Raw genomic sequence first — 144,179 nt, forward strand, 5'->3', positions numbered from 1 at the left:
TGTCTTTGGGAAGTGCCTTGTCCATCCCAGAACATAGCCGCCATTAACCTCTATATTATCAGTGTACACCTCAACACATAACAACTAGTCATGTCTGTCCTCATTGTCCACAAAGTGTGCGTATACTTAGTCACTTCTATGCCAGCTTGGCATATGGATCCATAATGCTGGTGGTGCCGTACAGGACCAAGTCCCATGCAGGGAGGGAGACTCCCTCTCCTCCCACACAGCTTGCTTTCATTTCTTCAGCTATGGCCCCCATCCTCAGGGCTACATCACTGCTCTCTGTCTTCTATGGCAGCCACCACTTTAAGAATCAGGCTACTAGACCCACTCTCTTCTATGGTGCTGCGGCTTTGAGCTCTGCGCTGCTCCCCCGGTATGGGAACCCTGTTCTCTAACTCTTTGGCCGCCACCGCCTAGGACTCTGTGGCCTCTTAAATACTTCTGTGTGCTGCTGAACAACACACTGCTGCTCTCTGCTACTCCTGTCCCTCTTCTCCTGCTATGGCACGGCTGCAAAACCTTGTATATTGTCCTGCAGGCCTGCTAGTGACCTTGCCAGGCCTGGCACTGGGGCGGACTTAGTCCTTCATTATTCCCTATGGAGGGGGCTGATCTTCTGGGCAGCATTGCCCTAACTGCCTGCATCATCATAGGGGCAAAATCCCTTTCTGTAGCCTCATGTGGCGCTCCAACACAATGGCACACACTGCACTGGTCATAGCCCTCCTTTCCCCTCCCCATCTATGGCTCTGGCCAGCAGAGGGAGCCTCAGCTGCACATTGCTTAGAAAATGTTTCTCAGACCGATGCTGGCATGTGTAGGTTTCTTGCCTCTTGGCTCCCCCTTCTGGTTGGGTAACAGATTGGAGAGGTTGGGGCTTAACACGCAGTGCTCCCGGCTGCTCAGTACATGTAAGGAGGGTGCAGGGCAGGGTAACTCCCTTCCATACAGATGAAGGGTTTTAAGTTAATTCTATCAGAAGTACAAATGACTGATATGTACACATTTTGCCATATTACTAGATGCTTATGTCCCAGCAAGTTGATGATTGGACTAATGGCTTACTTGGTTTCTATACAACTGCTACAGTTGACCTGTTTTCCAATTAGTAATTACATTTTATAAAATATTTATGGTATACATGTAAGATATTGCTAAACTGATGTAAGGAATAATATGTGTCTACTAGCGTTAAATACATAAAGATGATACAAATAACTAACGAAATTATTTAGTTAAAGGGACCCTGCAGTATCAAAACAAAATTCGGTCCCAGGACCAGAGGTAGAGGGGTGTATTAGCTATGCTTGATTTTATAGCCTGTCCCTCTCTTCTTGCCCCCGTTATGTGTTTTCAGTTGGCCAAGATGGCAGCTGGCAAATTTAGGCTACCTAATCACCCATAGTGCAATGGTAATGTTAGAAATACCAAAGCATGATACCTGCTGCTCAGTTACTGGCCAGAGCTGCTTATGTGAACAGCACTGGCCAATCACAGTGCAGTGCAGAGTGAAGTTAGAATATAGTGGGGGTGATCCTGGTCACTTGAAAATGGGACCCGGAACTGGCAGAACAGAGGGAAGGCCAAGAAGTTCAAGTTCAGGTGATTTACCTCCTAGAGCCATAATTTTGTCCTGAAATTAGAGGGTTGCTTTAAGAAACATTCCCTACAAAACAACAAAATATGAATTAATGGACCTTCCCATTGGTTTGAAATAAGCAACCTAGTGTGTGATGAACATTCCCCATTCAAGTCTTCTACAACATATCAACATTCTTTTATGGCTTTGTTTTAGTCCATACAGATCTGAAGTATCCATAATACATCAAAATGCTTGGAACACAAGCGACCAAGAAAGTTGTTAAAGTAAGAAAACAACACCCTACTTGACTCAGTCCCATTTTTTTCTCGAATGCTTACAATTCCCCCATTCACTGTTATAAATATAATGCTTAGTCTCAAGTGATTGCCCTGTAAAGGTCTGTCCCAACCAACCGGTTCTTAGCAAGATATCAAGTGCCTCTTTGAGAAAGACTGGAATAACAGGAGTATTCATTTTGAAAAAAAATCTGGCAAGGACTGATGTATCCGGTCTGTTTGTTTAAGTCTTAAGAAAAGAAAAATGTCAAAACACGTTACACAGTACTGCACTTTACGGGTACGGATGAGGCAAGGTTCTAATTGTAAATAATTAGAGATGAGCGAACGTACTCGGTAAGGGCGATTTCGCAATCGAGCACTCGGGTGAAAAGTACTCGGGTGCGCTGTGGGGCGGGGGGTTGCAGAGGGGAGTGGGGGGTAGCAGCGGGGAACAGGGGGGAGCCCTCTCTCTCTCCCTCTCCCCCCCACTCCCCGCTGCAACCTCCCGCTCACCCACAGCGCACCCGAGTACTTTTTACCCAAGTAGTGAAGTACTCGAAAATCGCGGTGCTCGATTGCGAAATCGCCCTTACCGAGTACGTTCGCTCATCTTTATAATAATCTATAACGATTTATGGAGCTCAAGAATTGGCACCACAAAAAATTGCAATGTTATAGAGACTCCCGCAATGGATGCGTTCAGTTTGATGCAAATTTTCTCAAAAACTTCATCAAAAACTCTGAAAAAAAATTATAACAGATTCACTGAATTCCCCTCTCCAGCATCTCAAGGATAGTTACAATGCACTTGGCAATACGTAGATCCATATGGAGGTCCTATATACATTATGTGCCGGAGTACATCATGGGGAACTAGATTTAGCAATAGTGTCCCTGGGTGCAATCATTTATTGTCAAAAGCCACCAATTTTACCAAAATGATGTATTTGGTATAATCTATTAGGAGCAACTTGCTAGACATATTACAGTGGCACTTTTTTCTTTCTTACATCACCTCCTGGCTGACTACATTTCATAACTTTTTTAATGACAAAAATGTTGCGTATTTTCTAGACACTTTAGCACCACTGAATTAGGTTAATAAAAAACATAAATTTGGAATACGCCAATTACTGCACATTGCTTGCAGAATTTGCAACAGGGTTTTGTAACATTTTGTCAATTTCTTACAGACTGTTTTTTACATTATGTTCACATGTGATGCTGATTTTGGAGTAGATCCACCATTGATTTCCCCTTCCCTCTTAGTTGAAGGGGTGAAATCTGCACTATTTGGTACAAATTTTACAATTTTCTTTGGAAATTTTACAAATTTTTTACAAATTGTACTGCAGCGATAAGTCCACAGGAAATCTGTCATCTGTGAACATAGCCTAATGTCCTTTTTACACGGGATGACAGTTGGCTAAATGACTGTATGAGCGCTGACGTCACCGCTAAGGTCGTTAGTAGAGATGAGCGAGTGTACTCGCTAAGACAAATCACTTGAGCGAGTATTGCCTTTTGCGAGTACCTGCCCACTCGTCATCAAAAGATTCGGGTGCCAGCGGTGAGTAGCGAGAGTGAGCAGTGGGGAGCAAGGTGGGGGGAGTGAGAGATCTCCCCCCCCCCCCGTTCCTCCCAGCTCTCCCCCGCCGCTTCCCGCCCCCCGCCGGCACCCAAATCTTTTCAGACGTGCGGGCAGGTACTCGCAAAAGGCAATACTCGCTCAAGTAGTTTGCCTTAGCAAGTACGCTCGCTCATCTCTAGTCGTTAGTGCTCGTGCAGAGCGTTTGGACAGGCAGACTTTGGCGCTGGATCACTGGGTTCTCGCTGCTTTCTCACATTTACATGGAACGAGGCGCCAGCAATAGTTTTTATGCTGACTGAAAGTTAGCGATAACAACTTGCGAATGATCAGTGAGCGTTTTGGGTTTTTTTGCATTTGCACTGCATGATTATCGCTCATATAGCCTTTTAAAAGGCTGAGAAAATCGTGCAAGATTTGTGTGTTGCGAGACGCTCAAATCTCGCACAAATATGAGCCCTGACTTTTTTGAATGGGGTGATACACATGAGCGATGTTTTCCTGCATGGCACCGCGATGCTATGTGGGAAACAAATCACGACATATTCTATCCTGCTGCGTGCTCTTGCATCGCCGCGCCCAATGATAGCAATGGGAGAAACTCCACGATCATCCGGCGCAGCTGTGAAAACCGTGCCGAAGGATCCATGCATCCCCGAAGTGATGGGATGCTGTTTTCCCATGAAAATGTATCACATCAATGGGAATTTCACACGCATGGCAAGCGCAATATGGGGGTGGGATTCACGGACCAATATCACGCTCGCCGGTGTAAAGTTAACCTTAGAGAGTAAAAAAAGCAGATAAAAAGGAGAAAAGGATGGATATAAAAGAAGATACAAAACATAAAGTACAATAGCTGCAACTGAAAGGTGCAACATCAAATAGGAATGAGAGTTATAAAAATATATAAAAAATATATTAAAATATTTAGGAAAACATTATGCAAAAAAATATATGTATATAAACAATGTAAGAAAATGTAACCATTGTAATAATTATATACACACAGATAAACAAATTATCTTACAGTCCTATCTTAATTAGCACGGAAATACTAGTAACATCTTCATGCCTCCAGATCGTTACATATATAAACACTGAAATAGGTACCTGAAGAAATGAGAGCCCTAAGGCCGGATTCACATGAACGTATTTATGCAACGTTTTTGCGCATTGGGCGTTACGTATTTGCAACAGCATTTTTTTCTTGCACAAAGAAAACACGCACCAATACTCTGAGCCATAGAAATGGCCAATTAGTTTAACCCCTTAACGCTCCAGGATGTACATTTACGTCGTGCGGGTTTGGAGTATGTATGAAGAGAGATCACAGGGCAACCTCTGTTTATACGGCGCAGGCGTCAGCTGTTTATTACAGCTGACACCCGCGGGCAATAGCAGCAATTAGCCGAGTAGCTATTAACCATTAAAATGCCGTTGTCATGAGATCGCAGGGAGTCGTGCAGGTGTCATGGCAGCCGAGGTCCTTCTGTAAGGCCCCAGGACTGTCTTAGCAGACTGCCTATCAAGCCATCCCTGTGGGGTGGCTTGATAAACTGCCTGTCACATGGCAGTATGATGTAATGTAATGGCATTACATCATACTGCAGGAGCGATCAAAGCATCGCAAGTTGTTGTTCCCTAGGGGGGCTAAAAAACAAAGTAAAAACAAGATCAGTAAAGTTTTACTAATTATTAAAAAAAAAGTAATAAAAGCTTAAATCACTCCCCTTTTGCAAAATTCCTAATAAATCATAAAACAAAAATACATATTTGACATCGCCGCGGCCATAAAAAGACGGTCTATCAAAGTAACGCATGCGCAAATGTGTCCGTGTGAATCCGGCCTGAGGGGTGTTAAAAGGTATGTTAAAACTGTCTGTACACCATGAAATGCATTACCTGCTGCTTCTAAATAAAGTGTACTATTAGAATACCGTTTTCAATTATTTTATTCCACTTATGATTAATGTCTACCGCCAGGTTGCACCAAAATTTATAACTTCCATCCTCACCCTTTTCCATTTGATGTGTTTAAACTGATATGATCCATGATCAGCCATCGTACTAGGCCAGCAGCTCTTCTTCAACTATTGATTAGTCCTATACAGGGATATTCTTTGCCCACCACCCTCGAGTCCCTAAGGCACTCTACCCACTCTCTACTTCCTCTACCTTCTTTAGTTCGTCATGGTAGTGCCTGATATTGCAGCTCAATCCTATGTACTTGATCACATAGGCCAGTGATCAATGGACATGGCATAACTGACCACAAACTCAACTGATTGTTGGTGGCAGAAATCAGTTCCTCACCAGTCATATATTGATGATGCTTTTGCAGCGTCCCGTAGGCTGCCCCCGGACACATGGCATACGTTGAGGAGTGTGGAGGGTAAAATGCTGGCTTGTCACTGCAGCACTTACCATGCTCTCTCCCGGAGGGATGCATGTAGCCAGGGCAGCGCTGGGCCTCTTCCGGACACCCCTAGGAGAGGGATGCCCAATAAAGGATAGAACAGAGATAGTAGTTGTCACGGGTGACACCATCATTCCATTACGCACAAGAATGGCCTTCAGCAGTACAAGGCATAGTAGACAATCTTCCAAGTGCATGGATTTAGACAAACTTGATTAGTAGTACCTCTACACAGCGATTCCAGACTTCAGGATGCCCGTGTGTGAACAATTGAAGGCGCTTACCTCCACCCAGCGGTCCCAGACTTCAGGACACTTGGGCATGAACAATTTAAGAAGAGTACCTCCACCTGGCGGTCCCAGCCTTCAGGACGCTCAATTGTGAACAATTGATAAGAGTACCTCTGCACTGGGCCTTGGGGAAAAACTCCACTTACTTCTCTCTCACACTCTCTCTCTAATTGGGGCTCACTCCTCCCTCATGCTAGATTAGTCAATCCAGGGAACCTCTCCTCCTCTTCCATTCTTCACTGCATGAAGGTTAAAGGTACCCTCATGTAGCAGGCATCCTTTATCAGGAAACCAGAAGACATGGACCTCTTTCCTGCTCTCAAACGCTCACATTTGTAGCCTCACTCATACCACGTGACAGGACATAAATTGATACATTTACAGGCAATCTGAAGGCTTTTGCAAACACTTAACCCATCACACGCTGCAATTGTGCAATACACATAACAGAGTGACTAGACAGTCTTGCACAACACACCAACATAAGACATGACATGTATGACATTATGGAGGGGCCCAGGAAAGCATGTAGTGGCCCACTACATTTTAGTCTAGAAAAACTTTTAATGTGGAGTTTTGTGGTCCTTATTAGACTTATTTTCTTCAGTTTGCTTTTATTAACTTGGTATGGACAATTCTCACCGCAGGTTATTTTTTCTATGACTACTGTATACAGCATGGAGGAAAACATCAGGTAGAGCAATTTCTTCATTGTTGCCCTAAGATAAAATGCAATGAAAATAAACTATGCTGTCTGGTGATGTACAGGTATGACTGACGTGTACAGATATAAGCTTGAAAGATAAAGTAAAGTATTTAGTAAGAATGCCAAAGGCATGGAAAAGCTTATAGAGTCATCTGAAGGTGGAACGCCCCAGGAAGTCTGAAAGTGCCTAAAATGAGCTTATAGATTCTGCACAATATCCTGAAGACACATCAAAATTAATTTAGTGTTTTTTTTTTCTTTTAGAGCAAAATGGGTTCTCTTGGACTTTTACTATTGATGAATGAACCTTAAAGGGGTTTTCCCACAACTTAAAATTGCTTCACAGCCGCTCTGTCCTTTCCAGTTGCCGCTGACCACGACATGCAGCCAATCACTGGTCCCAGGAGTGACCTTCTATAGCTAGTGATTGGCTGCAGCAGTCACATGACCTGGTCAGCAGCAACCAGTAAGTACAGAGTGGCTGTGAAGCAATTAGTCTTGGGTAAACCCTTTTAACAGCTTTACATGCTTGAGTTTGAATAGAGAAATAGCTGTCAATCACGGATAGGAACGCCTACTGGACTCCCAAGTACAGAAAAAGCAGGAATTTCTCAGTTGATAAAATACAAGTAAGGGCCCTTTAAATTGGACCAACAAGTTGTTCGGATTCCCGTGGTCAGTGAAAATTTGAACGATCATCATTCAGTGGAAAATCATGCACAGAATGAATGATAATTCGTTTGATGTTCAGTTTATGTTAGTTTGAAAACTGAACGACGAATCGACCCGTGTGAACAGGCAGATGTTTATCTATGAAGGACTGCCTGTTTACTATGAATGGAGGCGGGCTCCATTCACTGCTCCGCCTCCATTTATGCACAGGAGCAATATCACTGGGGCAACCGATGCCCGGCAGGTCGTCCTGTAAAAAGACCCTTATAGCTCCTGCAGACGAGTGCAGGACGTGTTGTAATTGCGTTATGAAGGGAGCGCTATCACGCGCATATCAGCACATTTTACTGTACTTTTCTGAGCTGCTGCGAAATTCATATCGGCGAGGGATACACCGGAGCCAAGATTTAAAAGGCTGTGCAGCCTCATTACTCCCCAGTGTTATTGATTTACCCACAGTTGAGTACACAATTTAGTGTGGATCGGGTACACCATAGACTGCTATGGTGGCTTTAGTGCGCAAATACACACAAAAATAGAGCATATCACTTATTTTTTGCTTGCACAAATTTTGGGCACATAGTGTGAGGGAACCCATTGAAATCATTGGGTTCTATTCTTTGCATTTTGCAGAAGCCTCAAGGGCTCCCTCCTTGTGCAAGCTTACTCTGCGTGCGCTAAACACAGAGAATAGGAACCACTGATTTCAATGGGTTTATTCTCAAAAGTGCCATAGAAGTCTATGGTATTGTCAAATTAAGGCTGGATTCACACGAACGTTTTTCGGCTCGGTTTTCACGTCGAGCCGATATACGTCGTCCTCATCTGCAAGGGGGGGGGGGGATGGAAGAGCCAGGAGCAGGAACTGAGTTCCCGCCCCTTCCCCGCCCCTCTGCACTATTTGCAATGGGGAGAGGTGGGGCAAGGGCGGGGCTAATTATCACAACTTAGCGCCGCCCCCGACCCACCTCCTTTCATTGCAAATAGTGCAGAGGGGCGGAGAGGAGGCAGAGAGGGGCGGGAGCTGAGTTCTTGCTCCTGGTTCTTTCATTCCTTCCCCTGCACATGAGGACGACGTATATCGGCTCGGCGTGAAAACCGAGCCGATATACGTTCGTGTGAATCCAGCCTAAGGGGAAAGGTGCGTAAAACATAGGAATAAGCTGGACTCTATTAGGTTTAAATAGCCATTAAAGATTACGGAACAGGTGTGTCACGCACGTGTGAACTGGCCTTGCATGCGCAAAAATTACAGTAATGTGTGCAGACATGCTCATTATGGTTATCTTCATACCTCTTCGTGCTATAATAAGCTGCAGCGAGCGTATTTGCGCAAACGCTTACGTGAAGCCGCCCTTATACTGAATCTTCCCCTACAAAGCTATATATCCATCTGCTCCCCTCCTCAGGCTCTTCATCCTGCTGCTCACTAATAAAACAGCAAGTCCAACCTGACAGGTTCCCGTTAAAGACCATGGCAAACAAAAGCATGGCATAGAAGCACTTTTCTGTTTGTTATATGATGGGACTGTAATGAGTCACCTTTAAACAAAGCAGAACTGTAAAACGTTGCGAGAAAGTAGTAAAAGCGCACATTGTCCTTGTATTAATTGTCCATTGTCCCAGTGTGTTTGCCCATGCCCTGAGGATTGATGTCATAAAGGCCAGCGTGCAGAACTCTCTTCCACGTGACGCTGTCACTCGGTAGGGAGGGTTCGCACCAGGTGGATTGGAATTACGAGTAGCTGATGGATGAGAGCGTACTGACTAGGTGTAATGCATTACAGGGAGCGAAGTTTTATATTGTGTTGTTATTTATTTGTAGGTTTATTGGAATTTCAGAGAAATCAACGAGTCGCATGTACTACTGGATTCAACAATGACATTTGTTCATGAAGGGCCAATCCAAAACAGCATTAACCCCTTAATGACACGGCCCTTTTTTTTCCATTTTCGTTTTTTCCTCCCCCCTTTAAAAAAATCATAACTCCTTTATTTATCCATCGACATCGCTGTATGAGGGCTTGTTTTTTGCGGGACGAGTTGTCTTTTTCAATGGTGCTATTTAACGTACCATATAATGTACTGAAAAACTTTAAAAAAAATTCTAAGTAGAGTAAAATGAAAAAAAAAAACGACATTCTGCCATCTTTCAGTGCGTCTTGTTTCTATGGCACACAACCTGCAACAAAAATGACATAATAGCTTTATTCTATGGGTCAGTACGATTACTATGATACCAAACGTGCACAGTTTTTTTTTTTACTATACTACTCTTTAATTTTTTTCAATTATTTTCTGCCTCCACCTTCTGCGCGGAATCATTTTTGATTTTTCCGTCGACGTAGTTAAGCGAGGGCTCATTTTTTGCGGGATGTCCTGTAGTTTCCATTAGTAGCAATTCGGAATACATACGACTTTTTGATCGCTTTTTATTACGTTTTTTCTGGGAGATAGGGTGACTGAAAAAGTGCATTTCTGGCGTTTTTTTTTTTTTTTTTCAGATGACGTTCACCATGCGGGGTAAATAATGTGCTTCTTTGATAGATTGGACTTTTTCGGACGCGGCAATACCAAATATGTATTTTTGTTTTATTATTTAGCTTTTTACCTATAGATATGGCAAAAGAGGGGTGATTTAAACTTTTATTATCTTTTTTTTTTTACAGTTATTAAAGCTTCCTTGATTTTTTTTAAACTTTTTTTTTAAGCCCCCCCCTAGGGGACTACAACCAGCGATGCTTTTATCGCTCCTGCAGTATGACGTAATGCTACAGCATTACGTCATACTGCATTCTGACGGGGATGGCTTGATAGGCAGTATCCTAAGGCAGCCCTGGGGCCCTGGCAGCCATGACACCTGCACATCTCCCTCGATCTCACCACGCGCGCACGCGGGGGGCGTTCGGGGGATTTTAATGCTGCTGTTAGAATTGACAGTGACATTTAAAGGGGTAATAGCCGCGATCGGCAGCGTGGCTGATTGCAGCTATTGCCCGCGGGTGTCAGCTGTAGTAAACAGCTGACGCCCACGCTGTATGAAGAGAGATCGCTTTAAAGGGGCTGTGCTATGATTACAAGTTATTTCCTATCCACTGGATAGTAATTATTAGGAAATTATAGTACCCGTGTTTCTGGTGGTGCAATGCACCACACAACTGTGCTACATGCACATCACACACACACAGCACTGCTACATACATTGTTCATCCCCTAGAGCAGGGATCAGAAGGGGCACAGCCCTGGAGATGAAGGACTTGTGATGAGGTCACGGTCAAGTTCCGCTCCTGATCACATGACAGTGACACTCATCCCAAGTGAATGATTTACATGCTCCACCCCTGATCACATGATGGTCACGTCATCAAAGGTCTTGCATCCTTGTGCAGATTATGGGTGGACTACAAACTCCCTGTGGCCTAAGTTGCTATGGAATACTAACGAACAGCTAGCCAGACAGCAGCCGCATGCTTGCAGGACCTGGGATTATGTCACCATCATGTGATATGGGGCGGAGCACATAATTTCCTCACTGGAGATGAAGTACCTTTGATGATGTCACTGTCATGTAATCAGGGGCAGAGCATATAAGTCACTCACAAACCCACTCACTCACGCACGGATGGACAGGTTGTGGTTAGTATTTTGACTTGCTGATCGTGGGGGTTTTACCGCTGAGAACCGTGATGATCTCAAGAACGGGGGGGTCCTATGTCCCCCTGTGCCTGTCACTGTGGGTGTCACTTCTCTACCCACACTGACGTCCAAATGATTAGAGCACTGGCTAAGCAGCTCGCTGATTCCCTGAGGGTGATGCCTGGCTTCTCCTCACTCATCCCACTTACTCTTCATCATAAGTAGGGTCACAGGAGTGGGGAGTGAGTGAGCTGAGTGTATTCATTCACTCAGTAAAGCCATGTAGATGTGGCAGTCAATAGTGACCGCAGTATTTAAGGAATTTGACAGCCCATTGGCACCCAATTACATGATTGCAAGGAGCAAATGCTTTACTATGGCAGCTGGGAACTTGAATATGGCCTCCAGGTGTGCCATAGGCATCCACTTATTAGGTCATGCCAGAGGAATAGCCTAATAGGTTTCCAGTCAGTTTTACACTAACAAGCAATTTGTAAGTGAAGATAGAATTGCTGCTTCATGTACTCTAGGGGTACAAAAAAGGTGAATTAAGTTCAGTAGAATTTAATGAAATAAAAAAGCCCTCCTTGAAAAAGGCAAATTTTTTAATTAAAGATCTCTGTTTTAAATAAAGTTACATAAATATGGATATATCATGCCACTGCATTGTAAGAGCCCACAGAAAAAAATCTAACACATTAATTAAACGGAAACGCACCTGACATGAAAAAAACAGAAGTTTTTCCTCAAACTACATCCCCATAAAAAATTATCTAATATCAAACAATAAATTATATTTACCCAAAAATGGTGACAATAAAAATACAATTCATCCTGCAAAAGCATGAGTATGTCAATGTAAACATTAAGAAACTATAGGTGTCAAACGGTGGCGTCCCCCAAAATAGTTTTCTTCCCTTAATGATGCTTTTTGAGCAAAAGTACTAAAACAGCAAAAACCTTTATTGATTTGGCATCACTGTTATCGTTCTGACTTGGCCCACGTGGACTAGAAAATCTCATAAGATTTGTGCGTTACGAGATGCGCAAATCTTGCACGAATATGAACCCCATTCTTTTTAATGGGGTCATATACATGAGCGATTTTACTTGCATTGTGTGCGAGAAAAAATGCGGCAAATCCTATCTTTGGGTGTGCCCTTTCATCGCCCATTCTTTGCAATGGGGCCGGCACACCATCGCTACTTCCCCGATGTGAGGCAAGGCAGTTTTAACACAAAATCGCCTCACATCCGTGGGAGGATCGCATGTTGGCAAGCACAATATTGGGCTGAGTTTCATGGCCCGATATCGCACTCGGCTTTGTGAAATTAGCCTTATACAATAAAGCTAAGAGTACCCCTAATATTGGTGGTAGTGGGAAGACACATTCTATGTAAAAAATAACACAAACTCACCTGCCATTGCACGATGCTCCCTTGCAGCGATATGCATATAATTTATTGATTAACCCTTTCCAACCCACTGTCCGACGTCTGAAGACATTCTGATTGAAGGCCGTACAGCTTTGATATCGGAAGACGTCCGACAGGGTATTCTTACTGTATATTACTGGCTGCTCTGCTGTCAGGGGGACTCTTTCCAGCATGTCCCATACCGCAGTACTGGCACTAGCCATCAGATGGCGCCATGGTATAATGGCAGAAAGAGAGAGCCCCCTAGGAAAACCTGAATCCAAAATTGGATTGCAAAGGGTTTATAGTGATGAGTGATTAATGGAATAATCGGTGTCCGTTGGTATCGGACCGATTTCCTGAAAATCATTGTGAATAGTGATAGTCGATTCCAACTCCCCAATGGGAATAAAAATTGGGTACATTAATTTGCCCTCCAGAATGCCTACAATGCAAGCAAAGCCCGCCAAATGGAATGGGAATACAGCCACGCATCTGGGGAACACTGTGCTCCTCCCAAAAATTGGTCAAAGTAGTTTATAGTGGTGTAGGGGTCAATCATAGCGAATGGGTGTCACTGAATGCAAAAGATCAACAATTGCACCAAGGAAGGCAGTAAGTGTGCTGCTTGTTTTACAAGCAATGTCATAAACGCGATGTAGCCTCTCTGTTATGGGCTCAACTGTAGAATGGCCACTGGTTACACTGTGCCTATGTTATATATGACTAGGTCATGTTATGCAGGACTCCAATGAAACTGCTGCCCATATACAAGTTAGAGGACAGATTTGGTGACATCAGGACAGCACCCTGGCTGCTAATTGGCTGCAAGCTGATCTCTGCAGCAGGCATTATAGGAAATTCAATTTTCCCGTGATTTCCATCACAAATCGGTTCAAACTTACCTGATTGGATTTAGCTAAAAAAGGGCCATTTTATTGCCCGACCGATTAAAGTAAGCTATTGATTAACTGATTCATTTTTGGAGTAAATGGAAAATAGAAAATATAGCAATTCTACTGTTGTTTTTTTTTAACCCTTTGCAATCCAATTTTGGATTCAGGGTTTCCTAGGGGCTTTCTTTTTCTGCCATTATACAATGGCGCCATCTGCTGGCTAGAGCCAATACTGCAGTATATGACATGCTGCAGAGGCCCCCCGACAACAGAGCAGCCAGTAATCTACAGTAAGAATACCTTGCCAGACGTCTTCCGACATCAAAGCTATACAGCCTTCAATCAGAATGTCTTTAGACGTCCGAAAGTGGATTGGAAAGGGTTAAATTAGAAGCCCACGTAACAGGTTTACAAGATGTCACCGGGCCTTCTGTCACATCCCAAGGCACTGTACTGCTGAAGCATGGGGTACCCAAAACTATATGAAATCAATACTCGGAAAATTACTTTAACATGTTATTTGTACGGCACAGTCTGTGGCATAATTTAAAAAAATGCATAAAAAACCGCCAATTGTGCAATTGTTGGACCCAGGACTCCCGGGCCTTGGTCTAACCGCATCCCTTGCAGCCCCTATAGTTACTCCAGTGCTTAAAGGGGTTGTCCCGCGGCAGCAAGTGGGGTTATACACTTCTGTATGGCCATATTAATGCACTTTGTAATATACATCGTGCATTAATTATGAGCCATACAGAAGTTATTCACTTACCTGCTCCGTTGCTAGCGTCCTCGTCTCCATGGTTCCGTCTAAATTCGCTGGCGGCTTGCTTTTTTAGACACGCTTGCGCAGTCCGCTCTTCTGCTCTGAGCATGAGCCGCTTCAGTGTGGTCGCCGCTACAGCTCTTCTGCGCATGCGCAGATGAGCTGTATCCTCACGGGAGCGCGCTGGAGCGGCCATTCTGCTACCATCCTCTCTTAGAGGAAGGTGCAGAGCCGCCCAGCTGCCCAGCAGAGCCGCCCAGCCGCCCAGGTAAGTGATGGGTGACGGACTGACGGGGGTGACGCGTGACGGACTGCTGCTGTGGCCCCGGAGCCTACCGCAGTGGCCCCGGGGCCTACCGCTGGGCCCCAGAGCCTACCGCTGTGGCCCCGGAGCCTACCGCTGGGCCCCGGGGCCTACCGCTGGGCCCCAGAGCCTACCGCTGTGGCCCCGGAGCCTACCGCTGTGGCCCCGGAGCCTACCGCTGGGCCCCGGGGCCTACCGCTGGGCCCCGGAGCCTACCGCTGTGGCCCCGGAGCCTACCGCTGGGCCCCGGGGCTAGCGCGGGGAAGCCGGGGCTAGCGTGGAGGAGCCGAGGGCTAGCGCGGGGAAGCCGGGGCCTAGTGCCGGTTACCTGCTGCCTGGCGGTGGGTGACTGGTCGGCCGCGTTCAATCCCGGGGTCCGGTCGGCGGCTGCGGGGCGTCTGGTTGTCAGGGATACACAGCTGGTAGCATCTCGGGAGCGCGCACGTCGGGCTACAGCAAGCGACGGAAAAAGAGCCGGTGGCCATCTTGGGGAAACTTTTTATAAGTTGCTGAAACGCTGGAACTGTAAGTACAAACCAGCTAGAAAAGTCATTTACAGGGGGGCTTAGCAATGTATGCTTAATAAGGGGGACTGGGCAAAAAAAAAATTTCACTGCTTCCTCGAGACAACCCCTTTAATGGTCTTAGATAGTAAAAAGTAAGTATCATCACTCCTAGTGATGGCATTAATGTCAACGGCTTTTCATTAATATTTAGTAACAGCTGCCTTAACATGTTGATTGTTAACCAGTCTGTTTGCATTACCTGAAGGAATACGAACTGAAGACTCGTTGGGGGCAGATTTACTGTTGAGAATTGACACATCACACCAGAAAACTGTCTTACATGGTTTGCATCACATTTATCATGTGTTTTTGGACACTTTTGTACACTTTTTACAGCTTGCTGGACAAAGATATGTGGCTTCATTATAAAGGTGTGCCTAAATACCAAAAATTGCACCAAATTTTTGGCACAACTTTGCAGTAATTTTTGGCACAAACTGAGCCAATTATAATAGGTGAAATAAAGTTATACTAGACCATCTAAAGATACACCAGATCTACTATCCAGAATGAGTCATTGTGATATATCTGGCACATTTTAAGACTGTCTAGACTAAGTTTGCACTGGCAAACCTTTTACTTTTATTAATGTCTGGCCTTGTTGTGTATAGTAGAACAAGGAGGCCTTATAGTATTGTGGACTGATAGCCGCCTCGTGTGCCCTATACAGTGCCAACAGGAGGCAGTCTTCTCTCTTTACATCAAAGACCACCCGCTCTACCATTGATGGCTAGTCTAAGGATAGGCTAACAATGTTAAAGGGGTTTTACCTGGAGTAAACTATTGATAACCTATCCTCAAGATAGGTCATCGATACTTGATCGGTGAGGTTCGCCACTCATGATCCCTACTGAGAGTCAGCACTGAAGCCTATTCTCAGGCATGTGATGTTACGTTCATTGAACACATGGCCTGAGAGCAACTCAGTCCCATTCAATTGAAGCCATTAAAGTACTGTGCTTCATATGAAAGCATTGAATAATAATAATAATGCATGGGATGATAAATCCCACCATTTTTATTTTGTGAATCTTCATAAAATTGTGAATAAATATTTTTGGTGTAAAATTAAAGGTATACAGTGGTGCAGGATGGGCTCATAGAATTCTTTGGGTTGCCCAATGCTAATTTATATTGGACTTGTGCCCTAACTTTAAGACACTCAAATGGTAATTATCCACCTCTGGGAACCATTTGACCACATTTTGATTCCATTATACCCAGCCCTGCTAATACAGCAAACCAGCAATCCGTCAGTGTAGAAATTATTTTATAGCTGTCAAAACGGGCTAAGTGAATGAATAGGGAATATATGGCAATTTCTGTTAATTGCCAATATATCATTTATGATCCGAAGAACAAGACAAAAAAAAAAGTGTTTTTCCAATACGCTAACGTGACAGTGATGTATGGGGCGGGATAGAGATATTGAAAATGAGACGTATTTGGAGGTAAACTCTACCACTTGCCATAACCATAAATCTCTTTGTATAGCTACCTGGTAGTTACAGATATTCTTTTTCTGTGCATAGAAATACAATTTGCAACATCCTTTTAAGTAGCAGAACATCCATTAACTTCTACTCAGGAGGGAAGTGAAATATGGAATCAGCTGGTATATTACCTTACATTCTCCTCTGTGGATTACACAGCAACATTCAATTAAACAGGGGACGGCGCCCAAGCTATGCATTATGAAATGTCGGGAGTGGATTCTAACACTTTCTTGAAGGCACAATATTATTATTTGTATTCGTTGTGCAATATAATTAAGTATGGCTCATGTCACGTGGCGTCTCTCTCCGTATAGCCAAGGGCTTTCCTACACACATAAAGAGATTATTGTAAATGCAAATGGAAATGTATATTGAAAGAACCCTTGGAATGGAAACATTTTATAACATTATTTTTTTTTCTAACCACAGCTTGTGGTGCATTGGCATACAAGCATACGCTGATATATGTGGGTGTAGGAGGCAGGGACATAACTATACTGAGTGTAACGGGTACAGTTTCACCCAGGTCAAAACCCTTAGGCTGGGCTCACACGAATTGGTTGGTTTCCGTGAGCATATTCCACAGCAGAAGACCTGCGATCCTTTGCAGAAAGCAATTGTGAATGATTGCGGATGCGATCATTTTTCTGCGCGGATGTCCACGTAGATTTCTTGATAAAATACAGTGCGAGATTCTTCCGCTCATGCTCCTCCACCCATGCGCAACTGCTCACAATCCTCCGCCCATGCGCAACCGCTCACGCACTTCCGCCCGTGCGCATCTGCTCACGCACTAACGCCCGTGCGCAATCGCTCATGCACCTCCCCCTGTGCTTCTCACTTTTTCAGCCTTACACACGTTACTATGTCTTCATTAGTAGCCTCCAAAGCTCGTATGTATTAAGACCCAGATTTCTCTCCTCGCTCCCCCCCGCCCCTCTCCATTGACTTAACATAACGGCTGTTCAATACTGAACAGCTGCTATTTATACTAAACGATCATCGTTCAGCTCAGCATCCATTGTTTATGCTGTGCAAATGATTGGCAATGAGCTGAACGATCATCGTTCAGTGTAAATAGCAGTCGTTCAGTACTGAACCGCTGCTATGTTAAGTCAATGGAGAGGGGCGGGGAAGAGCAAGGAGAGAAACCTCCTGCAGCCTCCCCGCTCCCCTGCTGGACGCTCTGTGAGTGAGCCAGCGACACTAGCACAGGAGCGAGCATATGCAGGGACGAGTGTTGGGCATCATTTGCCTTAACAACATGGTGACATGGGCCTTAACATCATAGTGATAATTTTCTGTGACAGTTTGTTTATTCTTTTAATTGTGTTACAATGAGTTTAGTTGTGTTAATATAAGAGAACAATGACCTAAGATAAGCTAACTTGTTTCAGAACATTATCATAATCAAGTTTGCACAGTTTATGTCAACTAAATGAGTTTTTTCAGGACATGTGACAGTATACAGTATACTGTTATCTTTTCACTACCCCTCCATTGAAGGTACTACCGTGTTTTCCCGAAAAAGAAGACCTACCCCAATATTACGCCCTATCCAGAGTTGGGCTGGGGGTAAGGCTTGAAATATAACCCGTACCCTGAAAATAAGCCCAAGCTACACTATGGGACAAAAAAAAGCAATACTCACCTAGCAGGCGCCATCTCAGTCCCTCCTGCTGGGCTGCAGCGCTCTTGCAGATTTCCGTGCATTCCTAAATGCCGATGGAGCATCTCTTGCTGGTGATGGGGCTTGAATACTCCACCTCCAGCAAGCAGTTGCTCTGACTGGTTCAGGAGCACCACCTCAGCCAATCAGAGACGGCACTCGATGAACCAATTACAGCCATTCACCCTCTCATGAAAATATCTTCACTTGCCCCGACATTCTGTCCACAATTTCTATTTCCTCCCTACAACTTCCTGTAAGCAGTGCATGATGGGAGGACAGGAGCGGAAGCACTGCGCTGTATTGCACATGTTCAGTTCTGAGTGTTGGAAGGTCGTGTCTGTCTGCTTCAGTAGTTTTCTCTAGCACTTTCAGTGAGAGGGAGGTTGGTGCCAGTAAGTTGTAGGACCTGTGAGCTGCGGGCGGAGCTACAGTGCTGGGCGGTAAAGAAGTGCTAAGCATGCTTGAAGTTGTGGGTAACAGTCTGTTGTTGCGTTTTCTGCAGAAGTGATGCATGTAAACACAGTAAATCTTCCTTATCTTCTCTCTCTTTTTCTGTCACTTTGTATATTCTTTTTATTCTTGCTGTGTTATTGCTTACCAGTATTTCACTGCCAGTTATTTAAACTTTGTATGATATACATTGTATTAGCTGCCAAACAGAGGGTAACGCCTCTTCAATTATTATATTAAACATTGTTGTTGGCAATTTACGTGGATGTGAGCTTTCTGAATAAATACTTCTTGAGGCTTTATTCCCATGAGCACATATCGGCCACCGTTTTCATGGCCGGCTGATATAAGCTACGTTGGAGAAGAAAAATCTGGTGAACGGGTGCACAAATCAAACGTTTGAGCACCTGTTCAGATGGCCTAGTGAGCCCGGCCCAAATGCGCCGAGCTCACCAGGCCAGCGTCCATTTCCCCTCCCTGCACAGAACGAGCGGGGAGGAACGAGAGGTGAGCCTGCAAAGATAGTTCCAGGACTATCTTTTGGGCCCAACGTAAAAACGCCCGGCGCTATATTAGCTTGGCTGGGCTTTTTTTCATCTCAGAAATACGCCCATGTGATCTGATGCATTGGAATCCAATTCAACAGATCACAGCGCATATCGGCCGGCCGATATGCGCTCGTGGGAAAGAGCCCTAAGCCATAATACTGTTGGTTTTATATGTGACTGAGGGGCCTTTGGGCTACCTCTACACTTCTTACACTTACACCCCTGTATATACCCTCACTTTCTTATTATTGGAAGCCACTTACTACAGCAAAATGTATTTAATAATAAAATTAAAATGTTTGTCTAGGACTTTTACTACTGATGGCCCAGGGTAGGGCCCATTCACACGAATGCATATACGCCGCGTATTAACGGCGACGTATATACGTTATAATCGCCCAAACGGGCGTTTTTACGCACTTGACTAGAGCTAGTTTATGCTTTCTCGCCCATGCACAGGGAGAGTGACGTATGAGTGAAAATACGGTGAAGTGTTAGGGAAAAGCTGTGGTGAAAGTGGGAGAATGCTAGCTCAATTTACTTTCTCTTGTCCATGGCGGCCGCCACCGTATTTCACCCAGAACATAAACCCAGAGTTATCTTTTTTACCTTTCATTGTATATGTGCCACCGGCTTATGTTTTTTTCCGCTCTGCCAGCATATTTATGCGCCATTTATTCGCCCATGTGAGCACTTGCATTGAAGAGCTAGGGCTCTAATCAGTGCGTAAAATCCCCCGGGCGTAAATATGAGGCGTGTATGCGCTCGTGTGAATGAGCCCTTATCCTCAGGATAGGTCATCAACAGTAAAAGTCACGGACAATCTTTTCAGAGGCAGCAGTACTAGGAAATGTAATAAGGCCCCTTTGTGCCTACACAGTAATGGTGAGAGAACCGTAAAGAAGCCACATTCACTTCATTATTAAGTAATGGATCAGAAGCATCACTATACAGAGAGCAGAAACCTGATGGTACTGTATGGTCCCCTTGGTTTAGTGATGATGGGATTTTGGCAGTTGGACTCATAGGGGTCCCATTATGATGGCACATCCTATAAATGTGTTGTCACTCGTTGCGATAGAAAAACTGCTGTAAATCAATCTTTCACATTGAATCAAAAGCGTTTATCACTGATGATATCTTTTCTACTTGTAGCATAATAATAGGTTGATTGTGAGTTTTTTCGACCCTACTGATGTGTCCTGTTGTACTACATTCCCTTATTTGTTGTCATCTGTTCTTGTTTTTAAGAAACCTCTTTGATGGATCTTTATTGTGAAACCCGCCAATCTAAGATTTCACCATAATAAAAATATAGTTCTCTTCTATGCTTCTTCTCTCTGCAGTCATTATATAAACCAATGATCTCATTGAAACACCTGATTGTCGAAAGTCTGTTTTCTGAAACCCCTGGTGATCATCTGCATCTAGCCTTACATTTACATATTATAATATAGTACTACTTGTCAACTACTGAACTTATTGGGCGACCATGTAATATACAGCAAGGCACAGAGTGAGATGCCCTCCTTCTTAGCGTCTGTCCTCTCCAGCTAATCCTCTCTGGCTTTAGGATACATCTTTTTCCTTACTTCTGATGAATATAGAAAAAACATCCTTCTACCAACGTTGGGGTTAAAATAGGGTTCAAGACAGAAATCATTTATAATTCCAGTACGGCTTTTCTGCAGTCACAGACATGAGGAATCGTGAGTCTGGAGCTCCCGTTCTGTATTCAATATTAGCAGAACAGGCAAAAATTTACAGCAATGGATAACTAAAAAATGAAAATGATGAGCCACAATAGCAAGCAAATTATTTTTCAAATTCTAGCAGCTGCTTATCCCTCGTCAACCAGAGAAACTGCTGAATTTACTGCAATGTGTAGTTGGAATCCCATTAGCCAACTACAGCTTCTGAAGTTTCAGATTGCTATGTTTTAAAAGTGTGTACTCAGTGATTTACTTGCAGCCCTTTACTATCTCGCTGCTGAGAGATAAATAGTATGGAAAAAAAAACTTGACTATGTTACTTGAACATGAAATTACAGGTTGGATGTGTGTGCAGAGAGAACTTGCCAACCAACAAAATACTGTGATTACAGCAGCACCTGCACCAATTCCAGCAAGAAGTCTCTCTGCAGTGAAAGATGACTAGTGACGAGTGTGTGCTCAGTGATTTACTGCTGCTCTTTACTTTCTTGCTGCTGAGGGATAGCACAAAATAAAAACTTGAATATCTTACCCAAACAGGAAATTACAAGCTGTATTTGTGTTTAGAGAGAACTTGATATCTGACAAAGTACTGTGATTACAGCAGCATCTGCACTAATTCAAGCAAGAAGTATCTGCAGTGTGAAATGAGTGATGGGAGTTGTGACAACTGCAATGTGTGTTCATTGGCTTGCAGTGGTAGTGACCATGTCCGGGCTACATTTTATTTGTAACATCACAGACAATGACAGCAACTTTCTGTTAGTGACTTAACAAAAACAGCACAAATAGCACCTTTAAAGGTAAAGGTTGAGAAATTCTTATTTTTCAGTGAAAGTACACACTAAGGGGAGGCCTCACATGAATAGATTCTAATTGCGGAATCCGCGTTTGCACTTATGTGTACTTTCCATGGCAAAATGCAGGCATTGAAAGGCATGAACTTTCGATTTTTCCTTCACATTCGTGGCAGGAAATGCAAGCAAAGAAAAAAAAAACGCCGCGGTCATCTGCAATACAGTTATAGGAGGTACGCGGGGTCCCCAGCTGGGCTCACAGCTGGAATCTGCTGCGGGCCTCCCACATGCATAATCCGACCCGTTCGTATGAGCCTGGCATAAAGCCCAATTACACTGATAGATGATCACTCAAAAGATAGTTTGAGTGACAGTTTGGAACGATCATCTTTGTATACTTTATAGTATGTAAAGTAGCAACTATAGAGCTATGCAGGCAGAGCGGAACATGGCCGCTATCTCTCGGCAAACAATACAGCTGTTCTGCAAAAGCAAACCGCTGTATTGTTCTCCACGCTTACTGCTAGTGTTTCTGCTGTGAATTGACAGCGGGACACAGGCAAAGAGAATCTTATCAGCACAACCTGCTGTTTCATAACAGCTGATAACAGCTGATAACAGCTGATTGCTCCCTTCTAGCAAACTAGAAGTTAGTGATCAATGACTCATGCACGAAAACTGCACGATATCCTTGCATTCAGACAGAATGCGAATCACTCAAAAGATTCTTTTGAGCGATAATCGTTGTGTCTAAATGGGCCTTAAAGAAGAATCTATCTACTGTATCTGAGTCATAACATTGCGTTAGTAAAATCATTTGAAGCTTGGGAACAAGTAGCCTCATGGCTAGAAATATATTATAAGAAGCCCGGACTATCCAAGAAAGAACTTTTAAGTTAACAGTCATCTGCCAATAGCATCTTTGTAAGAGTGCTTGGGTGTGTCAGGGACCAACAAACTATGGAGAAGTCGGAACAATAACAGCATAATGTTTCCTTAAGGAAAAGAAAACAGTAATTATTTTGTAACATGTGGGAGATAATTAGTTAGTAATTGAAGTTTGCGCCGATGTTTTGTTCTAGTACTTGGGACAGCAGTAATGCGCTGCAGCTAAGCTACTGTATCTCAGTTATGTCAGCGCTCTGCGGTGAAACGTCCGCCATTAATCCTTGCAGGGAACTTTGTAATGAACTGAATGCAATAGACTTCTAGTTTTTTATCATTTTAGCTTTCCTAACATGAAGATGCACTATTCAATTTAGACTCATCTTGGAGAATTAATATCTTAAGCAAACAACATTTGTGTAAATGCATAAGGTGCCAGATGGCCTAGATTCCGTTGCGTCATTTAATTAACTCTTCGTTCAATTGTCTCATTCATGTGTAACTGTTGGGACTTTGAAGCTTATCTGATAATCTATAACCCATTTTCTCACCATAAAATAAATACAGGGTGTATGTAGGTTATCCAAGCAGTCATATTGATTGTCTTTTTCTGTTTTCCATGTTGGTCTCTATGGGGACAGTCGTGGCCCAGATAGCTTTCCCAAAACCTATGCAAACTAGAAAAGAGAAGTTAATGAAGAGTTTCTGACTGCCAATGGCTAATTCGATTTAGCCAATAATGTGACAAATGAACCTGTCTATTTGACATGGAGTTGGATTCTTTTGTGTTTACAGACCTAGCAAACATTAACTTGACATTTAATACATTAAATCCACGGTTGCAGCAAACTTTATCCCAACAAAAGCCATTGATAAAAGTCAAGTTAGTTTGCTGCATTTTACATGCTAAGTTAAAGTTTACTGAATTTGTAATGCATTTGGAAAGTCTTCAGACCCTTTCACCCTTGTTTTTACATTTTGTTCTGTTGTGGCCTAGTGCAAATTTAAAAAAAAAAGGTTTTCCAAATCATTCTGGACTCAATACCCCATAATGATAAAGTGAAAACCAAATGTTAGAAATCTTTTTACATTTAAAAAAAGCCAAATAAAAACAACTAACATTCTGCATTGACATAAGTATTCACACCCTGTACTCAGTACTTAATTAAAGCACATTTGGCAGTGATTACAGCCTCCAGTCTTCTTGGGTATGATGTCACAAGGGGTATTAGTGTATCTTGATGCCACCGAAAGCTAGGGGTTTGACAGGGAAAATGCTCCTCTCACACCCCCAGCTCCCGATTGGCGGAATATGTAAAGGTCCTGCAAGCTGCATGAATGGGTGAGTGTCTGAAGCGGCGTTGCATGTAGCTGAGGCGACCTGCCTGTGAATATTACCCGGCGCTCGTCCTTCCAGGATCCGCGGTGCATTTGCAAGTCCCGCGGATGTTGGGTCCCTTGCGCGCAGCACTAGCACTGCTGCTGTGCTCCTGGACTCAGCAGCCACCACCACTGACTGTCTGTGGCACCGGGTGGGCTGCCTACCTGCAGCGCCGGCGATTACAAAATGACATCGGCTGCCGGTGGGGGAGTGGATGGGTTGGTGCTTCAGGAATGGGGCCACCGTGTGCTCCAGGAGTCTGTGTGCGCTGGCTGTCAGCATGTGTCTTGGCAGTCATGTGCCTTCCCTGCAGTGGCGGCGATTTCAAAAGGTGCAGGGGTGGAGCGGTGGCTGCTTATCGGCCGGGCCCTGCATGTTTTCCTGCAGTGTGCCACTGGCGGCTCCCACTATGTCTGCCGGCAGGCCTCTGGCCTCCCTGGATGTCACTGAAAGTGACATCGGCTGGGAGAGGGTGGCTCTAGTAGGGCAGCGGCGGCGGCCCAGCATCACTCACTTGGTAGTCGGGGGGGGGGGTTGCGTCTTCTGGGTCTCTACGCAGGAAGCCCCTTACACCTACTCCGAAGGGGACTGCTCTATGCGCTTTTGTGAGACTTTTAGTGGTCTTCCAGGACCTATTGCACAGCCTGCTCTCCATCCAATCAGCTACAGGGGGCGCTACCCCCTGTCAATATTGGCTCTACCAGGACTTCCCAGTGGCGTCAAGATACATTAATACCGCCACAAGGTTTGTACCACTTGGATTTGGGGATTTTCTGCCATTTTTCTTAAGCTCTGTCACGTTGGATGTGGACTGTCTGTGTACAGCCATTTTTAGGTTTCTCCAAAGATAATCGTTTGGATTGAAGTCAGGGCTCTAGCTGGACCGCTCAAGGATATTCACATGGCCTTGTTTCTCACAGTCTGAGAGTCCTTTAGGTGCTTTTTGGTAAACTCCAAGCTGGCTTTCATGTGCCTTTTACAGAGGAGAGGCTTCTTTTTGGCCTCTCTGCCATAAAGCCCAGGTGGGTGGAGGGCTTCAGTGATGGTTGACCTTCTGGAAGTTTTTCCCATCTACACACAGGATCATGCTCAGGAGCTCAGCCTGAATGACCATTGGGTTCTTGGTCACCTCTCTTACCAAGGCCCTTCTCCTCTGATTGTGTGTCGACCTGCTGTAGGAAAAGTCTTGGTTGTTCCAAACATCTTCCAATTAAAGAATTATGAAGGCTACTGAGCTCTTGGAAACTTTCAGTGCAGCAGAAATGTTCTTGTAGCCTTCTCCAGACCTGTGCCTCCACACAATCCTCTCTTTGCACTTTCCAGGCAATTCGTTCCCCCTCATAGTTTGGTTGTGGCTCTGAAATGCATTGTGAGCTGTGAGACCTTATATAGACAAAGGTGTGTCTTTTAAAATGATGTCCAATCGACGGAATTTACCACAGGTGGACTGCAATCAAGGTGTATAACCATCTCAACGATGATTAAGAGAAATGGAAGGTCCATAGAGCTAAATTTCACGTGTCATACCAAAGCGTCTGAACACTTATATCAATGCAAAGGGTCACTTCATTTTAAAAATGTACAAAATGTCTAACATTCTGTTTTACTCTTTTTTTATTATGGGGTTTTGAGTGCAGAAAGATGGGGAAAAAAATGTTTTCTTCTAGATTTTGACAAAGCCTTAGCATAACAAAATGTAAAAATGTTAAAAGGTCTGAAGACTTTCTTAATGCATTGCATACCTCAGTAACGTGGGCCGCATCACGTCTCATTACAATGCAATCACGCAATGATTTTTGTCTATAGCGCTACAAAAAAATCAATTAGTAGGTCTAGCCTTACTGCATGCAATTAAAATGCTCTTTTTCCATTATTGTACTGAGCAATAATGTGAGAAGTGGATCATTACTAGTATAGCCCAGCAATCGTCTAACATTAGATATCTGTTCTATTCCATTTAACCATTTCTCTCAACACTTGACTATACAATGTAGATCTCTAGATGGATAAAATGCAATTATTACTTGACCCATGTACTTCTACCTTCTCAGCTTAACGAGCCTTTATCATTTTGTTTAAGTAGTTATGCACTTTTCTTTGTGAGTTATATTGCAGGATTTTGCTTTCTGTGCCACATTTAAGTATCTCCTGTTATTACGTATTTAGATAGTTACTTTGTGAGATGATAACAGGACAAAACCTAAGAATATATTTTCTTCCAGGAAATAAATTCTAATTAATGAGCTAAGTTAATCGACTAGAAATACCATTGCATCTTTTTCTAAGAAACAAACAAACAAACAAAAACAAGTATATAAAGTATATACACAGAAAGGAGGATAAATAGTCATTCTGATTATCACAGCACATAATGGAGCTCCTGCAATCAGCTGTACATCTGGGGAAGTAACACGTAAACAAAATACAGTCGCAATCTAAATTATTCAACCCTTATTGCAAATTAGGTTTATTTGCCAAATTTACAAACTTTCAGCTGTTGCAAAAAAAGAAGAACAATTTAGTGTAAATAGCTCAACGCAACTAATATAGCAAGTGATTTCTCCAAATTCAACACAAATCCCTACTGCAGTCTCAGAATTATTCAACCTCCTAAATAGAAACCTTCATAAGAGCATACATTTTCAAATCAGGTGTTGTTTCAAGTGCACCAGATGTAACTAATCAAGGGCTTCATTAGTTGCATCAGGTGTGCTTGAGATAAAACACCTCAAATTCCTGAACTGGCTAGGGCTTGTTGACTGCGATGTTTGACTGCTGTTAGAAAGTCAAGAGAGTGGTCCAAAACGTTAAGAGAAGAAATCAGATGGCTAGATAATTATTATGCTTATCATAGTATATGAAGTTAGAACAAATGGACAACCTGCAATCACTTACATATCTGGTGACCTACCAAACAATGTTTTAGCCTAATGGAGCCTCCAATGCAGAAGATGTTTTATAGTAGCACAGTCTACGAAAATCTGACATTTTATTCATACCAAGTGACCAAGTGAAAATTGGTCCAGTTTCCTACTTTGATCCATCAATTTTATTTTAGCTTCTTCCTGTTTACAAAAAGTCTAAAAAGAGCAGTTTCTAGTAACACATTTGCTTAGTTCATGATCTAATGTATTAGCTGTATTCTGCCTATAACCGTGAATAATATTTAATAGCATTCTTCTCCTCTGTCCGAAATATGGGAAGGGCTGACATAATTATAAGCAGCCACTACTCATCAGGTAAAATAATTATAAGGGAATAATTACAGAGTGTATCAATAGATAAACTATTTCACAAGCAGAAAGTGTCCTTGGTCATAAATTGTATAGCCCGTCTAATCATAGGATGACATGCAAAATGATCACACTAAATGGGTGGACCAATGATTTACCATAGCCTTTAATTTTTCCTGTCAGAAAACAGATAATTTGTGTAATATAAAGCATATGGTGAAGCCAAATGTAGATCTTAGTTCTGTAGCCTAGATCCCAGGTAGTCAACCTATTGTATGGCCTTGTGTCACCTACTGTATATTATGCCTATGTTGGACCAAGCAATTAAAAACAACATTTTTTTTTCATTCTTGCATTTTCCAAGACCCATAATTTTGTCATTTTTCTATTGATCAGCATCTCACAATTACTATGATAAGGGGTAATGGAGTTGACAATGGGAACTCCATATGTCAAACACCTTAGTTGCCACAGTCACTATTGACCATGGCATATAAGGGGTATAATAGCCAGGATCTGAATTATCTCCCAGCAGTGGAAACAGGAGCAGGGCTGTGTAATGCCCCTATTCTGAATTCATGGGTACAATGAAAGCATGCATAAGATGACTATATCAAAAATGTACATCATGGAGCGAGACACTGACCCATGACATACATTTTCATTATGGCTCATTAAAGGGTTAAAGGAAAGTTTCCAGGCAAACTGATGCCCACAATAGAGCCATCAAAATTTAGCTCCTTACTTTTCCATCCTTAACTATATTCACATCACCATCTTTCAAGATATACAGTACTACATCACACAGGGGGGTTTAAAGGTTTATGGTAGTATTCCTACTAGGGGTTCTAGAGTTCCAGTATCTCTGGTGATCCAGAGTGTTGGCGGGGTTATTATTAATATCTATTATCCCTGGAGGTCTAAAGTGGTTTCGTGGTTATTACTTTATTGCTATAGTATATGATCTAGGGTGATGAATTGGTTACTTGTGGTGGCCTAGGGCAGGAAAGTAAGCATATATTGCAATTTTATCCAAGCTAACTAGATCCACTATTCTTAGAGGGACTGGGGCTCTGGTTTAATGATTTACAGCTCCAGATCTCATCTTCTTTGGACAACCATCCAGTTAAATGATAAAATTCTGTCTTTCTGCAGCTGACAGTGATGCTAATTGCATCTTACCCGCTGCCATCCACAGCTCTGCCACATTTGGAAACAGGTCTAGATGTGCCAGGCTCACATTGAAGACTTCAGGTTGACTAACTGGTTTGTTGATCATTTGATTAGAAGCTAAGATGTTTCTAGTTGGAAAATCTTATACATTTTACCAATAATTTCAAAAAATTGCTCTACAATATGTATGAAGTGAGATCTGTAACTTCAATAATTATGTAAGAGTTTATTTCTATTTCCTGCACCTCACATAAGTAAATGGCACTGTATATAAACCCTCATTTATATAGAATGTATCAAAAATTAAAGTCCCCATACACATTAGACTAGTTATCCGAATCCCCCGATAACAGCAGGTTTGGATAACACTTTAATATGAATGGGGATATCTCAATTCTCCCCTGAAAGATGATGTTGGCGAAAAGAAGGAGCGGGGATGTTGAATTTCAGTGCCCAATTCCTTTGTTCCCTGGGAGATAAGCCAGCACCAGAGCTGTCAAACTGCAACTTACCTCCCTAGAAGAATATTCCTGTGCATGGAGGAGCCAGGGAAAACAGCTCTAGGATGAACGATTCTTAGTTCAACAATTTTTGGAGATGTATGGCCAACCTTTATGTATTTTCAAAGTGCTGATGAATGCAACCTGGATTCAAACTTTACTTAGGCCCAATGCACACGGCTGGATTTGCATTACCGAATCTGGAGTGGGCGTCTGCCTCCGGATTCCGCAATAAATACCTGCCATAGCATGCAGTGTAAAAGTGGTCTTACATGCCCATGAACAGAAATCAATTGAGATTTTCTGCTCACGGGGTAAAATTGCAGCGCGCTCTATTTTGAGCCGGATTCCATGTGAACAGCTTCCATTGAAGTCGATGGAAGCTCTCCGTCCCGCGGACCTCCTGCAGTCATCATTGCGGAAAGGCCACGGTATCCGCATCATCCCCTAGCGATGGCATGGTCACATCTGTACTGCACATGTATAGATCCTTTACTAATCCATATAAGGTCGAATGCACACGACCGGGTAGGATTCCACATGCGGGATCCCATGGCGGAATCTAACCTGGTGCTTGGCTGCGGAGCCCTGTGTACCTGTGCGGATGCTTTTTCTTCTGTACTGCGGATGTGTCAGCTGGCATGTCGGCATACATGCGCAGTACAGATGTGACTGTGCCATTGCTAGGCGATGACACGCATCCCACAGCCTTTCCGCAATGATTACAGGAGGGCTGCGGGACGGACAGCTTCCATTGACTTCACTGGAAGCTGTTCACATGGAATCCGGCTCAAAATAGAACATACTGCGATTTTCCCCCCATGAGTGGAAAATCACAATTGATTTCCACTCATGGGCATGGAAACCCGCTTTTACATTGCATTCTATGGCGGGTATTTGCAGCGGAATCTGGAGGAGAAAGCCTCCTCCGGAATCCGTAATGCAAATCCGGCCGTGTTAATTCAACCTTTGGAGTGCAGCGAGCTGGATTTGAGTACAGCTTTGTTTGATATATTGGATGTTGAGTCACGATGCATGAGTTGCCAACCTTTTTTTAAATCCTAGTCCTGTTTTCTTCTGTAAGCAAATCACAGAGAATGGGATCAAGTGTACTTAAAAATTACCGTAAAAGGCCAAACGTATTGATTTAAGGGTATAATCACCAATTTGCTGAAGCACGCAGAAAATGCTAAATGCTATATCGGTGAGGTTACATAGGTGTAAAATATAGATGAACAGAAGAAGGTTTCCAAATGAGTCTCTGCAATGTTGGAAAACCATGCAGAATTAACATAGAACTATGGTAGAAATGGGTTTAACTTTTCACTCTTAGGGCTTAGTCAAACGGGCGCATTGGCACCCGTACACCGACGCCGATGCGCCCGTGTGACTGAGCCCTTACTGCAGGAAGAAGATGGCCGTACTTCAAGACAGACGACTCCCTGCAGCGCTGGAGAAAGAACACATGACTGTCAATGAAGCCGGTCACATGTTCTTTCCTCCGGCGCTACAGAGAGACGTCCGTCCTGAAGTGCGGCCCGCTTCTACCTGCAGTAACACGGGCGCCGATGCGCCCGTATGACTAGGCCCTCAGGATGATTTCGCAGATATACTGGTTTATGGAAGAAAGTTTTTGTGGCAGTTCTAATGCAATTTTTGAACCAAAGCCAGAAGTCATTTCAAAAGTCCTGTCGAAAGACATGGGATATATAAAGTAGGGACATCTACGTCTCCATCCTGCTGGATCCACATCTGGCTTTGGCACAAAAAATTACATCAAAAACAGTTGTAATTTTGTTTTGTAATACTGTGTGCAAAATAACCCCCTAGTGTGGTTTTGAGCTCAGGTTCTTGATGCAATTTTTTGAGCTAAAGTCCTTCCTTTATATTTCCCATATGTTTTGAATCCACTTCTGGCTTTAGCTAAAGCAAACTGCATCATGACTGCCACAAAAACGGTGTATGAAACCACCCTAAAGATGTTTTCTGGAATTTCATATTCGTGACTGACCTGAGAGGCATAAGTAGAAGTCCCCAATTTAAAATCTGTAGAAGGAATTTATAATACTGATGTCTTCTCGTGTGTCAGAGTTGTTTTAGGGCTCTTTTAAGTAGCAGGGCCCATGTGTGATTGATATCCGGTTTCTCTGAAAATAAGACACACACCCAAAATAAGCCCTAGCATGAATTTTCTGGATTTTTGAGGATGCTTGAGATATATGCCCTACTCCAAAAATATAACCGAGTTACAGTTAATAAAAAAGTCCATTTAAATAGTGTCCAGGCAGCTATACATATAAAAAAGTAAAAGCTTTTGGAGCAAAAATTAATATAAGACCCTGTCTTATTTTCGGGGTAACTGGGCAAATTCTGGAAAACCAACTTTATTTACCTTTGTTAATTAGGCTAGTACTGTTGTGGTTGTTAGCCGTTTAGTCGTTCACGACCCTCCGTGACCCTAAAGGCGAGCTCCCTCCATGTTTTTCAGTTTTGCACTGCTTCTTTCAGTTGTGTGATATCCATGCCAGTATCAGCTCTGACAGTACCAGCCATCATGTTCTTTAGTGGCCGGGTCTTCTTTTGCCACCTTTCTGTCCAAGCATTATAGATTTTTCTAGCGACTCACATTACATGGCTACTATACATGAGCCTGAGCTGGGCCATCTTCCTCTCCAGTGATACCATGTTTCCCCGAAAATAACACCCTGTCTTATATCCATTTTTGCCCCAAAAGAGGCACAGGGTCTTATTTTTGGGGAATGTCCTATACTCACCTAGCAGGCGCCGCCTGGGTCCCTCCCACTGGTCTCTGCAGTTTCGGGCAGGCTTGCTTGCAGTTCTCAGCACCAACAGAACATCAAATGCTGGTAGCGATTTGTAAACCCCGCCTCCAGCAAGCGATTGTTCTGGTTGGTTCTTGAGCGCCGCGCCGAAGCAAATCAGAGCCATTCAATGGATGGTAACTCTGTTACCAGCAAGCAATGTTCTGTTGGCACTGAGAACTGCAAGAAAGCCTGCCCAGAACTGCAGAGACCAGCGGGAGGGACCCGGATTGTGCCTGCTAGGTAAGTATTAGTTTTTATTCACATAGTATAGCTAGGGCCTATTTTTGGGGAAGGGCTTATATTTCAAGACCCCCCCACCCAAAAATCAAGGTAGGGCTGATTTTAGGATTAGGTCTTACTTTCAGAGAAATACGGTATATCTAGCCTCATATACTTCAGGACTTCTCTATTTGTTTCCCTTGCCATCCGGGGCATACGCAGCAGCTTTTGCCAGCACCACAGCTCCAATGGATGCCAGGCTAGTACTGGCATACTTCTAACTTAGAGGTTCTGTGTGCCCTGTGGGTGATCCGGTGCTGATCAATACGATCATTTAGCAGTGGAAATTGTTGATCCCTTTTACTTGGTCTTCCACAGTTCTGAAAATCCAAAACCTGTAGAGCGGATGTTAAATAATAGAGAGGAATATCACCTTTAAGTAGGTTTTATAAGACCTGCCTTGGGATGCATACCAAGAATTAGACAAACAGGACGTAATACTTGTGCCAGAGACATTTATACAGCTGAGGAAAGACTGGTATTGCTGATATCTGAGCCAAAGAAAAGGTAGAAAGCTGCAAATGCCAGCGATGAAAAACACTCCAGCAGACAATACATGAGCGGAATAAAAAAAAACTTCAACTTTGAACACTGTGTGACTGTGAGACGGAGACCGATAGCTAAAGTTGCTATGTGTTTATTCCACATATTAGGCCCTGTGTTATCTCTAATAGGACGATTAGAGGCTCGTGTTAAAAGAGGTGCAAAAATAAGGAAAAAAAAAAACCTAACAGGTACGGCGTTCTCCAACACTTCAGACACAAGCCGGTAACAAGATTCAGTTAATCTCTACTTAATGTTAGAATTGCTAAAGCAGAGATCAAAGCTTTTAGCATCCTATGATGCGCTGCACCAAGATTGTTGGAGGAGATAACAATGTAATACTCAGCAGAGGATTTTATTTGCTTCTAGTGCATTATACAAGTTTATTCACATAGCTACCCAAAGCATTTAAGCTACGAGTCCCCAGTGTCCTACTAAAATAATGCTGCATCTCCAAGGAGTATAGAAGGAAAATGACAATTGCTGTAAGGAGCCTGAAGAACCTGAAAAGAGGCTGTAAGGCAATGGTGCTTACTCAAGCAGATTAACCCTCTCCCAACATCCTAATAGATATAGTTTATTTTTTTACGTAAGTGGATATGTAATGGTTAAATCATTTTGGGATACATGTTAATAGATGCAATGTTCGGAATTAACTTTATTCCAAAAAGATAGTTATTTGTGGCTTAGCACATTCTGCAGGACTGGAAGGGCAATGCTAGGACATTGAAGCTGGTCAACTGGGCAGCTCTTTTTCTTATCATCTTTGTGTATAGCGACAGATATATTTATCCAAGCTATTGCATGCTAGCAGGATCATCAGCAGATGGGTAATCGGTGCCCTTGTGTAGTCATTCTTGGGTGTCATGGCGCAGCGTCCATGTCAGATCAGGACTGGGGTGATGTCATGGTGTCAGCCCCGGCCAATGTCATCCACATGCGGCAGATGCTCAACGTCATTCTGGTGTTTGATGCCAACATGAGCACTCCTTTGCTGGTGTGTGGATGGGTTAGTTGGCTGAGAGATGTGTGACGGCCAATCAGCGCTTGTCTGTACACATTTAATCCAGCTCCTCATCATTCGGGAAGCCACTTGTATTTCTAGTTTGAAGGTGTTTCTGGTCAAGTGGGTGGCTTCTTTCCTGTTCCACGGTCACATAAGTCTATTTGGTGTTATGGATATTTGGGGTGTTGAAACATCTATCTCCTGACGAATTGCTTATTCTGCATTGGTATTTCTCCTGGTTCATTGCATAGTTTAACCATATATATTGTTATTTATTGTAGCAAACATTATCCATGTTTTCCAACTAGCGACAGTCAAGGTTAGCCCAGGTTCCTGACGTGGGGTTGCCCTCATCAGGGTGAGTACTCTGCTTTTAGGTAGGGTCTCATTGCATTGTAGATTAGGATCACATTTCCAGGTTCCCCAATATTAATATTTTATGTCTTCCTAATTAATATACTGTGTGTATATCTGTCCTTTAAGGACAATAAATTGCATTCGATCTCAATGAACTTTTGTGTCCATCTTGAACGTAGCACTGGGATCTGAGAAAATTGAACACCTGGCTGTTTTCTGGGACTCTTATGTTGTTGGCTCCTTAGGATAGGTCATTAATATCAGATTGTGGGGGCTCGATTTCTGACACCTCTACTGATCACCTGTTTAAAGGGGCCACACCGTTCAGGTGAGCATTGCAGACCCTTCTTAGCTGTACATAGTGTCCATGTAGTTTTTCTGCTGACACCATTCACGTGAAAGGAACTTAGCTGCTGACATGTCATGTGACCGATGGATCCGATGACACAGGCTGAAGAAAGGCCCAGAGTGCTGTCCCGTACTGAAATATTCAAGGAAACCCTTTGTTATGTCACTATCAGTCCTGGCATTGCGATCATAGGGGCTGAGGGATATTTAGCATTAGTATTGAGTAATCTGTAACATGTGCCTGTACGCAGTATAGATGTAGGACCGTACTCAGCTATAAAAATTGTTTAAAACTAAAAGCCTCCTAATGCGACTAATTAAATGTTTATAACTAACATGATTCTTTATTTCAATGAACAATTTCTAATTCATACAAACGTCTAAGCAGTAAGGCTTGGTTCACACGGGTTGGAAATCCCACGGAAATCTCACGGCTTGGCTTCACCGAAAAACTGCTAGATTTCCGCAGCAGATCCACAGTTTCAAACCCCATGGCATTTCGGCTTGGGTTTTGGAGTGGTTCGGCCGCCGGCATTCTGCTATGGCTTTCTCTCCCCATAGAGAGGAGTGAGACCGCAGCAGAAAAAAATAAGAATTGACATGCTGCAGAATTGAATTCCGCGTCTCATGTCCAATTCCGCCCGGCTTTGCCGCAACGGATTAGCTGCCCCGTGTGGATGAGATTTTTGTAAAATCTTGTCCACATGGTTGGCCAATCCAGGGATTAAGAGCCGCGAGCGGAATTGGTGCACAGAGATTCCGCACAGAAATTCTGCGGCAATTCCATTGCGTGTGCAAAATACTGAAAAGAAAAGTGCTGTATGAGTAGAAACCAAACAGACCCCATTATAGTCAACTGGTCCATTTAGTGCTGTTCGGTTCCATCATAAGTAGGACCCATTTGGCCAGGGGATCCCCCTTTCCTGCTCCCCAAACTTAGCAGGATAACTTAATCCCCTTAATGAAGTCATAGCGGAAAGAATCACTAGAGGCAAAAGGGAGCAAAAAATCCCTGTGTTCTTAAGGCCAAAACTGATTCGCCCTTAAGGGGGTTCAGCAAATACACGTAAATAATTTAATGATCAGCATCTTTTCGGAGAAGGAGGAAATGCATAAAAAGATAGAGAAAACATGGAAACTCCATGCATATGCTGCGCAGGCCAGATTCAACTCCAAATCTCCAAGTCAACGTGGCTAACCAGTGAGACGTAGAGATACTTGGCATGTGCGGCACGATTTTTCCCCAAGTATTAACTGCTGATTTAAAAGTCACCTTTGCAAGGAAGACACTTTTGCTGCCAAACCAGCCCGTTTCCTCTATTTGCAGCTTAATCTCAGTAACCTCATGTAATAGTACACAAAACGCCTGAGGTGATTTGGGCACCTAAACATACTGTAAAGGAGATTGCATAGGAGCTGCCAGTGTGCCCAAGTGATCACTAGTGAAAAGACAATTGTAGCAAACTCACTCCCACTAGTTAACTCATTCAGTGTCCCAATCAGACACGTACCGTATATACCGGCGTATAAGGCGACGGGGCGTATAAGACGACCCCCCAACTTTCACCTTATACGCCGGTATTACAGTGGAGAAAAAAAAAATCAGTACTCACCCCCCCCCCCCCCCCGGCGTTCTGTCGCGCTCCGGCAGGATGTCGCTCGCTCCTCGTCCCCGGCGCAGCATTGCTTTCTGAATGCGGGGCTTGAAATCCCCACCTCCAGAAAGCTAATACACACGCCGTCAGCCAGTTACATCCATTCAATGACATCATTGAATGGCTGTGATTGGCTAAAACACACGTGGCTTCAGCCAATCACACTATTCAATGACATCATTGAATGGGTGTGATTGCTAACACACGTGCGCCTTCAGCCAATCACAGCCATTCAATGATGTCATTGAATAGTGTGATTGGCTGAAGCCACGTGTGTTTTAGCCAATCACAGCCATTCAATGCTGTCATTGAATAGCTGTATCGGCTGACGGTGTGTGTATTAGCTTTCTGGAAGTGGGGATTTCAAGCCCCGCATTCAGAAAGCAATGCTGCGCCGGGGACGAGGAGCGAGCGACATCCTGCCGGAGCGCGACAGAACGCCGGGGGAGGTAAGTAATGATTTTTTTTTTTACACTTTTTTTTTTTGTATTACCGGCGCATAAGACGACCCCCGACTGCAGAGCAGATTTTTCGGGGTTCAAAAGTCGTCTTATACGCCGGTATATACGGTACCTATGATCACAGGCGAAACTTGATGCTCCTGGGTCCCAATGCAAAACCTGTAACAGAGCCCCCAACTATAATGCTTTATTCATAGTACTGGGCTCCCTATATGGAGAAGAGAGGCCTTATGGGCCCTCTACGACTCTTGTGCCCAGGTTTAACCGCATCCTCTGCATCCCCTATAGTTACGCAGTACCTATGATCACAGGCTCTGCCAACATGATTGCTGGGGCTGGGGTCATTATGGAAACAGCCTGGAATCTGACAAAGGTCCTCAGGATTATCTGTTTTACATGTCTGTTGGGCTGTACTGGTGCCATCAATACAAAAAAAACAAACTTTTAAAAAAATGTATTTCAGTAATAGAGCCCATAAGGTAACCTCCATGCATTTGGCATCCTCACAACTGTAAAACAAGCTATAAATTTGGACACTTTTTTAGGTCAGCAGTGAAAAAAACTGAGAAAAACCTGGAATTGGTATTTTTCTTGCCCTCTTAAAATTAATAGAAAAGTGTAAGACTAAAACATAAGTATCTGATAGCTGGATTCTTGTTATTCCCATGGCCATCCTGTATTTTCCAGGAATTCTTGGAGAAATAGTATTACTCAGTATAAAAATTCTGGGATTCATTGCAATGATTATATAATAGCAAGGCATATAATTATCCCATTCCAGACATCTGATAAAAAGGTACACAAGCAAAACATATATACTGTATAGTATTCGCCTAATGATCACCATATCCTCTATGGAGATCCTTTTTTTCAGTGATGGTGCCAGTGGTCCATTCATCACCATACATTAGCGCTGCCAGTTTCTTCCCAGGCGCGTTCTTGAAGGTTTTTATCTTGTTAGTCATCCGTATTGCAGTCCCAGATGACAGGGAAGTCCGGCAACTAATCTGTCCATGTCAAACATTTTCTCAAATTGGCCACTGCACTTGTTTGTTTCAAGAAGCCCTGCCTTTTCCCTACCTCCCTGCATGATCTCCACATACAAATCCGCAATGTAATTGCGGATGCATTGCGGATCGCACGCTTCTATAGAGATCAATGGTACCCGCCCACGCGGAATCAGTGCTGATATGGAGAATGCTGCAATTTATTTTCCGCTTGAGGAATCAACAGATCAAATCTTGTGTGTATGGCATAGATCTGAGGGCGCCCCAAGCTTTCCTATGGGTGACTTGAACAGCGGATTTCCCGCGCTGGTGCCAATCGTGGATTCTGCAATTCAAATCCGCCCGTGTGCGTGATGTCTTTAAAATTAAGTCAAGATATTGTATATGGGGTGTAACATCAATAAGATAAGACAGAGCAATAAAAGTTAGGATTGTGTATGGATGGAAGATTAAAAGATGGTGACCTAGGATCTAGAGTCACTTACGGTGGAGTGACGTGTTCATGTAAGGCCTCATGTCCACGGGCTTAGAATCCGCAGCGTTTCTCCCGCAAGCGGATCCGCGCGCCCATAGGGATGCATTGGACACCCGCAGGTAGTTAAATACCTGCGGATGTCATTTTTCCCGACAGACGCGGATCCGTGTGCGGGAAAAAAATGGACATGCTCCATTTTCGTGCGGGTCTCCCGCAGGGACGGCTCCCGCAGGCTTCTATTGAAGCCTATGGAAGCCGTCCAGATCCGCGGGAGACCCATACCAGAATTAAACACCTGCTCAGGACGATGAGGTTCTTCCCTTCTTTGTGGCCGGACTTCTTTCTTCGGCCCGGCGGATGTGCCCGACGCATGTGTGCGGCCCACCGCTGGCGTGCAGAGCACATCCGCTGGGCCGAGGAAAGAAGATCCGGCCGCGAAGGAAGGAAGATTCGCATCGTCCGGAGCAGGTGAGTTTATTCTGATTTTTAGGCCTCATGTCCGCGGGGCAGGAGGGACCCGCTACGGATTCTACATATAGAATCTGTGGCGGGCCTGATTTTCTCCGTGGACATGAGGCCTAATGGGTCATAAAACCAGGTGTTAAATTTAGTCCTTATACAAAAAAGAAATGTGAGGCGAAATCCTAATAAGTTAAATTAAAAAAGTATAAGTAACCCCAAATCATAAATGTAAATGAAAAATATTTTTCTTCACAAGATCGAAACATCAAATTGTTACATCAATGCAAACATTCTGGAATGTGGAGCTACAAATTCTATGAATATTGTTCAAATTGTGAAAATGGCTTTCTCCTGAAGGCGTTTGCAGGGTTCTCTTGGTAGAAGAGGGGGTTGGGGGGGGGGGGGGCAGACTCTACTGCAGCAACCAATGAAGTGTCTGCTATGCTATAATTATGAGGGTCCTCAGTAGTAGTTATCAAATCAAAACATAGAAGAAATCCTATGGATTATAGATGGTCCACAAGTATATTTGACCTTATAGGGGAAGGGTTGGGTGAGGCTAACAAAGCTTAATTAGATACAGTCAGTCACTGTGATTCTGTAGATCTAATGAAATATTTTTTTAATAACGGTTTGAACTTTTAGAAAGTGGAAATTGACCTATTTTGTCTTTAAAGCTGCATAAAAGAAACAGAAGTTAGAATCAAAGTGTGCATTTTGCAAAATCAAAGGGTATATACACATGAAACAACCTTAGAGGGTTACTAATCTACACCCTTCAAAAAGATGAATTATGTTAATAACCGGCAGCTTCATAATTTATGAGCTTTTGTTATAAATGGGAAAAGTTGAGTTCATTCATCTAGTAATGGATATTGAAATAACTAGATTAATTAAGACTAAACAACAAATGTATATCACTACAAGGCTGATGAGTTCGGACCCATTCTAAGGATTGTAAGTAGCCTTGAGGGACTTTGATGAGTGATTTGAATGCTTGTTAAAGTGCGGCTCCACTCAATAATTAGAACTACATTATTTGTGTTTTATACTTTTCATACAATTGAAACAGTAACTGTCTGATAGCTACCATTGTCAACCATCTTAGTTCTCATGGTGCCACTCTCTGTCAACCAGTAACTCAGAGGATTCTACCTCCATCCCTTTTTAGGTCTCTCTGAGGATGGGGCAACTAGATCTACAAGAGCTAGGCAGCCAGAGTAATTATTGTAATGAGTTCTCAGGGAGTCCTGTTAATCATCTTAGTGGTAGTGATCCCTTCACTCGCCTTGGGTGCCAAGAAAGTCCTACCCAGTGTTGTGTTGACACTGATCCCTCCATTGATAACAACAAATAGGGTTTGGTCCAATGCTGCACTGGTACTGCACCACCCACCGGTACTGTAACACAAGCATGGTTTATGTATATGGGGGTCTTTTTATTGGACGCTGCAAGATTGCATTGATTTAGTATCATGACAAATTGTATAATTTAACAAAACTTAACCTAAGTTAAGGGTTCACACATCTGTACCAAGTGAGGAAATGTGAAGTTCCCAATTATATCAGAACTGAAAAGTGAAGACTTAAGTTGACTGCTATGGGCAATAACTCATTTTTCCTATATTAGGTTTTATATATGAGGGCTAGTGTTCCTATGAGAAAGAAAGAGTCAACCAGCTGACGAACTATATGCATGTCCAGATAATCCGGAGCCCAGAACTTGCATAGCTTGGGAAAACCAATTTAAGACTCAAACTCAAAAGAGAGGCATCGGTTAGCAGATGTGTGGATGGGCCCCCATTTTTTATATCAAAACATGCACTAAGAAGCTTGCATTTGTGTGGGGTTAGTATATGCAAGAGTTATGCATCTTTATTCAGATATTAGATGTGTAGGAGGTGGCACATGTTTCTGCTTGCATGGTATTGCAGTTCAGTCCCGTTCACTTGAAAGGGACTGAGCTACTCTTGGGCAACGTGACTAATGAATGTGACATCACAAGCCTGAGAAGAGCCTGCGGTGCAAACTCAACCACCACGGCCACTACAATCAGTAGATCAGCAGAGGTCCCAAGCTGCAAACCCTAATCTGATATTGTAAGGATAGGTAATCGATATTAGAGTCCTGGAAAACCCCTTTAAGCATTACATAGTTCTCATTGAAATCAATATAAGGCTTGGACCTGCTATGTCCTTCAAAGCCAGAGCCATTTTTCGTTTAGGCTAACATAGAGCCTCTTTATTAATTCCGAATTCTATATGGTATTGGAAACTGCATTGCATACATTCATCAATGGATAACGCTTTGTAGGTGGCAGGAAAAGCTCCACTAGCCTGACGAATTCTAGATTCAAGACTCTCGGTACACCTCACTTGTGACTACTATAGTGGTATAGTCACAGTGAGGTTATAGTGCATTTGCAAATTGTCCATATGGTTGGAGTTTTAATTTCTTGACATTTAGTAGCAGGTGATATTTTTTGAATCCTTTTAAGGGAAAACTGGACTTATAGTTATGAAACAGTCCCATATCAGGGATAAAGGACATCGTCAAGTATTTTGCAACATCACTGCAATCTATAATTGGCAGAAGACACTCTGTGATGCTTGCAACATGAAGAAATGACAAACAGTGTAGCTCTTGAAATAATGAATGTACATGACAACTTGCAGAGCCCCATTGCCATATAACACAGATGTTGTCTGTCCCCTGGTGGCAGTTTTATTTATTACTTGTATTAAGCGATTGTACTGTAACTTGGTTTATTGCTCTCTGAGATAAAGAAGAGAACATCTGCTTGTATTGTTTTCCTTCCAATTCCAAAATGCGGATTATCCCTCAGGAAGTTGCGCTATTTACAATCCGAACTTCTAGGAAAAAATAAAATAATGACCTGTCGTCTCAATTTCAGTTTTTGACATGATAATTAACAAAAGGAAGATATGCCTAGAGCAGTTTAGCAGCAATTTGCTGATAAGATGATAGCCTGCATATCACAAAATTTTAGTAATAGGAATAACTTAGTGAATGACACACTAATAAGTCTAAATCTAGAAAAAATGGTGGAGATTCTCGGGAAAGTTTTATATTGTCTTGAACTTACTTGTTGGACAAATCAAAAACTATAAATTAAGATGGCAATGTCTCATGTCCGGCTGGAGACCCCCCAAATGAGCCATGGTCTAGAAATCCACATCTTTGCTGACAGCACCATCGATGTAGCTCATTGTTCACTTCTAGAAACCTGTTCTATCTCCTGTGGGCACAGCCATATCTTGATGTACGTCTTCGTTGTTCTCCTTCGTCAGAGCCTGGTGTCAGTTCCTGAGAAGTATGGGTGCTGGCTGACTTCTGGTCCTCCTGCTTTTTTGAGTCATATGCTTCCATTCCTCTGCTTCTGCTTGTGCACTGAAAATGTATATTTTTTTAGTATTCGGAAGATTTACTTCTGATCTGCCAGGGAAATCCTCATCTTCCTTGTTGTTGTTGGCTGTTGAGTTGCTCACGACCCTCGGTGACACTAAAGGCGACCTTCCTCCATGTTTTCCGGTTTTGCACTGCTTCTTTCAGTTGGTTGATATCCATCTTCCTTAATGAGTTTCAATTTAGCTATTCTCTCTTGAAGACTTTGCACCTTTTTCTCCACTAAAGACACAAGCTTGCATTTCAGATAGGTGTGGGGGCAATATACCGGGTGGGTCTTAGGGCTTTCAAGTGAAGACCAAAATGGTTGCCAATGCAACCAAGATTTTGCAAATGGGGACAAGACTCTTCAGTCTTATTGCCATTTGTGACTGGGCGTGCAACACTACCAGGCTTGGGGAAATAAAAACTCTGGCTTTTTACAACTTGCAACTTGTGCTGTCATGACAGTAGCAGGGGTTGGCTCCTGTGACTGGTTACTGTAGTTGTATGGAAGTCAACTCTTGTAACTGAAGTAGTTTTAATAGATAACTAACATTACACCCCGTTCCCCCAGTATACAGCAGAAACAGATCACTGGTAGACAAGCATTGACACTTAACAGAGTCCACATCAGGTGAAACGAACCAGTTGCTGCTCCTCAGTGTTAGTTCGGAATCATTGGAACCTCTTCTATCAATAACCATGGCATTAGCTGAAAACTCTTCTTCATACTAGATGTACAATGATTAAGAATTGTTCACAAGCCTCATGTAAGATGCATGTGTATTAAGCCATATGTGTGAACAAGGAGACTCCATGGTGTTTGGAAATCTCCAGAAACTTGACATTGTACAGCAGATTTCTCAGCTGCTGATGGGAAGTCTTCTAGTGTTGAGTTTGGATACTCGAGAGCCTCCAAGGTATCTCATCTTCTGGCTAGGTGCTCAAGGTTGGTGTAACATGTTCTTTAGATTAGGTTTAGCCAACCCAGGCAGAGAAGTAAGGTAGACTCTGGATATAGCTGTCCAGTTTGCTTTCAAACAGTTCACTTTGAACAGGCTCATTGAGGGAACGAAAATAATTTTTCACCACATATTCTACTTAAATCGTTGTAGATGTGATGAAGGACGTCCACGCTCAGGTCTGTGTTCATCACCATCTTCAGGCCACTTGGAGTCTTGTAGTAGTAAAGTTTATTCTTGCTAGTTTGGAAGGAAAGGAAGCCATCCTTCATATCCACAGGGCTCATCTTGCTGGCAAAGTAGCGGATGGAGAAGAGCATCCCATACATCAGCTTGAATTCCTCAACTTTAGAGATCCTGGCCTGTTTCTTGTGGTTCCACTCAGGGTAGTGAAGACAACTCCCATTCCAGTCAAATATGTACAGATTGTGGATAATTATTGTGTCCAGTTCATTCCAGTCAGAAGCCTTACTTCGGAAGTCAACTCTTGACTCTGGTTAATGCAGGGACATGGGTTGGCTCTTTTCTGTGATTGCTCTGGAGGTGGGCATTGGCTCTTCTAACTAGTTACTGTGGTGGGTGGCTCTGGTAGTTGATTAATGCAGGTAAGGGTGGTCAGCTCATGTGATTGGTTACTATAGGAAGGGGGGGGGGGTCAGCTCTTGTGTCTGGAGCGGGGGGAGCTGACTTCACTAAGTGCCTGCTAGGTTGTTGGGCCCGGTGGCTGATTACTTTATGTGTTCTTGTAGGGGCTCCTGTAACTGCTGTTTATTAAGTGGTGGCTGTGGGTCCTTTCAATGTGATTTAGGCTGATTTCTGTGAATCAGCAGGGAGGTCTGAATGTGGCTACACTGCAGGGATGGGGGGACGTTCCACTCTGGCTGTGATTATTATACTGTGAGGGGGGCAGAAGAAGAAGCTCAATGTGATTATTATACTGCAAGAGATGTTCTGGAAGGGAGTATTACGGCTTATTCACATGGGCATATAATGGGGCTGTACGCTGTGAGTGTATTCCACAGACAGCACATGACCCCATTATTGCCCATGAGGCTATTCCCATACCCATTTTTTCACATGATGGACCGATGGTCCATCTGAAAATGGAATGGAACATACAATGTGCACAGTCGGAGCAGATCAGACGGCACATGGACAGGTAGTTTTAATTCCTTTGCCTCTTACTATTTTAATTTAGTTCAATAAGTTAAATTTTAATGAGGGCATTTAACCCAGGTGTTTCTTGCCCTTTGGGCAAGTTTGGTGTTAATCCCTAAATTGTTTTTGGCTCCTACATTTTTCAGTTTAGGAGCCAGTGACTACTAGCTATTTTTCTTTTAGTCTGGAGCCCTGGGTCTGTTATGGGGGCTGTATACAAGGTGGGTCTGGTATGGAGTTTGTATAAAGTGGTAGAGGGGGTCTGGCCTTGAATCTGTACAATGGGGGAATTCTGTCTGGCATCTATATCTTTATTTAGGGGGTCTGGTATGTAGTCTGTATTTATGTTGGGGTCTTCTTAAGGGAATACATACTATTTGTGATTCAAATGCCATCTACCGGGCATGTGTTCTATATGAATGGGCGCAACATGAGGGCATTTTTTTCTCCTCTGCTGAATAGAAGCCATGGCATGGTTCTAGATCTGACATACTGGCATCAATGGTGCCTAATGGAACCTATGAACTTACAAGGTCCTTAAGGTGTCCGTCATTTTGACAAGAGGAATAGCGCTACATAAGGGGCTATTCTTCCTATCAAATCAGACAGAACTGCTGATTTGCAACTCCTAGCACTTCTTTGGGAAAACTTCCAAGCTCCAAGAATTTGGGGACTGCTCAGCACATGCTGTTGAGGTTGCCCCCCAGTTAAAGCTACCACCCCTGATATACATTACATATAACACACACTTATATATTGTACAATGAAAAGTTTTAATATAAAGAAAATTAAAAATACAAATTCTTATATTGCAGAACATTTGACTTGGATTTTGGATAGAAAGGGTTGAAAAGAGTTCCATTGTGTAGCCTGCAGGTGGCGCTGTTGTTAACACTGATATGAAAAAGCAGAAAAATTAAACCAGGTGTGCATTTATTTTACCCAAAATACAGAATTATGATTGGCTCAGTAATGACACAGCGGGTGTGACCTGCTCTGTGTGATGTGTAGTAGGGTTTGCATAACAAGGCATCAAATTCACATCACCACCACTTTATCTTTCTCCACATTTGTGGGATCATGACTACAAGATCATGACTGATCACATTTTTATTTAATATTAGATATATATAGCTATTAGCTCAAGGGGTGCTAGGCTCGTTCATTTCATTGAGCCGTGCGGCTCATCGGGGCTGTTAACCCTTTAAATGCAACTGCCAATTCTGATGAGATTGCAGAGAGCCATGCGAGTGTCATGGCAGCAGGGGGCCTTCTGAAAGGCCTCATGGCTGTCATGGCAGAATGCCTATCAACGCATCCTCGGTACTTTAAGCAGTAGATAAGTTTCAATAGCACACGTGCTTCAATTGGTTACAGGTTTCCACAGTATTGGCAAATCAAATAATCAACGGGTTGTAGAATTTTGTAACACTGTTTTGAATATACTGGTAATATCTGGAATACTTGGCAACACAAACTATGGAATCTTTGTAACACTATATTGACTTGCTGGACTTTGCAGAATCAAATACAGTCTCTCAACTATTCTAACGTTTCACACTAACACAGTCCCATTACACACACACACATATATATATATTATAAATACTCTTTTTGGTCTGTGACACACTCTCAACTTAACCAACTGCATGGGATGCAAGTCTGTTGCTTTGTATTCTCAAATGCTTATATATGTAATCTCTTTATAAGCTCACTCTGTGGTTCGTCAGTCTCTTTGGTTGCCTATCTAGCCTTGCTCACTTATTGGACACATGGCTTGTCTCTGATTTGTTTACTCACAATCTTTAGATGTTAGTCTCTCTTTCATAGACTCAGGAGTTCAATACAACAGGACCCCAACCAGAGCTACTGCAGCTACTGTAAGAGGGGTGAAAAGTGCCCTGATCCCATCTTATTATTCACAGTGGCTAAGTTCCTCTGACAGGTGACCAAATGGCCATGATAAGCCTTGTTCTGTCCAGCTAGTGATGTGGCAGTGTAACTGAGAGGGGGCACAGGGCGAAGGTACAAATGCTATAAGAGCTGTGGCGGAAGCCCCGATCCCCTGCCAGTGCCACATCACCACTGTGGAAACCAGCCCTACAGTAGGGACAGTTAACAATGCTAAGCTCCACCTCTCTGAAAGGTCTCAAACTTTCTTGGTGCCTCAGGCGTTATGTACAGATGGTTTTTTTTTTAGCCTGACTTCTAAAGCAATGTGATATCACAGTGTGCCATGCTATCAGGGTGGTTTCATTTACACTCTAAATTACTTTACAATGGGTTGTGTTAAGTTAAGATAACAATAGCTGTTTATTGGGTTAAGATAAGATAACTTTCTGCCATGATATCACAAGGTAAAATTTGGCACATGTGTAAGACAATTTTGAGATATGCCAGAGCAGGGAGAGACATAGCACAATGACAAGAAGGTGTGCGGGGGGGCTGTGAGGAAGACAGAGACAGCAAAGTTGAGCAGAGTCAGACAGAAAAGGAGGCTGGGAGAGCGGTTGCCAGAGCTGCTGGAGGAGAGAGGTGGATCTTAGGCCTCACGTCCACGGGGAAAATCAGGCCCGCTGCGGATTCTTCATGCAGAATCCCGCAGCGGATCCCTCCTTACCTGTCCGGACACTGCGGATCTGCCCTCCGTCGCAGCCGGATCTTCTTTCCTTGGCCCGGCGGATGTGCTCGGCACGCTGGCAGCGTGCCGCGCGCATTCGCCGTGCACTCTTTTTTTTTTTAACTCCTGCTCTCCCGTGCTCCCGGCTGGAGAGCAGAAATTCAGCTGTGGGTGTGCCGCGGATCCAGACGGCTTCAATAGAAGTCTGTGGGAGCCGTCCCCGCGGGAGACCCGCACGAAAATGGAGCATGCTGCGGGTGTTTTCCTGCACACGCAATCCACGCCTCAAGGTAAAATGACATCTGCAGCTATTTAATTACCTGCAGGTGTCCAACGCATCCCTATGGGGCGCGGATCACACGTGCTGGTGACCCGCTGCGGATCTGTCCCCGTGGACAAGAGGCCTTACAGCCCTGAGCAGAGAGGAGGGCTCTTGACCCCCAAGGCTGTGGAAATCGGTGGGGTTGGTAGAAGCTGTGACCCCTGCACAACAAACTATAACATAAGGCCCATTTACACGGGACAAATGTTGGGTAAACGATGCTCGACAGACGTTCTTGTGTTTCCTCGCTCCCGTGCTTCTGAACGTCCTTAAGAACATCCAGCCATTGGGTTCTTCCTATCCTCTTTCTGAGTTCATTAAAGTCTGCCTTTCTGAAATGCAACCACCCTATGGGGCTGAATGGGCCAATTGATTCATCCATCAAACACACTCACCCCACCCAGCACAGTAGCAGGTGAAGAAAATCAAAAACATGGTACCATGTCTGAGTTCAGGATCAAAGCACGTAACATCCACACAGGCCATAGCAGAGACTATCACCCTTCCCTAACTGCCTGGTTCTCTGTCTGGGATGATTTAGTGATCCTGCACTGAGCAGAGGGTTGGACCCGATGACCCTGGAGGTCCCTTCCAACTCTACCATTCTATGATTCTATGGTCACAAGCTATCATCAGTCTTCACAGTAATCATTCATCACATCTCTAGTAAACGTCAACTACTACATCAGTCAGCTACGTCACACACATTTCTACAGCAATCAGTAATATTAGATACACTTACAATTTCCCATATACCTTAGCAATAAAGTACATAGCATTTCTTATGCTACACTGCCATGTCTTAGCATTAATTAGCTTTCTCTGCAGCATTACCTCAAATAAACCTGCGCCATACTTATTATCCCTATAACGTGCAATAAACAGCATTTCTATAGCATTGCCTTCATTAAGGATAATATCAGCATCACTTTCCTGTATACCCATTGTCATTTACATTACTTTCCCCACTAAACATTAGCATTTATATTACTTCCTCAGCTAATCTCTTATATTACGTCATCTCGACAGTTACTCTCTATCTACCATAATATTAACTATTTACTTTGGGTTAGCTCTTCATACCCTCCTTACAAACTGTTGGAGATTCATTCAGAACATGTAAGGCCCATCCGAATCACACACCATCCATTTTCACCATTACATGCAGTTTAGGATTACAGGTCATTTACTGGAAGCATGTAACATGTTACAGTTTGGAAACTGATTCAAATTACAAATACTTCATTCTCACGTAATGAAACTCTTAGGAGTTACAATGATCATAGATTGACTGGATATTGTATTTTGCCATTTACCATAAGAGCTGGGAGAAAAGCGCCCTCTAGTGCCTCCTGTGCATCATCACAAGAATACTTCACCCACAGACCTGCGCTGTGACCTTTGTAAGATGTTTGACAGTCACTAACTTCTCATTTACTAATAAATGGCTTATCTTATGTTTCGACTAACAATTCTCTTTGGCTACTTTCGCATAAAAGTAATAGGGTTCAGACAAAGTGTGGCCCCGGGCAAAATTGGCAATGGGGCCCCAAACATTGAGATATTGTACTAACAATGCAGTCACACTCAGGAAATTCAGGAGTCTGCAGTGCTGAAGTCTAGAACTGCCGGGGGTGTAGCTAGGGTTTTACAAAAAGTTATTGATGTGCATTTCTAGTTATCAAATACCAAGACTAAATATTACCACCATACAGTGATTAAATATTACCTTCATACAGCGATTTAAGAGACTCTGTCAGCTACATTGAACTCTATAAGCTAAGCTGATAGACTGAAAGTAGGTGACCAGCTGAGTCCGGGGATGTGAGTTTTATACTGTTCCACTGGTGTCAGCGCTCAAACCAGCAACTGCAGTGCATTGAGCGGCGTGCTAAGTAGCCCTTCCATATTAGAGAGGGAGGACCATTTAGCATGCAATTCAAGGTTTTCGACAAGAAAGAAGCATAAGGACTTCTACAGACGACCATATGCATATATCCGCTCACCTCAGCACAAGGCATTTGTGCAGTGAACAAGGTTTAATCCTTTCCAATCCAATTTGTATCCTGGTTTTCCTAGGGGTAATTACTCTTTTTCTGCTGTTATACAACAGCGCTATCTACTGGCTAAAGCCTGTACTGCATGAGGTGACATGTTGGATAGGCTCTGACAGCAGAGAGGCTGGCAATATACAGTAAGAGAACCCCGACGGATGTCTTCCAACATCGGAGCTGTACAGCCTTAAATCATAATGTCTTCAGATGTCAGAGAGTGGATTGGAAAGGGTTAATGAGAATGTACTGTACTTTTTGCGAATGCAGAGCCAGTTCCAGATCACACGACACACCCCATTTGTGATTTAAACACTATTTAGCCTAATGAGGCTTATATGTTATCTTTTTACTGTGGAATTGCGCAGCTTATTGCACATTTGCACACATATTTAGTGCATACTTGCGCACCTCCCATAAACTTCTATTGGGCCCTTTGTGGGCAAATACATAGGATAATAGAGCAGAACCTATTATTTTGCACATGCACATGCAAAACACGCTCATGAGAGCTAACCCATTGACATCAACGGTTCTATTCTGTGCATAAATACAGCGTCTGAAGAAGCCCTAAGACTTGCATCCCCGGACTCAGCGGGTCACCTACTTTCAGCCTATAAGCTTAGCTTATAGGGCTCAAAGTAGCTGACAGGGTCTCTTTAAGGCTGGGGTCACACAGGACCGAAATCCTGTGGAAACCTCGCGGAATGACCCCACAGAAATACCGCAAGATTTCCGTAGGAGAAGTGCAGTTTCAAAACCTGCGGCATTCCACTACGGATTTTGGAGCGGCTTTGCCGCCTGCATTCCTCTGCGGCCATCTCTCCTCATAGAGAGTAGAGCGGCTGCCTGGGAAGCAGGAAAAGAATTGACATGATGCATCTTTGAATTCCGTGCGACATGTCAATTTCAGAGTGGCTTGTCTGCAACGGATCGGCCGCAACGTGGATAAGATTTTTGCAAATTTCGTCCACTTTGCTGCTTTATCCCGGGATTAAAAGCCGCGAGCGGAATTTCCATGCAAAAAGTCTGCACAGACATTCCGTGGCATTTTCTCACAAGCCCTCCACAAACCCGTCTCCTCTGTAATCTATGATGTAACTACGTCATAGGTTGTGAAGGAGTTAAGGAGCTTTTCCATCATACTAAATGGTCACTTATTGATTGGTGATGGTCCAACTTCCATCATCACACCTATCCTTACAATGAAGGGGTTGCAGTGCTATCAAAGTACCTGGTCTCCTGCACAGCATTTTTCTGCAGTTGGTCCAAAAAATGTGATCCATCATGATTCATTGGCCATTAGGATTCAATAAACAAAGTGAATTTTCAATTAGAGATGAGCAAACTTTTTGACTTAGGATTTGCTTGATTTGCTGGCTATTAATAATGCATAACAAATCACTAGGTTTGAGATTTCCCTTTATTGAGTTTCTCTTTTGATGCATAGGTGGATAGATTCTTCATAGTCATAGCACAAAGTCTGCCTTCACCCAAGCATTTTAAAGCCCTCAGGACCAATTATTCTGCAGATCTAAACATATAGTCACTACTTCCAATTATTCAATCAGCAATTAAAATGTACCTCCGACTATAAACAACTTTATATAAACCAACGGTACAAGTGAAGATAAGAAACTTGGTAATGTATCTTATTAGAGAAAAATAAATCCTACCACTTATCAGTCTCCTTTCCCTGAACTCTTCACTTATAATTGCACTGGACCAATTTTAGCCATTAAACAGGTTGTCACCGTCAAGAATTATGACCGCTTAGACTCCTTGCTGGAATGTTGTTTTATTTCTAGCAACTGTACCAAAACTCAACAGTCTCTCTAATTTCCGGTTCTGCGGATTACAAATGGTTGTGGAGATGGCACATTTGGCAACTGGTTTCACTTGAGCCTCCTCTACAACCCACACTTCAGGACTCTACTCTAGTGCTGTGGGACTTTCTCTCCGAATCTTCAGGCTCCATTCTGGCTAGACTTGGACATTGCACACCGCCCTCACCGAATAACACTTCCCACAATGTCTCTGGACCGTCTTGCAGTCTGCTGAGTGTTACTCTCTGCCGTGCTCTAATTGCACCACAAAAAGAAAGAACCTTTATATATATTATTTCTGGAACTCATGGGTATCTTGACTTGGCATCTCTAATGCCCTTACATTGCTTCTGCCACTATGGTGTTTCTACAGTAACATTCTACACCTGGCTACTCATACCACCATGTTCCAATGTTGTCTTTACCCACTTGTAACTGTAAGGCCGGTATCACATGTGCATCGGAATCTCCGGACAGAGGTTCCATCACAGATGCAGCTGAAAATACTGGAAGAAGAAGCACTTTTTCTTCCATCGAAAATCCAAGCAGGCAAACCCAATATAGTCCATTGTAGTAAGGGGATCCCACCCCATTAAAAGCTTACAGTTCTCCAGGAGTACTTGGTACCTCAGAGGAAAAGGGGTCCTTGAAGTCCAAAGGAGATGGTTAATGCGAAGAATTGCAGAACTGTGTCTCTCTCTATAACAACCTTAGCCGTAGTATTGCTTCCTTTGGTCTATCTCTCTTGGCGAAGGTTCCTGAGACCTGGATTGTATGGGCAGCATCAATCCACACTTCCAGTCACAGGCTGCTGCAGCATTTCCTTCCCTTGCTATGTTGAAGCTTCTCTATGCCACCTCACATGGGCCTCAGATCCCAAACCATCCTCTTCCTCGCTTACTGCAGGAACTTCTCCCGGACCACATGACCAGGCCAGCCAATAATTGTTTTACTTTTAGAAAGAAGAGATAAGCAATAATGTTACATTGTTACGACTGGAGGTCACTAACGATGCACATTATGCACAGGTCAATACAACGGTAATAATAAAACCAGCGAACTCAACATGCTTTCAACAAGGTGTCGGTTTTAACAGCACTGCACCCCTGTTACATAGGTTTTTCCCCTTTCTGGACAACCCCTTTAATACAGAATTCAGGTGGACTTTTCTTAATATATCTCCTCCAATGTGTTATGTCTCATGCAAGCCCAAGGGCTGATACATTATTAGTGTTTATTGAAATCCTGTGTTATGTATCACTCCAAAAAATCTCCAGCTGAAGTGTTTCTTTAAATGGGTTTTCCATTACAAAACTATCGATGACATTTCCTCAGGACAAGTCATCAATAGTACATCAGTGGGGTCCTCTGCTCAAGATCCTAATCAGCTGATTGAAGATGCTGCGGAGCTCTAGTGAGTGCTGTGGCCTCTTCTCAGGCATGTGACACCCCATTAATCGGTCACATGGCCTTAGAGCAGCTCACTACAATTCAAGTGAATGAGACTAAGCTGCAATGCCAAACACAACCACTGTGCAATGTACAGAGCCTTATATGGGCTGAAGTGACAGCTGGGCTCACCCAAGTGTTGCTGTCACTTCAATCAGCTTATAGGCGGGGATTCTGCTGATCAACTATTGATGGACTATCCTTGGGATAAGTCCTTGATATTTCAGTATTTTTTTTTTATGGTAACTTTTTAACCCGTTAATGCTCCAGGATGTACATTTACGTCATTGAGGTTCGGGGTTTGTATGGAGGGAGATTTGGGGTTGATCACGCTCCATACAGTGCCGGTGCTGACTGTTTCTTACTCCAGTTGATTTTATGAGTTCCTACTGTACTACAATTATTATTTTGTGGGATAATTAGCTTTAATTTTGTACATTTATGGAGTTTTTGAATCAGAGCTAGCATTTATCTATTTTCCCCTGTGTACCTTGTAGGTTACATCATGGCCACCCCAGCCAGGGAGTACAGAAACACCTGGAAAATCAGATATGTTTGGTATTATACGTCAAGAAGGAGCTGCCATGCCAAGTCACATTGTGATTAAGCAAATAAAGCCCAAAGTTCATTAGAAATTCTCTAATAGAGTACTGAAGAGACTGGTAATTAACATTCCTGCCATCATGACCCACTTTTCTCAGCCATTAAAGGGGTTGTCCCGCGCCGAAACGGGTTTTTTTTTTTTCAATAGCCCCCCCCGTTCGGCGCGAGACAAACCCGATGCAGGGATAAAAAAAACAAAACAGATAGTACTTACCCGAATCCCCGCAGTCCGGCGTCTTCATACTTACCTTGTGAAGATGGCCGCCGGGATCTTCACCCTCGGTGGACCGCAGGGCTTCTGTGCGGTCCATTGCCGATTCCAGCCTCCCGATTGGCTGGAATCGGCACACGTGACGGGGCAGAGCTACGAGGAGCCGCTCTCCGGCACGAGCGGCCCCATTCAGCAAAGGAGAAGACCGGACTGCGCAAGCGCGTCTAATCGGGCGATTAGACGTTGAAGATTAGACGGCACCATGGAGACGGGGACGCCAGCAACGGAGCAGGTAAGTGAATAACTTCTGTATGGCTCATAATTAATGCACAATGTATATTACAAAGTGCATTAATATGGCCATACAGAAGTGCTTACCCCCACTTTGTTTCGCGGGACAACCCCTTTAATGTTTTGACTTGGGTTAAACTAATGGGCCATTTACACGGGACGATTATCGCTCAAAATTCGTTTAAGCATAGAAGGTGAAGCGCTGAGCGAGAAGCTCGCAATCCAGCAGTGAAGTCTGTCAGTGTAAACGGTCTGCATGAACGCTAATGACCTTAGCGGTGACATCAGCCCTCGTGCATTCGGTTACCTGACTGTCGTCTCCTGTAAAAGGGCCATAAGTCATTAATGTCAGAGGCGTGTGTTACATATAATTCAGTGCTGGGTGACTATTTGGTCAATAAGTGTGAAGAACGTAGAACATCTATCATGGTGACTTTCCACAGCCGTGTGGAAGTGGAAGCACACCACTTCTCCTTTGATGTCACTGGGGAAAGCGGCTGCTTTGAATCACCATATGGAGCTCATGTGAAACTTGTTCTCTATGTGGGTCAAATTCCAATGGTGAGACAGGCACCTATCTTACATATTGTGGATATGCCATAGATGATATCTATACAAGAATACATTGTGGTGAAGACACACCTGGAGGAGCCAAAAAACACCTTAGGGAGCTCATGTGAAACGAGTTCTCTATATGGGTCAAATGCCAATGGTGAGACAGCCACTTATCAGTTGTTTATCTTACATATTGTGGATATGCCATAGATGATATCTATACAAGAATACATCGTGGTGAAGACACACCTGGAGGAGCCAACAAACATTTATTTAGAGGGATTAAAAAATAATTGATCTGAGAGACTCCATATGACACTATTACACAAAAACACGTGCCTACCTGCTTGCATTTAATTGCAGGACTGAACTCGTAAGTGCAGATGCAGCCTAAATGGGAAACACGTAAAACATAGTAACATGGTATGTTAGGCTGAAAGAAGACGATCTCCATCCAGTTCAGCCTGTTTCCAACCCCCCTTGTTGATCCAGAGGAAGGCAAAAAAAAACAATGAGGCAGAAGCCAATTTAGTCCATTTAGGGGGAAAAAATTCCTTCCTGACTCCGTAATGGCAGTCAGAATAATCCCTGGATCAACGTTTGAAAGTTCCTACCCGACTCCAAGACCCAGATCAACAACCTCGCTGGTTATTTAATGTCTATATCCTGTAATTTAGTATCACTCTAGAAAGACATCTAGTCCCCTCTTAAACTCCTCCATTCATTTTGCTATCACCACATCCTCAGACAGAGTTCCACAGTCTCACTGCTCTTACAGTAAAGAACACCCATCTGTGTTGGTGATGGAACCTTCTTTCCTCAAGATCTAGAGGATGCCCTCTTGTTATCGTTGCAGTCCTGGGTATAACCAGATCATGGGAGAGATCCTTGTATTGCACCCTAATGTATTTATACATAGTTATTTGATCGCCCCTTAGCAGTCTTTTTTCCAGGGTGAGTAATCCCAATTTTGATAGCCTCTCTGGGTATTCCAGTCCTCCCATTCCGTTTATTAATTTAGTTGCCCTTCTTTGTGCAACAGCCAAGTTGAGCACGCCAAAGTGAGTGAGACTACGGGGTTTGCAAGATGATTGCCATAGGTGGTTCTGTAATCCCTCCCGACAGTGGTGATAACGGGGCTCTGCTCAACTGTCGTACAGTGGCAAGAATAACATATGAGGATACACTGAAAATAAACAATTTGTTTTGTCACAGGTGACGCCAGTACTCCAACCTAAACTCGCAAGTCTAATGATGGCAGAATAACTTGAGACAAGTCCAGTAGATTGAATAAGTAAACGGGGAGCACCAGATTTACTGAAGATTGTGGTGATAACAAATGAAATACAGTAGAACTTTGTAAAGTCACAGTGGCAGAAAAAGCCCTTGCTATATATATAAAGGCCCTTCACAGAAAAGACATATTAAAATGTTAAACTTTATTAAATATCTCTTAAAAAACATTCACACAACAGGCACAGTAGCCATTACAACGGATAACGTGTGATTGATCCTAAACTGGGTTAGAACAAATATGACATACCACACACGTATGGCGTGTCATATCTGTTCTAGCCCAGTTTAGGATCAATCACACGTTATTCGTTACTGTGGCTACAGTGCCCATTTTGTGAATGTTTTTTTAAGAAATATTTAATAAAGTTTAATATTTTCATATAAGTCTTTTCTGTGAAGGACAGTTGAACTTTGTAGCATTAAGGATGTAGCAGAGCCGCCAAATGATGCAGTAGTTTAACATGTTGAAACAGCAGATTTGTACTTTACACAACACTTTTCTTCAACACTTTCTCGCTCTATTTTCTTGGAGGTTACTCAGAATTGGGGAGCGGATGGACTTACTGAAGGTGTAGGAGGCAGGTGTAGGATGATGGTTGAAAATGGCCGCTGAACTTATTCTGGCTTTGAATTCACCGGGTAGTTAAACTCACTGTTTTGTGGAACGCTGGCCTCCAACTCAGATCTCCTCACTGCAGGAAGGACAAGGGAGCGGAAAGAGACCTCGCTACTCTTGCTGGCTTTGTAGAACACTGCTCACTCGGCAGAACTGTTAACACACCTCCTCTCTGACCACAACTTGCTGCAGACACCTTTCTCCTCCGACTCTTCTTCTCACTCTCTGCTCGCTCACTCTCTTCCTAACTCTTCCTTCACTTCCTCTCTCCTTTCCTGCACTTTTTTTTCCTGTCCACCCACTCTGCATAGAGACTCATGTTAAGGTTTCCCACCCTGGACTCACTCAGCAATCAGTGGAGGTCTGACAAACAGCCAATAGGCAACCATCTATTGCCAGCACTAAGCCCTGGGCTTAAGAAGGGAGAAAGCTAAGCACAGAGACAGGCATGCCAGAACTAAAGTTGATAGGACTATCCTGGAGGACCCTCAGGGCCACTACATTTGAACTCCCTCCAGCACTGTAACATCTTTCCTGAGCACCGGTGTCCAGAACTGTACACAGTATTCCATGTGGGGCCTGACAGGTGCTTTACATAGTGGAAGAATAATGTTCTTGTCTCTCGCACCTATACCTCTTTTAATGCATCCCAAGACTCTATTAGCTTTTGCAGCAGCTGACTGGCATTGGTTACTCCAGTTTAGTCTACAATCCAGTAATACCCCCAGGTCTTTTTTCCATATCACTTTTCCCTAGCGGTACCCCATTTCATGTATATTCATGACATCCGTTTCTCCTGCCCATGTGCATAACCTTACATTTATCGATGTTGAACTTCATTTGCCATTTTTCAACCCAAAATGGTGGCACCATATTATAAAATTATGTGGACAGGGGATAACTTTAACATTGGTGGAGGTCTGACCGCTGGGGCCCTTGCCGATTGGGAGAATGAGGGTCCCAAAGGTCCTCATATGAATGGACCACCAGAGATTACGATGTGCTTGTACTCTGCAATTTCCTTGTACTCAGACACTGGCTAATAGAGCAGCTACCATTCCAGCAGGCAGTGCTGTGGGGGATTATTTTATTTGCATGGCTTTTTCCCAAGTAGCATTGCATGACCTATACAAGGAGATATATGGCCTCTCACCTAGCCAACCAGAATCCTACCATACACTGATGGAGGGCAAGAATCCTGAAATAGCTGTATGCACATTAATGTTCTGGTTTGGCTTAAACCACTAGTCATATTGCAAAACCTGTTAATAGGTCAGATAAGGCACTGCACGTATTGAGTAGCTACCATTCCAGTAGATGGCACTGTCGAGGATTATTGTATTACTCGTTTGACTGCTTGCTGTATAAATCCACATTCACTTATTTGCCCCCTATTGGTAGCTGCTGACAGTGAGGTATGTCATCTGCTCTTTCCTTCATGGAGGCAATCTCTATAAATGGTGCACTACTGTGCTTCTACCATATACAACGGAGTAAAGTATTTTACACATTTCACACATAACGTGTAAATGTTTCTTGAGATTTTAATAACTACTGTGTTTCCCTGAACATAAGATATCCCCTGAAAATAAGACCTAGTAGGGGTTTTGCTGAAGTGCTAAATATAAGGCCTCCCCCAAAAGTAAGACCTAATTCTGTCCCTGTTGTGCGATTCTTCTGTGATGAACTCCCCCTGGTGGCTGGAAGCTGCAGTGCTGTACAAGTGGTCCAGGAACTGCTGTGGGTGATCGTTGCAGTCTCCAGACAGTGTGTGGGAGACAGGTACTTTACAGCCTTATTTTTTTTGTCCCTGTGTGTGTCAGGCAACCAGTGTGTCACTTTGATTCTTTAGGGGGTAATCGTTACAGTATCCAGACAGTGTGTATATAGAAATAATGGTAGTAACAAGAAATTCTTGTTAGGATTCATAGTTTGTCTGGTTATGCTGGTTTGTGATGACAACTACTGTACAGTATATAAGAAATGTTCATTTTTTTTGTTCAACAATAAATGTGAATTATTCTTCATGGAAAAATAAGACATCCCCTGAAAATAAGACCTGGAACATCTTTGGGTACAAAAATTAATAAAAGACACGGTCTTATTTTCGGGGAAACACGGTAGATATGTGATCTAGTTATTAGAATAAAGAATCTGCCTTTTACAGTCAGCTTCTCCTCAACAAGTTAAAAGATGTAAGTTGATGGCAAGAATCACACTGAAGCAGGGATCATAGTCAATGGTTTCTATACTAAGGTATATGCAGTGATCAGGGCAGGGGTGTAGCTAAAGGTTTGTGGGTCCTGATTAGAGATGAGCGAGCATGCTCGTTCGAGCATTAGCATAAAAGTACTCGTTACTCGAGCGAGCACCACTGCGGTGCTCGAGAAAATTTCACCCTCTCCATTGTCTTTAATGGAGCCGCAGCTGCTGCCGGTGGCTCCATTGAAAATAATGGTCTGCCGGCACCCCTGCATTGTTTTTCATTGAAGGGCTTTACATATAAGCCCTTCCCTGAAAAACAAGGATTTTAGTGTAAAAAAACCAAAATAAATAAAAAACCGTACCTATCCACCGCTGCCGTGTCTCCCGCGGGGATAAAGAACGCATCTGCCGCATGCGGCAGATGTTTCCTTCATTCCCGCTAGTAAAAAGAATTCCCTGCTGCTACGTCTGCCACATCTGTGACAGATGCAGCAGAGGACTTCTTCAATTCCCTACTGCAGCTGTCATGTGTGAGAATTCTGCTGCCGCCACTCCCATCAATGGATTTCAGGGAAGGGCTTTAAATATAAGCCCTTGCCTGAAAATCTAGTAAAAGTAGTGTAGAAAGCAAAAAAAATACATATTCATCTCCCTTCAGATGCTGGGGTTCAGCCGCGTCTTCTCTGCGCTGTCCCCGTCTCTGTAGTGCTGTTTTATCAGCAGGCTGGGATTTTAAATCCCCGGCTGCTTAAAAGATCTGATTGTGATTGGCTGAGACGCTCAGCCAATCACAGGCAGCTCTCGCCGAATGAATGACAGCTGAGAGCCGCCAGTAATTGGCTGAGCGCCTCAGCCAATCACAATCAGCTCTTTCAGCAGGCGGGGATTTTAATTCCCCACCTGCTAATAGAACAGTACTACCGAGTCGGGAACAGCACAGAGAAGATGCGGCTGAGCCCCGGCAGCTGAATGGAGGTGAGTATGTGTATTTTTTGTTTTTTTACACTACTTTTACTGGATTTTACTGGCTTTAAATATAAGCCCTTTCCTGAAATCCATTGACAGGGGTGCCGGCAGCAGGATCCTCTACCGCAGCTGTCATGTGTCAGTTCTGGGCACCCCACTTTAAAAAAAGACAAACAAACTGCAGCAAGATTAGAGAAGAATTACCAAGATGGTGAGCGGTCTGCAAACCATCTCCTATGAGGAACGCTTAAAGGATCTGGGAATGTTTCGCTTGCAAAAAAGAAGGCTGAGAGGAGATTTAATAGCGGTCTACAAATATCTGAAGGGATGTCACAGTGCAGAGGGATCAGCCCTATTCTCATTTGTACAAGGAAAGACTAGAAGCAATGGGATGAAACTGAAAGGGAGGAGATACAGATTAGATATTAGAAAAAGCTTCCTGACAGTGAGGATGATCAATGAGTGGAACAGGTTACCACGGGAGGTGGTGAGTTCTCCTTCAATGGAAGTGTTTAAACAAAGGCTGGACAGACTCCTGTCTGGGATGATTTAGTGATCCTGAGCAGGGGGTTGGACCAGATGACCCTGGGGGGGTCATCTTCCATCTCTACCATTCTAGGATTCTATGATAAAATCTGACCAAAGACAACATCTGCGTGGAGTCTATCTATATGTTCTCCCTGTGTTTGTGTGACTTTCTTCTTTATATTAATAATTATTCTTTATTCATATAGAGCATATATTTATGAAGGAGAAGAACAATTAAAACTTTTATGGCTCTCAGACAGTGTTAAATAGTAATTCTATGGGTATTGGTGTAGTTCTGGTTTGGTTCAAACTAATTCAGATCAAACTAAACTTTTTGCTGAAATTCAGCAAACCAAAACATTTCAAACGTTTGCTCAACACTACCCTACATCCTCATAATCTGCATCCAGTACACCCACATCCTCATAATTTGACCTCTGCACCTCCACAGCGACATAATCCAATTTTTTGGCAAGCACTAAATAAGCTTTATTATCTACTCACACAGCCACATGACAAGTCTCCCGGCTCTCAGAGTACTGTATGAGCACTGGAGTGCCAGGAGACTTGGGAAGGAGTTGGGCAGCGCTATGCAGCAGACAGGTTGTGCTCAGTCTTCACCAGAGTTTTGGAAGTGGGGGGATCCAAAAACAGCAGCCATGGTCACTGGTGTGGCGAGGGGGCTTTTGGTCCCTCCTGGCTTATGGAAATGCTGCAAAGGCTATAGCTATGCCACTGACTCAGGGAGGGTACAACATTGGAACAGGCACAAAATCTTAGCATGTAACAAAACAGAATTTTGCCATTTCCAACACAATATTATATCCATGGTAGTTTTAGTGACAGTGGTAATAGTTCACAACTAGGATTCAATAGTCTCTTAATAGTCTCTGCCTCTCTTTGGATAAATGGTAATATAGAGCAGCTATCCATTTCTGTATTACAGATGGTTTTGGAACACTCTAGTTTGTCTATGCTGTGGTGAGGTAATCCTGGTCCCTGATCACTTTAGGGAAGTAGCGATCCTAGGATCGCGGAGTGTTCTCCATTGTTTTCATTGGATAAACCTTGATTGCATTGCACTCGCATGCACCTCGAATGCCATGCGATGCTGTGTTGGCCCCATTGAAAACAATGAGCGATGCAAGGCATTCCAAGGGAACGACCAAGAGATAGGACATGCTGTGATTTTTTTCCACTGAAAGAATGGGGTTCATATTTGTGCATCTCGCTACGCACAAATCTTGTGTGATTTTCTCGGCCGCATGAAAACAACCACAATCATAGCTCCACACTCTGCAGACCTGAATTTCTCTTTCTGCTCTGCATACACTGTCTAACTACTTTCTGTCTGCGCCAGAACTCCTTCTCTGGGAACAGCCTCTCCTATTGCAGTGTCAATTCTCCAATTCTTTTGTAAATTACAGGTTCCCTTTTGTGGGAACTTCAGGTTACAAAATGGCTGGTCACAGAGAACAAAAGATCTCTGTTTTTGTTAGTGAAACCAAGAAACTTAAAATCTGTATACCAATGTCAGACTGTTTGGCGCAACTCGGTGCTACTTTGCTATTTGCCCGGCACGGCCAGCATTCAGAGTAAATGACAGTGGCCGTACTATTTCAGTGACTAAGAGCTGCTGTGACAGCTTGAAACGCGTCAGTTATTGCGCCATTGAATGTCCTCCCATATTTAATGTCTCAATAAAGCCATGATTTTATGGATGCTGGATCCTTTTCTTGGTTTCTTCTGCAATTGATTTCGGTCAATTCTGTGCATCCTGCTGGTGAGCTGGTCCATTTTCTCTGTATAATTTGCGTTCTGTGCTGCAGAGCAGCTGTCCTTGACGTGTTCCCTAAAAGAGCCCTTTGGTGAAAGTCATAAATTCAGACTATTGCTGCGTTTCATAGTATTTTCATGTTTTTAACTTACTTTTAAACTTTTGAACCATTTCACATTACCGGCTGGACTTGAACTGTATTCATGTAAAAAATAACTCGAAAAATGGAGGTGTTCTAAAACTTTTGACCTGTAGTGTACCTGTGCCAGACAGTGTAGCACATCAACTTTGCTCTTGCTGGGGATAACAAAAAAAATGGTTGTTAGGGAACAAATCCATAGCAACCAGACAGCCATGACTCAGATGGATTTGATCGCCACTGAGTTGCCGAGGAAGAAGCGGAGCGTCCGTTTTTAGATGAGCGTGATTTGATCCTATTATGCGACCATGATAATCAATAACTAGATGAAATGAAAACGTTGATAGTACGGGCGGGAAACAATAGGGCTAGCCCTATCTTTCTCGCATGTAATTAGTACTACGTGCGGGAGAGATAGGGCAGGACCTATGTTCCCACTGTTCTATATAAACTCACGCGCTATAGAGTGGAGTTTGAATACTCTGAGAAAAAAAAAGTTAATGCACAACTACGCTCAGTAGCAACAAGCATAGCTGCACATATGGCCGTGTGAAGAAGCACGTATAGTTACATACTATGGAAGTATACCTGTATTATTAAATGTGCACCAAAGCATATAAGAAAGTTGCATCACTTTTCGCTTTAACCCCTTAGTGACCAAGCCTGTTTACGCCTTAATGACCAGGCCAAATTTTGCAAATCTGACACGTGTCACTTTAGCATGGAAAAAGACCAGAAAGGTTTTGCATATCCAAGCGATTCTGACATTGTTTTATCGCCACATGTTGTACTTCATTTAGGTGGAAAAAAAAGACCGATAGAATTTGTGTTTATTTATTAAAAGCGCCAAAATTGGGAAAATTTTGAAAAAATCGTCATTTTTTCACATTTCCAACTGCAATATCTCAAATATGTGCAAACATAATATAGAAATTTTTGCTAAGATTTATATTTCCATCCGTTTACTTTATTTTGGGCGCACATTGGAAAAACTTTCGTTTTTTTTAACCATTTAGGAGACGTACAAATGTAACATTACTTTTCAGCATTTTGAGGAACACTTTGTTTTCCTACACCAATCCAAGATTGGAAAGGCTCATAGGAGTCAAAATGATAGATACCCCCACAAGTGACCCCATTTTAAAAACTACACCCTTTAACGTATTCACTGAGGGGTGTCATGAGTATTTTAACCCCACAGTTTTTTTTCAGGAGTCAATGCAATTTAGAAGAGAAAAACAAAAATTTCATATTTTTGCAAATATGTCATTTTAAAGACAGGACTTTTTTCTATAGTACACATGAAAATTAGGATTTGCACCCCAGAATGGATTGTCCCGTGGATTTGCACTGTTTGTCCCGTGCTCAGAAACATACCCATTGTGGCCCTAATCTTACGTTTGGATGCACAATGGGGCCCAAAATGAAAGGAGCAATCGGTGGCTTTCGGAACAGAAATTTTGCTTGAAGGAGATTTAGGCCCCATTGCCCACTTGTAGAGCCATTGAGTGACCAAAACTACGGAGAACCCCCACAAGTGACCCCATTTTGAAAAGTAGACCCCTTAACGAATTTATCTAGGGGTATAATGACTTTTTTGACTTCACAGTTTTTGAATGAATCTAAGCCAAGCCGAAGGAAAAAAATTACAATTTTCATTTTTTTGGTAATTCTGTCATTTTAAAAGCAGTTTTTTTGTACAGCACATATATGAATGAAGACTTGCACCCCAAAATGGATATCCCTGTTTCTCCCGTGCTCAGAAACATACCCATTGTGGCCCTAATCATATGTCTGGATGCACAATGGGGCCCAAAATGAAAGGAGCAACCGGTGGCTTTCGGAACAGAAATTTTGCTTGAAGGACATTTAGTCCCCATTGCCCACTTGTAGAGCCCTTGAGTGACCAAAACGATGGAGAACGCCCACAAGTGACCCCATTTTCAAAAGTAGACCCCTTAACGAATTTATCTAGGGGTAGGATGACTTTTTTGACTTCACAGTTTTTGAATGAATCTAAGCCAAGCCGAAGGAAAAAAAATACGATTTTCATTTTTTGGTAATTCTGTCATTTCAAAAGCAGTTTTTTTTGTACCACACATATATGAATGAAGACTTGCACCCCAAAATGGATACCCCTGTTTGTCCTGTGCACAGAAACATACCCATTGTGGCCCTAGTATTACGTCTATATGCACAATGGGGCCCAAAATGAAAGGAGCAACCGGTGGCTTTCGGAACAGAAATTTTGCTTGAAGGAGATTTAGGCCCTATTGCCCACTTGTAGAGCCATTGAGTGACCAAAACGATGGAGAACCCCCACAAGTGACCCCATTTTGAAAAGTAGACCCCCTAACGAATTTATCTAGGGGTATAATGACTTTTTTGACTTCACAGTTTTTGAATGAATCTAAGCCAAGCAGAAGGAAAAAATTACGATTTTCATTTTTTTGGCAATTGTGTCAATTTAAAAACTGTTTTTTTTGGAAAGTGTACATGGGAATGAAGACTTTCGCCCCAAAATGGATACCCCCATTTGTCCCGTGTTCAGAAACATACCCATTGTGGCCCTAATCTACTTAAAGGAAACATAGCTAGGCCTATAATGGAAGGAGCACCCGTTGGATTTCAGGGTACAACGGAATAAATTCCAGTCCCCATTGCCCACATGTAGAGCCATTGAGCGTCCAAAACGATAGAGAACCCCCACAAATGACCCATTTTAAAAACTAGACCCCTTAACAAATTCATCTAGGGGTGTACTGCATATTTTGACCCCAAAGTATTTGAATGAATCTAAGCAAAGCAAAAGGAAAAAATTACGATTTTCATTTGTTTGGCAATTTTGTCAATTTAAAAACTGTTTTTTTTGTACAGTGTACATAGGAATGAAGACTTTCACCCCAAAATGAATACCCACATGTGTCCCGTGTTCAGAAACATACCCATTGTGGCCCTAATCTACTTACAGGACACATGGCTAGGCCGATAATGGCGGGAATGCCCGCTGGATTTCAGGGCAGAACTGAATAAATTCAAGGCCCCATTGCCCACTTATACGGAAAAAAAATTGACTTCCTAAAAATAATCCCCCCCCCCCCCACCATCCCCATTTTTTGGCATTCCCTAAATATTAGATAAAGGTAATAATATAAATGCGTTTTATGTCCGAAGACAGGGGTAATTACGGAGGCTGGTTGGGCTGGGCACATGGGGCAAGAAAACCGGGTATCCCCCCCCTCCTCTCATGTATTTTGGGGGGTATTTCGTAACCTCAGCAGCGGGGATGGGGTGTAGAAAGTGGCGCTGTGAGGCTTTGTAATCTTGCTGCGGTGCAGCGGTCTCACAGAGAAGGCGCTCAACGAGGCCCGCAGCGGATCCCAGCTGTGAGCCCGGCTGTAACCCTGCGTACGGTTGCGTAATGTACTGCGCTTAACAGCCTACTCACACAGGCAGTTTTTTGTTTGCATTTCCCGCGCCGTCGCTTAGAGATGACTCGGGTACCCGCAGCCCGTACACAATGTGTTTGTATATGGGCTGCGGGTATATCCGCGGTCATAGAGCACAATGGGCTCTAGGTCGCAGATATCCGCGGTAAAATATAGCATGCCGTGTTCTGTTTCTGCGAGTGGATTACGTAATTCCGACCCGCTAATTGGGGGGAATTGTGTAATCCAATGCATGCGATTGATCCGTGGATTACCGCTGATCAAGCGCATGCAGAACCTGCAATTCCTCTCCGGTCACGCGTGACCGGCCTAATATTAGTTCGCTACTTTATCACGTGACCGGGGACCGCTCAGCGAGGCCACCGGTCACTGCTCCAAGCACTCAGCAACCATTGGTCACTGGGAGCAAGGAGATTTAAAATTTCCTGGGCTCCCCGCCTCCTGCGAATGTGTCCGGCATTTTGCCGGCGGGCGCATGCGCAGCAGCCGGAAGGGTCCATGGAGGATAATCGCATCTGGATTTAAATGCGGAAGCCTCCGAGAAGATGTTTCATCTCCCCCCACCGATCGCATCGGTGAGGGGAAATGAAACTGTCACTTTTTAAAGAACTTTTACGTGATCGCCATTATGCATTGGATAACGGCGATCACGTGACCAGTAACCGCATACCGCGGCTCCCCGTGACATCTCCAGGCTCTTGGCTACCTTTTGTAGCCAGCAGCAGGGAGATTTTATATTTCTTGGGCAATCTTTCACTTTTGCGCATGCGTCCGCCATCATGCTGACGGGCGCATGCGCCGAAGCTGGGGTAACATCCGCAGATCAACATCCCACCAGGGAACAAATCCGGGACCTTGGGTACGTAATTTCATCCCCCCTTACGGATACGATCCATAAGGGGAGATGAAACTTTAACTTTTTAAACTTTTTTTTACTTTTAACTTTTTTTTTTTTTTTTACTTTTTAACTTTATATGATCACCGTTATCTGATGGATAACGGTGATCATATGACTGGAAACCGCATACAGCGGTCCCCAGTCATATCTCCCTGCACTCGGCTATCTGTGACAGCCGGGTGCAGGGAGATTTTGAATTTGCCGGGCTCGCCGGCTTCTGCGCATGCGCGCCGCATCGGCACATCGCAGAAGCCAGCGGGGGGTCCAGACACCGGCCGGAGGACATCGGCGGGCCTGAGGTGAGTATTTTCACCTCCCCTCATGGATCCGATCCATGAGGGGAGGTGAAACTTTTCTTTTTTTACACTTTTTTAAACTTTTTTGCGATCGCCGCTATCCATTGGATAACGGCGATCGCGGTACCGGGGACCGCTCACCGCAGTCCCCGCTGACATCTCCTGCCTCCCGGCTACCTACAGGAGCCGGGAGCCAGGAGATTTTAAGTCTCCCGTGCCGCCGGGCCTTCTGCGCATGCGGCTGACGTAATGCCGCCAGGCGCGCATGCGCAGAAGGACGGCTACGGCGCCCGGAGCATCGGGACAGCTGGGACTCGTGCGACGGACATCGGTGAGTAATTTCAGCTGCTCCGATGGATCCGATCCATCAGAGCAGCTGAATCTTTAACTTTTATTGCACTTTTATTTACTTTTTTGCGATCGGCGCTATCCATTGCATAGCGCCGATCGCAATGCCGGGGGGGGGGGGCTCCGAACAGCCCGGGATGACAGCTCCATGCTGTCAGCTACCTGCGAACACCGACAGCATGGAGCTGTCACGTCCACAGCCCGAGGGGCATTATTCTCTGCAGGAAGCATGTTTTTACGTCCTCAGAGAATAAGGCCCACTTCGGGAGGACGTAAAAACACTATGGGCTGGTCGTTAAGGGGTTAAGCTAATCTAGTCTGCATTCACGTGGCCATGTCCATGAAAATCCTGTGCAGAACCCATCAGAAAGCACACAGAGAATTGTTCTACAGCCAAGGATTTATTCCACATGTAAAATTAGATCAAATTATAGTTTGGCTTCTGTATATTACTAGTCTGGCTCCAGTAACCATTTTCAAACATGATGGACAGCCACACTTGAGGTGACACCCTCATAGTCTCGAATTACTTGGCTTCCTTCACAGACAGTATTGGGTCTAGCTATCACTTTGAGGTCCACACACAACAATTCATCTTCATCTACATTAGTATTACCTGAATACCAGCAAGAACATATATGTAGAGAGGCAACCTATGTGGCTGCTTTGGTTGTCCTGGCTAGCAGGAACCTTGTTGGACTTTCCATAAAAATTGGAATGTTAGTAATCGAAGAAGTGGGAAATTGTCCCAATAGAAAGGCATGAAGTTGGAAATTAACACCAGACCTTTCTGTCCTGAGTGGTACAGCTCTGTAAGATAAAGCAGGACTTACTATGATATTTGCTATGAAGCCTGGTCTCCTCTATGGTTGCCACTGCAGAAGTGGTTTGCCCAATAGGGAAAACAGCTGTGAAGAAGTGAAGTTCTTAGTGGTTGATCACTTTGGTCCACTTGGGGACCTTTCACACACAAAATATATGACTTTTTTAGTGGAACAGGATTTATGTCATTGGCTGAGTTTATCACAACAACCTCCACATTGGAAGAATACAGACACCATAAATGCTATATTTCATATACTATGGTGCCAAAGAGAAAAAATTACATTATTTCAATTTCCTAAGGTGGCCAGATTTTCCCAGGGTCAAAGCGGGACAGAGGGGTGTGGTCAGAGGCGGGGTTTATCACGACATGCGATTTTACCTCCCTCATTATAAAAAGTACAGGGCCTGTTCAAAAAAGACAGTGAGCAAATTCTGCAGCATTTCTGCATCCAAAAAAGTGTCAAATTACATTCCATTGCCGCAGATTTCGACTGGAAATCAGCCGCAAATCCGCAGCTGGTTTCATACTATGCAGTGCTCCCACTCACCTCCTCTGTAGGCTTCCAACTGTCAGCGCTCCCCAGCTTACGGTTCCCAGCGGCCTGTAGTGGCTTCACCAGACCAGCGGTGCCACACCTGACCAGGCTACTTGGAACCAGTAACCGGGGAGTGCTGACAGCAGGAAGCCTACAGAGGAGGGGCGGCCGCTTATTATAAAATCAGCTGCGAATACGCGGCTGATTGTGAGTCAAAATCTGCACCAATGTTTCTTTTACATGAGGAATTTGCTGCGAACATTCCGCAGCATTTCCACCATGTGTAAACATCTTCTAAGCCAGCTTGAGGTACGCTGCCATGTGCAGTGGCCTCAGTAGTAATAGTGTGTCATATATAGGCCCCAGTAGTAATAGTGACCCCCACAGTGGCCTTAGTAGTAATAGTGTCCCATATGTTGGCCCCAGTAGTAATAGTGACCCCCCACAGTGGCCTCAGTAGTAAAAGTGACCCCCACAGTAGCTCCATAGTATTAGTGGTCCGCTCTACCAGCTCAGCAATAATCGTGACCCCCACAATAGTCCCAAAATAGTATTAGTGGTCCCCTATACAAACCCCAGCAATAATAGTGCCCCCCACAGTAGCCCCATAGTATTAGCGCTGTTACCATGCAGCGCGGTGCGGGGTCCCGCGGTTGGCGCGCGCCGCTCCGGCTTCGGCGTCCCGGAGCTGTGACGTCAGGGCTCTCCCGGCGACATGGGGCGGCCGGTGTGCAGCGGCGTGGGCGGGTCCGCCCATAGGGCGCTGCCCGCACCACTTCCTCTCTCTTGTATTGTGAGTGGGGGGGTTGGCTCCTCCCCCTCTCCGCCCATTGGCGGAGGTTTGCAGTTATAAGGCTGGCAGGGACCTGCGCTCACTGCCAGTTATTGGTTCTGTCAGCTCCTAGTAAGTCCTGTCTGCAGCCTGTCTCAGTCAGCTTCTAGTTTGCCTGTCAGCCTCTTCCAGTTTTGCCTTGTGCTTGTATTTTCTGTTTGGTTACTCCATCTGCCTTTCCTGTCGGCACTCTGTCCCCTGCTAGTTAGATTCTACCTTTCAGTCGCCAGGTCCCTAGCCAGGGTAGGGACCGCCGTCCAGTTGTCCGCCTGGGGTTAGCCAGGGTCGAGGCAAGTAGGCAGGGACAGTGGGGTGCGGGAAGTTCAGGGCACCCCAGCTGGCGCTCGGGGGGTCAGAGTGCCGTAACATAATAACTGGCCCTTTAAACTGTTTTTTCCATGGAGGCGATCAGCTCCCTCGCTAACCAGCTGCAAGCGCTGGTGCCGGTGGTCCAGGATTTATCCGCTCGCATGGCGGTCCAGGAGCAGCGGGGGTTGTCGCAGGGGCCGGACGCCTCAAACAGTCCCGAACCCAAGTGCCCTCTTCCCGAGGTGTTCTCTGGGGAGAGGAACAAGTTTTTTGTTTTTCAACAGGCGTCGGTTGTTTTTTCGGATGCGTCCCCGTTCTTCCGGGTCGGAGGCTCAGAGGGTCGGGCTAATAATGTCCCTGCTGCGGGGCACTGTCCAGACCTGGGATTTTTCCATCCCTGAGGGTTCCCCCTGCCTACAGTCGGTGGACTCCTTTTTTCAGGAACTCGTGGTATCTTTGATGAACTGGACCAAGCGGGGTTGGCGGTTTCTCGGCTGTTGGCGTTGCATCAGGGGTCGCTTTGTGTGGAGGATTATTGCTCTAACTTCAGACGCTCTGCGGGTGACACAGCATGGAACGATAGCGCTCTGAAAGACGTTTTTCTGCAGGGCCTCTCGGACACGGTTAAAGACCTGTTAATTTCCCATCCCGCTCCCGGGTCCTTAAAGGCTATGGAGCTAGCGGTGAAGGCGGATAGGAGGCTCAGGGCTGGGAAGCAAGATAGACAGGCCCGTAGAGTCAGGGAGGTCGTCTGTCCTGTTCCCTCTTCTTCCATACCAGTCGCGGTTCCTGAGCCAATGGAGTTGGACCCGCTGGATCCCAAGGAGCGACGCCGGATTTGTTTATTGCATCACCTCTGCCTCCACTGCGGGAAAGCTGGACATCGGGTGATAACCTGCCCCTTGAGGCCTCAGTGTTCACAGTCTGAACCGGCGGAAGAACTCCAAGTCCTAGATGATTGCAGGGAGGATCGCCTAGGACTACAGGTACGTCCTAGACTTCTGGTACCCTGCCAGGTTAGATTCCGGAACTTCTCTCGCCCACGGCAGGCGTTTATTGATTCCGGAGCAGCCGCTAACCTGATAAGCATGCGTTTCGTTAGACACCTGATGGCTGAATTTGTGGCGCTGAAGACGCCAATTCGTTTTACTAGCATTGATGCTACCCCTCTTGCTACGGGCTTGGTACGATGGAGGACCCCAGTGTTACAGTTCACGGTGGGGGGTCTCCACTCGGAAGATCTATCATTCCTGATGATGGAGAAAATGTCGGTAGACATGGTACTAGGGATGCCGTGGTTGGCGTTGCACAACCCCCAATTCAATTGGATCACCCGGGAACTGACTCATTGGGGACCATCCTGCCATAGCCATCTTGCTCCCCTTCCTCTCTGCTCAGTAGATACCGCGCTCAGTCCCCGCCTTCAGAGTGCTCAGCAGGACGCTCCACCAGGGTTTCCCGAGGGCAGATGGTTTGTGCCCGATGTGTCACGTCTCACGGTTATTGAAGAGTCCCACTCGTCAGTTTTCGCGGGTCATCCGGGAGTGCAAGGGACTCTGGATATCTGCTCCAGGCTCTACTGGTGGCCTGGCATGTCTCGTCAGATACGTGACTTCGTAAGGGGGGTGCTCTGTTTGCGCTCGCCGCAAGAGTCGCCGGCGGCGTCCGGAGGGTCCCCTGCGACCGTTGCCCGTGCCATCGCGCCCCCGGTCGCACCTTTCGGTGGATTTTGTTACCGACTTGCCAGAATCACAAGGACATCCCTGTATTCTGACTCCATTTCCTACCCCGTCTGCCTGTCCTGCAGCTGATGTCGCCACCGAGGTGCTGCAGGGGGGATGGAAGGAAGTGCAAAAGAATCTAGAAGTAGTGGGGTCTCACATGCAGCTGCGCAGTGGGAGAAGCCTCTCAGTTTCTGAACCTTACAAGGTGGGTCAGAAGGTGTATCCATCCTCCAGGAACCTAAGACTGAAGGTCCCGTCCTTAAAGCTTGCGCCGCGCTTTGTAGGGCCTTTTACTATTACGCGTGTAATTAACCCGCTCGCTTACGAACTTGAGTTGCCAGCCACGTGGAAAGCGCATGGGGTGTTCCACAAGTCCTTGTTGAAACCCTTGGTCCCTTCGGTAGGCAGGGACAGTGGGGTGCGGGAAGTTCAGGGCACCCCACCTGGTGCTCGGGGGGTCAGAGTGCCGTAACAAGCGCATCCTATACCAGACCAGCAATAATAATGCCTCCCCACAGTAGCCCATAGTATTAGTGCTCCCCTCTACCAGCCCCAGCAATAATAGTGTCCCCACAGTAGCCCCATAGTATTAGTGCTCTCCTCTACCAGCCCCAGCAATAATAGTGACCCCCACAGTGACCCCAATGGTATTAGCTCTCCCCTATTCCAGGCCAACAATAACAGTGCCCCCACAGCAGCCCCATAGTATTAGTGCTCCCCTCTACCAGCCCATCAATAATAGTGCCCCACACAGTGCCCCATATACTTACCTTCCTCCTGGTCTTCACAGTGCCGAAGCTCCTATCAGTGCTGCGGCCAGAAGTGTGTGTGCACTCACAGCAGCGCCCCCTCCCCTCTCCTCTCTTGCTGAACCAAAGAGGAGAGGTGAGGGGAAAAGTATCGCAGTTGCACACACTGTCAGCAGTGTCTGCATCTGGCCTGCAGCGCTGCAGAGTGATTACCGGCCGGGGAGCTGCAGCACCTTAGCCGGTAATCACTTTAATGGTGACCAAGCGTCACCAGAAAGTGGGACAAATGGCTGTCCCGCTGGGGTCCCAGAGGAAGGCACAGAGTCCCAAAGCGGCACTGTCACGCCTAAAATTTCTTCCTACATCCTGAATCATACCAAGGTTTACCAAAGTTGCATATCATTACAAATACTGCATTGCTTGTATTTGCTATTTCTTACAGAGTTTGCTTGTTTTCTTTGTGGTTGTCCGGGCTGGTCCAGGGTCATTGATTTCCTCCTACACTCCAAAAAACATAATGATGAGCTCTATGAAATGGGCTCCTACTACGTATGTGAGGGATAAGCAAGTTTGATTGTGGTCCCATTGAGGTCTAAATGCTTCAAATTCTTTGGACACAAGAATTCCCTAAAACTGGATTCACTCAGACATATTTGCGCATACAGTACGAAGAATATAGAAGCCGTTGATTTCAATGAGTTTATTCACATGCGCATATTTGGCATAATTCGATTGTGCAAAAAAATACGCAGCATGCTCTATTTTCCTGTGCATTTGTGCGGGGGAAGAGAACATTTTAAACTCATGAAACTAATTGGTCATCTCAATAGCTGAGCACAACGGTACATGTGTTACTGGCTGCACAAGCAATATGACTAATGCGTGGAATAAGTACAGTAAAATACACTTTTGTCTGCGCAAATACGCAATGCCCATTCTGGAAAAACGGAGGAGTCTAGGGATATACTTGTTATAAAAAGTACTTCCCCGGATTCCTTGGGACCAGCCCTATGAGTACCATAACTCAATTTACAGTGCCTATAGGTGGTGACAGGACGCATCATCTCCACTTTCCACAAGCCAAAACTTGTTTTTTCATGTTATGAGCTTTGGTTTTTATCGCTATATGTAATGTATTGTATAACTTTTATTAACCCTTTATGGACCAGGCTGTTTTGTACCTTAAGGACCAGGCGCTTTTACACTTTTTAGGGATTTTAGCCATGTGTTAGTTTTACTGCCCTATTTTTTTTTCCTTTAGCTACCAAAAGTATTTTTGCTGTGTTTTTCTTCCGTGACATATAGGGCGATTTTTTTATATCTTTTTCACTGACTTTTTTTAGTTTTAATGGGGTAAAAAGTTAAAAAAAAAACGATTTTTTAAAATAGTTATAGTCATTTTTTTTTAAATTAGTATATTTACACAAAAATAAAGCATGGGAACGATTTCCTAATTTTGTTTCGGATGTTTTAATATATAATATGTATGGTTTTGGATTACAGGGCACATATGGCGATGGTTTTGGTTGTCATCGGCTTTGGGTTATCTTTCGGCTTTCTTTCTTAGGTATATATTGTTGTTTTAGTCTGTCATTTTTTTCTTAATTATATATGTATTTATTCTTTTTACTATCTATGTCCCCATTACGTCATATAAGACCTCTGGGGGACATTCATATCTTTTATTTATTTAATTTTTTTTATTTGACACTTTCCCACTGTAGCTGAGGCATCCATATGAGCCCCAGTTACAGGGGAAAACATCCTCTGTTGTGACATTAGTCACTGGCAGAGCTGATCAGGGTCTTCTAGGACCCTGTAGCTCTGCTGTAGCAGTTAATCCAAGCAGTTACGTGACCCCCGGGCTCATACAGTGGAAGAAACCGTTCTACTTTTACGTTTTAGTACATATCACTCATTGAGCACTGTACATTGTATACTAAAGAAAGGAGAAGGCAGAAAGGGTTAACACTAGAGATGAGCGAGCAACTCGCGAAGGACAATTGCTCGATCGAGCATTGTCCTTAGCGAGTATCTCCCCGCTCGGAAGAAAAGGTTCGGCTGCTGGCGCGGGTGACAGGTGAGTTGCGGCAGTGAGCAGGGGGGGAGAGAGGGAGAGAGAGATCTCCCCTCCATTCCTCCCCGCTCTCTCCAGCTGCTCCCCGCCCGCCGCCGGCAGCCGAATCTTTTCTTCCGAGTGGGCAGGTACTCGCTAAGGGCAATGCTTGATCGAGTAATTGCCCTTAGCGAGTATGCTCGCTCATCTCTAGTTAACACCCACTTCTTCCCTCCTCCTCTGGGTTATCAGCTGTGACTAACAGCTGACAACCCGTCCTGCTTCTGATTGATTACAGAAGCAGGAGTCTTTAATCCCCGGCAGTAATTTTACATATGGCTGGGCTATTAGCCCAAGACCAGGCGCCGTAAATTTACAGTGTTTGGTCCTAAATGGGTTAATTTGTTTGGGACGGAGGTGGGCAGGCTAAAAAAAAGGACATGAATTCTGCCATCGTTTTTCCTTCTTGCGGTGTTCACTATGCAGTGTAAATTACATGAGAACTTTTTTCTGTGGGTCCGTATTGTTATGATGAGACAAAAATTACATTGTTTTAGGTTTTTCCACATTAGCAGAATGAAACAGTTTAATATTGCATTGCTGCATTCAAAGACCTGTAACTTATTTTTTTGGATAGAGCTGAGAAGGTTCTTGCATTTTTACATGACTAGGTGTGGTTTTTATTTGCACTATTTGGTGATACAAATGCATTTTTTGATCACTTTTATTGTGTTTTTGTGGGAGGTAAAATGAACAAAATAAGCATTTTGGCTCCATTTTCTTATTTCATTTTAACGCGATTTGCCATGTAGGATTTGTTTTACAGGTCTTTACATATGCGACAATAGCAAACGTGTTTTTTTATCAACAAAAAGGGAAAAATGTGTAAAAAGGGATATTTTTAATTAATTCGTTTTTTTACTTTTTTTTTTTACCTCTTGTTACGTCGCTGTAGGAAACTTGAATCTGCGATCTTATGATCACTCAGACAATGCACTGAATTTATATATAGATGTTATCACAAGTGCCTTAATGATTTTGTAATGATCAGTGCTGCTGCCATTCTGGTCTATATAATTTTATTTCCACTTTCTTTTCAATATAGTGTGAATGGACACACATGGGCAGAGCGACTGCATGCGGAAATCACGTATACACGTTATTGACCACATTCCGTCATTTGTGCTCTCTCTTTGGCAGCTGATCATGTGAGGGGGTAACAGCGGCCATGTTCTTACGGATGGTCTTCATGTGACTCTTTGATGGCAGCCATGGTTTTTCTGGCCCCATTATTGCACTGCCGGTGGCTATTACCCTCTGGATTGCCGCCATGTGACTGATACGTGACATTCCTCCCATGGGCATGGTGGCGTGACCGCGCATCCAGTCGTCTGTATCTAATTGGTAAGCCAATTACAAGATGATTAATAATTGCCATACCCTTGTTGCATTTGATCTATAACTCTGTCCGAAGCTGTACAGATAGTTGCTTCAGAAAGGCCGTAACTTGTAGTCTCCGAAACGCGTTGCACAGCGCCTATATATATATATATATATATATATATATATATTGTTTTGTACATGTATTGAGTTGTCTTTTGAAATAAACCTCTTAGAAGCCACCTCTATATCTGTTTAGTGATTCCTTATCTGTGTGCCTGGACATAGAGGAGATCTGTTAGTTCCTAATTCCATTTACTTTGGATATATGTTCTACAAGCATATGAAGTTGGGATCCTATAGGGGTGTGCTAAATATTTTGAAGGCATACTTGGATTGGCGGTGTGGGGCTTGTCAGCTAGACGGGTCTTCCACATGAGATGAGTTCATCTTTTAATTTCTGTTTTAACTTTTGGATTTTAATATACTCATTCCACCCTTGGAGCGCAGCCACATTTCTATACCATATAAGTTAGTTTATGGCGCTTTAGACGGGTGACAGTTTCCCTTTAATTACTTTCCGTATTAGAAATAAGAGTTCACCGTGTGAATTGCAATTTTCACTTGCTTCAATGGAAGTTTCTATGTATCACATTTTACAACTGGTTGCAGAACGGCATATCAGTACATTTCTGACCCTAATTTGATGTTGTTCTGTTCCCATGCATTCATTATGTGTAATAGAGGCTCAGGGTGTGAATCTTACAACACACAATTATATTGCTGATTGCTCCAAGAGCTCCACAGGAAATATCTCTCGCTTTCATCCACCCTTTTTTATGTGTAATTGTGTAATTGGAAGGTTGTACCATAACAATTTATTTATACTCATATTATAAAATCATTTCTGCACATTCCATTTAAGCCTTCAAATGATTATTATGCAGTTACATTATTCCTTTTTATGGTGGGCGCCATATTGATGACATAGATTTGAAATTTTAGCATTTTTCAGCGAGCCAAAAAGCAATAAAAAAGAATAAATAAAAGCATGATAAATAAAAATGCACAAATCCATTAACGATCAATTAGTATATTGATTTGAAGCATTTCCAGACTGCAGGTGTAGCGGAAGATGAAGAAAGGGGACATGCCGGGGAGGGAGATGCATGTTCTGGTCGTCTAGCAGTTTAAGCGAATCAACAAGAGTGGTCGTCCGTAGGTGCCGCTTCCCAGCTATGATGTTTGATCTCTGGCATGGGGACGCTTAACACTTTGCTGCCCTAGACAGATGGATTTTCAACAATCGTTTAGGCGTGAAAGTTGTAGAACAGTCTGAAATATACACACCAAGTATAAGACAAATATAGTCACCATTTAATTAAAACACTTATATTAGAGTCTAATAGACATTGCCCAACAGGTAGGTTACAATTACGAGTCTGTATTTTTCCAAACTATCACTGACACTTCGCTGATTCACCCAATATTAATTACATACTAAGTATGTTCAGTTCAAGCAGGGACAGAATAGCACCTCTATCATAACTACTGGACTACTACTAATAGTGTGGAGGGAACCAAACAAATCTGTTTCAGTCAAAAGGTTCGGTTGGGCGTGAACCTGAACTAAATTTTTAGCAAAGTTCTACCCAAAATAGGGTTCTACTGGTTCGGTTCGTTCAACACAAGTCATGTATAACACTGTCCAAGAGCCATAAAAGCCCTATATAACACTTTTAGAGTGTTATACAAGGCAGTTATGGCTCTTAGTGTGCATTCACGTGGGTATATGCGTATCTTGGTCTGTACATAGCGAATTCATGAGCCAAAAAAGCTGTTGCCTTGTGTTTTTTTACCTATCGGCAGTCTACTTCCGCGTGTGCATGCACAGCATATTGACACAAGCAAGAAAGAACACAAAACTTGCATTGATTATGTGCATAAACACCCAGCAAATATGCAAGTTTCCTGCGTATTACGCTCATATTTACGCAATGCCGCATGGATTTTAAACACGACCGCACACTGAGTGATCAAAATCGATAACACTGGGGTAAATTAAGCTGCACTGCCTTTTCAGTCACACTGCGGGTGTGCCCCTCGCCGATGTGAATGGTCCCCGGCAGTGCATAAAGTACAGTTAAAGCCATTCACAGCACAAAAAGTCCCACTCTCGTGAGTGTATCTGCACCTACGCTCATGGGAAGGAGCTCTTAGGGGTTTTGGTGAACTTCTGGTTCGGTTTAAACTAATTCAGACCGAACCAAAGTTTTTGCAAAAGTTCAACTAACCGGTGAAATCAAACTTTTCAAAAGTTTGTTGATCACTAACTACTAACATTACTATGTACATGACTAGTGTCATTTCTACTACCACTATCACTAGCTAGCAATGCTATTATCACTAGTACTACAATCACTATTACTAGTGCTATCATTCCTACAACCACTGGAACTACAATTATTCCTAACAATAGTACTACTAATATTACTACAATATCATTATTACTCCTTCTACCCATATGATTACAATTACCACTAGTACCACCATTAATACAGTTACTAGTTATAGCATACGCTAAAAACAATTCTAAATAAAAAAGTATTGCAGAAAAATTAAAAATATATTACAGTAGTTTGTGGTGCGTATTATGACTCGAATAGTCCATAGTAATCTGTATTTAAAATGACCCTCCAGCTCACATACCTGGTGCCTTCATTTTCAGTGTTGCTGTCACTGTTTATACTATTTCCAGACCCTTCTTCAAGTATGTAAAATGGCTACCAGATTGTCAGACCCCCCTATACACCTGGTGCTTTAATAGTCTGAGACAGTCCCCCTTTTCTTGGGGCTTTAGGATGGACACAGTGCTGACTTCATCACTTTTCCATCCAAAAGCATGAAGAGGGGAACGAGGCGAAATGCGTCAGTAGATTTTTAAGTGGTTGTGCAGGTTTGGAAAAAACATGTCTGCTTTTGTTTAAAAACAGCACCCCTCCTGTCCACAGGCTGAGTGGGTTATTGCAGCTCAGCATCACTTATGTCAATGGAGCTGAGTCACAGTACCAGGCACAACCTGTAGACATGTGTGGCAGTGGTTTTGGAAGGAAGTAGTTTTTCTAACCCTGTATACCCTTGTAACTATATATTCTACATATATAGAGACCTTTTTTTAGTATAGACTGCAGGGTCACATTAATGTACAATAGGGGCCAATAAAGATTCTAACACACTAGCACATCCATGTTCAGACATAGCCTCACTTAATTACTCTCCATAAAAGGCAGGTGACTTACCTTACCATTATCTAGCTGTTTTGGAACTACAAAAGCCAACAGGCCATGCTAGCTAAACCTGTTGATACATATACTACAGTTCTGCAACACCTGTTTAGCCATACGCTGAGTAAGCCTTCATCATTATAAAATTAGGAACTGGATTTGTATCCTTGTTCCAATTAATAGAACTTCATTCCATCCAGCTAGATAGTTCCAGCATGCAGTTGATTCATTTGTATTCCTTGAAATTATGCAGACGTTGCCAAACTAGAAATTTGCTGCATTGGCTGGTACTGATTCAGTGATGGCATAAAGGAAGGTTGTGTCAGATCGCTTGTGAATTGGATGATACTACTGTAGTATATATTTTCCTCCTAAAAATCATCTCTTTTTTAATAAATTTCTAAAATTTAGTATTCTTGAATTGGATAGTTCCATTGTATAGTTCCAGTAAAAGCCTTTGTAAAGTCTTACCGGCACCGGATTGGAGCCCAGGTGTAGTAACCGAGCCAGACTGGAGAGTAGTCGGGAGGAAGCCGGGTCGTTAGCAGGTGGTCATGGTTGCAGTACAGAGGATGAGGCAGAAAGCGTAGTCAGGTAGAAGCCGGGTCGTTAGCAGGTGGTCACAATTGTAGTAGCAGAGAAACAGACAGTAATGGAGCTTGATTACAGGCTGGGAGCTCAATAATCACGCACTGAAGGAGTGGCAGGGCTAGGCTTATATAGGAAGTGCAATCATGAACAAAAGCGGGGACAGGACTAGGAGGCAGGAAGTAGGTAACTGGGAAATACAGAACAAGGCTAGCTTTCAGAAAGGGAAATGTCTAAGTCCTAATAGCCGAGCAGAGAGAGCTGCTGACCGGAATGCAACTGGTCATGGGTTCGAGCCCTGGCAGCCTTATTAACTGTGAATTTGTTTTAGAACACTAATTAAACTCACCTGAACTTAGTAAAAGTACTGTAGGTTTTTCCAAAGGCTAAACTAGACAATTGGAATAAGGCATACTAGTATCTAGGACCCATCAATAGACAATCTAGATGCATATAGGGCCCTTTTGCCAAGGCCAGTGATCGTGAATGAGGGTTCATTAGAATGCTCATTTACCAGATCACTGTCGTGTGTAAAGAAGGCAGCGATCAGCCGAAAAATGAGCAAAGGCAGTTTCATTAGCTGAACACATCTTATGTGCAGCCACAAAAATCCATTGTTCCAAGATCTAGTGCCAACAGCAAAGGAAATGAATGAGGGACAGATGATTGCATTACTTATCCTTTATCTCTACATGGAGTCTGAATTGGCCAGTGTAAAAGGCTGGGTAAATGATTGCTGGTCATCTTGATTGACAAAGGAAACTAATAATGACAGGGTGGATCCAGGGAGGTTCCTTGCTGTGAAACCCAATTATCACTAGTTAAGACCGTAACAACGCGAGAAACCAAATCTGCCCAGTTTGGCAATATATCATATGAATGCTATGAGACATTGTCAATGCACAGTGTTCACTTGCTGATGACTTAAAAACATCAATATCAGACTACGGTCTTCATACAAATATATATTTCACTTTTTAAAGCCTCTTTCACATTCAGATGGCCGATGCCATGTAAAAACGTCCGGTCGGCGAAAACAGGACATCAGCAACCGAATAGGGCGGCCGATTGCATACATGGCCGGAAAAGATAGTCTCCTATGGGCACTGCCAAAAAAGTGAGGGAGAGGGAGTTTAGCAGCAGCCAGCGCTGCGAAAACACAACAGTGGCTCTAGTAAAGGATTAGAAGCCATCTTAAAGATTTATGCTGACCGAGGGAATTCCGGGCTGCGACGTATTTTTTCGCACCTGGCCACAAGAAAGAGTGATAAAACCCTCATTTTGGCTGTTCATGGCTTTTCCTCATTCATGTCTTATTCGGCTGTGATGCGGTCAGCATAAAAACGCAACGCTCGTGTGAATAAGGCCTAAAGTAGGAAAAATTGGCAACTACCCCAAATTAAAAAAATATATGTATACAGCTAAAGGGTGTTTGCTTTTTTTTGAGAATTAAAAAAAAATCACAAAGTATGGTAAACCAGTAAAAAGTTTAATATAATAAATTGTGTCATCTCACAATCAACATGAATGCAGTTATAACAGTGCAAATATAGTGTGAGATACATTAAATGGACATAATGTAACTGTGTGGAGAGCAGAAAACTCTACATATTTATAAACAATATGTACACTGACTACTAAGAAAAATTACATCATTGGACGCGTTCTATAACCGCACACCTTTGTACTATCATGAAAATCATCTTCCCAGAGTCCTTCAATCTCAAAAATCATCTACCAGAGCAAGAGTATTGCTTTCCGAACCTTTCAGAACCATCTGTAATAACTCATATCTACAGCTTCGTAACCAAGATAGTCATTAATATCCTTATAGAAATGTTTAACACTTTCTGCAAACTGCAGAGCTTATGTATTCAGGGCAACTTCACTCAGTGTTGACTATATTCACTGCACACCAGAGCTTACAATCTATTTCCTTTAAATTATAAGGATCTGGGATTTCACCCATAATGATATCAGTCAATGTATATAACCGCTAAGCTATTCTTTCTCCCATGAGCTCTGGAGAGGATAATTATTCTTATGGCACATGTGGTAATATACTCACTGCTACGGAGCATATTAGTGCATGAACCTGTGTTTTTTTTTTCCGACTATTCAAACTCCATGCGCGTATGAAAAAAAACGGGAAGATAGGTCCTGCCCTGTCTTTGTCACATGTAAAAGAACTAAGTGTGAGAAAGATAGGGCAAGTACTATCTTTTCTCGCACATAGTATTAGCATGTGAGAATCCCACTAGTGGAAACAAAACCATTGAAATCACACAGATTAGATATTAGAAAAACTTTCTGACAGTGAGGGTGATCAATGAGTGGAACAGGTTACCACGGGAGGTGGTGAGTTCTCCTTTAATGGAAGTCTTCAAACAAAGGCTAGACAAATATCTGTCTGGGATGATTTAGTGAACCTGCACTGAGCAGGGGGTTGGACCCGATGACCCTGGGGGTCGCTTCCAACTCTACCATTCTATGATTCTATGTTTCATTTCGGGCCATTTTGTGACCGAGAATTTCATGGCCAAAAAAAGGAGACCAAATGATGGTCTTCTGAAGAAGCCCTTAAGTTGAATCTCCATTTTTAAAGACCATATCGCATTTGAGTTAGAAATTCAGTGCTGGTGACTTTCCAAACAAACAGTATACCTGTATTAATAGTCATTGGAGCTTAGTGTTTCTGATACCGAGCTCCAAATCCCTTGTACAGACATAGGCCCGCTTTTTTAAGTCTGGTGTTTCATACGCCAGCCTAAGGAAAAAGATCATTGGAGAGAATAGCACAAATTTATTAAACGGCACATAACTCAATAAATTTGGCATATTTCGGGCTGCTTTAGGTCAAAAATGAAATTTACACCTGCCGGAGGAGTTAGAGGTTGACAGAAGACTAGTTTGCACACTGCCAGGCCTCCTTTACCTTTATTTTGCTCTTAGATCAATTTGGATTTCAGCTGATTTCCTGAATGTTTGAGACAGATTAGTTGCTGAGGATGCCGTGATTGACAACCCTATTAAAAGGGGTATTTTGGAGACTGGGCATATTTTCATGTTTTCACCCGTCCAGTGGATGGATGAAAACTGATAGATCGTGTGGGAGGGGGTTACCACTAGGACCGACCTAACAGGAGAACAGGGGTCCTGTTTCTTCCATCCTCTCACTGCAGTAAGGAGGAGTTGTAATGGCGTGGCAGTCATGCATGAGCAGTGCTTCTCCATTCATTTTCAATGGGACTCCCAAAGATAGTCAAGTTCAAAGCACTCGGCTATTTTCAACAGCCTTATTGAAATGAATGTAGCAGCGGCCACGCATGTGCAGCTATTGCTCCATTCAATTATGTAACTGTAGGTGGGAGAAGCCAACCAGACGTGAGTAGGACTGGGGAAATGGAACCCTCCATCCTTGGGATTTGTGGGTGTCCCAGCAGTTGTACCTCAACCAATCCATCAGTTTTCATCCATCCAGTGGATGGTTAAAAACCTGAAAAGATGTCCAGTGTCTGGAATGCACCTTTAATTTACAAGCTGCCAGGCAGTATTGCTGGCAACCAATCTGTCTCAAGTATGTGCTCAGATCAAAGCTACATTCCCACTATGCTGATTGCAGTCATGTCATGCCATTCTCCAAATCACCCGGCATTATTAAGACTTACTCACATAGGCATATCCAATTTTAGTCCGTGTACAAATTTTAATTTATGTGTATATCCATCTGGCATCCATTCGAGCTGCATGTTTCTGTATTTTTACCTCCACATGTCATCTGTTTTTCTTGCCTTGAAAAAAAGCCAGAAGACCCAATTTTTTCCCTACTGTTACACCTATACATCCATTGACTTGAATGGATGACTGGCGTTCAAGAAATCAGACCAGAATAGGATATGCTGCGATCTTTTTTTATACAGACCGTAGGTCAATATAAAAAGCCCCATGCCTGAATAGCTGCACTGCTTCTAATGGAACCATGTGCTGTCTGTGAGTAGTCAGTTGAACATAGGGACAGTGCATTAACGGGTTACGCCATGTCAATAAGCCCTTAATCAACTTTTTCTTTACCATTTCCTGACCAGAAGGTTTAGCCCTCTTCCTTTCTACCAGTAGGCATTACCCACCTGACATTTATAGTCTATGGGCGGTCAGGTACTGGTTAAAAATAAAAAAACTAAAAGAAAAAACTTTATACCTGAACTTAAGAGCCTTATTTTTAAACTTTTTTTTGCAGGAACATAGTTAGGGGCGTTTGGCAGGGTGGGCACCTTGGGTCTACAAATACAGGGTAGAGCACCAAGCTTAATTTTGGCCCCAAGTGAAGCAAAACATTGCTATGACTTGCTAGGAGAAAAACCTAATTTAGTATATTTTATATAAGCAGTGTTGCAACAATAATGCAGAAATTGTAACTATACCCAGGCCCTTTTTTTCATGGGGCGCCATAAGCCCTGGTTTTAAAGGGATGTGCAGAAGCACGATTCTATTTCATGATAATTCGTCATGCTTAATGGAACTATCCACTATGTAAATAAATACATCATTAACGTGTGATGGCATCATACAGAGGCGTAACTTGGAGCTCCCGGGCCCCGATGCAAAACTTGTAACAGGGCCCCCAACTATAATGCTTTATTCATAGTACTGGGCTCCCTATATGGAGAAGAGAGGCCTTATGGGCCCCCTAAGACTCCTGGGCCCGGGTGCAATCGCATCCCCTGCATCCTCTATAGTTATGCCCCTGGCATCATACATGTAAAGTCATTAGGTGGTTGACCATGCTATAGCCTTATACAAGGGCTCTAGAGTTTCCGACTTCAAGCCTCTGTCGCTATTCAATGCAGTGTTATACTTAATGATCTTCTTTACCACCATACAGCTTTGCGACCGGTAGGCAGCTATCAGTATTTCAGATCTACAATGGTCGCCGTGCTGATTTCCGATGCCTACTTTTGAACGGTATCATTATGAATCAACATGTTTGGTAATATATAGAAAACACTTACTGATACGAAAACTACATCTAGTTAATAAATTAACCTTTGCTTTTTGTTAGCAATGTCAATATCTAAGGTAAGAATAGTAAACTCTTCTGTGCCTTCAGGTAGCAGAACCACAGAAGAAATTTCCAAATATCAAGCTTTTTAATTGGCCCATTGGCCGTAGCTTTGATATTTAAAAACAATGTCCATTTGCTATTCTAAATTCACACATTCTTGTTACATAGAGAATGGCTTATTTACACGGTCAGGACAGTCCAAAGAGCGTCTCTTGCGTGTTTCAGGCTCCTCAATCCAATCATCGGCTGGGTCATAAGTCCCTATAAATATGGACAGCTTCTCCTTGGCGGGTCTTATGTTTGGATAGAGTACATAATTGTACAGTAAAGAAGCTAAGGCACCTCCTGCTAATGGCCCAACCCAGAAGATCTACAATACAAAAGATACAAAGTCAATAATCACTTAAAAATCATGTATATAAGACTTTAGAGGTGATCAATAGTGAACATGCACTTATTTAGTTGTGATAAAAAAATATTCTAGCTTTATCTTAAAATTAAATGACAATATATTGTGACAATAATCGCTCAAACTGACGAAATATTGAAAGATTTAGCAATTGTTTTCCATAAAATTGCACGCACAGATAATCACTCCATTAGCTAACTAATCATCTGTGTTTTCCTCCATGAGTTGTTTGCTCAGCTGGGGGTGTGTTTAGGCGATTGTTACTGTGTAAACACTTTGCCCAGGTGAGCAACTATCTGGTTGGCACATTCCATAGTTCTCCTCATGGCTCCTCCTGGCTGAGTTAACACTGCACTAACTGAATGTGCAAAGCAAAACAAAGCCATCACTGGCTGCTGGAAACACTGAAGAATTGCATTCAAATTGAAAGAATTTCCAGCGATCAAACGATCCCAGTCTAAAAACCTTGGCTAACGATAATTGAACAAATAGTGTATGATTATCGCTCATTTTCGTCCATTTGAATACAGTTTGAGTGATAATCGTTGCAAGTAAAAGGGCCTTAACTCTAACCAAAACAATCCTGACTGAGAATGTGTTAATTATATTAGCTCATCAATGACAGATTAGTAAAGGACCAATCAATATGTAAGTTGGTTCTCGTTGGAAATTAGCCTGATTCCCTCATTTTAAGCTCCCACTGTGGTGTAAGGGACAGATTCCCTTGCTACCTATTGGCAAGAATCTATTTCTTATTTCTCTCTTTAAAAGTTTTTGTACTTATTCTAAATGAACTTTCTTAAATATTTCAATGTGAGACTGGGTTACTTCAGCACATTTCTGTAACAGTTGTAATACTTCTAGTTGTAGCCATATCTATCTATCTATCTATCTATCTATCTATCTATCTATCCGTCCATCCGTCTGTAAAACCTAAATGTCCTTACCCACTGATTGCGAAAGTTTCTCACTATGACTGCTGGAGCGAACGAACGGGCAGGATTCATTGAGCAACCGGTGAAGTATATCTAAAGCAATCAAAAATAATTCTCATTAAACAACAATAGTAAATTACAAGTCATCCGATTACTGTGTATGTGCAACGCGTACAAGCTTTAAAAAATATGCTATCTTTGTATTTATTTGTGATATTTGTATTTTCTGCTATAGAAACAAAAATGGCCGATAATGGTAAGGCCCAAACTACAAAATAAGATTGCCCATTAGGCTGAAATATCACAAATGTCATCTTAACTTTAAGAAAAGCCTGAACTGTAAAAAGGTTTATGCACAAGATAGACAACTTCACTTGGTAGCACTGTTATGTTGCAGTCTGGACAATTTGTGGGTGTCCTACCTTGTACTTGCATTTCCTGCAATTACATGTTGCATAGATACAAATGATGAATGTAATAATTTTAGAACTCAGTTTCAGGCTGTTCTTTCAATTACTTTTAATTAATGTATGCTGCTTACAGGAGAAGAAAATCTACTCAATATTCTTGGACCTGTAATAGGGCACTAAGGATGAAGTGTCTACAGGCCACAGTAGTATGAAACTGCCTTGACTAGCAATGTTCTGTCTAGAATTTCCTTCCATTATTTGATACCTTAAAGTTTCTACCACTCTCCTCATAAAATCATAACATACCTCCAAGTACCAATGCTCCAACAAACCTCTTATTGATATATTTGGCTGCAGTTTCCTATTTCTAAGAACATCCAAGAAGGGACATCAGTTGATAGTTTGTTACCTAAGTACTGAACCTTCAGATAAACTCTCCGATAACTTCAAAAGGGTTGTTGATCCGGGGGATTATTCCGATTGCCAGATTGGAGTCAGGAAGGAATTTTTCCCCTTAACCCCTTGAGTGGCACGCCCGGAAATTTTCCGGGACAAGCTCCACTGCTCATAGCGACATAGCCCGGAAGATTTCCGGGCTATGTATCACTATGGGAGCTGCAGAGCACAATGCCACAGGCTGTGGCACTGTGCTCTGCCTGCACAGACCCACACAGAGCAGTGCAAGGGCTTTGAAAAACCAGCAGAAGATATTGCTGATATGCCGGCAATCTCCTACTTTGTTTACAGGTTGCCATAGAGACCATCGGCTTGTCAGAAGCAAGCCGATGGTCTCTGTGGCAGGGAGAGCTGGTGCTTGGCTGTCAGAGGACAGCTAGGTACCTGCTCTTACAGCAGAGATCAAAGAAAACCTCCGATCTCTGCTGTGTTAACCCTTTACATGCTGCAATCTATGTGACTGCAGCATGTAAAGGGCTGCCACTGCAGCATGTAAAGAGCTGTCACCATCGGACCCCCGGAATGTGATCAGGGGTCCTGATGGGTCCCTGTGGAAGTCCCCTAAAGGGACAAAAAAAATAAAAAATAAAAAAGTAAAAAAATAATAAAAACACTTGTCTCCCTTTACTTTGTAAAAAATAAAAAATACAATCACACATGTGGTATCCATGCGTCGTAATGACCCAGAGAAGGAATTTAATGCATTATTTAACCCCTTAATGACATGGCCCCTTTTTTTCTTTTTTCCCCATTTCTTTTTTTCCTCCCCCCTGTTTAAAAAATCACAATTTGTCCCGCAAAAAACAAGCCCTTATATGGCCATGTCAATGGAAAAATGAAAAAGTTATGGCTCTTGAGAGGCAACTGCAAAACTAGTTGAAATTCAATGATTAGACCATTTTAAAAAACCTGCCCTGGTGGGCACGACAGGGTGGTAGGAAACCCGCCACTCAAGGGCTTAAATGGGGAAAATTGGCTTCTACCTCATTGATTTTGTTTTTGCCTTCCTATGGATCAGCATTTAGGGTAATAGGCTGAACTAGATGGACCTATGTCTTTTTTTGGGCCTTACATACATGAATTATATGGATTTATATAATTGAAGAAGTGCTTTAGATTTCTTCTAATCTATACTTCTATCACAAGATCACAGTCATAATTCAATAGCAATGAAGAAAGCAGACATACACGTAAGAAGGAACTTAAAAAGGTAAAAACATAGGTATCCATCAGCATGGCATGCTATGAAAATAACTAAACAACTGTAAAATAATTAACTCTTATACTTACCCCTACAAGGTGACCCAAAGTAACAGAAAGGCCAATAGATATAGCTGGAGCTCCTACAAGATCCGTTCGGCGACTGTCAGTACATGCAAAGATGCACAAAACCAGTTGAAAGGTGAGAATCATCTCAACGACGAAACCAAGTCCTGGAGTTGTGTTGTTACTGAGCTGTAAAGTTAACATATTGTTAGGATATCCAGAGAAATAGTATGTGACCATCACACATACAGGAACCTTGTTACCTTGTTCCAGAGGAAATAAGTCATTAATGGTAGCATTGCCTAAATCTATGAGCTAAGTTGATGTTTTTATGCCTTCCATTGGACATATACGCTATGATTAGTTAGCCTCTTACTTTCCACCAGACATTGTCTTCTGTTGTTTCGGAAATGAACGCTAATAAGACCAAATGCGCTGCACAATATGAGTGGTTAGTAAGTGACCACACGCTTGGTGAAGCTACACTTGTACTATATATTATATAATCCCGTATACAACATTTCTATCAGTTTATGGTTATGAAGAGGTCAGTAACAAGACTGTTGCTCTGTATGTCTACAGAATTTCTCGAGCTGTAGGAAGACCTTTAGGAATTTCTTGGAGTTAGACTGATCTGATACCAGAATGTTCCTGTATAGAGATGAGTGAGCATACTCGCTAAGGCAAACTACTTGAGCGAGTAGTGCCTTATGTGAGTACCTGCCAACTCATCTCAAAAGATTCGGGTGCTGGCGAGGGAGAGCGGTGAGTTGTGGGAGTGAGCAGGGAGAAGCGGGGGGAGAGAGTGAGAGAGAGATCTCCCCCCGTTCCTCGCCGCTCCCCGTCGGCACCTGAATCTTTTGAGACGAGCGGGCAGGTACTCGCATAAGGCACTACTCGCTCGAGTTATTTGCCTTAACGAGTACGCTCGCTCATCTCTATTCCTGTTCATAAAATATAGTAATAGACTATAATATGGAATGACTGTTTATATAAATACCTATTCTGGATCACGCAAAAAAGAAAAGGAAGAACCTATACTTTACATTTTTCCGTTTGGAAATTATATGTCAAAGCTCTTGGTTTATAGTCCTAGTCTACAATTTGTTACATAAACTCTGTATACTGTATCTGCATTATAGGCTGTTTCCCTCATATTAATTATATGTCCTTTGAGATTACTTTTTATTAGCTCTACGTTATGTGTTTTCTTCTAGGATTTACATACTTGTACAACAACCTGTCTACCGGAGTAGTGTGGGACATGCGATATGCAATGTGGACCTTAAAGTGAAAGAAGGATATAAATGTTATGCCCCTTTCAGACCACATAACAAACCATTTCTGGAAGTGAGATCCACTGTGAGATCCATGGTTCTGGCAGTGTCACTTGCTCACAACTACCCACTGTGTGTATTGACATGTGCCTGTATATCATGTTGCAAATATGGCCATCTGCCCTAAAGCTTTGGGCATATTTTGTGGGATCACTTTTTCTTTTTGGGTTACGGTTTGTTAGAAGTGGTCAAGGATGGACGTGTAGAAGCAATATCTTCTTGCCAGAGGATCTACTTAAAATGTTAAAGTATACAAATGTAAAATAATATCTTAGGTACGGCTCTACAATATAATAAGGCATATGAATAACGCATTAAAACTGCACTGAACATCAGCTAAAAAATAATAGAAAAACATCACCATCATCCAATTTTGCCATCATGCTCTGTTAAAGAATTAGATAAGATCTAGCAAATCTGACATTGATTTGAAGGGATTTTCTGGGACTTTTACTATTGACGATCTATCTGGGCCATTTATCAGTGTAGACAGTCCTGGAAGTAGATTGTGTTGCCTGGTTTGGTACTGCAAGCACAGGTTTCCCTGAATTTAAAGGGAACCGTGCCTGCAGTCTCAAACCAGGCCATTGCAATGTTGATAGAGAAGTCTGCTTCCATTGCTGATTGCACTGACAGTGGGCCTGGTGATTAGCAAGGATATGTCATTAATAGTAAAAGTCCCAAATGATGCCTTTAAACTAAACATACAGAGCCGCATTTCTGGAGACTCCCTTAGCTCACTATACACGTACTATACATAATACAGTAGTTCTATACACTATACACAAGTTCTCTGAACCTTTCAGTTTCAGTTGGACCAGCCAAGTGCCATATGTGCCTAAAGGCCTTCCGACTTTCTCCCAACAGATGATGTCATGGGTAAGAAGTATTGAGCAGGTTTCAACACTTCATATTTTTGTTCTCCCTAGAGATAAGCTGCCATAAAAGTTGTCTGGCAGCATCTTTCTCCACTCTCCCCATGGTAAATACATAAACGCTTGGCTCATGTGTATGGGGGACTTGGGAGAAATAGCTATTGGACGAATGCTCATTCAGCCGACAGCTATTGAAGGTATATGGAGGCTTTAAATATTGCAAACAAAGATTGTACAAGACGTGCAATTACGTGTTTGGAAGGACTGGACCTGTTATGCATTGGAAGTGCTTTCTTTGGTCACTAAGCTGTGATGCTGTTGAGATATCTGGTACTATATGGTCGTCACCCTTAACAGGCTTTAGAAGATAACTCAGATGAAGACTACTAATGAGCTTTTATTTATATTTAGTATCATTCTTAGGCTGCCTGCCCATGGGCGTTGTGGTATCCCGCGGCAGATCTCCTCCCTGGGAGCCGCTGCCCGAGAGCAGGAGCCAGCAGAAGGATCTCCGCTGTCAGCCTGTCTGACAGATAGGCTGACTGCGGAGAATCACGGCCAGCGAGCGGATAATCGCTATGATTCTCCACTCGTGGAGAGGGGTGGCGCTTTCCATAGCAACGCTATGGAAAGCTTTCACTGCGTTCCTTGCGGCCGGATTATCGTGGCGCGGAACGCAATGAAAATACGTCCGTGGACAGGCAGCTTTAGTAGTGATAATTTATATTAAATCATTTGTATTTAGATTAACTGGCATGCTACTAATGAGTCCACTGAATTGTTAGTTCCTATTAAAGACATGGATTAATATGTTCTCTCTGTTACGTGCCTCTGAACATGTTGGTGCTATATAAATCATGCACAGTGTGTCGAAAGTGTTACCTTGACATTTAAAGAGTTATGATAACTTAACTACAATGCATTATAGTGCTGTAAATCAAGTTATCATTATGAATCAGTCATGTTAACGATTGATATCTCTGTATAAATATAGCACAGCTGCATTTGCCTATGCAACAGATCTGACTGTGTTCTTTGGCATAGCTCAGCATATGTTATCTGTGAGTTTTCCATAGGATCGCATGATGTAACCTTTAGAGATGAGCGAGCATACTCGCTAAGGACAATTACTCGATCGAGCATTGCCCTTAGAGAGTACCTGCCCACTCGGAAGAAAAGGTTCGGCTGCGAGCGCGGGTGAGAGGTGAGTTGCGGCAGTGAGTAGGGGTTCCTCTCCGCTCTCCCCCGCCGCTCCCCGCCGGCAGCCGAACCTTTTCTTCCGTGCGGGCAGGTACTCGCTAAGGGCAATGCTCGCTCGAGTAATTGCCTTTAGCGAGTATGCTCGCTCATCTCTAGTAGTAGTAACCTTACTATAAAATTATTGGTATATGAGAAAGGGTCACTAGTGCTAAGTGTTAACTTAGTTCAGCATGAGCTTTTAGCAAAGTTCTACCCAAAATTGAGTTCTATTAGTTCAGTTCATTCAACACTAGTCCTGAACACTGCTGTATAACACTGTTTAAGAGCCATTAAAGCCCTGTATGACACGCTCAGAGTGTTTTATGGCTCTTACACAGTGTTATACAGCAGTTTTAGGGGTTGTGGTGAACTTTCCATTCAGTTTGCACTAATTTGGACTGAACCAAACTTTTTGCAAAAATTCGGTGAACCAGCCTAATGAAACTTTTCAAAAGATTTCTCATCACTAATGGTCATCATACAACCTTTTTTGGTAGAAAATGGAAAATCTAGTTGAATATAAGAAAAAAACCTATCATACTAAGGTTTAATGTTGCCAGAGAAGTAAAATAAGGACAGAAAAAATCCTTAACTACTGATCTATGGAGTAAACTGTATCACAATAGGATGACTTTCCTCCTAATTGTACATGTTGGCCATGAGAAGAAAAAAAATACAAAGAATTGCAACAATCTTTGGGTGACTTTAGTGACCTGTAAGTTATTTCTCCAAATAACAATCATATACATGGTGTTCCTCATAAAAGCTGAGCAAATCTGGACAAAAAATTCTCATAAAAGGCTGAGAGATCATTGATAAAGTGTGAAATGGGTATCATTGCATACAGTAAGAAGAACATTTACAATAAGTGAACTCAGAGAAATAATGACTGTCAGGAACTCTTAAATATAGTATCATACAGCCAGTTCTATAGAGAAGAAAAGAATTCTGAGCTCCTGATAAAATATTAAAGGGATTCTGTCACTAGATTCATGAAGTTTGACTCTGAGCGGAGCTTTGAGTCACAGAAGTGGGCCACACCGCCTCTCCCCGCATGTAGAGTGATAGCCTTCTCCCTATACGCAAAAGGGGAGACAGTTGTCAGTCTGTATGATACGGATGGGCAGAAGCCCACCTCCATGACTTGGAGCTCATCTCTCAGTCAAACTTCATGAATCTGTGGACAGAATCCCTTTAAGGAAAGAAGGTATTATATGAACTAGATGTTGAATACTTATATCAGTGCAGACATATGGAAATCATGATCTGGTCAATCAAATATCAAGTTCTTTAACATACCTTATTTTCAAACTGAAAGTTTTCAGACCATCATTGCATAATTAAAACACTGACACCTCTCAAAAACCTTCAAAAAGTTGAGTCTAGTATTGCTTCCACCATGTCTTACTTACAGGGTCCAAAAAGCCAAAATATGATAACAGTGAGGAGCTAGCTGTCAGCAGGCTTTTATGCTAGGGCCATTTAAAGTTTGTAAGCCGGGGACAATTACTGTTGATCACCAACTTTGCACTGTGAGGACCCCACCAAGTAAATTATTTATTTATTCTGGATCACTGTACTGAGTGAGCAGAAGATATTCTATATTCTTAGGCTACCCACACAGATACTCATTTGACTGACAGCTATTGCAGCCGACACCCCCATGCACATGCATGTTGGGCTTGGCTGAGTGTGCATGTGTTTTGAATGCAGAAAATGGAGAAAGCCGCTATCAGAGCAGCTTATCCCACCGAGAACAAAATGATTGGGCATTTGAAATCCAACAGCCTGATCCTTATCTCCCCCAATATCTGCCATTATAGGAGCATTGGAAGGCTATTATAGATATTAGATGATCAGTCGAACCCACCAAAATTGGCAAGAGGAGCCAATTTACATCTGATGTGCATGCCTAGCCTTACTTCTAGTTTTGTGCTTTCCGACCTCTGTGTAGTGGGTAGCAATGTTAATTCCAGGGGCAGCTAGCAATAAAATCATTGAGTCCTGCACTTGCAATTATAAATGCCAGCCACTACACAGAGGTCAGAATTGTAAGACAATTTAAGCCCACCAAATAATTTCATACTTACAGTATTGATTGCAAGGTTTCCTCGGATAGCCGGTGGAACCACACCGTAGAGAATGCCAGCACCAGCCAACGCTCCCAGAAGCTGGGCAATGATGTACATAATAGCTCTCCATATCGATATTTGAGATCCAAGACAAAAGGCAAATGTAACTGCTGGATTTATATGACCTCCACTAATATGTCCCACGGTCAGGACCATAGTACCTATCACCAGACCAAAGGCCAGTGCGATCTGTAGCACTGTCGGAAGAGCAGCCGGCCATCTCAGAGCAGAGCCCAGTCCAAAAAACACAAAGATCAGGGTTGCTAGAAATTCAGCAAATACGGCCCTCCAAAAAGCCAATGAACAAAGTTCTCTCCTCATTGTGAAGAAGTTCGACATAAAGTTCAGAAGTTGTAAGATTTCTTGTCCTTGCAGCTGTATAAATTTGTATGTAAGCTGTCAGCTTCTATATTTATGCAGGTGACACTTTAGATAAGGAGGTGGAGAAGTCTACAAGTTCCACCCCTGGTTGTACATGTTAAATAACAGTTTAGCCTCGTATAATGTAAACCTCCCTCTGTGTCACCTGGAAAGGATTCACATTTTTTTTCATGCATGACGTATAATTAAATAGATTTATATAACATCTGAGATTGAATTGACAATCTTATCTATTTCATAAGCTCCTATTGTCTGGCTTGTATTTTGTCAGCTTTCCACTCAATGATTTCTCAATCATCATTTCTTGCTGGGCAGACTTTCTGCCAGCAGGCTTACTTATACACTGAGTTGAAATTTGGGAGAATGTCTTAATCTTAACAACGCACGCTATAAATGGGTGCTGTGAGAACATCGACTCTTACGCTGCTGTGTAGGTTAATTACATACATTGTGAAATGTAATCTTGCTTGAGTGTAAAAAAGGTGGTACCAGATATGAATCGTTAATGAGTACACGCTGTTTGTGCAACCTTTATATGCATATACAGGGTGGCCCGAAAAATGTATATACACTGTAAAATGAAAAAAAGCTTTATTGCTGGATTTATATAGACTTGAAAGGATTGCTGTAAGTCATGTTCGACTTCTGTTCTGTTCAAATTGTGATTGTTCTCAGCAAGAGAAACCAAGTAATCTTGTAGATAGGATACTTTTTAATGGCTCACAAAAATACATGATGTTAATGCGTGCTTTCCAACCAACGCAGGGTTCTTCTTCAGGCTTAAATAAAATAGATCCGAAGAGACATGTATATATATATATATATATATATATATATATATATATATGTGTGTGTATATATATATATATATATATATATATATACACACACACACATACTTATGACACGGCACAGACATGGTAGGATTAATTTGCACTTAAAAGAATACTACAACAGAAACACAAATATTTTTAACTAGAAACTGACAAGGGAGTGAAGGTTTTATGGTCACTGAATTAGTGTTAGGGGGATCACCAGGCCAGCAGTGTTATCTGTGCTCTAGATTTCTCATACTTCCAATTGATGCATAAATCCTCGTAAGGAATTTAACCCTCTATTGAAAGTGTCAAAAGTTGTTATAAATTTATATTCCCGAATTCTTCTATGGCTTTGTGACTTTGAAATTGCCTTTCAGTATCATAACTTTCATATCTTCTATGTCATGTCTGTGACTAGAAAAGTGCTAGGCCACAGGTAATTCTGTCTTTCTCTGTTTAATCGTATGGCAGTGAGATCTCATCCTTGCTTTAGGATTTTGTCCCGTTTCTCCAACATAAAGCCCCCAACAGTATATTTACTGCACTGGATCAGGTACACAACATCAGACGTGGAACATGTGAATGTCCCCGGGATCTTATAGTCCTGCTGTGTGTTGGGGATCCATATCCTGTCCGCAGTCAGTATATGTGAGCAGGTCTTACAGCTCCTTACATTACACGGATAAGTTCCTTTTTGCATGTCAGAGGGCTGCAGTCATATTAGGTGCTCAAAGTGGTCACCATTAATTTCCAGACACTATTGAATATGGTGAACAACTGCACGGACAACACTGGTTATAGTGTCCACAGGGATTGTCAAGCGTCCCTCTATCATTTTATTGGACTCTCTTGACAGCCACATTGTGACTTTGGTAATCATTTGACTACTGATATGTTTAGAGACAACATCATACTACATATTGCCGACATAATTCAATTAGCATTTTAATATAAAATAGAACATTGATGACCACTATTGAAGTGTGTATACATTTTTTGATCTACCCTGTATGTATACTTGATTAATATGTCAGCTACTACAATAATACAACTACCCAGCTGAAGCAAATATGTGGCGGAGGGAGCAGGCAAAACAGAAACCGGAATACGATACGGACACCAGGCTTGCCAAAACATATAAACGTTTATTATAACGAAGAACTGTAAAATTGGTTTTGTGGTACAGAAAAAAGAAACAGTAGAATATATTATATGACTTTAGCGCTAGAAAGTTGACCCCTGACTATGCTAACTAACAAGCACAACATGTAGGAACAGATTACACGCTCTAGCATTGGTACACACAGATATAACCATGTATTCTGTGAAATTGGCAATGAAGGTGGTATAAACTCAACTATGGTGAAATGCCACACACAGTCTTTTGTTAACAAAGAGGCTGACTGACAACCCTGTACAATTAAGATGGGCTGATAAGATTTTAAAACAAAGTCGTAACTTGTCAGTAGTTCCCTGAAAGTATGTTACTGCGTGCATGAGCTAACAGAACTGTAGACGTGCAATTGAATAACACTATGTACCTGTTCCTGACTAGCAGGCCTGCTTGCTATCTAACATCAGTTGATCATGTCTGCACACTCGATTTTCAAAGAACTTTGGGAATCTGCAACACAAATTTCTGCAGCAGAACTCTCTCTCAGTAGTCCTTCCTGAGGCTTCATTCCCATGAGCATATATCGGCCACCTTTTTTCATGGCCGGCCAATATATGCTACCACCCGAGGCTTTAAAGCTTGTGAACGGGCACACAAATCTAATGTTTGTGCACCTGTTTAGATAACATGGGGTCCGGAGCATATATGCTGAGGCCGCCATGCCGTTTCGCCTTCCCCTTCCCTCCCACTCGCCGACTGACCTCCTCTCTTCTCCCCTCCAGTTGATTCCAATAGGAGGGGGCAGGAAGGGGTGGAGCTAAGTGCCGCCCCGTCCCGCCTCCTCCCATTGCTGGCTGCGGACAAGGGCCCCCCGTCCCACCCCTTGCCCGCAGCCAGCAATGGGAGGAAGCTGGACGGGCGGTGCTTAGCTCTGCCCCCATCCCACCCCTCTCCCATTGCAATCAGCTGGAGGGTAGGAGAGAAGAGGGAGGGAGTTTAGCATTCACGCTGCTAAACTCCCTCCCACCTCCCTTCTCTGGCCGCTGTCATTGGCTCCCATATCCGCCCGTGGGAATTAGGCCTTAAATGTGTTATACTGAATGTTTTCCTACAAAACTATATATCATTCCACTCAGCTCCTTCTGCTCTATAATATGCTGCTTACAGATCAGACAATGCACAATGTGACAAGTTTCCTTTAAATAAAAACCTGGATTTTTTTCTCACTACTAGTAATGCCCAACACTGTATGTTCTTCTTCCTTTTTTCATTGCTTTACAAGTCTCTTAGCAGAACCTGCAATTGTCTGACTAACTTCATTGATGGGTTTTATTCATTCACACTTTCTTTCGCAATCATTTAAAGGAGGAATTACAAGTAAGTATTTTTGAAAAAACAGTCTTAAAAAATTCTATAACAAGCTGCTATACCATTGATGATCACTAGGAGTCCATACCGCATATCAAGCATTTATATACTGTATGTTTACCATACAATACTAGGACACAATTTGCATGTACTACACTTGTGATAGTATCATGTGCATGCTATTCATATTTGCATATTAAAGTTAGATTTGGCATGTCACAAATTAGATTGGGATCATTCCAAAGAACATCGCATCCAGTCATGCCATTAAGGTAAGTACATTTAATATTCACATCTTGCATATCAGTTTACCTCTTTTCCTAAAAATATAGGTTTATGTGGACTATACTGGGGGCTTTATTGTTTATGCCAAAGGCAGTAGCATGATGATGGACTATCTGCTTGATCTATACATTCAGTTCACATATTTGGACACTATGGTGGTTCGGAATACTACTTGGAATCGTTGTGACTTACGAGTTAATCGTCCATATAAAAGTAAATATAGATGTCCTAATCTTACAATGTATCTCATAATGTAGTCATTTGTACATTGTCCTTCTTGGCTATATTTTCATATTGCACAAGGTAACAAGAGTAATTACCCTATCTTACATTAAATCTATACATTGATGACTGCTTTACAAGTGCCTCCAGCTTTATTACAAGTGTCATCTGTGCCTATTTAAATAGGTTAGAAATGATCCATGATAAGTCATGTAGATTGAGGCGGCGGTTGCACCAAAGTTTTGATCTGAGATCATTTTATTATCATAATCAATACTGGGAAGATCGCTATGAATGCTGGGAACATCACCTGTTTACAGTCACCAATCACCATGTGCGATGCATTTCTTTTAGGTTCAATCTTCGATCACAGATCAAGTGAACTTGGTCTTACAAGTCTTAGATCATAGTTTAACTTAACCTGGATCAACAGAATGGTTGGTGCAACCAGCCCGTAGAGATTTAGGAGCCCAAGGCAAAAAGGAGAAGCATCCATGAGTACAAATACTTTATATATCCTTTTAGAATAAAAATAAACTAGTCATATACAATGTTCTTTCATATTGAGGCCAGATTCACATGGGGGATAAAATCGTGAGAGATTTGTGAGACGCACAGATCTCTCAAAAACATGAACTCTATTCTGTTGAATGGGGTCATACACATGAGTGATGTTATCCCGCGTGGCACTATGATGCGATGCTATGACGTAAACAATTTGTGGTATGTTTTATCTTGTGCGTGCTCTCACATCCCACTGCCCATTGTCTTCAATGGGACCAGTGGCAGCACCGCACCACGTGCTAAGTGATGTGAGGTCTCCCACCGAAAGCAATGGGAAAAACTCCGCTATCCGCTGTCAGCCACGGCGGAGGATACTCTGCAGCTCCGCAGTGATGTAAGGCTGTTTTGTCATGAAAATGCCTTGCATTCTCGGGGAAATCACATGGTGGGGAGTGCAATATGGGCGTGGGATTATCACGCTCACCCGTGTGAAGTTAGCCTGAGAGAGAGACAGAGAGAATATTTTGTGATCAAAACCTACCAGAGTTATTTACATTTGTCAGTTCTTTAGGGTACTTGGGTTTTCTTCTACATTCTCTTACTGGTGGGTCAATTGGCTTCCTATGAAATTGTCCCGAATGTGAATTAGATTGTGAAAAAAGATTGTCAGTCCTAGTAGAAACACACTATGCACTGATTGATGTGATTGCCTTTAATGTATATCACTTCAAAATAAGTTAGTGCTATATATATCATGCAGATTAAATAAAAAAGTAATAGAGATGCATCATGGTATAGCTGTAGGATATGTAGGGGTTACAGTTACGCTAATGGCCCGCATACATATAAGATAACAGTCATCCAAGCCCACCAATTTTGGTAAGAATTGCAACTCTAATTTATAAATTTTTCCCAGACAGATATTGTTGGGGAAAAGAATAGTCGGAAATGTTGAATGTCAATGCTGATTCTTTTGTCTCCATCCACTGGAGATAAGCTGACACCATAGCTGTCTGATTGCGGATTTTTCCACTTTTTCCTTCTAAAACAAATGACTGCCTGACTGAGCCAAGCGTCAGTAGTGTGTTGTGGAGAATTAGGAGAAATAGCTGTCGGCCAAACAAGTCTTCAACTGACAGTTATCGAAGGTCCTTCTGTTCCATATTATGAGACAAATACTATAATCTGCATATGATATTTAAGGAATCCACTTATAGATTTTGCCTTGGGGCACAAGAGCTTCAAATTACGCATCTGTGTCTGATCTAAACACATATAAGCCCCCCTCATATTTAATACTCCTCCTTTGATGGTGATTTGTATATTTTGTGGTTTTACTCCCAACCTCCATTTCTGATGGGATACAAGACTTTAAAGGAGATGTCCCGAGGCAGCAAGTGGGGTTATACACTTCTGTATGGCCATAATAATGCACTTTGTAATATACATTGTGCATTAATTATGAGCCATACAGAAGTTATAAAAAGTTTTATACTTACCTGCTCCGTTGCTGGCGTCCTCGTCTCCATGGTGCCGACTAATTTTTGGCCTCCGATGGCCAAATTAGCCGCGCTTGCGCAGTCCGGGTCTTCTGCTGTTCTCTATGGGGCTCAGAGCGGCTCCGTGTAGCTCCGCCCCGTCACGTGCCGATTCCAGCCAATCAGGAGGCTGGAATCGGCAGTGGACCGCACAGAAGAGCTGCGGTCCACGAAGATAGAGGATCCCGGCGGCCATCTTCAGCGGTAAGTATTGAAGTCACCGGACCGCCGGGATTCAGGTAAGCGCTGTGCGGGTGGTTTTTTTAACCCCTGCATCGGGGTTGTCTCGCGCCGAACGGGGGGGGGGTTTAAAAAAAAAAAAACCCGTTTCGGCGCGGGACATCTCCTTTAAGGTTAAGGAAAGTAGTCCAGTTAGGCATGCATTGACCACCCAATGGATTCTTTGAGAACCAGCCCCTTGGCCTTTGATTGATATGCATAACATCCCATATGTTATCCACAGGCTTGTGAAAATACTACTATCAAGTGGGACCATACATGAGTTAGGGAGCCTGATAAGTCTGCCCACAAAAGGGTAAAACAGACTTCTATGTGCCAAAGCTACTTTCACTTTTCGTACATTAGCATCTTCACTGGCTTTTGGATGATCTACACAGGAGACGTCATCCATGTCAATCAAAGGCATGGGGGTTGGATTTTAAAGAATCTCTCCAGCAGCTGGTATGGTCTGGGCATATCCACTGGACTGTTAACCCCTTCAAGCTACAGCCCTTTTTTTGTTTTTATGTTTTCATTTTTTCCTCCCCACTTTAAAAAAAACTCTTTTATTTTTCCAACAACATAGTTATATGAAGGATTGTTTTTTGTGGGACCAGAATTATTTTTCCCTTGTACTATTTAATGTACCATATAAAGTGTTGGAAAACGTTTAAAAAGTGGGGAGAAATGAAGGTCTTTAAATTGGGTAGAGACACCCTCACATGAACAACAACACATATCAAATTACACCTTGTCATTATTTATTTAACAAAAACTAGACCAAAATGCAGAAGCAGTGTGTGAAAATTAAGTACGTCTTTACTGTTTACATTGGAAATTAAGAGGGTAAATAGCATCCAGGTGCTGATAATCAAAAGTAGCAGCTAGATGCTAATAATCAAATAATGCCCTTGATTAATTGATCATCAAGTTTGACAACCTCTATGAAAGCAGAAGATTTTTTTATTATATCCAGAAGTTTTTTTATTATTTGTCCAGATATATAAAACTATCAAATTCAAAGAGGGTGTACTTAGTTTTTCTCACGACTGTAGAAGGGTGAAACCTGGTGACAAGTTCCTTCCAACCTTTACAAATTTTCACTAGCAATTAGGATATTCAAGGGGCTCCTTAGATTAAAATATGACAGTCTTAAGAAATACTTCTTGTTTCAGTTAAGGACGTTCACTCCATTGACACCACATATCCTTTTTATATTGAAAGCCTCTATCTATTTTGATCCACACAGTGCCACGTACTAAGATATACTGTGGCTGCCAATATTTGATTGATTGGGTGGATTAGGAACCCGGATCTTTGGCAGAACTCACTTAGCTGTTAATCCCTTCTGGAGGTACAAGCAGTAATAAGTCTATATAGAGCATGCATGATTGGACCTCCATGCCAGGTAGCAGGGAACAAGTCTTATAGCATGGAACAGAAGTTCTGTTCAAAATAGCTACCTTTTTCACCAAGATCACCAGACCTGTGATTAATCTAAACAACTTCTTCCTCTCAATGCTAATGTAAAATGCTTGCCAAGTTTTGAAGACAAGGAAGAATTAATAGCATTGGCATGTGATAAAGTGATAAAGGAAAAAGGATATTAGGTATAAGAAAAGCATTTCACTGGTGATTTCAAACATTCCCAGTGATTGTGCTCATTGAGTAAATTAAAAGAAACATGCCACTCCCTGACTAAGCCAATCTGCTCTACTACAGTAAACAACAAAGACAAAGTACTGCCAGATAGGTTTCTGCTAGACATCATCTGATATCATATCTCGGTTCATCAGCTCCAAAAACAATAATGAAGCAAACCTATTTTAAATAAATCCTTCTGGCCGTGCCAATCTTTACCAATCCGGCTGCTGAACATTTAGATGGTTTTTGAGAAACTTCTTTTTTCTAGGTCTAAACTTTCTATTGGGTGCAGCTATACACTGAATGGCCACCTTATTGAAAAGACATAAAAATTAAGTTTAGGGCTTCTTCACACGACCGTGTTTGCATAGGTATTTGCACACACAAAATCTGCATGCGCTAAACACAGAGAATAGAACTCTTTGATGTCAATGGGTTCATTCTTATAAGTGCGCATGGAAAAAAGTAGGACCTGCTCAATTTTCCTGTGTTTTGCTGAGCAAAAGTCCAATAGAAGTCTATGGGAGGTGCGAAAATAGACAGAGGGAAGGGAACACTGCGCAGAACACAGGGAAAACAAGTAATCTTGTAGATATCATACTTTTTAATGTCTGAAGGCCCTTTTACACGCAACAATTATCGCTCAAAATTCGTCCAAACGGACGAAATTGAGCGATAATCGTTACATGTAAACGCAGGCATCCTGCACTTTTCGCCTTTACTTTACATAAAATCCATCTTTTAGTCACTGAAAGACTGAGCAAATACATTCCATTTGAATGCATTTCACTTATCTTTCAATAGACTGCAGGATGTTCTCGCCAAGGCATGTTTATACACTAGCTGAGAGGAGAACAATTAAATCTGCTGGCAGCCTCAAGGCGAACAATGGAATGTGTTGGAATGTGTTGAAAGCTGTTTGCACAGCTGCCTGTGTGTTTCGACACAAGGTGGGCTCTGCAAACAACTCCTAGAGGTTTATTTACAAATGAAGATAATAAAGTGTTAGGCCATTAACCCTTTTTGCAAATACATCATTCAATCTTTCAGTCATTTGAAAGATTTTTGCGTGTAGAACCATAACAAATAGTCATAATGTTATAGTGAGCTTTCAAACCTAATTAGGGTTCTTCCTCAGGCTTAGGTTCGAAAGCTTGCATTAGGCCCGAGGAAGAACCCTGAGTAGGTTCGAAAGCTTACTATAACATCATGTCTTTTTGTTAGCCATTAAAAATATCATATCTACAAGATTACTTGGTTTCTCTTACTGAGAACAATCACATTTTACTCGACTGGCTAACATGGTACAAAACTTTTTTCTTTAAACCCAAGGAAAAGAACACATCTGGAGCTCGTTAGGCTTTAAATAGCCATTAAATCCCCAGAAAGTGTGTGTGCAACACACAAACCTCATTCAAGCGCAAACGCACTGCGCTGTGGCAATCATTTTTGCACATAGCCTCGTGTAAAGCTGACCGAAGACACAATATGTTGACATATGCTCCTTAGTCTTATAATGCCATCCATTGTAATTCTTCAAAAGTAACAAACTGCTGCTGGAGGCCAGGAGTAAAGAAATTGGGAAGAGGTGGTTTGCCAATGGTGGTGTGGGATGTGTCCAGAGATAGCTCCAGTGGCCACAGCCATTATATGCAATACCAACACTAACTTCAGCAGCTGAACTTAATGATGGAACGCAGAGGACAGAGCACACCTGGACACCCTGCTGGCTCAGATAGAGGAAGGCTGGAACAGTTTCTCCCGATCAGCAGCTACGTGGGGATCAAGATGGCGATGGAGGGGGGAGACGGAGCGAGTGACAAGAGTGTAGGAGAACAAAGTGTGGCAGCAACAGGTGGAGAGAAATTATGAGATGCAAGGGGCTGGGGAGGTCTTCTTTGCCTCCACTGTAAACCTGAGTAATCTCCAGCAAGTGCCCAGCACCAAACCCCTCCTTCATGTGCAGGCAGACAGCGGGCTCTCCAACTTGTGAACGAAGCAGCAGGAGAGGAATCTGACAGTCTTCCCATGATTGATAACAGCTACCCTAACACATTGCCCAGAGGTAATAATACCTCACCTAAAGGCAGCACTGCTCCATCTCACTCCTTTGCAGCCTCCAGATAGTGAAGAAGACTGGGACTGGAAGGCACACTTGTGTGCATCGCCCACTAAAGGAGAATTGGACTGCGCACTCCAAACGTTGGAGGCCTCACACGAGAGAGATATTTCAGTTTTGCAAAATGATATAATGCACATGGGTCAGAGAGTTGCTGAGGTGGAAGAAACACAGGAAAAGTTTTTAGATTCCATGGAATCCCATAGAAAGGCAATCCAAATGCAGGCTTCATAAATATCAGAGCTGTATCTGCACCCAGAAACATGCCACTCCCTGACTAAGCCAATCTGCTTTACTACAGTAAACAACAAAGACAAAGTACTGCCAGATAGGTTTCTGCTAGACATCATCTGATATCATATCTCGGTTCATCAGCTCCAAAAACAATAATGAAGCAAACCTATTTTAAATAAATCCTTCTGGCCGTGCCAATATTTACCAATCCGGCTGCTGAACATTTACTTGGTTTTTGAGAAACTTTTTTTTTCTAGGTCTAAACTTTCTATTGGGTGCAGCTCTACACCGAATGGCCACCTTATTGAAAAGACATAAAAATTAAGTTTAGGGCTTCTTCACACGACCGTGTTTGCATAGGTATTTGCACACACAAAATCTGCATGCGCTAAACACAGAGAATAGAACTCTTTGATGTCAATGGGTTCATTCTTATAAGTGCGCATGGGAAAAAGTAGGACCTGCTCAATTTTCCTGTGTTTTGCTGAGCATAAGTCCAATAGAAGTCTATGGGAGGTGCGAAAATACACAGAGGGAAGGGAACACTGCGCAGAGCACAGGAAAAAATGTGACTTTTCTCAGTAAGAAAAACCAAGTAATTTTATAGATATGATACATTTTAATGTCTGAAGGCCCTTTTACATGCAACAATTATCGCTCAAAATTCGTCCAAACGAAATTGAGCGATGATCGTTACATGTAAACGCAGGCATCCTGCACTTTTCGTCTTTACTTTACAATAAAATCCATCTTTTAGCCACTGAAAGACTGAGCAAATATATTCCATTTGAAAGGCAATCCAAACGCAGGCTTCACAAATATCAGAGCTGTATCTGCATCTAGACGATTTGGAAAATGGTCATAGATAGAACAATCTACGTATTAGAGGTCTGGGGGAGGACATTGAAGCATCTCAGTTGGAAGCATAGGCCCGCAAATTCTTTAATAACATTCTACAGCGACCCCCGGATAAGCCAATTGAAATAGATAGGATCCATCATACACTAGGTCTCAAATCTCTGGACCCTGCGAGACCTTGGGACATTGTTTGCTGGATCTATTTTTTCCAAGAGAAGGAGTTCATTATGCGCAGAGCCAGATCATTTGGAAATTTGTCTCATCAGGGGTCGACAATCATCATCCTTTCAGATCTCTCTTGTCGCACACTTCAACTTAGGGGAGCTCTGAGGCCCCTGCTGGCAGCCTTGAGGGAAAGGAACATCCAGTACCAATGGAGATACCCTTTCAGCTACAGGCCCGCAAGGGGGGCAAATCGGTTTCTTTTACAACCCTAGGTGACTTGCCAAGTTTCTTAGATTCATTTGAAATCCCAATGATCGCCCTCCCGGACTGGCTGAGCCAAGGGAGTTGATGGTTCCGCCCCTCGGTTCGTCATGGGTAGAGGGCAGATCAGAATGCTGAAAACGAGGCCAGCAGTATATTTCCCTCATATGCTGTTAGAATTATATGCTTTGTTGTTAAGCGTTTATTTTCTTGTATGTCTCTCCCCACAGGCTTTCTCTGGTTCTCATGTGGAAGACTAGATAGCTGTGTTGGTATTATCACCTTTTTTCAAAGTTTTTGCTATGTTTAGCTGGGGTCGCTGGGGTAGCGACACCGCCATTCTCCTCGCTCTCCCGAAGGAGCAACAGCTCGAGTGCTGCGCTGAAATCTATTTTCGATTTCTGTATTAGATAGTTGTTGGAGCTTAATGCCTCGTTTTGTCTTAGTTCTCCCTCCCCTTCCTCCTTCCATGTCCCCACCCCCCTGTAGGGGCTTAGGTTCCGGGTCCACTTACATTGGCAGTGCTTCTCCCTTCCAATGGCCAATCTGACCATAGGTACCTTTCACTCAAAAGGATTTAATATGCCAGAAAAGAGAAATCAGATTCTCTACCACCTACATAAAAAGAGAGTTATGGTGGCAATGCTTCAAGAGAGCCACTTCTGGGGAATAGCACCTCGAGCATACCCTCGAGATTCTATGTCTCCTGGTTTCATAGTCCACATCTATCCAAGAAAGCTGGAGGGGTTTCCTTACTTTTACATAAGGCTCGCCAACACCAGGTATTGGATTCTAGTGTGGACACAAACGGTAGATTTGTCTTTTTAAAACTGGCTGCTCGGAGTAACGTTTTAACATTTGCTAATGTCTACTTTCCCAACCAGGGTCAGATGTCATTCGGGCACTCCGTTCTTAGGAAATTGGCCAACTTCGTTGACGGTTCCAGTATTGTGTTGGGTGGCGATTTGAACTTGCTGATGGACCCTGAGGTAGATACATCGTCGGGTAAGTCCCCCATCTATCGCACAGCACTACACACACTGAAAAAAGAGTTGGAGAGACTACAGTCGGTGGATTTGTGGAGAGTTGTAAATCCGGGTGTCAGAGACGTCAGCTTCCACTCCACAGCACATAATAGCTATAGTCGTATAGACCAACACTTGTTAATTTCCCACAAACTTTTAGATTTCAGCCCGACATGCTCCATAGGTCCATTAATATGGTCTGACCATGATCCAATTTATGAGGAAACAAAAAGTTTGGAGAGGGATCCAAGAATAAACCTCTGGAGACTAAAGAAAAACCTTCTCAACGACTCTCTATGTGTAGGAGACATTAAAAAAGCTGTCTTTGAATTCGAAGATACTCGTAAGAATGACAATTCCAGTCCCTCTATAAAATGGCAAGCCTTGAAATGTGTCTTAAGGGGCATTTTCATATCACATGGCGCTCATCTCAAAAAAGCGAGATCAGCTAAATTGAACAACCTCCTTAATGAACTCGACATAAAGGTCACTTCTAACAAAAGATGCCCTTTGGATACAATCAAGGTAGAAATCTCCACACTACGCCAACAAATTCCGTCAATCTTGGATCAGAGCTCCATGGGATTCAGGGAAAGAATGCACAGATGCGCCTTTGAACATGGTGACAAATGCAGGAGGAGGCTAGACAGGACCCTGCATCCCAGAGCACCTCTGACCCACATCCCCAAGATCCAATCTCATAGGGGAGGGGTAGTGCACTCAACATCAGAGATACTCAAGGAATTTCTGGATAACTACGCCAACCTATACAATAATAAACAGAATGAAGCGACGGGAGAGGGTGAGATAGGCAATTACCTTGATAATTACGCCCCTGCTCCCACAGATTCGGGGGAATCCCAGGAGATGGAGGAGGACTTTTCGTTCTCTGAACTCTTTGAATTAATTCAACTGTTAAAATCAGGTAAAAGCCCAGGCTTCACCTCCAAATTTTCACCTGGTGGTTCTGCCTAAACCAGGAAAGGACACTTTGATCTGCGGCAACTATCGACCCATCTCGTTCATAAATTTAGACATAAAACTTTTTGCCAAACTGTTAGTGACCTGTTTGCTACCCTATGTACTGGGGTTAGTACATAGAGATCAGGTAGGCTTTATCCCAGGGAGAGAGAGCAGAGACAACATAATTAAATATATGTCCCTAGTAGTCAGGGCCCATCGTGTGTCTCATGGCGGTTGACGTGGAGAAAGCCTTAGACAGAGTGAGGTGGCAGTTTCTGGAGGCTACTCTGCTGAGGGTGGGGCTGGGATCCTGCATGAGAGCCTGGATAATGGCATTATATGCCAATCCATCTGCCAGAGTGGGAGTTAACGGGTCTTTGTCGAATTCTTCTAGTATCCGTAACGTAACAAGCTGTCTGCTCTTCTCTAAGTATTGGCAATGAAATCCCTAGCTAATGCTATCAGGCAAAGCAAATCAATTCTGGGAGTGGTAATGGGTCAAACTGACCACAAGTTGTCCCTATTCGCTGATGGCCTGCTTCTGTACCTATCGCGCCCAAATGTGGGTATTCCTGTTCTGCTTCAGGAGTTTAATAAATTTAGTGCAGTAAGTAATTTTAAGATTTATCTACAAAAAACAGGGATTTTTAATATCACCTTGCCGCAGACTGAGGCGTCGCTCTTTCAGAAACAGTTCCCATTTTGGTGGCGAAATTCTTGCATTGCTTACCTCAGGATTTAATTCCCGGCTGACCCCTTCCAAGCCTTCTCACTTAACGTCAAACCATTTATTTCCAATCTGGAAAAAGACAAATTAATGAAATCTCCTCTTCTTGTCAAGGTGCGGAAGAGTTAACTCAAAATGGACTCCCTTCCAAAGTTTCTTTCTTATGCCAGGCTCTTTCAATAAGATTACCCAGCAGTTACCTGTTGTGCATTCGGGCCCTAATAGCTAAGTTTGCTTGGAAGGGATGTAGGCCTAGATTAAAATACAGCGTCCTCACCTGGGTGAAAGATTCGGGAGGTCTCAGCCCCCCTGATTTTTCTCTATATTACAAAGCTAACATTGCTAATTGCGTTTGGAACCTGCTCAAACACCAAACATCCAAGCTCTGGGTTGAAATAGAATATGACACGGATCCCAGGCTAACGCAGGGGGTGTTTTGGATACCAGGTAGCTCTATCAGAGACTCCCCCAATATATTCCCCTTACTCTCCCAATTAAGGTGCTTATGGGGTAGTTTTGCCACAAAGAGTTCGTTGATATCCATATCTTGACCACTCACCCCCTTGCTGGCGAACCCTCAATTTAAGGCCTTTGGAGATAGTACATCTCTCATGTCTCTTCCTTCGGAACCTATTCCATGCTTGAGATACGGTTTCCTCCTGGAGCCTGGCTTCGTTACTTTCAGCTACGGAGGGCCTTGGAGTCTCTGAGGCCCGGATCAGTCTCAGTTAAAGGGGTTGTCTCGCGGCAGCAAGTGGGGGTATACACTTCTGTATGGCCATATTAATGCACTTTGTAATATACATCGTGCATTAAATATGAGCCATACAGAAGTTATTCACTTACCTGTTCCGTTGCTAGCGTCCCCGTCGCCATGGTTCCGTCTAATTTCGGTGTCTTCTTGCCTTTTTAGACGCGCTTGCGCAGATCCGTCTTCTCCCTTCTTCTCCCTTCGGCTCCGCTCGGCAGCATCGGCATTTTGGCTCCGCCCCCTTGTACGCATCACCGCGTAGCTCCGCCCCATCACGTGCCGATTCCAGCCAATCAGAAGGCTGGAACCGGCACACATCATGGGGCGGAGCTACGCGATGATGCGTACAAGGGGGCGGAGCCAAAATGCCGATGCTGCCGAGTGGAGCCGAAGGGAGAAGAAGGGAGAAGACGGATCTGCGCAAGCGCGTCTAAAAAGGCAAGAAGACACCGAAATTAGACGGAACCATGGCGACGGGGACGCTAGCAACGGAGCAGGTAAGTGAATAACTTCTGTATGGCTCATATTTAATGCACGATGTATATTACAAAGTGCATTAATATGGCCATACAGAAGTGCATAACCCCACTTGCTGCCGCGAGACAACCCCTTTAAGCCACAAACTCCTTTTGAGGTGGTTTGCATGTTCACAGATACTCCCAAACATTCAATTTCGTGCTTATACAAGATGCTGCTTGCATGGGAGGTGGGGGACAAGCCTCCGGAATATGTAGGTTCTTGGGAGGAGGAGTTAGGTCATCACCTTCCAGCTGAGCTATGGCAGAAAGCTTTTATACTAACACATAAGGGTACAGTATATTCCAGACTCAAGGAACTCAATTTCAAGATTTTATGTCGTTGTTACAGAACACCCTAGCGTTTACATAAAATGTTTGCTCAGTCCTCCCCCTTGTGCTGGAGGTGTCTGGGAGACAGGGGCAGTATGACACATATTTGGTGGGATTGCCCTCCTATAGCAACTCTGTGGTTGGATGTTTCGGCCCTATACAACACCTTGGGTGGTGTTCCGGTTGTTCTCGCCTTCAAGATGGCAATGCTATCCATGTTCCCGAGGTCCATGGCTACTATAAAGAGGAGTCTATTACGGTTCTTCGTCCAGGCTGTCAGGCAGATAATCCTGAGGTTTTGGAGATCCAATGCAGCCCCAACCAGAGCTCATTGGGTGGAGGCTGTCAATACCCTGTTGTGCTATGAGGAGATGAGAGCTGAAGAGGAATTATCGCTTACTGCATTTTATGCGGTGTGGCAGCCTTGGCTCAACTTCAGATCTTCCCCCAAACTGGGGAGGTGGTTGTCCACGGGCTGGCCACGACATAGGATCCGACTCCTGCATCTTGTAGCGCACAGTCAGCCTTATCCATGGCCTCTTCCCTTTCCTATGTGATTATGCCCTCTTCTCACTCTTCTCTTATATTCTTACTCCTCAGAGAAGACTGTTTTTTTTTCTTCTAATAATACATGTGGCCCAACCTTTCCCCCTGCCCTACCCTCTCCCTGTCTCCCCCCCATCCTAAGTTCTACAGTTTTATTTTATGTATTATTATTTGTTAATGTAATAGGAAATGTTTGGCAGAGGGGTCTTTCTTGTAGTACCATTAACCCCTTAAAGGGGTTGTCCCGCGAAAGCAAGTGGGGTATACACTTCTGTATGGCCATATTAATGCACTTTGTAATATACATCGTGCATTAATTATGAGCCATACAGAAGTTATTCACTTACCTGCTCCGTTGCTAGCGTCCCCGTCGCCATGGTGCCATCTAATTTCAGCGTCTAATCGCCCGATTAGACGCGCTTGCGCAGTCCGGTCTTCTGGCTGGTGAATGGGGCCACTCGTGCCGGAGAGCTGGTCACCGCGTCGTCATCGTAGCTCCGCCCCATCACGTGTGCCGATTCCAGCCAATCAGGAGGCTGGAATCGGCAATGGAACGCAAGGAAGGAGAAGAAAATCCATGGTGCACCATGGGAGAAGACCTGCGTTCCACCGTGGGAGAAGACCAGCGGCGCCATCTTCACAAGAAGAAAAGAAGAAGCTGCAGAACGCTGATGCAGGTAAGCGCAATGTGCTTTTTAAAAACTAACCCATGCTTTCTTTTTAACAGGGCAGAATGCGGGGGTAAGTGAAAAAAAAAATTTTTCACTTTCGCCGCGGGACAACCCCTTTAAGGACATGGCCTATTTTGGGCTTAAGGACGCAATGATTTGGGCGGATTTTCATCTCCATTTTTCAAAAGCCATAACTTTTTTATTTTTCCGTTGATGCGGCTGTATAAGGGCTTGTTTATTCGTGGTGAACTGTAGTTTTTATTGGTGCCATTTTTGGGTACATTGACTATATTGTAAAACTTTTATTAATTTTTTGTATGATAACAGGGAGAGAAAACGCATCAATTTTTGATTCTTTTTTTACAGCATTAATCATGCAGCATAAATGACACATTCCATTTTTTCTGCGGGTCGGTACGGTTACAACGATACCAAAATTCTTATATTTTTTTTTAGGTTTTTCCACTTTTCTGCAATAAAAACCCTTTTTTGGAAATCTTTTTTTTCCCCTAAATCGCTGCATTCAAAGTCCTATAACTTTTTTATTTCTCCATGGACGGAGCTCTGTGAGGGCTTATTTTTTGTGAGACGAGCTGTAGATTTTATTGGTACCATTTTGGGGTACATACGGCTTTCTTGATCACTTTTATTGCGACTTTAGGAGGTAAAATACTAAAAATTAGCGTTTTCCCTCAGTTTTTTAGCAGGATAAAAAGTATGTTTAACTTATTGTGCGCGTCATTACGGACATGACGATACTAAACACATGGGATTTTTTTTCATTTTTTTATGCTAATATGAAAAAAAAAGCACAAGAAAAGGTTTTTTTTACATTTATTTTACATTTTTCTTTTTTGTATAATTTAATAATCTTTTTTTTACACTTCTCTCCTGCAATGCCTTATCGCTTATTACAGCGATCATAGGCAGTGGTATACAGGACGCCTGTGGGTGGCATCCTTCCAGCTGAGCTATGGCAGAAGGCTTTTATACTAACACATAAGGGTACAGTATATTCCAGACTCAAGGAACTCAATTTCAAGATTTTATGTCATTGTTACAGAACACCCCAGCGTTTACATAAAATGTTTGCTCAGTCCTCCCCCTTGTGCTGGAGGTGTCTGGGAGACAGGGGCAGTATGACACATATTTGGTGGGATTGCCCTCCTATAGCAACTCTGTGGTTGGATGTTTCGGCCCCATACAACACCTTGGGTGGTGTTCCGGTTGTTCTCGTCTTCAAGATGGCAATGCTATCCATGTTCCCGAGGTCCATGGCTACTATAAAGAGGAGTCTATTACGGTTCTTCGTCCAGGCTGTCAGGCAGATAATCCTGAGGTTTTGGAGATCCAATGCAGCCCCAACCAGAGCTCATTGGGTTACCATGTTACCATGGCACCCAGCTGGGCTCTCCGCGATTACATTGCGAGAGCCTGATAACATCACAGAGGAAGCGTTCTCCCCTCTGTGAACCCTTCCCATGCCACGATCTACATAGATCGCGGCAGGCAAGGGGTTAACAGCGGGGGTCGCATCTCTGATGCATCCCTGCTGTTGCAGCGGGAGGCTGGCTATCAGTGACAGCCGGCTCCCGCTGCCGGAAAGCGCAAGATCTCTTCTGATCTCGAGCTGTCCATATGAAGTAAGGGTACGTCCAGTTGTGGGAAGTACCCCGCTGCCATGACGCACCCTTACGTCATGTGGAGGGAAGGGGTTAAGGTTTTATGGTAAAAGATGTATGATGTTTACACTTTTTCTGGGTTAGAACGAAAAGGGGAAGAGGTAAGATCGCCTTATTCAATGAACAACATTTATTTATTTAGTCAGGTTGACTATAAATTTACTTTTACTGCCTGCAAAAATGGCCATAAATGGAAATGTCTGTCATCACATTCCATATGTATTTAAAGGGAACGTGTCATCTGCGTAAAGCACCATAAACTAACTTATGCTGCTGTTAGGGCATGTGACAGGGAGCCGGGTGCTCCATGTTTTCATTGTTTATTCCAGTGCATACATATTTGTCCTATTTATGTGCTGGTTTACATTAGGACCTAGTAGTAACCATGTCTCTGTACATCATAGCATGCAGTAGTAAGTAGGAGGCTGTAGTTACAGGAGAGGGTTCAATAAGTTGGGCATTCATTGAATAGTCATTGTTGCGGTTTGTTTTCTCTCAACTTTTTTCTAGTTGCCTCATACATTTGACATGTCAAGGAGGGAGACAGACTGATTGAGTACATATAAATACTTCTACGGAGAACTGTGTTGTCTTTCCAAAAGTTTTGGCAAATGGGAAAAGCTGTCCTAAGAGAGAGTGACATTTGTGCAATGGTGAAGAATGACCTTTAAGCCACCCATCTACCTCACCTTTCTGTTTTGTTTGCATTAAAGCCAAATCTGTCAGCTACTGGTCTTTCTCCAAATCTTACAGAATATTTAAATGATCTAAATTAATCAACTTTAAACAATGACTTAATACCATGGTAAACTGAAACTTGAGAGTCTCCTGAGAGTCAAGCCCTTCAAATGAATCATCAAGGAGCCAAGACCAGTGTCCACAACAAATAGCACGCAAACTTTTGAACTTGACAATCATGTACCCGAACAATACTCCCCTAGGTCAGGTTAGAGAAAAAGTAAACACATTTCAAGTACCCTTAATAGCAGTATTATAGTCTACCTCTGCCTAAGGCTAGGTGCACACTAGTCGTAAGTACGAGCTGCACCAATGAGACCTGGGCGCAACTCTCATCGAACAGTGAGTTGTCCAATTTATACAGACACTGCACATTGACATGCATTAACATGTCCTATTTCTCGTCCAAGATATGGACAGGAATAGGACATGCAATGAGTTTTTTTTCCAAAGAGACCAGTGCTGCCCAGATGTATGCCAACATATCCTCTGTTATCGATTCCACTGCAGCGGAGATACATTGTTTTAGATCGTCTAGTGTCACCAAAGGCACCCACAGCTAACATCTGTAAGGTGCATTAAAACTTACTGATCTATGGGGGCCTCTCTGTTGAGACCCCAACTGATCCTGAGAATGGCGTTCCCATGTCCCCCTCTTCTGTCACTATGGGGTTAATTCTCCCACCCACAGTGACTTCACAGTGAATGGAGCACCGGCTGAGCATGTCAGTGTTCCATTCATTTAAATGGGGCTGGTGGAAATACCTGTGCGCTTGCCGCTCGGCTATCTTTGCAGTCCCAAGTGACTAGAGCGGAAGCACGCTTACATGACCTGTGAAGCATTGATTCTCCTCTTCACTGCAGGGGGTGCAGTAAGCATGCAGTGAGGAAAACGGAGATTTATCTTTCAGCATCGCATCACACCGCGATGCAATGCGGCAAACAAATTGCAGCACTTCCTATCTTCGGGCGTTCTCTCGCATCGCGCATTGTTTTTAATGGGGCTGGCAGCAGCATCGCACCACATGCTAGGTCTCCCCATTGAAAACAATGGGAGAGACTCCGCGATCGTTACTTCCCCGAAGTGATGCAAGGCATTTTTGATATAAAAACGCTTTGCATCTACAGGGATATCGCATGCTGGTGAGCGCAATATCACAGCCCGATATCGCACACACACATGTGAAGTTAGCCTTAGTGATCACGCCTGTTTATGCCATAATGACCAAGCCAAATTTTGAAACTTGACATGTGTCACTTTAACATAGAATAACTCCATAAAGGTTTTGAATATCCAAGTAAGGGCTCATTCACATGAACCCTTTAAAAAACACACCGATTAATGTATTCACTGAGGGGTGTCATGAGTATTTTGACCCCACAGTTTCTTTTTAAGAGTTAATGCAATTTAGATGAGAAAAAATAAAATTTCATATTTTTGCAAATATGTAATTTTAAAGACAAGTTTTTTTTTCTATGATGTACATGAAAATGAGGATTTGCACCCCAAAATGGATACCCCTGTTTGTCCTGTGTTCAGAAACATACCCATTATGGCCCTAATCTTCTGTCTCTATGAACAACGGGGCCCAAACTGAAAGGAGCTGCAAGTCGCTCTCAGAACATACATTTTGCTTGAAGGTGATTTAGGCCCCATTGCCCACTTTTAGAGCCCTAGAGCACCAAAAACGAGGGAGAACCCCCACAAACGACCCTCTTCTAAAAACTAGACCCCTTAACAAATTCATCTAGGGGTGTACTGTCTATTTCGACCCCACAGTTTTGAATGAATCTAAGCAAAGCATAAGGAAAAAAATGATGATTTTAATTTTTTTGGCAAGGCTCGCACCCCAAAATGGATGCCCCTATTTATCATGTGTTAAGAAACATACCCATTGTGGCCTCAATCTGCTGGACACATGGCTAGGTCTGTAATGGAGGGAACACCAATCAGCTTTCAGGGCACAACTGAATAAATTCCAGGCCCCATTGCTCACTTGCGCTGAAAAAATGTAAAATAATTGACTCCCTAAAAAGAATCCCCCTTCCTTTTGGCATTCCCAAAATCCTAGATAAAATTATTAATGTAAAACTGTGTGGTATGTCTCAAAACAGGGATAATTACACAGGCCTGGTTGGGATGGACACATGGGGCAATAAAACGTGGTATCCCTCCTCCACCCATGCTTGCTGCAAATCCACTTGCTGCAAACACTTTTTGGGGGGTATTTCTTGACTTCAGTGGCAGGGGTGGGGTGTAAAAAGTGGCACTCTGTGAACCTTCGCACCTCCTCAGACTCATAAGCTTACTGAGGTGCGGCGGTCTCACACAGAAGGCGCTCAACAAGCTGTTCCTGGAACTGCAGGAAAATGAGTGTTCCCTGAGCCTTTTTGTAAATTACGTATGTATTCGATCTGAATAAGGTATATTACTACCTTTTTATACACATCACCGAGAACCACTCAACGGGGCTTCTGGTCACTGCTCCAGGCTCTCGGCTAGCTTTGGTAGCCGGAGGTAAGGAGATTTTAATTTCAGCACATGCGTCCGAACCTTAGCCAGCAGGTGCATGCACAGAAGGCGGGGAAGGGTCCATGGAGGATGATTGCATCAGGGGACAAATCCGCAGGCCTCTGGTAAGAAGTTTCATCTCCCCCTCACAAATCCCATTGGAGAGGGGAGATGAAACTTAAACTTTTTAAAACTTTTATGGGATTGCCGTTATCCATTGGATAACAGTGATCATATGAATGGGGACTGCACACCCCGGCCCCCCGTGACAGCTCCAAGCTGTCAGCTACCTCCAGTAGCTGATAACAGAGAGCTGGCACACTCTCCGACCCCGTAGCTTTATTCTACTTGGCTAATGTGTTTTTACAGCCCTGTAAAATAAAGTCCAGGCACCAAGGATGTGAAAACACGTATGGGTGGTCTTGAGGGGTTAAGTCTATTCAGACTGTTTATTACATGTTGCACATGGATATATCACACATCTTATATTATCAAATATCACATACAGCCATCTATTAAAGCAAACAGATTACTGTTGATCCCGCTAAAGGTTCTTATCCACACCCACTTAATTCCAGGGTACACACAAACAGGAGATGGATATACAAAGGAATACGTGCTTAGATAGATGCCGAAGCAGTAATGCATTTATAGCATAAAAACAAATATGACAAGCAATCATTTGTATGTAACATGAAAAACAAATATTCTGCCTAACGTTCAGGTAACGTGTATAATCATAGTGATAATATTTTGCCCTCAAATCACAGAAAGGAAGACACTGAATAATGTTGAAGGGTTTACTAGCATCTACTGTGTAAGGCCTTAGTCAGACGGGCGTTTTTTCGCGCGATTTGCGGATCGCATGACGGATGCGCATCCGCAAATCGCGTGACCGGTGCGCGCAAGTCGCCCGCAAATCGCCCGAAAATCTGCTCCTAGCCGCGTTTCATTAGAAACGGGCCGGAGCTGTCCAGCGCATTGCATTCAATGGAGACGGCAATAGAGCCGCCTCCATTTAAAGCAATGCGCTGCGGGCGAGCCTGGGATGAATTGTCGGTAAGGGCTTAAATATATAAGCCCTTCCCTGCAATTCATCCTAAAATGTGTAAAAATAAAAAAAAATTGTATACTCACCTTCTCCCGGCAGCCGGAGCTCCGCGCGGCCGTCCTGCAGTGGGTGTGAAGGGGGTGTGAGTCAGACCTGCCCCCTGATTGGCTCAGCGCTGAGCCAATCAGAGGCATGCCTCACTCACACCCATTCATGAATTCATGAATGGATGTTAGTCAGACCTGCCCCTGATTGGCTCAGCGCTGAGAGGCAGCAGTCACTCACCCATTCATGAATTCATGAATGGGTGTGTAAGTGAAACCGGCCTCTGATTGGTCAGGGCTGTGACCAATCAGAGGCAGATCATTCAGCAGGCGGGGATTTTAAAGCCCCGCCGGCTGAATAGTGCCGAGAAGCAGTTCAGGAGAACTGACAGCGGCCGTGGCTGGACTCCGGCTGCAGCGGAAAGGTGAGTATACATTTTTTTTTTATTTTAACACATTTTAGAATGAATTGCAGGGAAGGGCTTATATATTTAACCCCTTCCCGACAATTCACCCCGCGCACGCCGGCAGCCCATTGCTTTCAATGGAGCGGCTGTATTGCCGCTCCATTGAATTCAATGGGCAAACATCGTTCTTCTCTGCCACAGCTGTTACAGCTGTGGCAGAGAAGAATGATTTGTCTTCTATATGTTCTCAATGGGGTCGGCGCTGCTGCCGCCGGCCCCATTGAGCGCATATACAGAAGAGAACAGGAATCGCAGATAGGTGCGATCTGCGATTTTTTGTTCCATAATTTATCGGACGAGCGCATAAAAAGCGCTCATGTGTACGATACCATTGCAAAGCAATGGTTTTATAAAATCGCCGGACGCATGCGCATGCGCAAATCGCGGCTAAAAACGCCCGTCTGACTAAGGCCTAAAGCTGATGGCCTATTTGTAGGATGGCATCAATGTGTGATTGAGAATCTGTATACAACTAATGTGTTCAAATAAATACTTGTGAAACTCATTACCCCAGCACGTCAGATGCTCTCCCACCATCTGAACTTTCAAAAGCATTCTGAGAATGCTCATTAGAAAAGTTTACAATTTGCAATAACCTTGTCACTACTATCAATGGTGGATTATAATACGGGTGGTCACCCGCGCCCGAGGCTCCAGGGAGACCACAGCCATCCAAACTACCCCTATTATAATCCACTGCAAGTGCACCGCCGCTGTGAAAACAAAAACAGCTATACTCACTTGCATCGCTCCTCCAACTCCTGGCCTCGGGAGTTCATGGTGATGGGTGTCAGCTTGCTTACTGACAGACATGTTACGTGACCGCTATGGCCTGTCCCTCACCACATCAATGCTGAGACTGGGGACTGGTTGTAAAATCCACATTACTCAGAATTCAGCAAAGGCCCAGTGGTGAAGACTGCAGAGGTCGGGAGTAGGAGGACCGACGTAGGCGGGGTGAGTATAGCTGTTTTTTTTTTTATAGTGGCTACTATAAAAAAAAATATATAATGGTTACAAAAGCATTTATTTTATTAAATGGGACCTGAGGGTCATTATTACTAACTGGGGCCAAGTGGGCATTATTGTTAAACAGGTCAAAATGGGCATTATTATTAAAGTAGTCAAGAGGGGCATTATTATTAAATGGGCCAAATGGGGGAATAGGCACTAAATGGGCCACATGGGGTATAATTATTAAATAGACCAAATGGGGAATTATTACAAAATGTGGTGAAGGGGGGTATTATTACGAAATCGGGCACTGAGGGGCATTATTACTAAATGGGGCCATCTATGGTATCATTATGAAATGAGACCGTGAGGGGGCATTGAGGCATTATTATTAAACAGGACAGTACTGCTAAACAAAGCAATGAGGGCCATTATAATTAAACATGGCAAAACTACTAAACAGGGTCATGAGGGGAAATATGGCATTAATTTTATTAAATGGGGCATTGTTACTACACAAAGCCATAAGGGTATTAATTATTATAGTGGGCCATGAGGTACAATGTGGCAGTATTGAACGGGGCATTATTACTAAACAAGGCCATGAGGGGCATCAATATTAAACAGAGCCATGAGGGGCATTATCATTTAATGGAGCCCAGGAGGGTCATTGTCATTCAATAGGGCCATGAGGGGCATTATTACTTAATGGAGGCCCTGAAGTGCATTATTGCTGATTGGAAAAAAAACTGTTAAATATTATATTCATTAATTTTCTATGTTAAACTGTTTTATATGTGTAATGATCCCCTCTCCTCCCCTTTATTATTTAGTTTAGTATTAATTTTCTCTCCAAACTATTACACTGAAGTACACTACATAACTTCCTTTCTGGCCGATGGATCACTAATGATGTGCAGATTAAGGCTAAATGCACACGGGGCAAATTGAGCAGCGGATTCCGCGCTTGTCAGTAGGCACAGGCGATCCACTACTCAATGTGCCCATTGATGTGTGTGGAGATTCCTCTCTCCACGCACACCAGCGGATTTTATTTGCGACTGCTACATGCCGAAATAAAATCGCTGCATGCTCTATTTTTGAAGTCAATGGAAGCTGTTTCTGCCGTGGCACTTCTGCAATGTGCATTGCAAAAGTGTCGCGGATCCGCGTCATCGGCTAGGCGACGGCACTGCATCCTTTGTATTGCGCATGTGTGTTGGAGCACCGCCAGTTCATCCGCATACAGATAGAAGATTAATCTGACTGATGCACAGGGTCGTGTGTGTGTAAATATATAAAACGGCATCTAGCCAAGAACCTATGACTGTAGACTTCATTGTAATACCAGTGACTGGTTCTCAATTTCAGAACCTCCCAAAATGTGAGTGCTAACAACATTTATTCTAGTATTCTGATATATTGATTAAATGTCCTTTGTTGAACCTCTAGAGCACTAGAACCTTTTTCTTCCGATCTTGTCTGTTTTTATTACTGATTGGGAGCACTTTTACTTTGTGGGGCTTACATAGAGCACAAAAAGGTGGATACTATTACTGCGTGTGGCACCATACTTGGCATTATTAATACTTGGGGCACTACAGATGGAAAGATTGTATAAAAATGTGAAAAACAATGCCAGGTGGCTGGGCAATTGAGAAGTTAAAGATGTCTGTGTGTCAAATTCTGCAGAGATAAGTTTTGAATGGGAGAAGTTGCCATTTTGGTCTGGGCTGGATGGAGAAGAAAAGGGTAAGTGAATGACTCTTGTCAGAAAGGAATTCACCTGTGATCACTGGATACAAAGGTACTGTTATCACTTAACAGTCGGCAGAGAGTTAGTATCTACTGTTATATGCTCACTGTATAGGGTGTAATACTGGTCTGTATATAGTTTTTTTCAGTACAGCTTTCGATATGGATTTGCAGCAAATTTTACAATTTTAATTGAAGGGGTGAAGTCTGTTGCGACTTTTGGTGTGAATTGTGAATTTTTCGACTGCGGAAAATCCACACCAAAATCCAAACATTGTGAAGCAGATCAGCAGCAGACGTCACCTCTTCAATTGGAAGAGTAAAATCAGCTGCGGATTGTCATCAAAATCCGCATGAAAGTCTGCCATGTGTTAATGTACCCTAATGGCTCCTGCACACTGGCGAGAGCGATATTAGGATGTGATTGACGCCTCAATATCACTCTCGCAATTCTTCTGAGGGTGCCTTCACACTGGTGATGCAATTGCACGATTTCCCAGTGCTGTGAGAAATTGCACAATTATGAAGCCAATGGCAGCAGCGCCAGCCCCATTGAAATCAATGGAACACAATCACTGAAGGCATCCCCTGCTGCAGCTGTGACAGCTGCAGCAGTGGATCCTGAAGTTCTCCCGTGGTTCTCAATGGGGACGGCAGCAGTGCCGGCCCCATTGAAATCAATGGGAGATGATCGTGATCCTCTGCCACTGCTGTGACAGCAGTGGCACGGGACCCCCACAATGAGGATTTTCGGCATTCTTCTTCAGCTTCTCTTCTGGCCGGAAATTAAAAAATCCCCGCTTCCTGTTAACGCTGCCTTTGATTGGCTGAGCGCTGTGACCAATCTAGATGCAGAAAGCACGTGGAAAAATCTTCATCAGATTTCACTCTGTGGATATACCTTAAGGTTACAAACCCTTAGGTTGGCTTCACACAGGCATATTTCTGCACGATTGTGTGCATGTAATACACAGAGTAAAAATTCCATTGATGTCAATGGGGTTGTTCCCATTTCCCGATTTTGTGCGTCCCTTTCTCATGCACGCAAAAAATAGGACCTGCTCTATCTTTCTGCACATTTGCTCACCAAAAGTCCCCATAGACGTCAATACAGATGAGCAAATGCGCATGCAATATGCAAGGGGATGCGTGAAACACAGCCTAATACCGCAGCCACCTGTCAGGATGCTATGAAGTCTGCAGGACTTTGCATGGCAGCCACGGCAGACATGTTGACAGGGATTTAACCAGATTTTTCTTTAAAACATGACTTGTTTTGTGAATAACGAGATCCCAATCTCCATGGATACTGCCTCTACGGACTACAGGGACCGCCAGCGGTAAGTCACCTGCTGGCAGGAGGTAGTCGATGGCATATTTTAAGACAGGTGACCCTATGCGACAGTGCAGCAGAGCCAACAATTCTGTGAGTATTTCTTCTTTTATTTCTTGTGGAATGTTTATCTGAAACATCTTTAGCAAGTCCTGACTCCTAGTAAGGGCATGTGCAATGCAAACATTGCTTTATATGCCAAGGCTGGCACTCTTTGTGACGCTTTCTGTTGGAATCTGCTAAGAAAGTTCACTGCACTTCTAGAAGTTCTGTGCATTTCAACCTTACATGAACACATGTACAATGCAGCGGTATACAGATTACTCGGGGCTGGCCTCATGCTCGTTGTTGTAACTGTCAGAAGGCATTTTTTAATAGCATTTCTTACAGTGTTCATATCGGCTGCACTTTATTTTTTGGTGGTGAAGAAGATTCCTCCTTTATTTCATTGTATATACTGAGCAATCTCATTTTTTTCCTACCAAATAGTGACTGATGTAGACATGCTGGCTTGCAGCCCGGGGCTAGTGAAGTCACAAAGTTGGCTGCCAACCAATGAGTGGCACTGGGGGCTTCACTAAAAGGCAATATAGATACACTCAACTGCATTTTCTAAGAAGGGTGAGACATGGCCCCGTTAGTGGTTAAAATGTTTTTTTCATTTTCTGGGTTTTGATTGTCATTTTTAAAGTCTGCTTCATTGATTAATCACTATGTGCCATAATTTGCCCAATACCTATATTGTCTCACTAGTGAAATGTCCCATTAGTATTGTTTGTCTTTTGCTGTAAAAAATAATTAATATTATGTGTAGCAAGTGATAGTAGGCTGGGCCAAAGTTGACCTTCATGTGTCCTATAAATTAACACAGAAACATGGTGTAAATGTCCTCCAAACTTTGGAAAATTACATAGACTAATTGTGCTTTACATCCATCAGGTTTGCTCCATGAAGAGCAGACTAATACTTACCTGTGTTTAATAAGTATATAGAATTATATCTGTGACCTCTGTAGAACTTTGCTAATTTAACAACCACATTAAAAACCTGTTTGTTTTTTCTCCTATTGGGTCTTTAGATAACTTCCCGGATGATGACATTAAGGAAGGCGAGGGTACTGACCCTGTTGACCTCTCCCCTCGAAGGACTCAAACTTCTAAGACCCAGGAAGCAGCCAAGAATCTGGCTCAGTCCTCAACCTCTGCGGCAATACCCTGCCTTGAAGCACCAAGGCAACGAGGACAAGTTGCAACTCCGAGTCCTGGATTGCAAGTAGACTAAAATGTCATGGTCTACTTGCCATCTAGGAGAAAGAATGGTTTGGCTGTCCTCAACTGCTGCAGTTTGGCCCCTGACACAAGGTGCAACCATGAAGGCCACTATAGCACCATTATTTGAGGCCTGTCAACCACATTATGAAAGAAATAATTGTTTTGTCACCCTAGACAGATGGAAGCACAATCAAACCAGACGTTTCCAAGCTCCAGTGGAATTCTTCCCTGCACCTCCATCACCTCCACAAACCCAGTACCATCACTACATGCCCTATGAAACTCACCATGGGTGTCAGACTTTCTCAGATCAAACCCATGGTCATTTTTATAGGCAGAGCCCTATTATGTCTGCCCCTCCAAAATTGCCCTTCCTTTTCTGAACCTCCTCCGAACCTGGCCCCAGGATAATGGCAAGAGCCCAAGGACTTGAGGCTTTGGAGCCACAGGCCCCAAAATATTATTTAAGGGACCAACATAAGGGTTATTTAGTTTGTACCTTTCTGTTTCCTTTTTGTGCACTTTTAATTTAAAAACTTTAATTATTTTTTTTAAATTCTTGATAAAACTATTTTTGTTTAGCAAGCTGCGTTGTAGTACCATCTGACATGGTAAACAGGTGCACACCTGCAGTTTAGCTATTGTCAAATGCCAACTTTTGTGGCAATTATCATACATTGGCAGCATTATGACCCTCTGTATGTTTACTGGCAATATAGACACACCAGCACAAGGTTGATGCAGACTATTACGTTATTTTCATACAGTGTGCTACCATTAAGTTTCCTGTAATGTATCAAAGCAAGAGTGCTCATGCAAACACTAGGGCGGCAGTATTGCACTACTGTGCCTAACAGCTGGTAATGGCACTGTCCCAACTGCGCGATGCATTTTTACTCAAACAAATTTTGACGCACAGCACTTTTTTTTTTTTTTAAAGAAATGACAAACAGCCTTGTTTCAATTGTTTTTTTTGGGGGGGGCGGGAGGAGGAGTCGGGGGGGGGGGGGGTTGGTCAAAAGCCATAATAAGGTATTGGCAAACTTCTACACAATGTAAAACAACTTGAAATGAAAATGTTGTGGATTGTAACGTATGTTAATTTTGCCAAATAATTTAAGCTCGCAACCAAAGTCAGGGCTCCTCGTTCTCTTGCAGTTCCCTAACAAAAGCCAAAAGTAGCTAGCTAAGCAAAAATATGGAAGCACAGTCGGCTTAAAAAATAAATAATGCTGTTTGGAGTGATCAGTTCATCTGCTTCTTTGAACATAGTCCATCTGCGATTGAACTGCTCCCTAAGGACTCAGAAAGCAGTCTGTGAAGATGTCCCTGACTTAGAGACCAGATTATGTTGGTATGCAATTCATCCTGTGGAGATTGACAACTTCCGATCGGATAGTTGTAGGTTCAGCCTCCTCTGCATCCCAACCTGCATCGTTGTCCCAGCAAAAAGTATGCAGAACAATGCAGGCTCTAATAACAGCATGTTGCCAGATTTCAACTGAAGTGAACTGCGGAAAACTATCCACTTGTTGGGGAGAATCCCAAAGGTACACTGTGCAAAATGGTGGGCACATGTGAGTCAGTAGTTAATGACCATAACATGAGATGTCAAGCCAAATCCTTCATCTGCCACAATAATGAATGGAGCAGGTGGACCTGAAGAGACAGAAAGTTTCTGTGGTTCTGGCATAAAGTGCTGACCCATTTTGGAAGCCCTGAAAATGCAAGCATCTACAGTGCTTCCATAGGCCCCGATATCCACAGTAATAAATTGATAGTTACTATCAGCAATAGCCAAGAAGCACTACTTATCATTGAAGTATTGTGAACCTGAGTGCTGAGGCCTGTAATGTCCATCCAGTCCTGAAGAGAGGGTGGAGCCATCACCAAATGCAGCAGACACTGCCAAAGAACATCAGTCCATTTCAAGCCAGTTCTTGGCTTTTCTCTCGCAGTAGAGCTGTCCTTTTCAGTGTGGTTGCTCTGCTTGAGGGGTCGATTTGGTTGGATCGTTTCTAATATTGCCAACACTAATAATTGAATTTTGTTAATCCTTCTATGTTTCACAGTATTTATTCTTTTCATCTATCCATTGGTTAGACCTCAGGTTTTGCTCTGGAATTTGTAATCTCCGGTTATACAGACTTGGAGTATTAGACATGACAATACCTTTCCCACTCCCTTCTTTGAATCATGACAACCCTCTATGATGGAAACATAGCATTGAGAAAACAGGTCAATGAGATAGCTACATCGAAATGTTAGCACAGCCGTTTAACTTGCAGGTAGACTCTCAGGTCATCCAAGGAAGGTATTCTTTTACAAATCCTTTGACCACAATGCAATGGCTAAACATGGAGATTGTGTACTGGGCACCTTTCCTGGTCTGAATATGCTTTGCCATATACTTTAGTAATTAGTTCAGCAGAGATTATTTTCTGTGCCAAGAGTGGTTATCGAAACTCATTTTTAATCTTCTTACCTCAATGGAGAACCATATTTAATATCACGGCATTGCACAACTCCACAGCCAAATAAATAACATTCTTTAAAGTGGAAGGCAACCTTTTTTTATAGGCTTGATCTTATTTTATAGATTATTTTGAGTTAATCAAATATTTTTTGTGTCTTATCATTGCTTTGTATCTCCTTTTGTGAAATTAAAAAGTGTTTATGTGATCAATGAAGATTACTGAGATCCCGTGAAACTGGACAACAGATAACATAAGGGCAAGTCAGTAGGAATTTGTGGTTCTCACTCTAAGGTTGGCTATAAAAATTAGATATATTTTGCCCGACCCCTTTGGGTTCATTAGGGTTCATTACATAATCGTCAGGAGTGGCGAATCATCTAATGTGTATGGAGCCTCTCAACTTTCCTCTAACAGCAGATGTAGGAGAGATAAGAATTGGATAGTTGGAGTTCAACTGCACAAACCATTTGTTCTAAAAGAGATAAGCCACTGCCAGAATTGTGGTCAAGCATCCACTGCATATGGAAGCCTCTGGACTCTCCCCAATGGTAAATGGTAGGGGAGATAAGAATTGGGCAGTTGGATCTCAATAATTTGGTTCTTTTATTCTCAGGGAGAAAAGCTGATGGCTGGCAACATCTTTCTCTTCATTCTACATTCTGAATACATGCATGCTTGCCAAACAAAGCTTGCATATGTATGGGGCTGATAAAATAAACTTTAAGTCTAAAATATCTCCATAAACCCCAAAACAAATATAAACAGGTGAACCGGCAAACAATCACTATCAATTGAAATAACTGCCCTGATAAGAGTGATCCCACCAAAACACAAACCTCCTAATAATCCCCTAGTGCACCCTGATGCCACAATACATGCAAAGAAAGCAGGAGGTCATATACATGTCACCATATCAAAAAGGAAAGGATAGAGATTAATACAATGTAGTACTTATTGTTTCAAAAAACAAAAACTCCTCAAGGTACTTCTGCCTGACTATTACTCCTGTGCTTTACACAGGAATGATAGTTATTCTGTGAATGAAGTTGAAGTGGGCCAGAGATTTTTGTGGCCTGCCTGCCTCCATTCACAGTAAACAAGCAGTTGTTCATAGTTCAATAACTGCCTGTTACATAGCCAGTCACTTGGCTTTTAGTTCTACTAAAATCCAAGCAACTCAAACAGGAGAGCAATTTCTCGCTCATTGACCTGATTATCACTTGAATTAAAAGTTCACAGTACATCAACATAAGACAGATATGTATGACATTATGGAGGGGGCCAGGAAAGCATGTACTGGGTCACTATATATATATATATATATGTGTGTGTGTGTGTGTGTCTGAAGTACCTCTATCTCCATAGATGTACATATATAGGTGGTGTACTTGCATGTCTCTTTAAACGTAGCGTTCCTGATATAACCCATAAAGTCAGTGGGCCCTGAGATTTGTATCAAATAATGTATAAGCAATATTTTTTGAGGGTAAAGTGTCTTTACTTTTCTTTTGTTAGATATAATCTCATACCGGTGAGAACTGGGTTGACAGTCAAAAAAAGGAATCTTTGAAATGTCATCAAATCCACTTTGTATTGTAAAATTTATAGTGCCATACAATGACACAAAGGAATGATGTATCGCCTCTTGATATTTTGAGCACTCGGATAATTAGATACAGGGCACGGGCAGCAAACTAACACTTTGACCCAAAACACAACATAAAAAAGTTGCAATGACACTATGTTCTGGTATTGTACGAGGGCGTTAAAAATAACTGTAGGTAGAATTCAGACATAAAGTATACATTGCAAAAGTGTATGTAGGGAAACAAGGAGTCTAACCTTCCTAGAGTGCCTAAGATGTAACTCTACCGATCTCATCTGGATAGCACTAAAAAGGGTACAACGATGGCTATGTATTAACTCGGGGAGAGCTACTAAAAGTAACAATCTTTACATAGTACCAGTACATTCAGCAGCCCTTTACATTTCAGAGGGTACATGTAGAAAAAAAAGCAGACATTACAGATTAACAACTAGAGATGAGCGAGCACCAAAATGCTTGGGTGCTCGTTACTCGGGACGAAATTATCGCGATGCTCGAGGGTTCGTTTCGAGTAACGAACCCCATTGAAGTCAATGGGCGACTCGAGCATTTTTGCATATCGCCGATGCTCGCTAAGGTTTCCATTTGTGAAAATCTGGGCAATTCAAGAAAGTGATGGGAACGACACAGCAACGGATAGGGCAGGCGAGGGGCTACATGTTGGGCTGCATCTCAAGTTCCCAGGTCCCACTATTAAGCCACAATAGCGGCAAGAGTGGGCCCCCCCCCCCTCCCAACAACTTTTACTTCTGAAAAGCCCTCATTAGCAATGCATTCCTTAGCTAAGCACCACACTACCTCCAACAAAGCACAATCACTGCCTGCATGACACTCCGCTGCCACTTCTCCTGGGTTACATGCTGCCCAACCCCCCCCCCCCCCGCACGACGCAGTGTCCACAGCGCACACCAAAGTGTCCCTGCGCAGCCTTCAACTGCACTCATGCCACACCACCCTCATGTCTATTTATAAGTGCGTCTGCCATGAGGAGGAACCGCAGGCACACACTGCAGAGGGTTGGCACGGCTAGGCAGCGACCCTCTTTAAAAGGGGCGGGGCGATAGCCCACAATGCTGTACAGAAGCAATGAGAAATATAATCCTGTGCCACCGCCATCAGGAGCTGCACACGGGGGCATAGTAATGGGGAACCTATGTGCCACACACTATTCATTCTGTCAAGGTGTCTGCATGCCCCAGTCAGACCGCGTTTTTTTATAAATAGTCACAGGCAGGTACAACTCCGCAATGGGAATTCCGTGTGCACCCACAGCATGGGTGGCTCCCTGGAACCCACCGGCTGTACATTAATGTATCCCATTGCAGTGCCCATCACAGCTGAGGTAACGTCCGATTAAATGCAGGTGGGCTTCGGCCCACACTGCATGCCCCAACCTGACCGGGGTTTTTAATTCATAGACACAGGCAGGTACAACTCCCTATTGTGAAGTCCGTGTGGACCCACAGCATGGGTGGGTGCCAGGAAGCCATGGGCGGTACATAAATATATCCCATTGCATTGCTAATCACAGCTGAGGTAATGTCATGTTTAATGCAGGTGGGCTTCGGCCCACACTGCATGGCCCAGTCAGACTGGGGTTCTTTAGAAGTGGACACATGCAGTTACAACTCCCTGTGGACCCACAGCATGGGTGGCTCCCTGGAACCCACCGGCTGTACATAAATGTATCCCATTGCAGTGCCCATCACAGCTGAGGTAACGTCCGATTAAATGCAGGTGGGCTTCGGCCCACACTGCATGCCCCAGTCAGACTGGGGTTCTTTAGAAGTGGACACATGCAGTTACAACTCCCTGTGGACCCACAGCATGGGTGGCTCCCTGGAACCCACCGGCGGTACATAAATATATCCCATTGCAGTGCCCAGCACAGCTGATGTAACGTCAACTTTAATGCAGGTGGGCAAAAAATTAATTGGATTACACTGTAGGCGAGGGCCCCAAAAAATTGGTGTACCAACAGTACTAATGTACGTCAGAAAAATTGCCCATGCCCAACCAAGAGGGCAGGTGAAACCCATTAATCGCTTTGGTTAATGTGGCTAAATTTGTAACTAGGCCTGGAGGCAACCAAGTTAAAATAAAAATTGGTTCAGGTGAAAGTTTCAACGCTTTAATGAGCATTGAAACGTATAAAAATTGTTTACAAAAATTATATGACTGAGCCTTGTGGGCCTAAGAAAAATTGCCCGTTCGGCGTGATTACGTCAGGTTTCAGGAGGAGGAGCAGGAGGAGGAGGATGAATATTATACACAGATTGATGAAGCTAAAAGGTCCACGTTTTTGATGGTGATAGAGAACAATGCTTCCATCCGCGGGTGCAGCCTATGTATTGTTTAGGTATCGCTGCTGTCCGCTGGTGGATAAGAGAAGTCTGGGGAAATCCAGGCTTTGTTCATCTTGATGAGTGTAAGCCTGTCGGCACTGTCGGTTGACAGGCGGGTACGCTTATCTGTGATGATTCCCCCAGCCGCACTAAACACCCTCTCTGACAAGACGCTAGCCGCAGGACAAGCAAGCACCTCCAGGGCATACAGCGCGAGTTCAGGCCACGTGTCCAGCTTCGACACCCAGTAGTTGTAGGGGGCAGAGGCGTCACCGAGGACGGTCGTGCGATCGGCTACATACTCCCTCACCATCCTTTTACAGTGCTCCCGCCGACTCAGCCTTGACTGGGGAGCGGTGACACAGTCTTGCTGGGGAGCCAGAAAGCTGTCAAAGGCCTTAGAGAGTGTTCCCCTGCCTGTGCTGTACATGCTGCCTGATCTCTGCGCCTCCCCTGCTACCTGGCCCTCGGAACTGCGCCTTCGGCCACTAGCGCTGTCGGATGGGAATTTTACCATCAGTTTGTCCGCCAGGGTCCTGTGGTATAGCATCACTCTCGAACCCCTTTCCTCTTCGGGTATGAGAGTGGAAGAGTTCTCCTTATACTGTGGGTCGAGCAGTGTGTACACCCAGTAATCCGTAGTGGCCAGAATGCGTGTAATGCGAGGGTCACGAGAAAGGCATCCTAACATGAAGTCAGCCATGTGTGCCAGGGTACCTGTACGCAACACATGGCTGTCCTCACTAGGAAGATCACTTTCAGGATCCTCCTCCTCCTCCTCAGGCCATACACGCTGAAAGGATGACAGGCAAGCAGCATGGGTACCCTCAGCAGTGGGCGAAGCTGTCTCTTCCCCCTCCTCCTCATCCTCCTCATGCTCCTCCTCCTCCTCCTCAACGCGCTGAGATATAGACAGAAGGGTGCTCTGACTATCCAGCGACATACTGTCTTCCCCCGCCTCTGTTTCCGAGCGCAAAGCGTCTGCCTTTATGCTTTGCAGGGAACTTCTCAAGAGGCATAGCAGAGGAATGGTGACGCTAATGATTGCAGCATCGCTGCTCACCATCTGGGTAGACTCCTCAAAGTTTCCAAGGACCTGGCAGATGTCTGCCAACCAGGCCCACTCTTCTGTAAAGAATTGAGGAGGCTGACTCCCACTGCGCCGCCCATGTTGGAGTTGGTATTCCACTATAGCTCTACGCTGCTCATAGAGCCTGGCCAACATGTGGAGTGTAGAGTTCCACCGTGTGGGCACGTCGCACAGCAGTTAGTGCACCGGCAGATGAAACCGATGTTGCAGGATGCGCAGGGTGGCAGCGTCCTGGGGCCCGCAATTCTGCGAGTGGGTAGGACGTGAGCGGTCCCAGGCTCTGACTCTGTCCCAGCCTCCACTAAATTCACCCAATGTGCCATCAGGGAGATATAATGGCCCTGCCCGCCTGTGCTTGTCCACGTGTCCGTTGTTAAGAGGACCTTGGCAGTAACCGCGTTGGTGAGGGCGCGTACAATGTTGCGGGAGACGTGGTCGTGCAGGGCTGGGACGGCACATCGGGAAAAGTAGTGGCGACTGGGAACTGAGTAGCGCGGGGCCACCGCCGCCATCATACCTTTGAAAGCCTCTGTTTCCACAACCCTATACGGCAGCATCTCCAGCCTGATAAATTTGGCTATGTGCACGTTTAACGCTTGAGCGTGTGGGTGCGTGGCGGCGCACTTGCGCTTGCGCTCCAACACTTACGCTAGCGACGGCTGGAAGGTGCACTGAGAGACATTGGTGGATGGGGCCGAGCACAGCGGAGGTGAGGGTGTGGGTGCAGGCCAGGAGACGGTAGTGCCTGTGTCCTGAGAGGGGGTTGGATCTCAGTGGCAGGTTGGGGCACAGGGGGAGAGGCAGCGGTGCAAACCGGAGGCGGTAAACGGCCTTCGTCCCACCTTGTGGGGTGCTTGGCCATCATATGTCTGCGCATACTGGTGGTGGTGAGGCTGGTGGTGGTGGCTCCCTGGCTGATCTTGGCGTGACAAAGGTTGCACACCACTGTTCGTCGGTCGTCTGCACTCTCAGTGAAAAACTGCCAGACCTTTGAACACCTCGGCCTCTGCAGGGTGGCATGGCGCGAGGGGGCGCTTTGGGAAACAGTTGGTGGATTATTCGGTCTGGCCCTGCCTCTACCCCTGGCCACCGCACTGCCTCTTCCAACTTGCCCTGCTGCTGCACTTGCCTCCCCCTCTGAAGACCTGTCCTCAGTAGGCGTAGCAAACCAGGTGGGGTCAGTCACCTCATCGTCCTGCTGCTCTTCCTCCGAATCCTCTGTGCGCTCCTCCCTCGTACTTATTCCAATTACTACTACCTGAGTGATAGACAACTGTGTCTCATCGTCATCGTCCTCCTCACCCACTGAAAGCTCTTGAGACAGTTGCCGGAAGTCCCCAGCCTCATCCCCCGGACCCCGGGAACTTTCCAAAGGTTGGGCATCGGTCGCGACAAACTCCTCCAGTGGGAGAGGATTTGGAACCATTGCTGCCCATTCTGGGCAGGGGCCCGAGAACAGTTCCTGGGAGTCTGCCTGCTCCTCAGAATGTGTCATTGTAATGGAGTGAGGAGGCTGGGAGGAAGGAGGAGCAGCAGCCAGAGGATTCAGAGTTGCAGCAGTGGACAGCGTAGAACTCTAGGTGGTCGATAGATTGCTGGATGCACTTTCTGCCATCCACGACAGGACCTGCTCACACTGCTGATTTTCTAATAAAGGTCTACCGCGTGGACCCATTAATTGTGAGATGAATGTGGGGACGCCAGAAACGTGCCTCTCTCCTAATCCCGCAGCAGTCGGCTGCGATACACCTGGATCAGGAGCTCGGCCTGTGCCCACACCCTGACTTGGGCCTCCGCGTCCTCGCCCGCGTCCACATCCTCTAGGCCTACCCCTACCCCTCAGTATGCTGTATTACCAGTAGTGCAGAAACAGAACGCTGTAATTAAATGTGCCGCTTATTGGCCTGTGGTTGGAGGCTGACTTCCCTTACGGAATGCACAGCAGAGCCAAGAAACAATTTTACGCACGCCTGTAGTGAGATGTAGGTGCGTATGACTGAGCTAGTGGAATTCACAGCGCAGAAGCAGTCAAGTGGCCAAAGGCCAGTAGTAGGCCTTAAGTATTTTGCTTTTATTTTTTTAAAATGCTGAGCTGATACAGCAGACAGATACTGTAGGCAGCGTATAATATTATGTATACTGTTTTCCTCTGGCGGGATGACAGCGCTGATGTAACAGAGACAGCAGATCCAGGAAACAATTTTGCACAAGCCTGCTGTAACGCTTAGCTGTGTACTAATTAGGACTACTACCCCCAGCAGATAGATACTGTAGGCAGCGTATAATATTATGTATACTCTTTCCCTCTGGCGGGATGACAGCGCTGATGTAACAGAGAGAGCAGATCCAGGAAACAATTTTGCGCAAGCCTGCTGTAATGCTTAGCTGCGTATTAATTAGGACTACTACCCCCAGCAGATAGATACTATAGGCTGCGTATAATATTATGTATACTCTTTCCCTCTGGCGGGATGACGGCGATCATGTAACAGAGACAGCAGATCCAGGAAACAATTTTGCGCAAGCCTGCAGTAACGCTTAGCTGCGTATTAATTAGGACTACTACCCCCAGCAGATAGATACTGTAGGCAGCGTATAATATTATGTATACTCTTTCCCTCTGGCGGGATGACGGCGATCATGTAACAGAGACAGCAGATCCAGGAAACAATTTTGCGCAAGCCTGCTGTAACGCTTAGCTGCGTTTTAATTAGGACTACTACCCCCAGCAGATAGATACTGTAGGCAGCGTATAATATTATGTATACTCTTTTCCTCTGGCGGGATGACGGCGATCATGTAACAGAGACAGCAGATCCAGAAAACAATTTTACGCAAGCCTGCTGTAACGCTTAGCTGCGTATTAATTAGGACTACTACCCCCAGCAGATAGATACTGTAGGCAGCGTATGATATTATGTATACTCTTTCCCTCTGGTGGGATGATGGCGATCATGTAACAGAGACAGCAGATCCAGGAAACAATTTTGCGCAAGCCTGCTGTAACGCTTAGCTGCACATTAATTAGGACTACTACCCCCAGCAGATAGATACTGTAGGCAGCGTATAATATTATGTATACTCTTTCCCTCTGGCGGGATGACGGCGATCATGTAACAGAGACAGCAGATCCAGGAAACAATTTTGCGCAAGCCTGCTGTAACGCTTAGCTGCGTATTAATTAGGACTACTACCCCCAGCAGATAGATACTTTAGGCAGCGTATAATATTATGTATACTCTTTCCCTCTGGCGGGATGACAGCGCTGATGTAACAGAGACAGCAGATCCAGGAAACAATTTTGCGCAAGCCTGCTGTAACACTTAGTTGCGTATTAATTAGGACTACTACCCCCAGCAGACATGCAGTAAACTGAAGACGGTCACAGGCAGCCCAAATATAGTATTTTCCCCAATTTTTTGGAAAAAGCCCACTGCCTATATAGCCTGAATATCTCTTTCCCTGCCTCACCAGTACTGGCCCTATACTCTATACAATGACTGCAGACTGCGGACGCAATGCTCTGCGCGGCCGATATACAAAAAAAAAAAAATTGTGCAACACTGCTAAAAGCAGCCTCAACAGTACTGCACATGGTCAGATGTGGCCCTAAGAAGGACCGTTGGGGTTCTTGAAGCCTAAAATAACTCCTAACACTCTCCCTATAGCAGCTCCGGCACCAGCAGCACTTTCCCTGATCTCTGTCAGAATGCATCTGTGGCGAGCCGCGGGAGGGGCCGATTTATATACTCGGGTGACACCTGATCTCGCCAGCCACTCACTGCAGGGGGGTGGTATAGGGCTTGAACGTCGCAGGGGGAAGTTGTAATGCCTTCCCTGTCTTTCTATTGGCCAGAAAAGCGCGCTAACGTCTCAGAGATGAAAGTGAAAGTAACTCGAACATCGCGTGGTGCTCGCCTCTAGTAACGAGCATCTCGAACACGCTAATACTCGAACGAGTATCAAGCTCGGACGAGTACGTTCGCTCATCTCTATTAACAACCTAAAATAATTTCTAAAAGTCGAGTGAAGGCCCCGTTGTGCCATAAACTTCTCTTCAAAGAGATCATAGGATGTACTAACATTTTGTAGTATACTATAGATTGCCATTCAGTCCAAACTTGATGTTGGGGATGATGTGCATAGTCAATGCCTTGCTTGTTTTCACATATATTGTATGTAAAGTACTCATCCTCGTGACCCTAGGATTAAGGCCCCCATACACATTAGCCTATAGTCATCTAAGCCCACCAATGTCGGTGTGTCTAGATGACTGTTGATTGTATATGAGGGCCTCTTGATTTTCCCCCGATAGATGATGTCAGGAAAGAAGAATCGGGATGATGAATTTCAACGACCCATCCTATTGTCCACTCTGGAGATAAGGAACCACCAGAGCTGTCTGTCTGAGCTTTACTTCCTTCTCCACATATGAAAACTCAGCCAAGCTAGTATTCATGTATATGAAAGGGCTAGGAGAAATCGCATACAAGTAAGAGCTATAGAAGGTGTATGGACACCTCTATTCTATGTCAACATGTCACGGAATGGACTAGGTATATTTTCGGTACATTCTAAATGTTACATAGTTCTCAATCAGTACATTTTAATTGTTGAGTTTGACATTTCATTAGTCTGCTGTTACTTTATCTGATCAAAATATATAATGAGTTTTGCAATATCCACAGGGCAAGTACATTTTTCCTTTCTCTTTTTATAGTAGTTATTCAACAGAGAGACGCTACAAAAACCACAAGCCATATCCCACAGCTGGGGGTCCACAAGCAGATCATTTGTTGAAATAAATCATTGTGGAACTCACTACCCCAACACGTCAATCTCACTCCCACCTGACTTTGAAAAGCAACCTAATCATTCAGGTCTTCAGAGAAGCATACAACCTATAGTAACTTTGCTGCCATGACACTACATATGAGCAGCTTCCACCCTTACCTTATTGTCTCTTTCCCCTCCCGATTGTAAAGGCCCTTTTACATGGAACAATAACCGTTCAGATTCTCACTATAGCGCCAGAATATGAACGCTAATCGTTAAGTCAGTGACAATTGATGATTTGTTTATGATTCAGTTTCTACAGGCATAACAATGAAATGACAATCGGCGTGTGTAAGTAGGAAGTCCTTTATCTATGAATGACTGCCTATTTATTCTGAATGGAGGTGAGCAGCCAGAAGAGATCTCTGGCCTCCATTCACTGTTATACATGGGGATATTAAGAAATATGTTGAGTCATGTCAACAGTGTCAAATTTCAGATGTGAGGCCTCACAATCATAGTCCCCTGGAACCTATGCCTATTATTGAGGTACCTATTGAATGTGTATGTGCAGCAGGCAGAACTGAGCGCAGATCCAAAATAAGGTGATTGAGTAGCAGGGAAAAAGATGGTAATCATGGTGGCTCTGCTGCTTCCCTGACATGTGGAAAATTGTGATCTGGTGCAGTATGCCACATGCAGTGGTAAATTTGACACTTGGAGTCAGGTAGGGTAAGATGTTGTTTTGTCGTGACGCCAGTCCGTATACTGGTAGGGACCTGTTCAGAACAAAAATAATAAATACAAAAAAGTGGAGTACTGAACAAAAATGGGGGTAGCAGTCCTTGCCTGGAGTGTATAGTGTGATACCTCAGTGCAGATATTACAGATGGTGTAGATGGTGGGAAGGTACTCCGGGAAGCAGGATTTAGCTGGTAAAACACTTAAATACTTTATTCACAGGGAGAGAGAAAGTTATTTACTTGGCAGCAGTTACACAACTTGAATTACATTTATTTGAGGTAGATGAAGACAACTTGACATTAGAAAAACACTTCAATTAGATGAGAAATGAGGGTTAAATTTCCCCTTTCTTGACTTCCTGACTTTACACTCCAGCTTTACTTCTCTGGCTGGGATATAAAGAACTGTTTCTGGCTTGCTTGTCTGTACTAGCTTCTTGTTGCAGTTCTCTCATGGCAAAACTCCTTTCCTTCTCCCTCTCTATCTTTCTCTACTGCTAACTTTTCAGAACACCTTGCCCTTGGTTACTCACACTGTGATGTTCCACTTCCCACCACACTGGCTTTCTTCTTGTTCCTCCCTGGCCTCTCTCAAGCTTAAGCTTAGCTCTGCACTTGAAAGACTAACTTAACTCCGCCCACTCCTCTCTTTTATATTGCCACACTAGCTCAACCTATAATGGGGATCAAGCCACCAATCCCACGCTCTCTACTCTTTGCTAAGCCTGGCTAACTATTCCCCATGACTGTTGCTATGTGACCTGTACACACCAGGGGCTGGAGAATATAGCCAGAACACATATTACAGTGAGGAATATAAACAATAACATCATAACTTTTCACACTTATTATAAATCGCACTTAAACCTGATTCCAAGACCATAGTCAACACAGAAAGTGCTCGAGTACCCAATTGTGAGGTACTACATATGTATGGAACTAGTTGGCCTACTGGTGGAATCTTCTTGGGTGCACCAACATATGTTGGTGATAGTAGATTATGCTAACCGCTACCTTGACGCTATTCCTTTGCACAATACTTATTCCAAAGTGATTGTAAAGGAGTTAGTCAAGGTGTTTAGTTGGGTGGGTATTTCTAAAGAGATACTCACCGACCTGGGAAGCCCCACCATGTTGAGGAACTCTGCTGGTTATTAAAAGTAGAGCAATTACGTACTTTAGTTTACCATCCTCAGACAGATGGGCTGGTAGAAAGATTAAATAAAACTTTTTAAGCAAATGCTAAAAAAAAGTATTCCACAAGGATATAAAAAGATTAGGATTTCCTGTTACCATACCAGTTGTTTGCTATAAGAGAGGTGCCATATTCATCCATGGGGTTTTCACCCTTTGAATTACTGCATGGAAGAAATCCCCAGCCTCCTGGATATTGCTAAAGAGGTCTGGGAGGGGCAAAGCACTCCTTTTAAAACTGTTGTGGAACATGTCTCTCAAATGCACGATCAAATTGCAGCTGTTATGTGTGTTGTAAACCACACATGCCTCAACAAGCCCAAAAGATGACTTATGATGGAGGGACTAAAGTACGTACTTTTGAGCCTGAAGATCAAATTGTAGTTCTTATTCCGATAGTAGAAACCATGTTCTTAGCCAAATGGCAAGGATCATTTGAAATCAAAGAAAAGCTTACTGATGTAACATATAACCTGGGTAAAGAAAAGTGCAACAGGTTTACCACGTAAGTTTGATCAATCTTTGGAAAGACTGTCCATCTTTGTCTACGTAACTGGCTCAGGCTATGACTGACCAGCTGGTACCAGAGGTTAAGATCGCCAAGGAGTTATCAGATGTTCAAAAGGAGAAGGCAAGAGAGTCTTATTTTCAGAGAATCCAGGCCCAACTATGATGATTAAACATTATATTATTACAGAACCAGGGGTAAAAGTCAATATGATAACCAATAGAAACACTAGTATGAAGCTGTCTCTAAAGAAATATAAACCATGTTACAATTAGATTGAGGAATCGCACAGAGTGGTCAAGGAGACCCATAATACTGGTCCCAAAACCAGATGGTACTATCAGGTTTTGTAATGACTTTAGGAAGTTGAATGTAGTATTTAAATTAGACATATATTCTACTAGCTATACTCGCCTTCACTCAAGTTAATTTGATACTGGTGTTTACCTGTTGTTCACACAGAAAATTTTATGAAGTTCTGGTTACTTCAGATGAACCGAGGAATAAAATATGTATACACATAAAGGAGCGTCAGATTTGCCTCAGGCTGCATGTACCAATGTCCCTCTGCAGAATGTGCCACCCCTCACATTCTCCTCACATTTTGCCCTTACAGGTAATGCCCTTTTTTATTCAAATTTACCCCTAGACTGGAGGTTGCAGCCCCTTCTTAGCCTTAAAGGCATGTTCCATCCCTGCAGTCCATGGCCGCATCCTTATGTACTTTACAGCCTTTCAGTATATGCGCACAGAGGTCAGTTATATTCTTAGTATATGTACATAGAGATCAGTTAGATTCTCCTCAGTTTATACATATAGAGGTGAGGTAGATTCTCCTCAGTATATGCACACAGGGGTCAGTTATTCTCTCCTCACTATATACACACAGAGGAGTGTTAGATTCTCCTCACTATATACACATAGCGGTGGGATACATTTTCCTCAGTATACAAATCATTTCCTTAGGCTTTATGGTTTCTTAGAAAAGAGCTACCCTCATGCATGACAGGGTTTCACACAGTTTTTCACACTTAGAATTAAATATTGAAGTTGCCACCCCCTTTACTTTTCCTATTTAGGACCTAAAGAATGGTTGTGGCAAATTTCACGTTCGTGCGGTACAGATGTGTGTTATTAGTTACATTGCATAGGGGGTCACTTACTTTGGCATTTAAAAATTGAATAATCAAGTTACAGCCCCTTTATTTTTCCTATGTAGGCTATAAAAAAATAGTTGTGCCAAATATCAAGTTTGTGCAATACAGATGTGTGTTATTAGTTACATTACATAGGGGGGGTCACTTACTTTTGCACTTTAAATTGAATAATCAAGTTGTTACCCCTTTACTTTTCCTTTTTAGAACCTAAAGCATGCTCGTGCCAAATTTCACGTTTGTGCAGTAGAGATGTGTATTAGTTACACTACATATGGGGTCAATTACTTTCAAACTTAAAATTTAATAATCAAGAAGTGACCCCTTTACTTTTCCTATTTATAACCTAAACAAAGGCTGTGCCAAATTTGAAGTTTGTGTGACTCTGGGAAGTTAGAGAATTAGATTAGTTACATAACATAAGGGGTCACTTGCTTTTGCACTTATCACTGAATAATCAAGTTGTGACCCCTTTACTTTTCCTATTTAGGACCTAAAGAATGTTTGTGGCAACTTTCACGTTTCTGTGGTACTGATGTGTGTTATTAGTTAAATTACATAGGGGGTCACTTACTTTTGCACTTAGAATTGAATAATGAAGTTGCGACCCCTTTACTTTTCCTACTTTTCCTATTTAGGACCTAAACAAAGGTAGTGCCAAACATCACGTTTGTACGACACCGGGAAGTTAGTGATTTAGATTGGTTACATAATGTAGGTGGTCACTTACTTTTGCACTTAGAATTGAATAATCAAGTTGTTCCCCCTTTACTTTTCCTATTTAGGACCTAAAGAATGGTTGTGTCAAACTTCACGTTTGTACGACACCTGGAAGTTAAAGAATTAGTGGCGAGTCAGGCAGTAAATCAGTCAGTCAGTAAGGCTTTCGCCTTTATATATATATAGATGCCCAGGGTGGACGAACATATCAGGAGACTTGGTACTGGCCTTTATGTTACGACACTCAATTTGACAAAAGGTACTGCCGGAGCACAATGACCCAGTTCCTTGGCATGATTCTGGCAGTCATTTGATTTATTCTGCAACCAGAATCAAGCCTAAATCTGATGGATGCATGCACACTATGACTTCAATAGAGCCGAACATTTGCCTAATAGATGCATATGCATATATTGGGACACATAACTATCATGTTGCTCTTGCATTTATTTTGATAGCCTTTCTGGGTATTCCAGTCCTCCCATTCCATTTATTAGTTTAGTTGCCCTTTTTTGAACCCCCTCAAGCGCTGCAACATCTTTCCTGAGCACCGGTGACCAGAACGGTGCGCAGTATTCCATGTGGGGCCTGACAAGTGCCTTATATAGTGGGAGAATAATGTTCTCGTCCCTCGCTCCTATACCTCTTTTAATGCATAGGGGCAAACCTGACGAGTGAACTACAGAAAACAGGAAGCATCAGAGTATTGTCACTGCTCTAATGTGAAAACTGGAATATTTCAAGTCACATACAAAATTTAAAAAAAAAGTGTTTTGGGCCATGGATCCCCTTTCTCCCAATCGGTGAATGTCTTAGAGGTGGAACCCACACCTATCAGGCACTTCTGACATACAGATATAAGTAGCAGCAAACAAACGTTCAGCACACCACAGCTATTTATTTAACGTGCAGAATGTTTATTTAGCACCTTACCTTGTTTGAGCTGCTTATTGTAGTCTGTTGACTGCTGGGCTACGAAGATAGCATAGGCGTGCTACCATATCAATGTAACGTGCCTCATACATCAAGATAAGGAATACATCTGTATCCTGTGAATGGGAAGATTTCTGAAGCACAGCCTTTTCTGTAAACATCAGCTAGTTTTTCCTTTTTTCTATTGTATTTCTATTTGCTCGTTTTATATGTGAGCCGTGCAATACTTTTACATGGTGCAAATGTTTGAACAAGAATATCATATTTTCCTACATGGGAATAAATGGGACATTTATGCTGCTAACAGATTGAGTGATTTTGATCATTTTAATACACTATAAATGCTAATTTTCCATTAACCTGTGTAGATGATTTTTATATAAATATCACACTCTGATAACAGAGCAGCTGAGTGACGTTAGATAAGGCTATTTATCTATCAGGTTATGGAGTACAAATCCACAGCAGCAGATTAAACTGCGTCTTTTGGTGCTTCTTGTAGAAATAGTCTGCACCTACGAAAGATCCCAAAGGTAGAATGTTCCGCATTCCCCGCTGCAAGTCACGGTAATTTCCACATCAAAATCTGCATGGCTCCACGCGGATTTTGATGAGGAATGAAATTGGCTTACATGAGACGAAAAATTTGTATCAAAATCCGCAGTTAGCCTTGCAGATTTTGATGCGAAAGTCTTTTACGTCCCGGTGGAAATATTCCGCCTATGTGAAAGAGCCCTATGACTAAGGCTGCATTCACACAAACGTATATTGGCTCGGTTTTCACGCCGAGCCGATATACGTCATTCTCCTCTGCAGGGGGGGGGGGAGGATGCAAGAGCCAGGAGCAGGAACTGAGCTCCCGCCCCCTCTCTTCCTCCTCTCCGCCCCTCTGCACTATTTGCAATGGAAGGGGGCGGGGCCAAGTTCTGATAATTAGCCCCTCCCCCATCCCGCCTCTCCCCATTGCAAATAGTGCAGAGGGGCGGAGAGGAGGCGGAGAGGGGCGGGAGCTCAGTTCCTGCTCCTGGCTCTTCCATCCTCCCCCCCTGCAGATGAGGAGAATGTATATCGGCTCAGCGTGAAAACCGAGCCGATATATGTTCATGTGAATGCAGCCCACGGCCACCTGCACACGGCAGAGCTGGATTCCGCTCTACACCAGCCGTCGGCCGTGCATACCTGTCTTCTTTTTTCTGCACTGCGGATGGTCCGGATGGCGAGCTGTCGGGCATGCGCAGTGCAGATTTTTAAAAAATGTTTATTTTTTTCCTGCTAGCCGATGATGTAAGTCCCGCAACCTTTCCGCAATGTCAACGGCAAAAGGGCCACAGGTCAGATGACTTCTATTGACTTCAATAGAAGCCGTCCGTGCAACGCCTGCATGAAAATGGAGCATTCTGCAATTTTTCCTCCGCGAGCAGAAATTGCTATTGATTTCCGCTCGTGTGCAGGAAGCAGCTGTTCTCCATAGGCTGTAACGAAAGGTATTTGCTGCAGATTCGCAGTGTAAGTCCACCCGTGTGCAGCAGGCCTTAGACCACTCTCACACTTGCGCTTTTTACCGCAATTACAATACTTAATCGCGGTACAATGTTCCCATTGCTTTCAAAAGGGCATCGTAGATCTATGCTCAAATGTGGCATTTTCCAACACCGAGATTTTCAAGCACTGTCTGCTCTATTTTGGTTTGTTTTCACGCTTTTTAATGTATCTCATCACCCATCACAATGATGGGGTGCGTTAAAAAGCGCTGTCAAATGCATTAACCTGCGTTCGACAACAGTGGTGAAAATCGCGACACAATGCCACGATCAAATTCGCACGATTTTGCCGACTCCGTGTGTGAGAGTGTGACCTAATTCCAAGTGATTTTTTGTGCTTTTTAAGCCAAGTGGGAGGAAGTGCAAAATAACAGACATCAGTGGTAAATACTCAAGAGTGACCACTAGTGGTTGATTCTGACAAATAGTAGAATCCTGACAAAGGGTGGTGACAGCATAAATTAAAAAAAATTATAGACACTAGTAGAAATAATCATTATTCTTCTTTATGGGCCTAACCAATAATCCACCCTTAAAGCGATTTTGCCAAAAATATTGCTTATACCTAAATCCAGTCCATAATTATAAACATTTTTGTATTTACTAGAGATGAGCGAGCACTAGAGATGAGCGAACGTACTCGTCCGAGCTTGATATTCGTGCGAATATTAGGGTGTTCGGGATGCTCGTTACTCGTAACGAGTACCACGCGGTGTTCTGGTTACTTTCAGTTTCCTCTCTGATACGTTAGCGCGCTTTTCTGGCCAATTGAAAGACAGGGAAGGCATTACAACTTTCCCCTGTGACGTTCAAGCCCTATACCACCCCCCTGCAGTGAGTGGCTGGGGAGATCTGATGTCACCCGAGTATAAAAGTCGGCCCCTCCCGCGGCTCGCCACACATGCCTTGTGACTTAGCTGAGGGACAGTGGTATCGTGCTGGAGCTGCTGTAGGGAGAGCGTTAGGAGTTAGTGTAGGCTTCAAGAACCCCAACGGCCCTTCTCAGGGCCACATCTAATAGTGTGCAGTACTGTGTTAGCACTGTATTTTTTTTTTTTTTTTTCAAAATTGGATCTGCAGAGCATTGCGCCCTGCAATAAGGACAGAAGTGGTGGTTAGGCAGGGAGAGTGTTAGCAGTGAGTGTAGGCTTCAAGAACCCCAACGGTCCTTTCTAGGGCCACATCTATCCGTGTGCAGTACTGTCCAGGCTGCTGTTAGCAGTGTTGCATATTTTTTTTTCTTTCTCAAAACCGGCTGTGCAGACCATTGCACCCGGCATTAATACTACAGGGATAGAATTGTGTAGGCAGGGCCAGAAGACATACATTATTCATTGAATAGACACAGTGTGGCTTTTCCTTTGAAAAACAAGGGAAAAAATTCTATTTCGCCTGCCTCTGACAGTCCTCAGGGCTCTGGGTACATGTGTGCTGCGTGCAGAACGTTAAAAAAAATCAGACGCAGCCAGCTACGTTTTACTGCAGGCTTGCGCCAATTTTTTTCCTGCATGGGAAATCCCTGATCTGCTGTAGCGAATAGCTTTGCATCACTGCAGTTCTCTGACACATTTGCAGGGCCACAACACAGTTATTAAACTTAGTAGTATTCATTGAATACACGCAGTGTGGCTTGTCCTTTGAAAAACAAGGGAAAAAATTCTATTTTGGCTGCAGGCTTGCGCCAATTTCTTTCCTGCATGGGAAATCCCTGATCTGCTGTAGCGAATAACTTTGCATCACTGCAGTTCTGTGACACATTTGCAGGGCCACAACACAGTTATTAAACTTAGTAGTATTCATTGAATACACGCAGTGTGGCTTGTCCTATGAAAAACAAGGGAAAAAATTCTATTTTGGCTGCAGGCTTGCGCCAATTTTTTTCCTGCATGGGAAATCCCTGATCTGCTGTAGCGAATAACTTTGCATCACTGCAGTTCTCTGACACATTTGCAGGGCCACAACACAGTTATTAAACTTAGTAGTATTCATTGAATACACGCAGTGTGGCTTGTCCTTTGAAAAACAAGGGAAAAAATTCTATTTTGGCTGCAGGCTTGCGCCAATTTTTTTCCTGCATGGGAAATCCCTGATCTGCTGTAGCGAATAACTTTGCATCACTGCAGTTCTCTGACACATTTGCAGGGCCACAACACAGTTATTAAACTTAGTAGTATTCATTGAATACACGCAGTGTGGCTTGTCCTATGAAAAACAAGGGAAAAAATTCTATTTTGGCTGCAGGCTTGCGCCAATTTTTTTCCTGCATGGGAAATCCCTGATCTGCTGTAGCGAATAACTTTGCATCACTGCAGTTCTCTGACACATTTGCAGGGCCACAACACAGTTATTAAACTTAGTAGTATTCATTGAATACACGCAGTGTGGCTTGTCCATTGAGAAACAAGGGAAAAAATTCTATTTTGGATGCAGGCTTGCGCCAATTTCTTTCCTGGCTTGGAAATCACTGGTAATACAGCATGCTGAGGGGTAGGGGTAGGCCTAGAGGACGTGGACGTGGCCGAGGACGCGTAGGCCCAAGTGAGGGTGTGGGCACAGGCCGAGCTCCTGATCCAGGTGTGTCGCAGCCGACTGCTGCGCGATTAGGAGAGAGGCACGTTTCTGGCGTCCCCACATTCATCGCCCAATTAATGGGTCCACGCGGGAGACCTTTATTAGAAAATGAGCAGTGTGAGCAGGTCCTGTCGTGGATGGCAGAAAGTGCAAGCTATCATCCACCCACAGTTCTGCGCCGTCCAGTGCTGCAAATCCGAATCCTCTGTCTGCTGCTCCTCCTTCCTCCCAGCCTCCTCACTCCACTACAATGACACATGCTCAGGAGCGGGAAGACTCCCAGGAACTGTTCTCGGGCCCCTGCTCAGATTGGGCAGCAGTGGTTCCTCTCCCACCAGAGGAGTTTATCGTCACTGATGCACAACCATTGGAAAGTTCCCGGGGTCCGGGGGATGAGGCTGGGGACTTCCGGCAACTGTCTCAAGACCTTTCAGTGGGTGAGGAGGACGATGACGATGAGACACAGTTATCTTGCAGTGAGGTAGTAGTAAGGGCAGTAAGTCCGAGGGAGTAGCGCACAGAGGATTCGGAGGAAGAGCAGCTGGACGATGAGGTGACTGACCCCACCTGGTGTGCAACGCCTACTCAGGACAGGTCTTCAGAGGGGCAGGCAAGGGCAGCAGCAGGGCAGGTTGCAAGAGGCAGTGCGGTGGCCCGGGGTGGAGGCAGGGCCAGACCGAATAATCCACC

At 43.5% G+C, this 144,179-nt stretch overlaps 1 protein-coding gene and 1 pseudogene across 2 annotated transcripts; both read right to left on the reverse strand.

Moving 5' to 3' along the window:
• Window positions 1–42,771: 42,771 nt before the first annotated feature.
• On the reverse strand, window positions 42,772–74,755 carry LOC136605908 (trafficking protein particle complex subunit 1 pseudogene; annotated as a pseudogene).
• Window positions 74,756–75,063: 308 nt separating this feature from the next.
• LOC136582834 (aquaporin-5-like) lies at window positions 75,064–93,155 on the reverse strand. 2 transcript variants are annotated; one of them, XM_066584101.1, is made up of 5 exons: window positions 92,722–93,155; window positions 87,205–87,369; window positions 85,061–85,141; window positions 83,889–84,074; window positions 75,064–76,105 (listed from the first exon to the last, which is right to left on the reverse strand). In XM_066584101.1, exons 1-5 carry the CDS (start codon window positions 93,100–93,102, stop codon window positions 76,070–76,072), a joined length of 849 nt encoding a protein of 282 aa, XP_066440198.1. In that variant the 5' UTR covers window positions 93,103–93,155; the 3' UTR covers window positions 75,064–76,069. The 2 variants fall into 2 exon arrangements, 1 of the variants encoding a protein (XP_066440198.1); XR_010787233.1 differs by having other exon boundaries at window positions 75,070–76,105; window positions 81,307–84,074.
• Between the last annotated feature and the right edge of the window lie 51,024 nt (window positions 93,156–144,179).

This window comes from Eleutherodactylus coqui, chromosome 1 (assembly GCF_035609145.1).
Source record: "Eleutherodactylus coqui strain aEleCoq1 chromosome 1, aEleCoq1.hap1, whole genome shotgun sequence".
NCBI lineage: Eukaryota > Metazoa > Chordata > Amphibia > Anura > Eleutherodactylidae > Eleutherodactylus > Eleutherodactylus coqui.

Bases quoted from the DNA above. Each gene is read 5' to 3' on its own strand.
- LOC136582834 (XM_066584101.1), bottom strand. From the start codon at position 93,102: ATGTCGAACTTCTTCACAATGAGGAGAGAACTTTGTTCATTGGCTTTT. The intron at 87,370-92,721 runs GTAAGTATGAAA...TTAACTTTACAG, and splicing joins GAAACCTTGCAATCAATACT to CTCAGTAACAACACAACTCC. The intron at 76,106-83,888 runs GTAAATAAGCCA...TGTATATTTCAG, and splicing joins CTTTGGACTGTCCTGACCGT to ACTGTTCTACAACTTTCACG.